Source organism: Arvicanthis niloticus, chromosome 14, assembly GCF_011762505.2.
Source record: "Arvicanthis niloticus isolate mArvNil1 chromosome 14, mArvNil1.pat.X, whole genome shotgun sequence".
NCBI lineage: Eukaryota > Metazoa > Chordata > Mammalia > Rodentia > Muridae > Arvicanthis > Arvicanthis niloticus.
Genome location: NC_047671.1, coordinates 49,174,648 through 49,318,826, shown reverse-complemented (window position 1 = coordinate 49,318,826; position 144,179 = coordinate 49,174,648). Strand labels below are relative to the sequence as shown.

Sequence of the window (144,179 nt, the reverse complement as noted above, 5' to 3'; positions counted from 1 at the left end):
AGTGGGAAGGGATAGAAGGGTTGTGAGGGTAGTAAGGGGAGGAAATGGGAGGGATGATGTCTTGGTTAGGGTTACTATTGCTGTGATGAAACACCACGCTGACAGCAGTGTAGAGAAGAAAGGGTTTATTCAGCTCACACTTCATCACCAAAGAAAGTCAGGACAGGAACTCAAGCAGGTCTGGAACCTGAGGCAGGAACTGATGCAGAGGCTATAGAGGAGTTCAGCTTACTGGCTTACATCCCATGGCTTGCTCAGCCTGCTTTCTTACAGAATTCAGGACCACTAGCCCAGGTGTGGCCCCACCTACAATAGACTGGGTCCTCCTTTATCAGTCACTAGTTAAGAAAATGCCCTACAGCAGGATATTATAGGACATTTTCTCAGTTAAGGTTCTTTCCTTTTAGAAAACTTTAGATAATGTAAAATTGGTATAAAATTATCTAGCACAGCCAGGTGGTGGTGGGGCATGCCTTTATCGCCAACACTTGGGAGGCAGCAGAGGTAGGCAGATCTCTGTGAGTTTGAGGCCAGCCTGGTCTACAGAGGGTTTCTAGGACAGACATGGCTAAAAAAGAAAACTCTGCCAAAAAAAAAAAAAAAAAAAAAAAAGCCGGGCAGCAGAGGCAGGCGTATTTCTGAGTTTGAGGCCAGCCTGGTCTACAGAGTTCCAGGACAGCCAGGGCTACATAGAGAATCCTGTCTCGAAAAACCTAAAAACAAAACAAAACAAACAAACAAACAAAACAAAGAAAGAAAACAAAAAACCTATCTAGTACAGATGCATATGATCAAATATATTATATGAAAATTTGCAAATATATTCTTAATAATTAAATATACTCTTAAAATATTTTAAAAAATACTTCATTAAAGCTGGATGAGGTGAGGCATGTCTTTGATTCCAACACTCAGGAGATAGCAACAGGCAGATCTCTGAGAGTTTGAGAACAGCCCAGTCTCCATAGTGAGTTCAAGGCTGACCAAAACTACATAGTGAGACCTTGTCTTTATCCTATGTATTTTTTTTTCTTACTATTAATATTATTTGGAAACAAGATAGCTCTGGCTATTCTGGAACTCCCTATGTAGACGAGGATGGACCTGAACTCACAGAATTCTATATAGAGCACTTTCAATATAGTCAGGTTCAGAAGCAAGACATTATGATGAGACATTTCAGGATGGACTTCCCAAGATTCAGGACAAATAGAGATGCTCAAAGGCCCAGGTGACCCAGTATGGCTCTTTAGGAGAAATCCAGTCTCTCTATGAGGTTGAGAAGAGCCATTGGCCTCTCATGGAGGCAGAGGCAACCTCTTGAAAAGAGACTTAGCAGTACTGACAAGAAGATGAGGGCTGGAGACCAGGGGACTGCCTGGTGGCCACAGGGATAGAACTTCTCTGCTGTCACAGGGAGAAAGGGTGCTCTGTGAGGAAGAGGGCTGAGTTTCTACTATGGCACAGCATGGGCTATGGAGTCCACAGTCAAGTGGGTCACAGGGAGAAACTGGGAGCGGGTGCTATTTGAGAGGATACATTGGCCCACGGAAGAACGGAAGAACGTGATGTAGGCAGACCCTACAGACAATTCTCCACTGTCCCACCTCATCATCTTTTTAGTAATAGGCTGTTGCCCGTGGAAGCTTTCTGTAAAAATATATTTTCCTGCTTTTCTTCCAGCTTCACAGGCCTGTAATTGCAGCCCTTGAGAGACAGAAGCAGAAAGAGCTAAAGTTCAGGAGCTGCCTGCACAGTAACATCTTGTCTCAGAAAGCAAAAGAAATTAAATTGCAGTAGGAAAGGACGTTGCATTTTGGATGGAATGTGCCAATAGGTGTAATTATGTAAGCTCTCCAGAGCTCGAGCAACACCGAAGAAAAGGTTGACGGATATATGAAACTCAAATTCTGTGCCAGCAATTCCAGCTTCTCAGGAAACTGGGCAGGAGGATCACCTGTTTGAAGGAAGTTTTTCACCCTAGTGTTTGCTTGCCTAGGGTGTCCAGGGACACAAGTTCAATTTCTAGTACTGCAATGAATGAATCTCTGGAAGAGAAAAAAAAAAATCAAATACCAAATAAAAGCTGGAGAGAAATGTTTGAGACCTGTAAAAATAGGTAAGAGTCTGGGGTGGAGCGCTCATCCACTGTGCAGGGAGTCTTGGGTTGGAGACTCTCAGTATAAACAGGGCGTGGCGGTGCACAGAAATTCAAGGTCATATTCTGCCATCAAGGACAGTCTGAAAAAGAAGGAAGGGAACTAAATCCTAAACCCTTAAAGAGATCTTATAATTTAATGGGGGGGGGGGTGAGGGGAGGGGATGGGGGAGGGAAAGGACTCCCCAACAACCTGGGTAGCTGGGTTGTAAAAGTGCAGGCAGGATTTCATCTGCTGCATCTACACTGGTCACAGAAGAGTCTGTGCTCAGATTGAGGCTGTAGATTTTAGCTCTGACTCCATAGAAATACGCAAGCCTCTGGCTGGCTCACACGCCTCCTCCTCTCCACCCCCAGGCACTCGTGGCTCTCATTAAGGCACTTCCGGTGCTGTAGTGACTCACTGCGCTGGAGGGAATAGGAGGGGGAGGCCGGGTGCGGCGGCTCTTGCTAGGCTCAGAGCTCAAACAGGATCCCTCCCCTAGGCGCCGACATCTTCTTGCAGAGGAACAGAAAATTCAAAAATTCAAAAAAAAGAAAATTCAATTGGAAAGTAGGCATCCTTCCGTCCTTAACACCTATCTATCTGAGGTTGTTAGAGCAGGCCAGCCTTCACAACCCAGGAAGTTGAGGGGTTGGTTTCAGCTCTCTTTGGGCCTGAAATAATCTCCTATCTGCCTGCCATGCATTATGAAGTTCCTGATACTGTGCTTCTCTCCTCTGAATCAAGGCCTTGGCAGCAATTACTTTTGACTGCTCAGCGTGTGCCTCCCACTACACAGCCTGGCACATCCATTTCTGCCTTTTCTGATCTGACTGCAGATGTTGGCATTAGAGCCAGTAAGTGCCAAGCACTGGATTCATTTTCCTGAACACCTGCTTGGTCCAAGCATAGATATGGTCTAGGTAATGCTGGGAGATAAAGGTCCCTAAGGTTGCTAAACTGGGTGGTAGCAAATTGCGCCATTCAATGCACGGAAGAAACTGACCCTGTGTGATGGTTTGAATGAAAATGGCCCTCATAAGCTCGTATGTTTAAATACTGGTCCCTAGTTAGTAGACCTGTTTGGAACAGATTAGGAGGTGTGGACTTGATGGAGAAGTTGTTAACTCTTTCTGCCTCGTGCTTGTGGATGAAGATCTAAGTACTCAGCTACTCCTTCAGCACCTGCCATCCCCCCTGCCAAGATAGACTCTACAGTGGCTTGAAAGAAAATGGCTTCCCTAGGCTCATAGGGAGTAGTGTTATTGGAGGTGTGGCCTTGCTGGAATGGGTGTGGCCTTGTTGGAGGAAGACAAGGGGAGGGGAGAGGGATGGCACTTTGAAGTTTCAGAAGCTCAAGCCATGCCCAGTGTCACTCTCTCTTCCTGCTGCTTGCTGAACCAGATGTAGAACTCTCAGCTACCTCTCCAGCACCATGGCTTCCTGCCATGATAATAATGAACTGAACCTCTGAAACTGTAAGCTAGACCCAGTTAAATGTTTTGCCTTATAAGAGTTGCCATGGTCACGGTGTCTCCTCACAGCATTAGAAAACTTAACTAAGACTCCAACCTTCTGAAACTGTAAGCCCATAATAAACTTTCTTCTTTAAGTTGCTTTAGTCATGATGTCTTATTACAATGATGAAAAAGTAACTGAGGCATCATTGAATGAGGCCAAGCAGGTGCAGAGGATTTACTTCAGGTGTTTGAATCTGGGAGCATCTTGATTGTATCCCACCCCCCCCCCCACCCCCCCCCCCCCCCCCCCACACACACACACAGGGTTTTACTACATAGCCCTGGCTGTCCTGGCTCACTCTGTAGACCAGGCTGGCCTTGAACTCAGAAATCTGCCTGCCTCTGCCTCCCAAGTGCTGAGATTAAAGGCGTGCGCCACCACTGCCCGGCTTGATTGTATTGTTATAGCTCTTAAATTTCAATGTTACCCGGAAAAAATGACTCAGGGAGCTGATAACATTGACTAGGTTTCCTACAGGAGTTGTGGTGGGCACCTAGAACAGACAGGCTCTGATAAAGATAATAAAGTGAGGGTATTCTTAGGAAGAAGACATTGCTAGAGAAAGGCAGAGTGCTTGTATGTTGCTGCTGAGAATATAAAACAGAACAACCACTGTGAAAGGCATTCACCTCAAAAATGGTACAGATGGTACTGCCTGACCTGGCAACTCCACATCTTAGGAACAGACCCAAGAAAATAGAAACATATGTTCACATAAAGATTCAAGCATCAGTGTTTACAACTATAACTCATAATAGCCAAACAGTTGGAATAGCCCAACTGTCCAACAACTGATGAATGAATAAACATATGTATATCCATACAATGGAAAATCACTAATCAGCAATACAAAGTATATATTTATGCTGTGATATGGATGAGCTTTGTCAACGTTACCTTTTTATTTTATGTCACACGGGTATTTTGCCTGCATGTGTATCTATGTACCACATGCACGCAATACCCACTAAGATCAAAAGAGAGAATTGGATCCCTTGGAACTGAAGTTAGAGACAGTTGTGAGCTACCACATGATTGCTAGGAATTGAACCTGGGCCCTCTGGAAGAGCATCAAGTGCTCTTAACCACTGAGCCATCTCTCCAGGCCCACATCAATGTTATTTAAACAAAAGAAGACAATGAGATAAGAGAACACACTGAATGATTCCATTTGTGTGAAATGTACTAAATGTATAGACAGAAAGATTATTGGTTGCCGTCAGCTAGCAGAGGGAGGAGATGGAGATGCAAATGCCCTGACACTTTAATTATAATTAATTAATTTTGGGGAGACAGAGTGTCACTACATATCTTTGGGTGGCCTAGGACTTGCTGTATAGGTCAGACAGTCTCTAACTTGGACAGATTCTGAGTGCTGGAATTAAAGACGTGGATCACCATGGCCACTTGTAATTTACTTTTGAGAAGTGGTGTTTTGGGAATGGAGAGATGGCTCAGTGGTTAGGAGCATTTGTTGTTTTTAAAGAAGATTAGTCTTCTATTCCCAGCACATACATTAGGGGCTCAAAACCATCTGCAATTCTACTTCCAGAGGATGCGACCTCATCTTTTGATCTCCTCAGGTACAAACCTGGTACACATGCACACGTGCAGGAAAGACACTCCTACACATTTTAAAAAGTTATATATATATATATATATATATATATATATAAAGAAATGCTGTCTTCAGGCATGCACCACTACACCTTATCACTATTTATTTTTAACAAATGGTATCTCACAATGTTGCCAAGGCTGGTGTTGAACTCTTAGGCTAAAGGGATTGTCTTGTCCAACCTTCTGAGCAGCTAGAATTACAACCATGTGCCTCTACTCCAGATCTTGTGAAAAAATATATATATAAACACTAGTTTTTACATTTTTAAGGGTGAATTTCTGGAGTGTGAACTACATACCATTTTTTTTCCAAAAGGCATAATTATCTTATCCTGGTAGTGCAGAGAATATTTTGTGATTTGACTCTGATTCCCTCTTAGGCATACTGTTTTTAGTTCCATCTATGCCCCATTACATCCTGAGTCTTCCAGTCTATTTGGAAGCCTTGGGATTACAGGCAACTCGTTTCCCTTTTGAAGGGTCTGTGTGTGTGTGTGTGTGTGTGTGTGCAAGAATGCTCCGTTATTTTACTAAAAAACTAGTCTTATCAACTCAAAGAGGACAGGCAGCAGTAGACTGAAACTAATTTACAATTTTGTTTAAATTTACTTGTCAAAGGCAGAAATATTCAATTTCATGGATACTCCCAATTCTCTGCTCTGGGAATAGACTTCCAGGAAGCAATTATGCAGAACAAAATGTAATGGGTAGCAGGGGTGCCTGGTGAATTATTCATAATCTGATAATGATTTTAACCCATTTTTTTTTAACGTGGCATGCTATTGATGTTAGCTTCTGGAAAGTTCCCAAAGTAAACAAGACAGAGGTTTCCTTTATCTGTGCTTATATAACCTAACCCTCCTGCCTGTCTTTCTAACCACTCGGATAATTAAAATAAAAAGAGCCCTGGCCCTGCATTCTTCCCAAAGGCCAGGCCACGGTAGAAACTATCTGTCAGTTCTCACTACAGTCTGCTGGGGAGGGGGATGGGAACAGATAGTACTTCACACAGTACTTACTTTAATTGTTAATGGAGGAATGGCTAGTAGAGAGGATGAGGTATCTGTGGTAGGGAGGGCTTTGCTACTACACTGACAGATTCCAAATGCCATGCTGTTTCTTTATGAATCAAAGACCATTTCGTAAGGTTGCTGTGTGGTTGAGGGAACTTGGGGACATGGCCCAGGAAGCAATGGCTGCTCTAAGATTGTCCTTCCTAGTAGCAGTTTACTTTCCTATACACCTCAGGACCACCTGCCCAAGGACGGTGCCACCATCAGTGGAATAAGCCTTCTACACCAATCATCAGTCAAGAAAATGCCCCACAGACTTGTCCACAAGCCAATCCAGTGAGGGTCCCTCTTCTCAGATAACTCTAGCTTTCGTCAAGTTCACAAAAACAAACAAACAAACAAACAAACAAACAAGAAACCTCCAAAACTCAAATCAAGACAGAAAACAGTTTTTTCCATGGTCCTAAAACATTTCCTCTTCTCAATACCCCCGGGGAAATCATCTTCCTGATTTCAGTTACTGTCATTGTCTGAATGTGGAATGTCCCCAGAGGCTCGTGTGTTTGAACACTTGGTGGCACTGTTTCGAGAGATTATGGAACTCTTAAAAGGTGCAGCCTTGTAGGAATTAGTTCCTTAATGGGAGCAGGCTTTAGGGGTATATAGCGTCACCCCACTTCCTTCTTGCTTCCTCTGCTTCCTGTGTTCAGTTGAGAGGCGATGTGTCAGCTTTCGGTCCCTACAGCCATGCCATTCCCTGCCACTGTGAATTTGTAGCCCTCTGGAACCATAGTCAAAGATAAACCCTTCCTTAAAATACCTTTGCTTAGGATGTTTTATCACAGCAACAGAAAGTAACAAATTCACGTGTCCTCGGCTAAGCAGCAGAGTTTGGACAGCTTGTGGACCCTTAGGAGGTGGAGCCTTGCTAGAGGAAGTGGATCACTGGGGGGGGGGGGGGGACTTAAGGTGTTATAACCTGACTCCTACTTCCTGTTCTCTTTCTGCTTGCTGATTATGAACCAACTAGTTTCCATTATGAATGAAGCCTTTCCCCAGGACAATGGAATGTAACCCCTATGACTATAGGCCAGGATAAACTTTTCCTCCCTTAGGTTGCTTTTGGCAGGTATTTTGTAATAGCAGTGAGACGAGTAACTAACCCAGTTACACCGACTAGTATTGCTTATTCATGGTTATTATTCTACACGCATGCATGCACTTCCTGTGTGCCTGGTTTCTTTTGGCTCTTATGCTGTCTTGGGTTTCATCTTCATTGCTGAATGTATCATATCAGCAACCAATCCCTTCTTATTGCTAAGTAATATTCTACCACGTGACTATTCCTAAATTTGTTCACCTATACAAGCTGTTAAAGGTTGTTGTTTGTTATTATTAATAAAGCTTCTATAGGCATGTGTGCTGGTTGAATTTATGTTACTTGACACAAGCTAAAGTCATCTGAGAGAAGGGAACCTCAATTGAGAAAATGCCTCCTTAGGATGGAACTTTAGGCAAGCCTGTAGAGACATTTTCTTAGTTAGTGATTGATGTGGAGGGGGCCAGCTCATTGTGGGTGGGGCCACCTCAGGACTAGTGGTACTGGGTGTATAAGAAAGCAGGCTGAGCAAGCCATTAGGAGCAAGCCAGTAAGCATCGCCCCTCCTTGGCCTCTGCATCAGCTCCTGCCTCTAGATTCTTGCCCTATTTGAGTTCCTGTCCTAATTTCCTTTGATGATGAACAGTGATGTGAAAGCATAAGCCAAATAAACCCTTCCTTCTCCAAGTTGCTTTTGGTTGTATTTTGTTACAACATTAGTAGCCCCAACTAAGACAATATGTTTTCATTATAATACATACATACATACATACATACATACATACATAGGAATAGAATGCTGGGTGATAGCATAGGGGTATGTCAATGTTACTTTACTGTTTTATTTTATTTGGAGATGGGATCTCATTATGCTGCCTGAGTTTGTCCCACCTTTGTAAGTCAAACAATCTTCCTGATTCAGCTTCTTGAGTAGCTAGGTTTTTTTTTTTTTTTTTTTTTTTTTTTGGTTTTTTCGAGACAGGGTTTCTTTGTGTAGTCCTGGCTATCCTGGAACTCACTCTGTAGACCAGGCTGGCCTCGAACTCAGAAATCCGCCTGCCTCTGCCTCCCAAGTGCTGGGATTAAAGGCGTGCGCCACCACCGCCCGGCGAGTAGCTAGGGTTATAGGTACATATCACTGTACCTAGGGATCAACCAGATCTGGGGATCCCGAATGTCATAGCTAAATTGTCAGTTTGATGAGACACCCAGAAGGCAGCCCTCTGGTCATGCTTGTGTGACACTGCCTTGATTACGTTAATTGAGGTGGGAAAACTTGTCCACTGTGGGTGGCACCATTCCCTAAAGCCCTGGACTGAATAAAAAGGAGGAAGGGGACTGAGCACAGGTATCCATTGCTCTATGCTTCTTGGCTATAGATGCAATGTGACCAGCTGCTTTGTGCTCCCAACTGTGACTTCCCTACTTTGATGAACTGTAGCCTTGAACTGTGAGCTAAAACAAGCCCTTTCTCCCTTTGATTTTTTGTCAGGCTGTTTTGACATAGCAACAGGGATTGTAACTAAAATACCAGGAAGTGAAAGCACAGCTTCATTGATCTGGTGGATTACTTGCTTGATGGCTGTCTTCCCATACAGGTGTTAGAGGCAAGAGCCTTCACTAGAAAGTTCTGTTTGCTGTCTTCAGCAGAGGAGTCCACCTGTCCCCTTCTGCTTGCCAGTTTTTCTTACTGGCATAGAAGATTCGGTCAAGGATCCTGTCTTAGTTAGGATTTCTGTTGCTGTGAAGAGACACCATGATCAAGGCAACTCTTATAAAGGCAAACATTTCATTGGTGCTGGCTTACAGGTTCAGAGGTTTAGTCCATTATCATCATAGCAGGAAGCATGGCAGCAGCAGGCAGACACGGTGCTAGAGAAGAAGCTGAGAGTTCTGCATCTTGATTCAAAGACAACCAGGAGAGGCTGGCATCCTCAGGCAGCTAGGAGGAAGCTCTCAAAGCCCACCCCCATGGTGACACTTCCTTCAACAAGGCCACACCTCCTAATAGTGCCATTCCCTGGGCCAGGCATACTCCAACCACCACAGATCCTTGAGTGTGTTGGGTTGCATTGTCCAGATAGGTTGAGAATCAGTGGTGGTGAAGGGGACCTGTGGAGGCAGCTAACCTGAGACACACTTGCAGTAGTCCTGGAATTGCGCCTGTAGGATGAAAGAGGACAACCCTCCAGTCACTGGGTGGGGCCGGGGAAGCCAGTGCTCACAGGACTGCAACAAGTCCATTATCACTGCCATTTAGGCCTTTGGGAATTTGGGGTTGAGGTCTTGAGTTGGCTAATCATAAGGACCAAGTGGTTCTCCCCAGGAAGCTCAGTGCACAGAGCCCTCTTCAGGCTCAGGACATGGGAAGTGAGTTTAGGTTCTATATTTGTGATAGAAGAGGAAAGAGACAAAGCTGTCAAAACACAGCCATTTTGTGCCAAGGGTCATTTTGGCTGTTGGTTCAGGAAACTGTATATGTTCATATGTTTCTGAAGCCATTGCCTTTTCTTGCTGACAGTATTAGAATCTACAAGAGTGAAGCATTGAGAAGCTGAAGGAATCCTCCAATTCAGAGTTTCCCAAAGAGCAACTCACATGCGTGGCACTCAGCTTGATTTCCAGTGCCAAGCAAGAGGACTAACAGGATTAAAAATGTGTGTGTGTGTGTGTGTGTGTGTGTGTGTGTGTTTTAGTGGATAGTAGAAAAAATAAGGCTACACATTAAATATGTGATTTCCTACATACAGTGTTTAGCATGAAACTGAGATAAAATAAGCATTCTGTTTTCAGAAAATAATGTGTATATAACAATGTAGGTGATGTTCAGAACTGACAGGTGTCACTCAGTGGTGGCAAGCTTGCCCAGCATGCGTGCCTGAGGCCCTGGATTCAATCCCAGCACTGTAAAGGAATGAAGGTGTAAGTCAGGTGTGGTGAAATTGCCTGTAATTGCCTGAACTTGGGGGTGGGGTGGAGACAGATGATCAGGAGTTCAAGGTCATTCATTAGAGGATGTGGCCGCTAAGAAATGTGTCTGTAAGAAGGCGGGGCTGATAAAATTGTTCAGTGGTGGAGTGCTTGCTGGGCCTGAGACCCTGGGATTGACCATCAGCAATAATAATAAAGGAGATGAAAAAGGCAAATCAGATTTTCAGGGAAGCAATATTTTCAATGATCTCTTTATATAACATTTTAGAGGAAGAAGAGAAGCAGAATGGCAGTGGGCAACCCACCCCTCTGGAGGTAACAACCACCCCACCTCTCTGGAGCTAACAGATTCCCACCCCTCTGGAGGTAACAGATTCCCACCCCTCTGGAGGTAACAGACTCCCACCCCTCTGGAGGTAACAGATTCCCACCCCTCTGGAGGTAACAGATTCCCACCCCTCTGGAGGTAACAGACTCCCACCCCTCTGGAGGTAACAGATTTCCACCCCTCTGGAGGTAACAGACTCCCACCCCTCTGGAGTTAACAGACTCCCACCCCTCTGGAGTTAACAGATTCCCACCCCTCTGGAGGTAACAGATTCCCCCCCTCTGGAGGTAACAGACTCTCAGTTAAAGCTCTGGGGCTGTGCCTGAGTGCCCACCTGAGTTAGCCAACCCTACATAGGTCTTCTGAGGCAACAAAGAGGGCTGTGATTATTCATTAGAAACCGCTTTTGGCAGCTGGAACCCTGCCTTAAGCCATAGCTTCTTAGGTGGCTGTCATCTTTGAATCCTTAAACATCTAGCATGGAAATTTTGAATTTTAGCTTTCACTGATCCCCATGGTACCCTAGTAAAAAGGCATGAGAAATATAAACAAAGCCAAGAATGACAAAAGAGTCGTTCTTTTCTCTTCTCTGACTGGAAGCCTTCTCCCAAGGTATTAGGAAGGCTAGGCTGACTCCATGACAGGCTTCAAATTGGCAGTTCAGGAAAAGAAGCCTAAATCTCTCTTTCCAAGAACTGGGCAAGTCCAGGCAAATCCAGGCCTCAGAAGCTGCCCTGCCACCTGGCCTGAGGCAAGGACAATGGGTCAGCAGCAGTTTCCAGACTACCCGCCCCCCCAACAGACTCCAGCGCCACAGGCTCCAGCAATGGTTCTGGAATGTTCCTAGAGATGGAGAAAGATAAAAGTCACCTACCTGGAATTCTCCTAATGTGCTTTAAATTGGGCCTTCGAGCTCACTTCAGGGTCTCTCTATCTTTGTAGATGGTGGACCCCCACCACGCTGGACTTCTACAGAATAAATCACTCCTTTGTATTTACATAGTATTTGAGTCCCAGGTATCAGTCTTCAGCAAATCATGGACCCTTACAGTGTCACTGACCTCCATAGTTAGGAGGCCATTTTGTCTTCCTATGTTCTGTCAGGCTGTTGGGCTAATTTTCTGTTGTTTCGTTTTTGTAATACTGAAATTGAACTCAGAGCATCATACATACTATGCATCCATCCTACCACGGAGCTGTATCCCCAGCCTTAGGTTAACATGTGCTTATTGGACATTCAATGGAAATATAAGAAATCTGAATGTGAACCCATTCTGACCTCAAAGGACACACAGCAGGGAATAACATATGATTTTCTTATTCAACCTTGTAAGAACTGTTTCAGGACAGAGAGGGAGTGCTCTTTTTCCTGGGCTCAAATTAGAATTCGAGGTTGGCCCTACCCACCCTCTCTCTCACCTGCCCCCATCCACACCCACCCCACGCCTGGCCCAGGTTGTTGGAAATGAGACCACTGGGAATCTGACAGGAGGTAAGTTAAATAAACATCTTCTCAAAGCTTCTTGCATTCTCTGTAGACTCAAAATGAAGGGTGTTTTGTTTAGCAGAGTGCCCTACTGTGTTTTGGGGTATGCAAACATCACCCCAGGAATTTGATTTGGGTAGCAGCTGACATTGGAATTCTTCTGCCATAGAAAGCATAACAACTTGGGGGGTGCCTGCTGTGAGTTCTGGGGGAAGAGGTCCAGGAACAGCTGCAACACCCAGTCTAAGCTAGGGAGAAATTGTGCTATGGTCAGAGCCAAAGTTGTGGCTGTAAGCTATGGAGTCCATGCTCTGTTACCCTAGGCTGGTACGGGGAAATCAGGATCCTCGCTTGGAGTTTTTAGTCTCACTAATAAAGAACTTATGAATGGACTCAAATGGAAGCTCAAGAACAATTTCACTACAATTTAAGAGACCACCCCCCTCCACTCCCACCACCTGTGTGGGCAGATAAGTCATGGCTCTCTTCTCTCGACATTCATAGGAGATATCCTTTTCATAGAAGATCTCCTCCTCCACCTCTTCCTCCTCTTCCTCCTCTTCCTCCTCTTCCTCCTCTTCCTCCTCTTCCTCCTCTTCTTCTTCTTCTTCTTCTTCTTCTTCTTCTTCTTCTTCTTCTTCTTCTTCTTCTTCTTCTTCTTCTTCTTCCTCTTCTTTTAGACAGGGTTTCTCTGTGTAGCCCTGGCTGTCCTGGAACTCACTCTCTAGACCAGGCTGGCCTCCAACTCAGAAATCCACCTGCCTCTGCCTCCTAAGTGCTGGGATTAAAGGCGTGCGCCACCACCGCCCGGCTCATAGGAGATATCCTGATGACTGCAATCAGGCAATTAGATAAGAGGCAAGACTCCGTCCTGCTAGTTAAAGGTGGCCTAGGAAGTCAGCTTCACTTTAAACCATGCCAAAAAGAAAGGGAGTAGAGTTAAAGGTTTGAATTCCTCAACTGCTATCCCCTCCCTGTCAGGTCCAAAAGAAACTGGGGACAAATGGCTAACTGTGGAGCCTATTAGCATATTGAAGTGCTGACATCCCGCATCTCTGAGCCAGTTGACAGAGCCCATGCTGGCATCCGGGCTCTTCTCAGGAGCCTCCAGCTTGTGGGGTCTCTTCAGCTTCTCACTTCTCTATAACCCTGCCTTTCTGCCAAACGCTCTCTTGGGTCTTGGCTCTCTCTTGGTTCCCTCTCTCTTCCCTTTCTGTCAGATCCCAAAGAAACCTTGGACAAGCCTCACTCAGTACCTGTGGCTCTACCCAGTATTTCTCCTCCTCCCCCCAGCCCCCAACTCTCCAGCTTCTCTTTCCTATACAAACCTGTCATTTTGGTCTTTCCTTCTCTTGATCCTCAGTTCCTCTCTTGGTCCTCTGCTCTTGCCTCCTGGTTCCCTCTCTTCTCTTCTCCTCTTCCCCACCCCATGGCCCTGTTCAGTCTGAATCCTTCCAGACTCCTCTGGCTGTGCTCTCTCTCATCTCTACAATAAAACCCTTCTCCTCAACCACACCTAGGATCGGTCATGTCCTCCTTCTCTTTCGCTCTTTTCTGTTCCTCTCTCCCTCTTTGCCTCTCTCTTTCCTCTTGTGGCCCAGTCCATTTTGCTGGTCATGTTTAGTCTACCACTTTCTGTCTCTGCTCTGGACTCTTCCAGCCGTCTCTGGCTACACTCTTGTATCTACAATAAAATCCCTGCTCTTAACCACTCCTCCTAGCAGTCCTGTCGGTTTATACAGCTGCAGCAGAAACCCCCACTTTATTCGTTCGTCATATTCAGTGTAGTCCATGTTTGTTCGTTTATTTGTTTGTGTGCTTGTTTACTTTCACTGTTAGGGAGAGATCAAGGTTCAGTCTAGCCTGTGATTGCCTCAGGAACATCTCAACAGCAGACACTGAGAATGAGCTGTGTGAGGTGTGTGTGCTCAAGCTGTTTGCCAAGGGGTTCGTGTGGGTGTGTGGAATACAAGGCTGGGTGCATAATCAATGCTTCTTAAGACACAGATAAAGAACCAGGGGCCTGGCAGGATAAATGTGCTGTTGGGAGGAGAAGTTCAATGCAGAGCACAGGTTTCAGAGTGGGGTGGGGGTGGGGGCTGTAATTAGAAAGCATAGGCATTCAGGACTGCCTGTGGGTCAGAGGGGCTGAGCTAGTGGGCTTTGGCAGGGAACAGGAAGTGGGTATAGAGGTCTCACGCAGTTCAGGGCTGACATAATTGAACAGAGATCAGCAGCCAGTCTCCATGGTAACAGCCAATCCGAGATGCTGTGCCTGTGGCGAGGAGTCAAGGTTTCTAAAGAAGGGACTAAAAATGCTTCCTTTGTTCTCACTTGCAGTGAGTTGCTATCAAATGCGTGCAGGGCTGATGCCTCAGGGACACGGCCAGCAACTGCTGGGCACTGTGACCTGGAGGGAGCCACGTGAAGGCCCAGGGAAGCAGCTGGCGTTGGAGATGGAGACGTTAAATATGTTTCATGGAACAATTTGTGCCTTCCTGTAGGGTGGTGGCCAGTGCATGGGTTCAGAGTATGAACATGGAGGGCTCCCATCACAGCTGAGCCTATTAGCAGGCTGTGGCCTGGGAGTGATACTACCTAGTGTCCTTCCGTAGAATAATATGTTCCTTTTTTTTTTTTTTTTTTTTTTTTTTTTTTTAGACAGGATTTCTCTGTGTAGCCCCAGCTATCAAGGAGCTTGCTATGTAAATCAGTCTGGCCTTCAACTCACAGAGATCCTCCTGCTTCTTCTCCAGTGGGATTGAAAGCTAGCATCACCAAGCCTAGCTAGAAGAATGCAATTCTAATGCTTGTTTTGCAGGGAGGTTGTAAGACCTGAAAGAGGCCTGTCTCACAGTCTGCTTAGGGAGTGCAAATACTATTCATTGTCACGATTTTGACAAAGAACAGCAGTTTCACCAAAGGGCTTTGGGTAAGTGAAAGCCATATTTGATCCTTTAGAGGGGTAACCAAAAGGCTTCCCATGAGACCCAAAAGTTGAGGGGAGATGTACTGTCTGGTTTTGTTTGTCAACTTGACACAAACTGGAGTTACCATCGAGAAAGAAGCTTTAGTTGAGGAAGTGCCTCCATGAGATCCAGCTGTAAGGCATTTTCTCAGTTAGTGATCAAGGGGGGAGGGCCCCTTGTGGGTGGTGCCATCCCTGGGCTGGTAGTCTTGGGTTCTATAAGAAAGCAAGCTGAGCAAGCCAGGGGAAGCAAGCCATTAAATAACATCCCTCCATGGCCTCTGCATCAGCTCCTGCTTTCTGACCCGCTTGAGTTCCAGTCCTGACTTCCTTTGGTGATGAACAGCAATTTGGAAGTGTAAGCTGAATAAATTCTTTCCTTCCCAATTTGCTTCTTGGTCATAATGTTTTGTGCAGGAATAGAAACCCTAACTAAGACAGGAGAGTAGTTAGATTAACAAAGTGCTATTACAAAGAAAATATTCTCAAGGCAGTCTAGAGAGCTGTGAGCCATGAGAGACTCGAAAGCCTTTGTTCTGCCCAATCCATAGTCCTAGACAGGGATGTCCATTAGTTTGTTCATCTTCTTTCTTGCCACAGTAGGAGAAGGGAAACAGGGGTGAAGAATCTGAAGTAGATTCTTCTAGGGAGTTTCACAGGAAGACGTGAGATGAAGAAGGAGGGATGGGAGAGGGCACTTTGCTTAGTGACCAGGACAGGACAGAAGCAAGTTGAGCAAGGACACAGCTGTGGGCTGCCCACATCCTTTCTTCCCAGCCAGAAGTATCAAGAGATGCAAACATCCCTATTTGGACTCTGGAGCAGTCGTCTGTTGCTATGGCAACTAGGTGGGCTCTCTGGTGGGTGGAAGAAGGCAGCAGCTGATGGAGATCAGCACTCTGTAGCTTTGCCCTTTCATGGATGTAGCGTTTTTTGACAAGGTGACAGCAAAGCAGGACTTCCTTTGCCGTCATAGGGCCTTCACTCCTGTCTCAAATCTGGCCTGGCTCACAGCAAGGAGCCAGGTGCAGAGGGGTAGCTCCTTGGCAACCCCCTACCTTGGGCATATTTCCTTAGATCACATGTTCATCTAAGGGATTCAATTTCATTTTCTTTATCGGCTCAATCCCTTTTTCACCTGCTTATTCAAAGTGTATGAGGTGCAAAATGCTGGGCCAGAGCTGTGACAAGACAGATAAGGCTCTTGCCTTTATAGAGGATATGGTTTATATACAAGAGAAGAAAAGGGAAGGGGAGAGGGAGAGGGAGGGGGAGGGGGAGGGGGAGGGGGAGGGGGAGGGGGAGGGGGAGGGGGAGGGGGAGGGGGAGGGGGAGGGAGAGGGAGAGGGAGAGGGAGAGGGAGAGGGAGAGGGAGAGGGAGAGGGAGAGGGAGAGGGAGAGGGAGAGGGAGAGGGAGAGGGAGAGGGAGAGGGAGAGGGAGAGGGAGAGGGAGAGGGAGAGGGAGAGGGAGAGAGGGAGAGGGAGAAGAGAGAAGAGGCTAAAGAGAATGCATTAAATGGTAAGACCCAGAGAAGTTGAAAGGCAAGTTGATTTGGAAATGGTGGCCAGGGAAGGTATCTTCCAAGGATAGAAAGAGCTACAGGGGGTTGGAGAGTGTATCAGAGGTAAAGAGCACTGACTGCTCTTCCAGAGGTCCTGAGTTCAATTCCTAGCAACCACATGGTGGCTCACAACCATCTGGAATGGGATCCAATGCCTTCTTCTGGCGTGTCTGATGACAGCTACAGTGTACTCATATACATAAAATAAATAAATCTTAAAAAGAAAGAATGAGCCACAGATGGCAGAACACCTTTATAAAGTGAAGGCAGGCACACGGAGGAGTGCTGGCATGTGGCAGATATTGGAGCCTGGACACATGAGGTGGGGCTGGACTGTATGGCCCTGCTTTAAGTTCTGAGGTGATAGAAGCAACATGTGCTTTTAGAAAAAGAAAAAATAGTGTGTGTGTGTGTGTGTGTGTGTGTGTGTACATACAGTGTTTATGTGTATGTGCATATTATGTGTGTATGTCTGTCTGTCTCTGTGTGTATACATGTACTCTGGGGATTGACTCTAGAGTCTCACAAGGCAAAATGCTTGTCTACTATGTAATACTCCAACAGTTTTTCAAAAATGTATTTATTATTTTAATAAGCTTTATTATAAAGCACTTGCAAAAAAAATTATACACTGAGATTAACCAGGCCTAAAGTTTATTCATCTCAACGAACTCTATTCAGTTAAAATAGCCATTTTGAATGGAAGCTGTGGAGCCTCTCATTGGACTTTATAGTTTTACTAACAGGTATGTTTATGCACTCATCTACCACCAACCTCCAGGGAATCCATGACAGAGTATGACAGAACTAGAAAGACAATTAGCTTTACATCCCTCATTGCTCACGTGTCTTACTTACCTTTTCTATTGCTGTGACAAAACCGTATGATCAATGAAACTTATAAAAGAAAGCTAAATTGGGTTTACGGTTTCAGGCAGTTAGAATCCATGATGGCAGAGGAAAGTTATGGTGGCAGAAGAGCTGATGGTTCACTTCTTGATCTACAAGCAGGAGGCACGGAGAGCACTCTAGTCAAGGCGCAAGTCTTTTGAAACCTCAAGCCCACCCCCAGTGACACACCTCTTCCAACAAGAACACACCTCTTAATCCTTCCCAAACAGTTTCACCACTGGGAAACGAATATTTAAATGTATTAGCCTATGGGGACCATTTTGATCCAAAATACCATGTAAATCATGTCCATTTTTTTTTTTAAATGTAAGTGCTTATGCTCACTACTAGCCTAGTGGACAGTGGTCTGCAGGAAGGCAGGAGTTTGGACTGGGGAAGGTGGCTTAGTCAAAAGCTAGTCATACAAGCCTGACAACCCGAGTTTAAGTCCCCATCCCCAGAACCCATATACAAACCAGAGGTGATGACAGGAGAATCTCAGAAGCTCATGGGCCTGGTATACAGTGGGAGAATGAAAGATTCTTTTTAAACAAAGTGGAAGTTGAAGACCAACACCCATGATTGTCCTCTGACCTCCACACACATCCAATGGCATGTGTGCACATGTGTGCACATAGAAGAAGGCAAGAGTTGAACCAGAGGGCCCATTGTTGAAACTGCTTCAATGGCTCACTATGGCCAGGGCTGGGGAGTAGAAGTGCAGATAGAGAATTTTCAGGGTGCTAAGCACTGAGAATAGAATATAAGAGAAAGGATGACTTGCAAGTGTCCGACCTAAGAGAGACATCTGTGAAAGGTTTATATATGTGTGCAAAGTGCTGCAGGAGCAGTTACACTGAATCTTGGCTATGACTTGCAGGAAACACTTCCGAGTTCAAGTTGTCCACGTGTTTGCTAGGAAGCCTTGGTGAGAGGAGCAGTTCATAGGCTCCTTAACCCATGTGAACCAAAAAGAATTCTTTCTTCCTAACAGTGAACCACTGGCTGTCCTAAGGTGGCGGCAAGTGTCATCATTCTGGCTGGCCTCCAACTCAAAACAATCCTTCTGCCTCAGCCTCTGGAGTGCTGCAGTGACAAGCATGATGAACCGTGGCTAAGGAAGACACCCTGATGTATAGCTTCCCAGGTTGAAAGGAGAACACAGAAAGTAGACCGCTTATAAAGCTCCTGCCTGCCAGATATGATGCTACTGTTTTAAATTTAAAACTACTGTTTTAAATTTAAACGTATTTAAATTCAAATTTAAATACATTTGATTGATAAGACACTGTTGCCCAAAGAGGTTAAGTAACTCACTGAAGGGTTAGTTACATAGACAGTAAGAAGAATATGGTTAGTCTGCCTCTATTTAAACATGGGTTTTGTTAAACGTTCTGTAATTCTAGGGCAGTTAAACTACTGCACCAACTAAAGCAACAGGACTTCAGTAGCTGTACACTGGAGACTTGGGAAGAGATTTGGGAAGGTGGCAGAAGACTTTGGGCAGAGGTAAAGCCAGTAAGCTGCCAGAAGGCTAGGACCTGGGGGAAGTTTAGCCAGCAGATCCTTCATGGTTTCGACAAAGAAGAATCTTCCAGAAGGGGGATGCTATTCTTTCCTTGTAATGCTGCCTGATTGGGTAGTGTTATAACCCATTCCTTACCACGAACGAACGCCAGTAAAGCCACTCAGACAATAATGAAGGGGTGAGAGAACTAAGAGGCTGCTCATGAATTCAGAAGCAGGAAGTGGGGGCAGGAGGTGACCAGAATACAACAGCAACCACCCTGGAGTTCTCAGAAACTCTGGAAAGGAGTCCATCTTAATCTTTTATTTGGAGAAGGAAAGAAAGGGCAGTTCGTGCTTGCAGGATACAGGATGTGAAAAAAACAGGTCACTCCTGGTTCTGTTACATCACATCCCTCAGAAAGAGGCTCAGTAGGATGAGTATGTCTGAGTCATGCTATTAGCTGTTTCCCAAAGGGCTCTTGCATGGCAGTCTCCTGAGGTCTTTAGGGAAATAAACAGCCTTTGTGCACAGTGCTGTCCCCCACTCCAAGTCATCCTGTCTCTGTGCTACGTCTTCATGGTTGTTAAAGCATCCTGGGAGGGCAGAGTAGCTAGCCTGCAGTTGGCCAGGGATGAGGACAAGCCCTCTCTGTGCTCTCTTCTCCGACCCATCCTTCACAGCATCCTAGAGTGCCCATTCTGCTGTGAGGCATCCCTGTCCTGTGGATCTGAGGCTTCATTTTGCTGGTGAACACTGACAGCAGTTTTTGGTCACATGTCCAAAGGCAAAAGCACAGTCCTGGATCATTTCTATGTCCCTGTTTAGAAAAAGACTCCAGAACTTTTCTTTTTAGAGGATAATTTAGAAGTATCTCAGAAGAAGTGTTTGTGTGTGTGTGTGTGTGTGTGTGTGTGTGTGTGGCTGGGTGCATAAAATTGGGAGGGTAGGGAAGTGAGGAGGATGTGGGGGGAGTTAGGGAAGAGAACACACTATGAAAACAGATTATATAAAAACTATTTATGCAAAAAGGGAAGAAAAAATTAAATATAAGGCTGGAGGGAGGGCTCAATGATTAAAGGATCAGGTATTGCTCTTCTAGAGGATCTGAATTCAGTTCCTAGAGTCTATGTCAGGAGGCTCACTGCTACCAGTGACTTCAGCTTTAGGGAATTAGACAGATGGACAGATAGACACACACACATTATATATATTTTTTACCTCAGATATTCCTCCTCTAGTTTATAGAAATTATATTTGCACAGTTTTCACACATAATATTGTCCATAACAAAAACAACAACAACCTACTATTCATTAAGAGGAATATCTGTGGCTGAGAGGCAGCTTAGCTGGTAACATGCCTGCTATACAAGCGTTGGGATCCAAGTTTTGATCCTGTAAAAACCCAGCACAGCAAAGAGCATCAGTAACCCAGTATGCATGGTGGGGTGAGGCTGGGATCTCATTGGCCAGTCAGCCTAGGTGATGAGTGAGACACCCTGGCTCAGAAAAATAAGATAGAAAGAAAGATAACTTGCCTAACTGCCTTAGTCAATGTTCTATCACTGGGAAGAGATAGAAGACTCTCCTTTTAGTTTTTGTTTGCTAAGGCAGAGTTTCTGTGTTTCTGTGGCTGTCCTGGAACTCACTCTGTAGACCAGATTAGTCTTGAACTCAAGGATCTGCCTGCCTCTGTCTCCTAAGTGCTGGGATTAAAGGTGTGTACCACCACCACCCTACCACAGCAATTTTTTTTTTTTTTTTTTTTTTTTGAGACAGGGTTTCCTCTGTGTGCCCTGGCTGTCCTGAAACTCACTCTGTAGACCAGGCTAGCCTAGAAATCAGAAATCCACCTGCCTCTGCCTCCCAAGTGCTGGGATTAAAGGTGTGCGCCACCACTGCCCGGCCCACAGCAACTCTTATAAAGGACAACATTTAACTGGGGCTGGCTTACACTTCAGAGGTTCAGTCTATTATCATCATGGTGGGAAGCATGGTAGCACTCAGGCAGATATGGTGTTAGAGAGTTGCTGAGAGTTCTGCATCAAAAGCTACAGGCGGCAGGAAAAGAGAGACACTGGGCTTGGCTTGAGCATTTGAAACCCCAATAAGCACACTTCCTCCAACAAGGCCACCCCTAATAGTGCCACTCCTGGTGACCAAGCATTCAAACCTCGGAGCTTCTGGGGATCATTCTTATTCAAACCACCAGCACACCTGACACTGATCCCTGGCCTCCACATGCACACACAGGTACACATACCATGAACATGTACATGCACCACACACGGGGAAAAGCTTTATACGATAGTATATCTATACAGTAGAATAGTAAACAGTGGTTACAGTGAACTAAGTAGATCTATGTGTATTGACCAAAATAAAGCCGAGACAAAGTGTTAAATGAAAAAGGCAAATTGTAGGGCCAGAGATGATGGCATACACCTGCAATCCTCGCACCTGTAAAGCTGAATCAAGAGCATCACCATCTGAGGCTACACACCAAAACCCTGCTGCAAAAAGAAAAAAACTCCAACAAGTTGCAGAGAGGTAGAGAATAGAATATGATTCCATGTAGAAAACAACAACCTCCACCCTCAGCCCCACCCCAAAAATAAAAAGCTTAAACACACAAAGTACCAAATTAGTTAGCTGCTGTACTGGGGTACAAGAGTTGGTGTGTGTTTAGGGACTCAAAAAAGTTGTTTCTTTAACTGAATTATTTCATCTTTTTTCCCCTTCAGCAAGCATACAGGTGAGGGGCCACAGAGATGGCTCAGTGGTTAAGATTGTTTGCTGCTCTTTGCAGAAGGCCTGAATTTGGATCCCAGCACCCAGGTCAGGTGGTTCACAATTTCCTGTAAATTCCAGCTTCAGGGGACCCAGTGCCTGTTTTTGGCTTACACTGAGCCATTTCCCTGGCCCTTGTTTTAGTTTTGAGAGACAAGGTCTCAAGCAGCCTAGGCTAGCTTTGAACTCCTGATTCTTCTGCCTTCAACCCTGAATGCTGGAATTACAGGAATTTGTCACCAAGCCCAGGATTTCTTTTTTTGTTGTTTTCAAAATAAGTTGACTTTAAAATAAATTTTTTAGATTTATTGATGCTTTTCTTTTTTGAGCACGAATGTTTTGTCTACATCACACACACACGCACACACACACACACACACACATATATATATATATATATATATATATATATATATATATGACATATATATGTCACATGCATGCCTTCTAACAAAGGTTAAAAGATGGGGTTGGATCCCCTGGAGTTGAAATTCTGCATAGTCGTGAGCCACCATGTGGGTGCTGGGAACCAAGCAGAGGTATGAATGATCTTAACTGCTGAGCTATCTCTTCAGCTCTATAATATGTATATGTATGTGTATATGTATGTGTATATGTATATGCTGTGTATGTATATGTATATATATGTTAAATATATAAAATTAGTCCATCAAGAAGAATTGTCAGAAAGGGCCCTGTAAATTGTGATGTGGTTGACAGAAGGGCCCATGGCAGGGGTCTGAGAACAACTGCTAGGGTGACCACAGCCGAAATTGTCATCCTAAGTAGTGACTCAGTTTCTCCTACAACATGGGGGAATGTCCTTTCCATGACCCAGAAATCTCTCTTACGTTGCACCCAGCTCCTTGGCAGGCGCCTCATCTTGCTTCCTTTCCAAGACTTTAAGGATGAATGAAATAGCAGTTTTTATCACTTGGCTTCGTAGCTGGTTCCTATCCTAGGGTTGATGTCTCTGAAATGTAGCTGAGAAAGCTTCCTGTTGTTGCCTGCTCAGGAAACAAGCTGTTACATATACAGCCTCACCAGTTCCTCTGCGGACAAGCCAGACCCCAAATAAAGGTACATGAATAAGTAAATGCTCCTAGCTGTAAGATGGAACCCATCTTGGAGCCACATTCCGGTTTAAATACTGCGAAGCACTCTCCTTTGAGAGTGCGCAGGTATCCTGTGTGTGTGTGTGCACACACTACCCGTAAGTGGTCCTCCCTCCTATAGCACCGCTGACCGTGGGGAGCTCTTGAAGGGTTTTAAGTGAGGATGGCTTGGTGAGATTGGCGTTATTAAAAAGCTCTCTTAGGGTCAGTGAGATGGCTCAGTAAGTAAACCTGCTGCTGTTCTGAATTTGATCTCTGGAACCCATGGAAGGAGAGAACAGACTCCATAAAGTTGTCCTCTGGCCTGGCTTACACATACATGTCATGTTACACACACACACACACATACACACACCACTCACTCACACTAAAATAGTTTTTTGAATAGGTTCTCAGAGGAGCTGCAGTGGAGTGCTTGCCTAGCATGCAGAATCCTGAGTTCAATCCACAGCACCACATAAAACAAATACGGTGGTAAATGCCTGTAATTTCCGAGCTTGGAAGCTGGAGGCAGGATGATCAGGAATATAAGAGTCATCCTTGTCTCTATTGTGAGATCAAAATCAGACTAGGTTCCATGACTCTGTCTCAAAATTTAAATAAACCAACACACACACACACACACACACACACACAAACCAAACAAAAAACCCCCCAAAAAACAAAAACAGAGGCTGGGCATGATGACTCACTTCTGTAATCCCAGCACTCAAGAAGCTGAGGCAGGAGAGTTGGAACTTGGCAAACCCAAGCTTCATAGCAACCCACCACACCTTTCTCAAAATAAACAAGCAAAAACTCTCTGCCTGGGGTGTAGCATTTTTGTGAAGCCAGAGGCATGAGAATGAGGCCGGGCAGATGTGCAGCTGGTAATGATGACGAGGGTAAGGGTGCGCTGAGTTCTGGAGGTTTATACAGTGCCTTACCTGAGACACTCACTGCCAACTAAGTGAGAGCACCCTCTGCCCCATGTAGCCCTTTGCTGTATTCCTGTCCCAGCTTTGAAGACAGGCCTTCTGATACTGGGGAAAGGCTAGGATCATTTGAGGGTTGTCACAGCTTCTCATCATGATGTTAAACATCATCCCTTATACGCCATTTAATATGAACGGCTGGTCCCATGTTGCCTATGATGGTGATTCTTGGCTGTTGACTTGACTACATTGGGAATTAACTAAACCCCAAGTGGCTGGGCACACCTGTGAGGGATTTTACTTTTTTGAATTATTTGAATCGTTAAGACCCATCCTAAATTCATGTTTTTTGAGGTGGAAAAAGCCACTTTAAATCTGCTGCCTATATAAAGGTCACGAAGGCTCTCTGCCTGATTGTCCTCACTCTCCCTGGCAAGTCCATTCCTTCACTGTCATTAGAGCCTACTTCTTCAGGATTCCAAAATATACTGAAGACCAATGAGACATCCAGTCTCTGGGTCTGAACAACTATTGAATTCTCGGATTTTCCATTATTGGAATAGTTGAACCAGAACCTGTAAACCACTCTAATAAATCGTGTGTGTGTGTGTGTGTGTGTGTGTGTGTGTGTACCATGCTTGCACGTGCACAGTTTTGCTTTCCTCTGTGTAGCACTGGCTGCCCTGGAACTAATTCTGTGGACCAGACTGGCCTCTAGTTTGGAGATCTATCTGCCTCTGTACAGAGATTAAAGGCATGCACCACCACTCTGGGCTCATTCTATCAGTTCTGTTTCTCTGGAGAACACTGCTAATACACTGCCTTTGTTATGTGGAAAGCAACAATCTCAGAAAGCAGTGATCTCTTAGGCTTCAACACAGACAAGCTCTGCTTCATGGTAGATTGGATTTCTGAGTACCACCTCTTGTGAAAAAATGATTCTGCTCCTAAAAGAATTAAAAGCCTGCTGGGCAGTGGTGACACACGCCTTTAATCCCAGCACTTGGGAGGCAGAGGCAGGTGGATTTCTGAGTTCGAGGCCAGCCTGGTCTACAGAGTGAGTTCCAGGACCTCCAGGGCTATACAGAGAAACCCAGTCTTGAAAAACCAAAAAAAAAAAAAAAAAAAAAAAAAAAAGAATTTGAAAACCACTTTCACAGAACACTTCTCATGAGGCAGTTCAGAGCTCAGACCTTCACAGAGATGGCACATAGATCAACTTTCATGAACAAATGCATGATTCATGGTTTGAGAACTATAGTATCTTGAATAAATGATGACTGTATTGATACAAAATACATGTAAACTTAGGCATTGAGTAATTAACAAGGTCCATCCAATTTTGAAGCAGGCTGAACAATGAGCTGGTGATTTCTGTGGAAATCTTCGTGTGTCACATTGAGTCTGTGTGCTATGTGTACATGGGGGTGTGCTGAGTGTATAGGTGCTCAGAGGCCAGAGAACAACATTAGGTGTCTGCCACTTTCTGCTTTATTCCCTTGAGACAAGGTCTTTCACCGGACCTGGAGATGAGCTGGTGGCCACCAAGTTCCAGTGACTCTTCTGTTTCCACCCTACCCCCAGCTTTTTACTGGCTTTCTAGGGATTTGAACCCAGGTCCTTGTGTTTGCAAAGCAAGTTCTTTTAGCTTCTTATAGGATGAAGTTTAAAGGTAGCAATTTTTTTCTAACCTAGCTAGCACCCAAATAATCAAGAGGAGACCAATTAATTTATTTAACAAGCTTAATAAAGCACAATAACCGAGCAGATACTGCTAAGTCTCTATGCTGTCTAGTTACTTCCCCAACCACACACTCAGGGTTAATCGCATTCTGTCTCTCCTTGGCTTGCTCCAAGTATGTCCTCATGGTGACCACTTTCTTTCTCCACCGGCTTTGTGGCCAACTCTTTCTCCTGGACCTTCCCTCTTGACCCCTGGCAGTGATTGGAAGTTCAGGCTTTCTATCTCCTCTGCCCAGTCATTGGCTGCTCAGCTTTTTATTAACCAGAGAAAATTGCAGAGCATCCTTAATACATATCAATACAGGAGGTTCTTGACTACTCATGACAAGGCATGGGTCTAGACAGCAACTAAATGTAGACTGTAACTAGATCTTGTGGCACAGAAATCAGTATCTGAATACACAGAGCACAAGACCCTCCTCCAATACCCTCTGAGCCATCTTCCCAGCCTGACACTTCATACACCCCACCCCACCGCACCCCACCGCACCCTGCTCCATTAGTTAAAGCTTGAGGGGACTGTAACTGAGCTATGACTCTGATCTCTAACTGCAACTTTATTTTAGAAGACAAGGTCCTTTAAAGATGAAAATGTTCTTCACACTTTTTCTATTTGTATTTATTACTAAAACTTATTTATAAGTTCTGAATTCCACTGTTTGTGTTTGCCCTGGATTGGACAAATGAAGATTTCTTTGTTCCAGGTTCATCCTATTACAACAGCAGAGAGAAGGCGTGAAAGAGACTCTTTCATCCCTCTTTGCTGTGAGGTGTAGCTTGATGGTTACTATAGAATGGTCAGTAACTTGGGAATCGGCCTTCCTACTCCTTGAGTTCTTGCCAATGAAGAGATTCACACCCACCCTGTGGAGAACATTCCCAACCCTTAAACCAACCACTCACACCGTACGGGAGGCCTTTAAAGCCCGAAACCGGGGCTGGAGCTGGTTCAGCAGTTAAGAGCCTTGCCTATTCTTCCAGAGGACACAGCTCGATTTCCAGAGCCCACATGGTGGCTCACAACTTTCTGTAACTCCTTTTCTGGCCTCCTTGGGTGCATGACCTACAAGTAGTACACAGACATACATGTAGGCAAACTACTTGTACACATAAAATAAAATAAAATATAAAATAGCATTTTTTTTCTTGAAAAGCCTGAAGTTTGTCATTTGTAATAGCAGGTTTGTGAGCAAGCGTCATATTTTCTTCAACTTAATAAGTCAACAAGCATTTGCTTAATGCCCATGCCCACCCTCTCTGTATGAGCTACTGAGATCGTACTCAGATTGTACTAAAAGTATCGATGACTTCGTCTCTCAGAGGCAAGTTGGCTAAGGAATGTGGCATGCTATGATTTTTTTTTTTTTTTTTTTTTTTTTTTTGGTGGTCTGGCCAAGCACTGCCAAATGATTTAATTAAAACAATAAAACAGAAGAGGGCTTGCTCTTCCTTTGTCATGTATAATCAACAAGATCTTAGTTCTGCGATAACAAGGCCTATGTAAGGTTCTTTGCTTATTCAAACTAGTCTATAACCCTATAACCATTAACTAGTTAAATCAAATAGGTTCTCAGGGAGGCTGGGCAGAGCCATTATCTTTACAATGATGGAAGCCAAGTGGCTTGGTCAAGGCCGACTAGGGAGGTCAGAGGTGGCTTACAGAGAACTGGAGTCCTGCCCTTCTGTGCCAGGGCTGAGGAATGCTTCCCCTCCTAGGCACTTAAACATCTGTCTTTATTTTCTGAGGTATCCCCACTTTGCAAATTGCCAGCCCTACTCATCTCTCCTCTCTTCCCTTCTCAGATACCCTTCCTTCCCTCCCCCAAGTGCACTGAAGTGTTGGCAAGGTTTGGTGGCTTTCTACTTCAGATATTATTTCATATTGCATGCGCTCTTCAGCAAGTAAGGCTTTGGAATGAGGCAAAAGGCTTAGGTTTAAATCTTGATCTATTACTTAGTGGCCACATGGCTTTAAGCCTAATGCTTAATCTTTCTCATACCTTAGTTGTTATCTTTGTGAAATGGGTATGGTAATATGGTTCTGTTGTAAGAGTTAATGACATAGTTTTTATTATCACCTGGCACTGATGTGGCATGCTGTATGTGCCCAATACATGCTGGGGATATAGCTCAATGGGGAAAGTTTTTGCCTTGCATGCACAAAGCTCAGTGTTTAACCCCAGCACTAAAATAAAACTCAATAAAATGTCTTCACTGCACAATAAGTCAAATTATTAAGCAACTGTCCAGTCACCAGTAGTGCCCACCCTGAAAAAAAATTACTAGGCAACTGTTACAAATTGCCTCCAGAAGGAAACATAAGAGACTTATAAAGCAGTTACTGGCCTTCACCTGAAAAAAAAAAACCCTATAGAAAAAAAAAATAGAGGTTTCTAAAATGCTATGGGTAAGTCTGACTTGTAACCATTCATGCTATCAGACTTGGAGGGGGGACATGTATACAAATACTTTGGTGTGTGTATGTGTGTATTTACATTTATTTATTTATTTATTTATTTATTTATCTTGTGCATAGGTGGAGATCAGAGGACAACTGGTGGGAGTCAGTTCTCACCTTCCACACTGTGGGTCCTGTGGGAGGGAGTGTCATTCTCAGGTCATCCGGCTTGGCAGTAAGTTCCTTTACCCTCTGAGCCATGTCACCAACTCCTGGTTCTGTGGTTTTGAGACAGGTCCTAGTGCAGTGTTAGACCTGAGAAAAAAAAGCCATTCCATAACTGTCTGATTAAAGCAAGCTATATCTAGAATTGGCCACCCGCCTGCCTCTTCCAAAGTTGGGAGTTCAGAGAGCAGCCCTTCACTGGCTTTTGAGGTCCCTTTTATGAGGAAGGGTTAGGACTCATAAAAAACAGCTGTGGAGATAATTGGCTGTTAGCACCTGGACAGAAGAGTGGGGTGGCTCAGGGCTCCAGGCCACCTGTTGGGTGTGTGAGAATACATGGTGTGGAAGGGGAATCATCACTGGTGTTCCGGAGTTTAGCAAGGCAAAGGGGTGGGCATTTGTAATGGAGTTGCAGGTTCATCATAGGTTGAAAACTGTTAGCAGGATACATTATGTTTATGAAACAGAAACATAGTCTTGTAAAGTATGGAGACTCAATAACAATGTATAATAATGTGGCTACTTAAAAACAACATGGCTCCTGTTCCGGCTTCATAGCTGCTCATGTTAAAAGAATGACCTTAAACCCCTGATCTTTCTTCTTCTGCCTCAGAAGTGCTGACATTATAGGCATGTGTATATGTGTGTGTGTGTGTGTGTATGGAGAGAGATATGTATATATAGTGTGTATTTATATATATACTTATATAATACATATATATTCTTGTACAAAGTCCAATGTTTGATCCATATGTATGTAGCCATGTATGTGTTTGTATATGTATGTATGCATGTATTTTCCCACCCTCTTCATGAAAGAAAGGTATATGCTTCATCAACCATTTACCTGGATACAGCAAATAAAGAGAATGTGGACACATTTTAGAGAAATGTAATTATTACCTTTGGGAAGCAGAGCTGAAGTGCAACTGATCACCTAGCATTCTGACATTTGTCTGTTTTCCTAATGCTTTCTGGGCTTCATATAAAACCAGTCTAATGATCTTCCCTCCAAGCCTGAATAATCTCCTGATGGAGCTGTCGGTTTCTGTGAGCCATGTGTGTGTGGCTTTAATTTCATTTCTGCGATAAAGGAAACACAAAAACATTAACTCTGACTCCATTTAAGGAAGAATGCTGTAATTGCAATTTGGCAACCAATGTGTTTCTGCTGTGTGCACTGTGAAAGCCAATGATGATTAGTCCTGCACAATTATCTGAGCCCAAGAGCAGACATGCAATAATGACAACTGAATTAGGCAAGAGAATTGCTGTGTTGGAGCACTGCAGACCGGGGCTGCCCAGATGCATGCTGGGAGCAGCAGCAAGCTGATCTCAGCCAAGAATCTAGATCTGTTTGGTTCACTGTGGTAGTCCTGTGTCACACGTGGCTGCTAAGCACTTGAAATGTGACTAGTTCAAATTGAAATGTAGAGCAAAAATGAGACAAAGTGCACAGTAAAGAATGTAAAATATCATTTTATATCCATAGTGTTGCATGCCTACAATCCTAGTTTCTAGGGAGGCTGAGGCAGGAGGATTGTGAGTTTGAGGGCAGTCTAGGCAATGTAAGAAGACCCTGTCCCTCTCACATCCAAAACATAAAATATCTCCTTTTTAACTGACTGCACCTTAAGTCATTAATACTTTATATGTGCTGGATTTAATATGATAGACTGTTAAAATTAATCTTACCTCTTTTCTTTCAACTTCTTTGTAGTGAGAGTTTAGATTTCTTAAAAAACCCAGTTATGTTATGTGAATATGTTTTTGTTTTATTTCCAGGTACAGCAGGTGATTATGATTTGCCTCCTGCACTAGCAGGTTTTGGGTTTTTTTTTTTCCAGCTGCAGCAGATAGTTTAATTCTAGAGACTCTGTCTGGAGAGGGTATAAATGGGAGAGCCCCGAGTGGGCCCATGGCAGTGTCTGCCCACGATACTGCTGGTTCCTGCTGTTGCATTTGCTATTGCTAGATTCCTGCTTAGCTGGACTGTTGGATATTCTGCCAACAAAGATTGGACTTCCCCGAAGAACCCAGTGGCCCTAATCAGCAGGAAGTAAACTGTTTTGTTGGCTGAAAGAGATCTATGCTCCTTTTTCTCCTCTAACCTTCTTTTTCTCCTACCTAGCATCCCCAAATGTCCCCAACCCCCTAGTTGGAAGGGATTAGGGTGGAATAAAGGTTAGAAGGGAGGTAGAGATATAAGAACCCAATAAAATAGCTCAAAAAATATGCCAACCCTTCTTTGCCAGAAATTTTAAAGTTTTTCTTTTTATTTTTTAGTGTGTTAGTGTGTGAGTGTAAATAAGGAGTGTCCAAAGAGACTAGCGATCTCCTGAAACTGGAGTTATAAATGAGTGTGTGCTACCTGACATGGACATTGTTACCTAAACCTCAATCCTCTGGGAGAGCTCTTTACAGCTGAGCCATCTCTCCAGCCCCCGAATATTTGAAACTAACACACGCGGCTTGTATTTCTTTTAGAGTTGACTCCTCCATGGCTAGAAGCTGAGACAAGACATATCTTGAGTATAATCTAACGTGTTTGTACTCTTTTGTAGGTGACTTTTTCCTGATCTCAGGTAAACTGAGTTGCCACGTGGTGGGCATGTGACTGAAGGCTGCCAATCAGCATGCTAACTCTGGGAGCATTTGCTACAAAGTGATGATTGGGGTTCTGGGTGGCTGAGAAAGCTGGATCTGCAAAGGGAAAGACAAGAAGGCGCCATCATGACGGATGGCAGGTACCTGGGGAATAACAGCTGAGATTGGTCTCTGGCCTCCGCAGACACAGGCGTGCATACAACTGAACACACACACACACACACACACACACACACACACACACACACACACACACACGTATTTGGATTAAGATGCCCTTACTGTCCAGGCATTTGGAGACAGGAAGACACACTGGCCCAGTGGACGAAGCAGGTGTACGACTATATCTACCATGAATATAATAAAGGATGGTTTTGAGCGACGCCGTTAACGCGAAGCCTCTGCATGAAGCAATGCTACATTGATGGGCAGCTCGATCCGCCTTAGCCCCATCACATGACACAGCTGGCTAGGACTCACTGCAAGTGATCTTCACTCTGGTACACGGTGACACTTATCCCTCATCCTGGCCTCCTGCCTTCCCACCTCACCTCTGCACATGTTCTGTTTTGTAGTGGTGTTTGGCAGATGACCTGAAGCTGCTGGACATTTGCGTGAATGGCTGGAACACAGATCAGAAGCGACTGGGCGCTTTCAGGTGTGGCCGTTAGACTTCGTGACAAGCAGTATTTCAAGTGGATCAAGGGACCCACAAGATTCTTTAAAAGATCGCCACTGACAAGGACACATCTGTATGTTAGAAAGTCATATGAATGAGTGACTTGGGGACAGCAGAAAAGAATGCTAAAGTGTGTTATTCAGCTGAAAAGAAAATAAACCATGGGGGGGGGTAATGGTAGCTCATGCCAACATTTGGGAAGCTAAGGTAGAAAGATTATTGCAATGTGGAACCAAGCCTGAGCTACACAGTGAGTACCAGGCCAGCCAGAGCTACATAGGGAGACCCTGTCTCAACCACCCAACCAAATATCATAGTGTAGAGTGTCCCTTTTCTTCTCTGTCTTCTCCTTCCTCCCTGCCCTCCTCTCTCCTTCATTTCCTCCTCCTCTTTATTTTCCTCCAGTCTTAAACTATGTTCTTTACCATGAACTGCATTCTGGTTGTGTGTGTGTTTTAATTTTTCCTTCAAGCTTGGCTTTTTATCTTCTTTTGGGAAAAATCTAAAAAGAATATATAATGATCCATTAAAGGACAAAATTAAAGCACTTTAATCTCTTGTCTTATTTTTTATCTAGATGGGCAGCACTTCACTACAAACAATAAAACAAGCATTCCGATGAGCCAAGTTGCTGAGGCCTATTTCGGAGACAGAGAGAAGCTGCAGAAAGCAGTAACAGTTACTGAAGGAGACCAGAGACAGAAGACTGAAGAAGTATCCGATTGGCTACCCTCAGGTTACTTGGGGTTATCTTTTGGTGTGTGAGGATTAACACAAATGAACTTCTCTCCAGTTGAAAGTGGACTGTCTGGGCAGTTTAGCTCTTACCTCTCATTCCCTCTGGTTTCCTAAAAGGCTGAATAGCTCAGTTTTTAGTTCATAAAGTTTAAGATAGGCGACTCCATTTTGATTTTTCCATGTAATCTTCTGGGCACAGAAGCCTATCCCAAACAATGGCCTCCTGTACTTTTCACTTGACAATACACATGCATTTTCTAGAAGAAAACTTTATTCATTTAAAAAATAACTACTATTACTATAAGAAAGTATAAAAGCAGGCTGTGGATTCTCCTTATGCTCTCAAGATTAACATTTCCTTCCTTCTTTCTTTTTTTTTTTTCTTAGTATTTTTTGACACAGGGTTTCTCTGTGTAGCCCTGGAACTTACTCTGTAGACCAGGCTGGCTTTGAACTCAGAGATCTGCCTGCCTCTGCCTCCCAAATGCTGGGACTAAAGGTGTGCACCACTGCACCTGGCAAGCTTAACCTTCCTAGGGGCTCGTCATCACTAACATAGTATCACAGCTGTTCTCTAGTACTGGTAAGAATGGCCGTGCAGTGGCAGTGTGAGCTGTCAAATGTTTTGTTCTAAGCACTAAATGTTATTTTTATTTTAACTTTTTTGGTGTTGGGTATTGAATGCAGGCCCTAGTGCAAACTGAGTATGTATTCTACCACTGAGATAAACCCTGGGTTTAAATTCTATTTTCTAACTTATTTAGTTTGGTCATTTTTTTTTTAAGATATATATATTTATTTTATGTATGAGTACATGGTAGCTGTCTTCAGACACCCCAGAAGAGGGTGTTGGATCCCATTACAGATGGCTGTGATTCACCATGTGATTGACTGGGATTTGAACTCAGGACCTCTGGAAGAGCAGACAGTGCTCTTAACCACTGAGCCATCTCTCCAGCCCTAGTTTGGTCATTTTTAAGACAGGATATCACTGTGTAGCCCAGGTTGTCCTAGCCCAGGGTAGGGCAGTCTTGAGCTTCCTGAAGGCTAGCAGTGTAAGAAGCATGGGCCACTCACTATACCTGACAGAGTTTTATTTGTGTGTGTTTACATGTATGCATGTATGAGTGTGTGCACGTTCACTGTATGTGGGTGCATATATATGTGTACGTGTATATGTACTTATGTGAGTGTGTTTAAACCTAATGTCTACCTTACGTACTAAAGCAGGGTCACTCATCGGGCTTGATTCTGGGGTCCCCTGTGTCCCCTCCCACATGTTGGGGTTGCAGGCAGGCTGCCACACCCACCTAGCATGTGTGTGGTACTGAGAATCCTCTTATTTGCTCAGAAAGTACCCACTGAGCCATCTCCTCAACTCAAATTTTATTTTTAAAAGGTATCTTTGTAGAGATTTTCTTTCTCTTTGGGCAAAGAAGGGGCCCTCTGACCTTGCAGACTTTTAATACTAGGAGAAAATGGTACTATATTTTTGAGGTTCCATATGACAGAAAGGATCTGAGGCACAGTGTGACTGAGTCGAGTTTGGGGACAGACAATCTTTCCTTTTCTAGTGTTTGTAATAAATCATGTAAGATGGCCAAGCAGTGACATGAAACTCCCCTAGGCCGCTGCCTAGAGTGCTGCATCAAGACCACAGTGGCCATCTTGTGCTTTGTGGTGGCTGGCAAATGCATTCATAATGCCCCAGGAGGGAGTGGGTACTAGAATGAGTGGATTTCCCTCACCTGGAGAGCAATCTTACTGAGAGTGGCAGTTGCTAAGAGACGAGTTCTCTCTGGAGTCAGTTATGGCTTCCTCCACCTAAGCGTGTCACCAGATCACATTGTGTTCCCTGGCGGTGTTCTGGCATCCCAGGGGGGGGTGGGGTGGGGTGAGGGGAAGCAGAGTCGAATGGAAATGGGAGAGAACAGGAAACCTAGCAGCGCATGAAATTAACAGTGAGTGCAGGGAAATGTCATACAGTCCTGTCTGTTCTGGGACAAGGCGATAATCACAGATGTTTCATCAGAATAGAAGCTCAAACCAGAGAAAGCGTGAGTGTCAGTGGATCAAAAGTATAGCATGTAGCTTTGGTGGCACTGCTTTGAGCTCCCCAAAGGAGCTCCCACCCAGGAGCTATCTCGGATCCTCAGATGAAGGTCGGCTACTACCCTTTCAGGTGATCACTCTACAGCTACATCATCTGTTGTGTGTTTCCTGAGTGGGAAAGGGGGCTAAGGGCAGGCAAAGGCTAGAAAAATCTCACGCTACATGCATCTTCTCTCACTCTTGTTTAACAAGCATAGTACATCTATGATGCACCAATTACAAACAAGATATCATCCTTATTCTCAAGAACTTACGACTTCAAGGGGGAGTCTGGTCTATTAAACACCTCTCTGCCCTCTTCTTCTTTTCTTTAGCCTTACCAACTCTTTTCTGTGGTGATGCTGCAACTGATGATCCGCAAACATGGTACATGTTTATGGTAGTTAAAAAATCGAACCTCCGGTAGGGAGATGGCTCTGGAGGGTAAAGGTACCTGCTACCAAGCCTGACACTGAGCTCAATCCCCAGAATTCATATGGAGGAAGTAGAGAATTGATTCTCTCAAGTTGCCCTCTGCCTTTCACGTGTCATTGTGCATACATGCACACACAACAAATAAATAAAATTTCTGAATACTAGTGATGCATGACTTTAATTCCACCTCTCATGAGGCAGAGGCAGATGGATCTCTGAGTTTGAGGCCAGCCAGAGCAGGTGACAGGACAGCAAGAGATACACAGAGAAATCCTGCTTTGAAAAACCAATAAGTAAACAAACAAACAAAACAAAACAAATTGAGAGAACCCTGTAGGTGTGGCAGGCAGGGAAGCAAACTTCAAAGAGGTGAGAACAAAAACTTGGTTCAGATTGACTTCAACAACCTTGATCAAGACTTTGGGTAGTCTGATGCCTGGAGGTTTGTTCTAAACAAATTTAATTACAGTATAATTTGGGGGAAAGTTTCCTGGTGTAATACAATCACTGGTCCACAAGGGAATGTAATTACATAGAAACTGGACTCAGGGTACATGTAGTTTTTCCCAAGAAGACGAATTGGAGAGATAGGCTACGTGTATCATCTTAAGGGCCTAAGCAAGGGTCTAGCATGGTCTTGGTCATATAGTGTAGAGGTCATTTGGGCTATTAGCCACCTCTGGTTCTGGTTATGGGAACTTGAGGGAGCCCCTGGCTGTAAGGGTTGTTTAGATTACCAGCCACTTCGGGTCCTGGTTGTAGGAGCTTGATATGACCTGGCTCAACCAATGATGTAGATCACTGGGCTATAAATTGCTTCCGATTCCCAGATTTCTGCATGGAAGAACAGATTTTACATCTTTCCTATTGGAAAGACAATTCTGTGTGCTTAACATTCCTGGTCTTCCTGGAGATCTGTGGGCACAAGGACTTTTGTGCTGTGCTCCCAATAATAGATAAAAAAAAAAAAAAAATTACAAGGGAGAGCACACCAATTGGTTTACAGTTAGCCCTGAAAACTTACATACAGGTAGCAGTTTACAGACTGAACAGGTTATATTTAGAAATATATATGTATATACATATATGCATGTGTCTTAGTTAGGGTTTCACTGCTGTGAACAGACACCATGACCAAGGCCACTTTTATAAAGGACAACATTTAATTGGGGGCTGGCTTACAGGTTCAGAAGTTCAGTCCATTATCATCAAGGCAGGAATATGGCAGCACCCAGGCAGGCATGGTGCAGGAGGAGCTGGGAGTTCTACATCTTCATGTGAAGGCTGCTAGGATAAGGGTTTTATAGCCCACACCCACAGTGACACACCTACTCCAACAAGGCCACACCTTCTAATAGTGCCATTCCCTGGGCTGAGCATATACAAACCATCACAGCATGCAAATGATTTGTTTTTTAAAAAGGTCATGAATTTGAAGGAGGGTGAGAAGGAGATAAATGGGAGGGTTTTGAGGGAGAAAAAGGAAGGGAGAAATGTAATTAAATTACTTCTAAGCTGAAATAAGATTAAATTAAAGAGAAAAAAAATTGAATCTTGAGTACATGAATAAAAGAATGGATTATTTCCACGCCACTTTCATTGTTGGAGTTCAGTACATGATACCCCAAAATGTACTTTGATGTGCTGAGCTGGAGAAACATTCTATGAGCTAAGATGTCATTAGCTACAGATGACTAGTCTTAATTCACAGAGAAAGAGACTGCAAATCTAACATGTCAGGTAGAGTCCATAGGAACACCCTCTCAGGTGCCGTCTGATCTCCAGGCTCAGTGATTTCTCTGAAGAGTATTCTATGCCACCTTCTTGTGTTAGTGAGCCATGGTGGCAAACTGCCTGGCAGAAACCAATGAGAAGAAACAAAAGTGTATCTGGCTCATGGTTTCAGTCCAAGATCACTTCTTGTTGCTATCAGGCCTGTGATAAAGCAGCAGAGGAAAGCTGCTCTCTTTTGAAGGTCAGGGAGCAGAGAGAGCTTGTTTTAAAATCAAAGCCCTCCACAGGAAACCTATTAAGCAATGGATCTATAAATAGATTAAATTATTTATGAGGTCAGAGTCCTCATGAGCCACTTACCTCCCTAAGGCCAACCTCAGAAGATGAGCTTTGGGGAGATATTGAGAATATAAACCCTAACATCTGATAAGATTGTCTAGAACGTGTCCATTGCCTTCTCCCCCTCTCTGTGTGGAAGGTTATTCAAAATTCAACCATGTGACCTTTTTGTATTTTTTGTGATGGTGGGGATTAAACCCAGGACCACATCTATGTATATACTCCATCACTGACCCATGCCCCTCTTCTCTAAATTTCCTGTTTTCTAGGTCTCCTGCACTAATTAGTTCTGTGTCGATTTGACATAAGCTGGAGTCATCTGGAAAAATGAAATGTCAATGAGTAAAGCATCCATCAGACTGCCTTGTTGACATGTCTTTGTGGCATGTTAAAGGTTGATATAGAAGGGCATGGCCCATTGCAGGCTGTGTCACCCCTGGGCAGACAGTCCTGGAAGGTATAGCATTCTACTGACAAAGCCACATCCCTAGCCCCTTAAGCAACTATTTAAAACTTTTAAAAAATTATTATATTGTGTAAATGTCACTTTTATTTCCTCATATGAAGTGATGAAATGAGAGCTGTATCCAAGCTATGTGAATACACGGCTTGGACTGAGCCTGGAACATTTCCTTCTCTATTCTAACCATCCCCAGGCTTAGCCCTGGAAGCTTCTATCCTGTATACAATCTAATCTTCCTAGATGGCTGACTCACTCCGGCTTCTCTTGGCTTCTGACTGAAATGCTCTGCTTGGCCTCATACTAACTCTGGCATCTGTTTTAATCTTGTGCTCCTTCTCATTCTCTAGTTTGTTCTGTCTTCACCCGTGTCTAGCTTGTTCTCTCTGTAATCTGTCTCTGTAAAACTGTCCTGGCAAAACTGCCACACACACACACACAAACACACACACCCAACACACATCACACCACACCTTTTTTCCTCTCTCACTGCTCTTAAGTAGCCTCTCTTCCTCTGCTGTTCTCATGTGAGTTGAGCATATCCTGTCTCTGACTCACTCTGTCAAATCTTTCTCTGATTTGTCATTTTTGTCTGCCCCTTTAGATTAGATGTCACTTTCAAACATGGTTGTGTCCTTCTACAAACTAACCATACCTTCATTGTTAGGGATGGAAGGTATGTACTAAGGGTGTGTACTAAGGGCATGTCTGTATCCCAGCCAGATCATACTATAATCCAGGATATGTCTGCATTCCAGCTGCATCATATCTTTGGATATGATCCCTTGCCAGAGCAGCCATCTTGCTGGATTAAAATTCCTCTACAATTTTGTGTGTACGGATGTTTTAGTCACGTGAATTGCTGTATACTATGTGTGAGCAGTTCCCCTGGAGGCCAGAAGAGGGAGTTAGCTCCCAGGAGAGGAGAGCTATGGCTGGCAGTTGCCACATGGGTGCTGGGAATTGAATCTGGGTCCTCTGTAATCACTGAGCCATCAATTCAACTCTCTAATTCCTGTAATTTTTTTTTCTTGAGAGACAGATCTCACTTTGTATCACTAGCTAGCCTAGAACTTGGTATGTACACCAGGCTGACCCAAACTCACAGAGATCCATCTCTCTCTACTCCCCAAGTGCTAATAAGAAAAGCGAATATCACCATGCCTCACCTTAAGCAATTTCTTAATTTAATCTTCTTATTGGTAACTTAAATAGCAAACTGATAGGCTTTACAATAAAGTTGCTTTGGGCTTTCATGAGAGGAGGCTGTGAACAAATAGATTTTCTAATTATCCTGACAAGATGGCTCACAGGTCCAATAGTTGTATAAAGTATATGGATTCAGAAAAAAAGCTAATGCTTCTTTGAAAAGAAATGTACAGGTCACACAGAAGCTGGCTCGTGAATAGTCACAGCAGCAGCATTCTAAGCAAGAAGTGACAATGGCAGTGGTGGCACACGCCTTTAATCCCAGCACTTGGGAGGCAGAGACAGGTGGATTTCTGAGTTCGAGGCCAGCCTGGTCTACAGAGTGAGTTCCAGGACAGCCAGGACTACACAGAGAAACCCTGTCTTAAAAAAACAAAAACAAAAACAAAAAAACAAAAAAAACAAACAAACAAACAAAAAAAAAAGTGACAATGGCCAAGATGTTCATCATCTGACAAACCAATACATCAACTTCAGCATCTGCGTTACAGAATATTTGACAACAAAGGATAGTGCAGTGCAGACTCATGCTGTATCTTGGACGAACTTTAAAAACAGTGTGCTAAGAAAAAGGAGCAGTTACAAAGTGACCTATTGGTGTAGGCGAGACTGGAAGAATGGTGTGGTGCATGACAGACTAAGTAGTCCACAGTTACCTTTTGGGATAATAAAAATGTTTTGGAACTAGTAATGGTTGGTAATTGTTTTGCAACATAAAGGAGATAGAAAATAACCACTAGGGGTTGGAGATGAGGCTCAGAGTTTAGAACACTAACTGCTCTTCCAGAGGTCTTGTATTCAATTTGCAGCATCCACATGGAGGCTACAAACCTGTTGTAATTCCAGTTCCAGAGATGTCCTCTTTTGGCTTCAGCAGGCACTGCATGTTATTAGTGCATAGACATACATGCAGGAAAAACACCAGTGCACATAAAATAAAAATAAATAAATTCTTGTTTTAAAAACAGCCATTAAATTGTATGTTTTAAAATGGTTAAGTTTGGGCTGGGTATGCAGCTCAGTGGTACAGGCCTTGCACAACATGCATTGTTTCCAATGTGCGAGTAGGCACACACACACAAACATACACACACACACACACACACACACACACACACACACACACACACGAGGAAAGTAGTAAAAGGACTCAGGCAATGCTATCTTAAGTACAACCCTTTTAAAGCTTATTGTTTTAAATTTAGGAGATGGTTCCAGGCTCTCTCTGAGCTCTCTTTATATATCTAAAGAGGGGCCCTCCAAAAGGCATTCAGTTGCCACAAGTCCCCTGCCCAGAAATCTCATAAACCAAAAACAATTAACTGGGTCACAAGAGAGGAGACAAGAAGTTGACTTCATGCATAGTTACCAGATCTGAAGATTCCCCTCAGACAACTATTGCCTAAAAGACATTTATCTTTATAAGACAGTCTTTATCTTACCTTTACCACACATTTCTTCTCCTCATTCTCTCATAACTTGTGCCCTACTACCCCACGGAAGCCCCAGGCTTAGGCAAGCAATGACTTTGTAATTCTTCTGCCCCTGTCTCTCTCATGCTGGGATTACAAGCCAGCCACCCAGTCCTCTCTGTAGCTCAGGATGCTATCTCAGCTTCAATCGTCTGACCTCCTGCAGTTTATGGGGACTTTTATGTGTATGCAGGTCATTAAGATGTTTTAAAGTCTCTGCTAATATGCCTTGTGCCTATTTAATTTGTAGTGCAGCCAGAAAATCTAGTAAGGGAGGGGCTGTAGAGCACCTACTTGCCTAGCATGTGCAAGCTCTTGGGTATGGTGACCAACACTCGTAATCACAGCACTTGGAAGGCAAAGCCAGGAGAATCAGCAGTTCAAGGCCAGCCTTGGCAGTTGAAGAATGAGTTGGAGGCCAACTTGTACTCTATGAGATCCTGTTTAGGGGGAAACAACAGCAAGGTATTAAGATATTTTCCCATTAAGCAGACTTTCTCTCTCATTCCTGACTGATGTGCAATTATGTTTCCATGTGAGAACCAATCATGCTCAAGGAGGCCAGGGCCAATGTCCATTCAGAAAGCCTGGGTTCAATCCCCAATGGCAAAAGCAGTGATCCTAGAGCTGAGATAAGTTAAGGCAAGAAGGATCAGAGAGTCAAGGTCATCTTGGGCCAATCACTGAGTTTGAGGCCAACCTGGATTATATGAGACTCTTTTAAGAGAGAAAGAGAGAAGAGTACTTTTTTTCTCAAACTGTATGGGATGGATTTGAAAGAGAACCAGGAGGTACATATGGGAGGGTTTGGAGGAAGGGAAGGGGAAATGATGTAATTATACTATAATCTCAAAAAAAAAATAAGAGATTTTTTTTTGATAAAAGAATGATTATTCCTCTCATCTCTTTAGCATAGTGTTAGGTGAATCTACCCTTCTGAAGAGTGGTCCCTTAAGGCAGGCCATGAACCCAAAAGTGGATTTATTATGAAGGGAAAAGACTGTGATGTGTCTTCACTGAGAGGTAGATTCTGTCACTCTGGTTAGAAGGTAACAGCTTTCCCTTAATGGGCCTTCAGTGCTACCAGGACAGCACCACAGCCCAAGGTTTGGACTGGGATCCAAGCTGGAATCGGCTTACTTGTTAGATGGGCACTTTTTCCCTGAACATTGAGCACAATTGTCTGTAATGGCTCTAAAGTCTGCATAATAATTATATTAAATGAGAGTGGAAGAGAGAGAAATAATTTTTTTTTAATGGAAGAGAAAAAAGCAACAAGGCTTTTGAAAAGCCTCTGTTCTCAGCGAATGGGCTGCCTTCTCCACAGCAAGCCTCTGATCTCAGTTTACCCACTCCACCCAATCGAGATCCTTTCTTGAAGTTCTGTAGAACTCTCTCAGTAACTCAGAGCTGGAAAGAGGAGGTGTTTCGGCTGGTTACATTTTACCCCCCCCCCCCACCAGTGACTACTCACAGAATAGAACTGAACACAGGGCTGGGGAGGCCTCTGGCTACATCTGGCCTTGATGGGAACTCAGTGATAGGTTGCTGTTATCTGTTCAGATTGAGAAGGAGGATTGCAAGCACTCGCTGTGTGGTTTAGACAGCAGTATTTCCTGTGTCTACTGGCACTGCATCGGCCTTGAAAGCGCAGACGGCGTGGGTCTCTTCAGCGCCTCCTGCTTTTATTTTGCTTGTTTTTCCCCAAGGAAGCAAGTATCACAGCTCTTGTTCTATTTAGAGGTTTGTATTTATGCTGGGATGGCTTTGATGTCCCCCCAGGAATGCATCGTGTAGCCAGGCACAAGGGTGCTCAGTAAGCACTGCGTCCACGCTACCACACCACGTGTAAAGGCCGAGGGCAAACTGTACGTAACATACAGACATCTTTATTCTGTCATGCATGCGGTTCCCTCTCTGCGCCCGATCAAAATCACAGGTCTCTGTGTGTGAGGATATTTTCTGTTTATGGAAACCACTGTGCCTTTGAAAATCGATATTTTCAAAGGACCACCGTACTCTTTACACACACACACACACACACACACACACACACACAGTATCATGCTAGAGGGGTCCTGGAGAATGGACCAGGTCCTGTGCCTGCTAAGCATGTCTCCCACCACTGACTCACATGCCTAGGCCTTAAAATGACGTTTTTAATCAGAGAAAGCTGCCCGTGGGGTAAGAATTAATTATCTACTGAATTCATGTCTGAATGCATGAATAAGATTTAAAAAAAAAAAAAAACAAAAACCTGAAAACACCTCTAAGATATTAAGTGTCTGTGGATCTTAAGCACTTCATGGCTTTGGGGAGAAGCCAGCAGCCAAGTGTTTCTGGCAAGACCTGGCTTGCAGGATGCAGAATCCTCCCACCGTAAATCAAGTTTTTTCCCTGTCTCCCCAATTCTTGGAAGTCCTATGGCTTGCTTCAAAGTCCAGCTTAGCTGGCAGTGGCTCTAAGCTCAGCACACAAAGAGTTACTGGCAGGAGGGCTAGGCCAGGGAAACTCCCTGGGTTTTGTGTCTGGAAAAATCTATGTCACTAGTGGTATTACTAGTGCTATCTCCCACTCACTGGGAGTGTGCGTGTATTTGTGTGAGTGTGTGTGCTGGGGATTGAACCCAGAGCCTTACGCACAGCAGGCAAGCACTCCACTGCTGAACCACATCCCCAGCCCACCTGATGTCATTTTGAAGAGGCAGGAAATGGCAGAGGGAGATGCATGCCACTTCTGGGGATTTTGTATCTTGTTCCATTTTGTTCACGCTCAGAACATAAAAGCAGCAAGAGACCAGGTCCCTCCTCCCTGATGTCATCCTGCTTTAGAGAAAGCAGGTTTTGTTCAAATTCCTAGGAAAGGGCTTTTCTGCCTGGTGAGAGGCACTCTTCTTTCCTATACAAGAAGGAAGTCCTCTCTCCTCAGGGCAAGAAAGGGAGGGTCATGCACAGTCCCCAGGTAGGCAGGCAGAGCTGTGTTTCTGAAAGGTGAGAGGAGTGACATTTTGGAGTTACCAACCTCTTCTGGGAGAGCTGTGGACAAATCTATATTTAGATGTGTTTTCTGAAATGCTTAGAGAACCACAGGCATAACTAAGCTCCCGAGCCAGTTAAGGCCTCTGTGGTTCCTGAGTTATTGTGTGACCTTACCAGTCTGATGCAGACAGAACACACCTTATTTTTATTTTTAAAAATTAAATCATATTTGGTTGTACAGGATACCTGAGAATGGCACATAGCTTCAGATCATGAAAAGCTCAGGCTCAGAGAACAGAGGCTTCAAGGGCATATGGTAACTCACAGCCGCTTCTGGGCTGTCTGGTCATGAGCATGTGACCTGGTCTCTCAGGTGTTTCATCTGTAGGAAATAAAAGCTCAAGCTAAATGATTAAATAATTTCTAAAGTCCTCTGGGGCCTAGTTCTCCTCCTACCTCCTCCTCTGCCTCCTAAGTGATAGAATTGTAGGTCTGTACTACCACCTGAATACAATGATTCTAATCTTGTAACATGCTTTCTTTCTCTCTCCCTCTTCCTCTCCCTCCCCCTCCTTCTATCTTCCTCTCCTTCCCCCCCCCCCATACTCTACTCCACATGATAATTAACTTCTATAGTCCCTGTTTTCTCATTCACAGAATGAGATAGAAATAGACCCTGTTTTGTGTGGTTCCTGAGAACAGTAGAAAGAATAAGTGTTCGTTGCCCAGTACTGTCCCTGACACGAAGTAAATGTTCTATGTTGGTGTTGCTAAAGCAGTGTTCTTGGGGCAGTGGCATCAAAGACACCTTTGTTAAAGCATTGAACTGAAAGCTTTGTGAGGTGGGCTGTTTGGTGGGGGGAATTTAGTGTGATAAAGGAGGCATAGGCCGGCCTTCTGACCATGTTGCTTATGGGTTTAACACACTGGCTCCCCAGGCAAAGGAAAGCCAACACTAGAGATAGGGTGGTGTCTCAAGAGCCAATAATATAGCCTCCACTCAGCCTTAGCATGTGTCTGTCATCCCATCTGGAGTTGAACTTGGAGGATTTATGATTTGTTCCAGTATAATCTATTCTAGAAATGCCTCACTTCCAGGAGGCCATGCCACACTCTGTGCTGTCGCTAGTGTTAGCTGGCTTTCCCTACCTGAGGCAGTTAACTTAGGATAAGAAAGTGTTGATTTTGGCTTTGGCAGTCTCAGCCTGTGGTTGCTCAGCTCCATCGCTTCAGTGTGGCAGGGCAATACAGTGGTGGTTCCATGTGACATGCCTCATCTCACAGCCAGGACAGAGATGAGAAAAGGATGAAGTAAATATTCCACAACTCCCTTTGAGGACACATCCCAGTGACTTAATAACTTCTTATATATGTGTTTTGTTTTGTTTTAAGATAGATTGTCCCGGGCGGTGGTGGTGCACGCCTTTAATCCTAGCACTTGGGAGGCAGAGGCAGGTGGATTTCTGAGTTCAAGGCTAGCCTGGTCTACAGAGTGAGTTCCAGGACAGCCAGGGTTACACAGAGAAACCCTGTCTCGAAAAAAACAAACAAACAAACAAACAAACAAACAAAAAAGATAGATTCTCACTATGTTGCCCATGCTGGCCTTGAACTCTTGAACTTGAACAATCTTCCTGATAGGTCCGTGGTGTCTGGCTTTTTAAAAATTTAATTTAATTAAATTTATTTTTTTCTCTGCCCTGAAAGTTTCTACTTCTTTGTAACACATTCAATGACAAGCACTGACAACACGGGTAAAGGCCTTTTAAGGTCTGAATACGAGCACAGCCCTATCTGTTATTTACTGTTAATTCCAAAGGAAAAATGGAAGGGGCCTATTATTTGTTCCTGTTCCTGGGCTTTGGTTATTGAAGATGTTGCCTTCTCAGGGTTAATGTTAAAGAGAAAGTCTGAGTTATTAGGCCAGAACTTCAACCCCATTTTAAAAATCAAAGCATCCTTTGTGGCCCTTGAGTCATCTTACGGAAGCCTGTAGCAACCAGCCTGCACAGCCCCAGCCTGCAGCCCAATTGCAACAAAATGTGTCTCCAGTGGGAACCCTGAACGTAGCTCCTCTTCTGTGTCATAAAGAGGACATACCACTTTTCCCCTGACACATCTCAGGGAACACAATCGCTCCAAGCTTAATAATTTCCCTCGGGCAATTGTGTTTCTTATGCTAACTCCCTAAACACAGCAAGCAAACCACTACCCTGGGAACCCTGGGAAATGTGAGAAGCCATTGTTTTACTTTCTCACTCAGCCCCAGGGCTTGGAGGAGACAAGCTTTTTCCCTGCTCTTCTCTCTTTTTTCAAGGTATTTGAAATTCAGCTGCTGGGAACATTGTATCCAAAGATGGAGATCAGGCTTGACATTGTTGCGCCTGGACATTTTGTTCTCTCTCACTTCTTGGTCAGCCACAGCAACTTGTAGGGAACAGGAAATAATTTTGCCAATACTCTTCTCAACTCATGGCTGAAACTCCTGTAACAAAAGACACGTTAAAGGGCAGAAGAACAAATGACAGGTAATTGTGATGGTCTATATATGCTCGGCCCAGGGAGTGGCACTATTAGAAGGTGTAGCCCTGTTGGAGTAGGTGTGTCACTGTGGGTATGGTCTTTAAGACCCTCATCCTAGCTTCCTGGAAGCCAGTATTATGCTAGCAGCCTTCAGATGAATATGTAGAACTCTCAGCTCCTCCTGCACCATGCCTGGATCTAAACTTAGCTGGGTAAGATCTTGTCCCATGTTGGGGGCCGACTTTTAGCAGAAAGCGGCTATCAGCCTTGCAGCCATCTTGAGCCATATACCCTGACATGAGACTTGGATTACAATAGCCTACAACAGCTGAGCACACTCTGATAACATCTTGCTTTAGATACCCAGGACTTTCCTTGGGTGTGTGAGATTAAAGGTGTGTGAGATTAAAGGTGTGTGACTTAAGAGTGTGACTTAGAGACCAGATTTAGAGACAAGACCTAAGGGCATGATTAAAGGCATGACCTGAAGTCGTGGCTTAGAAGTGAGACATATAAAAGGCTAGAGGCAGACAGAGAAAGCAACAGATTACTTGACATTAGGTAGAAGACACTTGGCTCTAGAGAGAATCAGACACTTTAGAGAGAACAATTTGGAGTAACAGAGATTCAGATGCTAGGAGTAGGAGTAGACATTAGACACTCGGAAGAGAACAGAAGGAGTACAACTAGGAACTAAGAACTCAAGACTTGGGACTTGGACTAGGAAGAGAGACTGAAGAATAAACAGGATTGAATCACACTGTGTCTGGTCTCCATTCTTCGAGTCCGTCCCCACTCTCTCTCTTGCTGAACCCCGACCCGCAGACCGAGTGGCAGCCTGGGCCGGGAAACAGTGGCCGCCAAGCGCGGAGTAGAGAGGGCCGCAACATTTTAGGCCACCCAAAGTGGGGCAGCTCGGGCCTCAACATTTTTGGTGCCCGAACAGGGACTCCAGCCTAGGCCCCAACATTTTTGGCACCCGAACGTGGGACTAGTGCAGTTCTCAACAGTCCCAAAGCCCCACTTTCTTAATTTGTTATCCCCAAGAACACAGGATTCAGCTCCATTTCACTTCCTGGTGCCCCTTTAATACTTGAACCATATATTTTATATTTTTTTTCTCTCTAAGCTTGCTATGCTTGTTCAAAATGCTCTTCATAAGACTTAACCAGAGAACAAGGTCTCTGATGAGCTTTTTTGATACTTCCTTTGTCAATGCAATTAATCTGAGTCTCTTCACCTTAGTCTCAGACTCTTCAGACAAGGGCAAAAAGTAGCCACATTCTTCACGAAAATACCACAAATGGTCTCTAGGCCACATACTGAAATTCTCCACTGAAACCTCTTGGACCAGGCCCACACAATTCAAATCACTCTCAGTAACAAAGTCTTTCATATTCCTACTAGGATAGCCCATTAAGCCCCATTTAAAGCATGCCACTGCTTTCCAAATCCAAAGTCCCAAAATTCATATTCTTTCAAACAAAAGCATGGTCAGGCTTATCACAGCAATACCCTAGTCCCTGGTACCAACTTCTGTCTTAGTCAGTGTTTTACTGCTGTGAACAGACACCATGACCAAGGCAACTCTTTTTTTTTTTTTTTCCCCCGGTTTTTCGAGACAGGGTTTCTCTGTGTAGTCCTGGCTGTCCTGGAACTCACTCTGTAGACCAGGCTGGCCTCGAACTCAGAAATCCATCTGCCTCTGCCTCCCAAGTGCTGGGATTAAAGGCGTGCGCCACCACGCCTTTAATTGCTCCGCAACCAAGGCAACTCTTATAAGACCAACATTTAATTGGGGCTGGCTTACAGGTTCAGAGGTTCAATCCATTATCATCAAGGCAGGAGCATGGCAGCATCCAGGCAGGCATGGTGCAGGGGGAGCTGAGAGTTCAACATCTTCATCTGAAGGCTGCTAGCAGAATACTGGCTTCCAGGAAGCTAGGATGAGGGTCTTAAAGCCCAGATCCACAGTGATACACCTACTCCAACAGGGCCACACCCTGGGCCAAGGATATACAAACCATCACAGTAACTAACATGCACATGTCATGTATATATGGTAGACTTCCCCCAGGGAATGAGGAGTTGTCATAGAGGTGGCTTGGGGTTCAGTTTGCAATAACTTTCTCTGCTAAATCAGAGTTTTAAAAAGCAGATTAGGTAGGGGTGATTATCTGGATGAGAATGTCCCCCATATGCTCAGTTAATAGAACTGTTTAGGAAGGATTGGGAGGTGTGGCCTTGTTGGAGTAGGTGTGTCATTGGAGGTGGGCTTTCGGGTTTCAAAAGGCCATGCCAGGCCTGCAACTTGTGGATCAGGATGTAGAGCTCTTAAATATTTCTCCAGCATCATGTCTGCCTTCATGGTGCTATGCTCTCCGTCATAATAATAGTATAACAAACCTCTGAAACAGTAAGCAAGCCCTCAAGTAAATGCTTTCTTTTAATAGTTGCTTTGGAGCCTGGCAGTGGTGGCACACGCCTTTAATCTCAGCATTTGGGAGGCAGAGGGTCATGATAGGCTCAGCTGAAGGCCCAGAGATTAAGTTGGCAGTTTGTGATCTGTGACTCCTATGACGCATGCTCCAGAAAGCACACCTGTTGTGTGGGGAGGCAATGTACCCTATGGTGTCAGGCACTTTTCCTTTTATATGATTCACATAAGGGCATTACATTATTTGTTTGGTGATGAGCTCACAGGCCTGGTGCTTCATGACATGGTTTTTGTTGTGTCCATGTATGCTTGATGTAAATGGGTGAGTTCACAGGTGGTGATGTTTCATTGGCATCAATAAATTGTCAGCCTGTGTCTCATGGTCTGTGCGGGCAGATGGTGATTGTTCACATGCAAAACTAGGTGCCAAGTCATTCTGCCTTCCTACTTGCACAGTTTTTAAAAATGGAGTCACTTAGCATGAGGCATAGCCTAGGAGCTTCTGACTTCTACAATGAGGAGTAACTTAGAGCAAAAACACAGCCAGATCTCCACACCTATCGCTGTGACTTCCCCTCATAAAAGAGTCACGTTGGCTACTTTCACAGCAGCTTGTATCTGATATTTCACGAAATAATCAGTTTGAAATAACTGTGAGCACTGTATGCCAGAAGCACAGAACATATACAACGTTGGAATTTATTGATTAACAATAAAATTAAGACTGTATGATGGTTCCAATGGCAGTAATTTGTCAGATAGTCCTTCTTTCAATAGCCATGAATACAGAATCTTTTATTCCAATATTTTAAAATTCTCTCTCTCTCTCTCTCTCTCTCTCTCTATATATATATATATATATATATATATATATATATATATGATGTGATGTGTGTGCACGTGCATACTTGTCCATATACACATCCAGGTCAGCAGGAAACTTGCAAGAGTTGGTTCTCTCCATCTATCATGTGGGTTCCAAGGATTGAACTCAGGTCATCGGGCTTGGCAGCAAGTGCCTTTACCTGCTAAACCCTCTCAATGACCCTTTTATTTTAATCTTAATTACTAATTGTAACTCTCAGATGGTAATTTTCTATCTATGCATCTACCTATGTATCTGTGTGTGTGTATGTATGTATGTATGTATGTATGTATGTATGTATCTATCTATCTATCTACCTACCTACCTACCTACCTACCTATCTATCAGTTATAGAAAGGTCACAAAGAGTTAAGAAGATAAAGAGTTACAAAAGGCCTGAGACCAAAGTTCGGAAACTGACAGGGATGATGGAGTCTGGATAAGACAATGAACCCAGCTGGGCAGCAGAAGGAGCTAGAGAAGCTGCTAGCTGCTGGCCATAAGGTTAGGTGTTAGGTAAGAGTTGAGCTGCAGGGGCCAAGTGAAGCACAGAGCAGAAGCAGGTTTGGATGAGTACTTCTCAGATAGATGGAAGGTCAAGATGGGTGGGCAGCAATTTGAGTAGGCCACATCAAAGTGGGTCCAAGTCAAGTTGAAGCTCCTGGGGTAGTTGAGAGGTCTCTGCCTGTCTGCCCCTTGCTGCATGCACAGGGTGGTCAGATGACAGGTGAGTGGGTGCCATCGCCACCACGATACTATCAGTTCACTCCTTTACTGGGTCCAGATGAGAGAGTCACACACTTTCCTTGGTTTGGTGTGCCCAATTAGTTCTTGGGCTTTTTTTTTTTCAACTTTATTTGACATTTAGCAGGTTAGTTATCATCCACATAGATAACATCTGTAGTTTTTTTTTTTCTAATGTGATAACAGGCATGTAAGTTACCAATGTGTAGAGCTTGTTTGGTGAATCCTCATCCTCATTACGTTTTCTGGACAAATGTACTCAGATGCAATAGAGAACATTCCTTATTCCCTTGGCCCAGATGGCTTTATTGAGCCTGGTGTCAATGTGCACATCTGGAGTTCCCTTCTCTTTCATGGCAAATTTCCAGACTTCTTTGAGTGCCCAAGGAGTACACTTCTTGAAGTCCACTCCATGGATGCACTTGTGAATGTTGATGCTGTCTTCTGTGGTCACCACCTTGTTGATGGCAGAAGGGTCAATGGTTCCATTGCAGGAACCATTCTGCCAGGCTCAAGTTGGAAAGGACAAGTACGGGGGATTGTGGGAAGAAAAGTCACGTTGAGTTCTTAGGCTTTTAATACATACATTTGTCCCTAAAATCTCATTTCACACAGATAAGTTTATAGGGAACATTCTACTCCCAGGACTAAGTCATATATCAGTGTGTGCTATGTGGGTAGTGCCAGACAGATGGTATGGTTCACATGTCCACTCAGGTGCAGTCATCCCACATCTTCAAAATAGAGTCAACTGCTGCGTGTAGGATGGACTCTCTCAGGGCAAGGCACAGTCTGGATTAAAAAAAAAAAAAAATCACTGTTTTACACAACATAGAATATCTTTGGGCATGGCACAGCCAGAACCCTACATAATCCTCATTTAAACACTTATATTTTTGGCTGGGAATATGGTTATGGGAATATGGTTATGGGAATCTGATAAGATACCTGCAGTGCAAGCCCAAGAACGGGAATTCAGATCTCCAGCACTTAGGTAGAAGCTGGGTGTGGGCCTGTGCATCTGTAACTCTAGTACTGGCAAGGGAAGGTAGGTGGAGACAGGGGGATTCTGTGGCTTGCTGGCTAGCCAATCTAGCCCAGATAACAAGCTTTAGGTTCAGTGAAAGAGTCAGTCTCAAAAAACATGGTGAAGAGCAGTGGAAGAGGATACTGGAAGGCAGACGCTGGCCTTGCGTGTGTTCCTGGGCAAGTTCAAGTCTGGGTATGTAAGTGTGAGGGATCACTCAGAGCCAGGTATGCTGGTGAATATCTGTAATCTTAGCGCCCAGGGTGGAGGCAGGAGGATTTATGTGAATTCAAAACCAGCCTGGGTTACACAGTGAGTTTCAGGTCAGCCAAATTGACACTGGAGCTGGACAATGCACATTTGCAGTATCAAGTGTGGCAACCCATATGGTCCAATTAGATCATTATCCCTGGGATGCAGGAACACTCAGACTTAAAGTATATATATGGTGGGATGGAGAGATGGTTCAGTGGTTAAGAGCACTTGTTCTTGCAAAGGACCTGAGTTTGTAGTGCTGGCTCACAGCGGCCATCTCTATCTCCATTCCCAGGGGGATTCAGTGCACTCTTCTTACCTGCATGGACACAAGGCACATGTGTAGTACACAGACATACATGTGACCAAAACACTCACAAGCACAAGACAGATGAATATAAAGCATATACTTTGTTTAAGACAAAGAAGTTAGCCTAGCATATTTATAATGTTTCTCTCTTTTTTTTTGTATTTGTAATTGAATACTAGTGATCATTCATGGAAGAAACTTTTCCCTTGGTCTTGGTGTTATCTCTTGTTTCATTCATCTCGGGGTCACTATCAATAATGTAATCAACTAGGCCTCTAATTGGATTCCAAATCTATGGTGTATTTGTAACATTTATAACCTTTTGTTTGGTTTTTGAGACAGGCTCTGGTTATCAGTTTGCACTGGCTTTGGAGTGGTGACCCTTTGCTTCGGCCCTTTGTTCAAGTTCTGGTTACAGGCATGTGCCACCATGCCTGACTCAATACAACTACACTGGGAATGGTGTTTGGACAACATTTAAACCTTAGCAACAGCTATGCCAGTTTGCTTGTTAACATCCACGGCTGTGTTTGTGATCCAACGGTAGGTAGCACAGAATGTACATAGAGTATCTGTGACAGCCAGCTTATGGTCCTCAGAGCCTGGAATAGTTATTATCTGTCCCTTTACATAAAGGGCCGGTGGCTAAGCTCTGTGCTGAGCTAAGTAAGCTTTTGTGCAGGCATACTCATGACTTAGTGTGCTCTCCCCTCTCCCATTGCAGAGAAGCCTGCTCCTCATTTAAAACTCTTCCTTTTCAGTCATTACCTAACTATCCCACCTGGTCACATAACTCTCTTCACTGTTCCTCAGCTCAGCAGGGCTGCAATTAAGTCGTTCTCTCTCTCTGTCTGTCTCTCTGTCTGTCTCTCTCTCTCTCTCTCTCTCTCTCTCTCTCTCTCTCTCTCTCTCTCTCTGTGTGTGTGTGTCTGTCTGTCTGTCTGTCTAGGGATTAAACTCATGCTACAAAGGTACTCCATTACTGAGCTGTAACCTTAGCTCCAACTTGGAATTTACATTAAACATAATCTTCGATGTGTGCTTATTATCTACTCTATTTCACTGCAAAGACCCAAAGGTTGGCCCTCAGTGCCCTGTATTTGTTTGCATGCACTGAGCAGCGCTCACATTTTTTTGTTGTTGTTGTTGTTTTTCGAGACAGGGTTTCTCTGTGTAGCCCTGGCTGTCCTGGAACTCACTCTGTAGACCAGGCTGGCCTCGAACTCAGAAATCCGCCTGCCTCTGCCTCCCAAGTGCTGGGATTAAGGGCGTGTGCCACCAACACCCGGCAGCGCTCACATTTTAAGTCAGGCAGACTTGAACCTTCACTTTGTTCCCTATCCCTCCCTAGCTGAACAAGTGCTATGGTTATCTGCTGAGTGCATCTGGTTATCTGCTGAGTGCATTTGTTATGAAGGTTAGGAAGATGGTGTATGATAGTGTCCATGACCCAGGACATGCTTTACAACAGCAGTGGTCACCAGTGGCTAACTTCTTTATCTGGAATATGAAGAAATTACCTTTGCCCTTAAGAAAACTCATGGCGAGGCAGTGTGACTAAAAGGAAGCACTCAGCCAGGAGAAGTGAAATGGCTGGTTCAGCTGGAGCTCTGTATGAGTAGCCTCAGCAGCTCAAAGGAGACGCTGGACTCCTGAAGCTTTGAACAAACTGAACAGACACTTGACTACGTAGGGAGCTGAGCGCTGCCTAGGTCAAGCCTCCTATGCATATAGAAGGCCACATCTATTTCAGATATTTTACATAAGAGAAGGAAAGCAATGCAGACATGATCTACACTCTCACTTCTCCATAATGTTTCCTTTCTCTCCTAGGACAGATGATTCTGCACCAGCAAGTCACATAAAGAATGTTGTGCCTGGAAAATATTACTGTGGCTCTCTGGAGAAATAAGTTTCTAAGTGCAGCAATCTGAAATTAATAACTTTCCTAGTGGAAGTTCTTTTGACAACATCTGGAGATGAAGCCGGGTGCAGTTTTCTCAGCCTTAGATTACCCTCCCTGTTTGCTTAGTGTGCACCAGGGTGGGTCCGCAGGACCAGCAATGCAGCCTCCCGCCCCACTGACTGCAGGCCTCTGCAGCTTCAACTCCCAGTGCTGGGGGAGGGCCTCCTACCTGGAGACACCCATACTTTTCTTTGTGTTGGTTTGATGTCATTGGAAAGTCAGGGGGAGAGAAAAAAAGTCTTCTAATTTCCAGTTTAGATATGCATTGAATCAAGACAAATAATCTTGATTTGTGTGTTAAAAGCTTAGGAATCTCAGAGGGAAAAAAAAATACAGAGACCAAAATATTGTTGTTAGTCAAAAAACTATGGTTCAGGGTTTTAAAAAAAATAGAATTTGGAAGGAGAATTAGAAATAAAGGATTTTCTTTGGCTTTTTGAGAGCAAGTCCTGTGAGAAAGGCTCTTGTTTATATGATTTTTATATATTGGACTCATAAGCAAGCAGCATAAAGATATTAAGGGAAACATAAGAGATGGACGACAGCAACTCCTCCTTCAGAAACAGCCGGCAAGGTGGTGGCAGTTGTTGTAACAGCCGTATGTGACAGGACAGACAGAAGCTTTTTTATTCTTTCTTACTTATAAATTTAGACAGAGTAGCCTGATTTCTATTTTCCACTGATGAGACATGCTTTTAAATTTCAAATCAGACTCCTCCCCCTTTCCTTATATAAGACCACATGGAAGGACATTGTGTTTGTCTGGTCCGCTGTAGCAACTAACATCTAAAGTTTGTCCTTCTGGGTTTGACACGCTGCTCAGAGTCAGAGTGCTTGCCTGGCAAGCACAAGGCACTGGCTTCAGTTCCCAGCACTGAAGAGGAAAAGGAAAGAGAAGAAAGGAAAGGAGCGAGCAGCCTAGCCGACATCCTAGCGTATCGTATCCCCAAGTTTATCTCCTCTCTCACTTATCTCTAAACGTATCTCTACGCTCTGCAGGTAAACAGTCAATGCTGATACTTAGAAACAGAGCTAAGTAGGGGCTTGGGTATGGAAACATAGACTGAAAAATAGTCACATCTAGATGTTATTCCAATTTAACTAAAACATGTATTTTGTGTGTCTGGGTGTTTCTCTGCATGACTGTGCACCATGTGCCTGCAGGGCTCTGAGAGGCTAAAAGAGGACTCAGATCTCCTCAGACTAGAGTTACAAAACAGATGGTTGTGAGCCACCATGTGGGTGCTAGGGATTGACCCTGGGTCCCCTGGATAAGCAGCTTGTGCTCTTAACAGCTGAGCCGTCTCTCCAGCTCTATAGAATTTTCCCCCTCTGAGACAGGGTTTCTCTATGTAGCCCTGGCTGCCCTTAACTCAAAGTTCTGACTCCCGAGTGCTATGGGTGCCACTATTGCCTGTTTTTTTTTTTTTTTTTTTTTATTATAATGTGTTCCTATATATGAACATCTTAGGGTAGTTCAAAGCAGCTATGTTTTTTTTTTTAAATAGAACTAATACACAAAGATATATCTAAAGTTAAAAAATTAGAGGCTAAGATAGCCCTACTGTTATAATCAACTGCAGAATGCTAACTTGGAAAAACGATGAAAAAGAAACAGAGATTGTAACATGCTTTAAGGAGTGAGTGAAGGATTCTTCCTAGTCCCTCATTCACGATGGATATGTGCTCAGCAGTGATTCTAGATCGCTAGATAGGATAAAAAGAAACAGCCCCGGCCTGCAATATAACCATACTCTATGGAAGACAAACAGTCTGGCTCAACAGAGCTTATAATTTAAACCGTGTGATAATTGTTAAGAAAACTGGCTTAATAGGTTTGCATTCCAACTTTTCCCCTCATCGGCTCAGCATCAGTGAGTAAAATAGTGAATCCTCTTGCACAGCTGCTCATAGGAACTCCTACACCCAAGTGAGGAGAGCTCTGAGTTAGGCGAGGCTAGCTCTCTCTTACCATGGCCTCAGCACATGTTCCTGCTATCTAGATAAATCCTTCAAGCTTTGACTTTGATATCACTTCCTTGGAGAGTTTTGTTTCAGGTAATCTGGTTTCTGTATCAACAGAAAAAAACTACTAATCAGCCGCATACATTAGGCTCTAATAAAAATAACCTAGTCTCAAGATTTAGGGTCGGCAATTACTTTCTGTAAAGGGTAAGACACATTCTTTAGAGTTTGCAGGGCACACTAGAAGGAAGAGGCCATGTTACAATAAAACTTCATTTGAGGATATTTAAATGTCAAATGCACATACATCCTCAGGGCCTTGACTGGCGGGATGAGGGATGTGGCTGGCTGACCCCCTTACCTCTGAGGATAGCAGCTATGAAGGGAACCTTAACCCTTCAGGGAGGCGACTTCCGTGACTCCAGGAAAGCGGTGATGGGGGCGAGGAGCGCGGTAGGGCCCGGCGGGGCGGGGCAGAGTGCGGAGGGGGCGGGGCGGCGCAGCGTCATCGTCGTCGTCCCCGCCTCCTCCCCAGGGGCCGCGGCGGAGCCTCGGTGACGGCGCTCAGTGCCTGAGGAGAGCGTCTCAGCGTCGGCAGCGTCCAGCCACACGCCGCGGCGCTTACCTCTCGGCCTCCCGGCGACCCACCACCGCGGCGCCCGCGCCCGATCAGCTCTCTCGCTCGCCCTCCTTCCCTGAGGCCCGCTGCGCCATGGCCTTGGCGTTGGCGGCGCTGGCGGCCGTGGAGCCGGCCTGCGGCAGCGGGTACCAGCAGGTGAGAGGCCCCGCCCCGCCCTCCGCCGGCCACTCGACGCCGGGGCTTTGCAGGCCGCTTCGGGCCTGGGCCGGACCCCGGAGCCTGGGCCTGTCGCGGTTCGGGCCAGCCGGGCGGGACCTCGTTAACCCCGGTTCCCAGGTCGGGCGGGGCCCGGAGGCTGAACTCGTGGCGCTCTAAGGGGCTCGGTCCAAGAGGCATCAGTTTTTCCTTCTCTCAGCTTTGGTTTGATGTCATTGGAAAGTCAGGGGGTGAAAAAAAAATTTTTTAAGCTAAAAAGGTAAGGGAAATGGGTTCCGAAGAAAAGATCCTAATCACCGGTACCTCTGCCGACAGCTGTCCGCAGCGAGGTGCGATTACTCAGGGTTTCGGAGCCTCGTTTCTGTCCAAACCCATCCCCCTCGCACCCTTTAAAGATTGGAGTCAAAAAATGAAGCTAGAGAGGAGCCCGCAGCTTTCAATCGATTTGGAAGACGCGATGTTTGGCTAGAGAGGCCCCAAAATGTAGGGCTACGTGAGGCTGCAGGGCGTGTGCCTGGGTGTATTTTGCACGCTTAGAAATGACGTTTAAGCGATTTAATAGCATATCTAGGGAGGAAATATATCCAGATGATTGGGTTATTATCTACTGTGTGATTCTGTAAATTGAGGCCCTAGGGAAAAGAGATTTTTTCCCCCTCCCGGTGTGTGACTGGGTTTCCTCGGGAATTTAGAGATTTTTGCGGGGAGGGAGGTATTAATTAGGTATTAATCAAAAATATAACGTAATCGTGCTTCTGTTTTGTTAATTTCAAATGTTTTCAGTATTGCATACAAAAATGGCAATCCTGCTTTTTCGACATAAAATGGCGTGAATTAAGTGATCTACGTTTACTACGTTGTAGGAATAAAACCAGAACGATTAAATCGTGTTGCAGATTAACCCTGTCGTGGTCAGTTGCTGGTTTGTTTTGCTGTCTTCAGCGTTGTGTTGTAATCCGCCCTTCTTCCCGCCCCCGCCCCTGCCTCCGCCTCTGCTCGGACTCCTGAAATGACTAGTTAAGAATTTAGCCTCTTGGTTTCATAAACGCCCCAAATTGTGGCCATGCAGAATGATTTTTACGTCTTCACAGCCTTTATTCTATGACCTTGGATGGGACTCCGTGTGCTTCCCTGCTTTAATATTCGAGTCATAGATGTTTCTAGACTTTCATGACGTATTTACGACAACCCCCCCCCCCCTCCACCTTAGTGTCAGTCTTTTCATTCCTGTCTTGGATGGGCAGAAGAGCTGTGGCTTTTCTTTGTGCCGCCATCTTACTGAGCTACGGGGTAATGCTGGTTGACTGCTATAACACAGAAAATTTGTTAGAGTATTAAAATTATGCCTTCATTGTCTTAGTGTTTAGTAGCTTTTTAATTATGCAGAATTTAGGTGGTGTTAGAGACGGGCCATCTTTATATTGTTACTCTCAAAGTAATTTGCTGGGCATGATGGCTCATGTCTATAATCCTAGCAGTTGGGAGACTGAAGCAGGAAAATTGAAAGTTTAAGGCCAGCCTGCATTGCCAAATTAGTTGCAACCCAGCCTGAGATGCAGGAAGACCCTGCCACGACAACAGCAAAATAAATTTGAAAAAAGTAATCTTCAATAAAACATGAAAAAAATCTAAGAAGAAATTATAAAACATCAAAGGCAAAAAAGTCTAGCCAAACACAAATCTATTTCTAAAAGTTAATACATGGGCACATATTCTTATAGATTAGAGCTATGTAAATATACAAAAGTGTGGTCAGTGTGCATAGATAAGGAGTAATGGTGTTGATTGTGTACCAGTCACAGCAGACGTGGTTTACATCCATCTTCATTGAACCCTTACAACACTTTTATGAGTCAAGGTTTGTTCTCATTTTATAGATGGTAAAGTCAAGTCTCTAAGGGTCTCAGTGACTTACTCAAGTTCACAAAACACTCACCTATGTAAGAGGCTCATGGCCTAAATACAGGCTGTATCATTAGCAGATACATATGTATACATGCATATTATGTACTTATGAATGTAAGCAGGCACATCTTTATATATTCATGCAATTTCATGAGCTCCTAATTACACTTGGATGTATCCATAGTGTCAGCCATGTGCATTCACTTTCATGTGTTTTTTGTGCACATGTACAAAGGCACACAATCATTAGTAATACTGGATTTTCAAATCTCCTGGGGTTTTTTTTTTGTTTTTTGTTTTTTTTTTTTTGTTCAGTGTTGAAGGTAGGGCCTACAACATAGGCCCTTTCACTTTCTACGCAAACCCTGTACCACTGAACTATATCTGTAGCCCCTCTATCAGCTATTTTTAATGCCTGTGTGGCATGTAATTGTATGGCTGAGCCATGACTTAGTTACCTATTGGTAGTTCCTAAGAATATTTATAATTTAAAAATTGTAAATTTCAATAAGTTAAAACACTTATTGAAGTTTGTTATCCACATACCTGTAACTGTTCTTTTGTAGTGTGTAATCAGAGACTATACATATTTAAAAGGCTTTTGAATTATAGAATGCTGGTGAATTGTCCAGGCCACTTGATAGGAACATGCTACTCTTTAGACTGTCACATAAGGCTGTTGTGTCTTCTTTTGATCTGTTAATCTGAGGTGGTCCTCCAGCCAAGCGACTCTAATGGAAAGCCTTATGATCCATTCAGAATTACTAACACTGCTGGCTCCTTTGCTTTTATGGGTTTTTATTGGTGTATGCACAACTTGAATTTAGTATACTGACAGTTTACGGACAATACGGGCTTAGTTTCCCTGTAGCATGGTTTTCCCTCTTTTTTGCAGTTTTAACACTGAGACTATATCCAATATATATTGAATAGAGTTTCAAAAAGGTTTATGTATGCTTATTCACAGCTGTGGCTAGCTCAAGGAGGACATCAGTTACCGGTTATCCATTATCCTTATTGCAGTTGCAGTAGATTTTTGCCTCTATATCATGAATTTTGCTACCTTATGCCTGATATTTTGAGATACTTGAATTTTATATAAATGGATAGTGTTTCAATATACATTAAAAAACAAACCACAGAATGTGCAGTTTCAGACAGCTCATAGCCTGCTGAGGAAGTTGCTTATTTGCAGTTATCACCACTAAGTTTGTATAGTATTCCAGATGACATCATAAACTAGGCATGGGGACGATAGCTTTTGGGGTTAAATTCTCTGAATGTTCTGTAAGGGCATTTTGATAGATTAGGGAAATAATGTCATCTCTTTAACAGGCGAAACTATATTTGGTGAAGTCTTGATCTTAGAATGGCTAAGGAATGCCCATGTGCATGTTTGTTATAAAGTTTCAGAAGTTATAGTTGTATCTCAGGTTATCTCTTTTGTGTCTTGTCAGTTTTAAAGATTATTTGCTATTATTTGTGGCCAAATGGTTAGTTGTCAAAGAAAATATATGAAAGATCTTGAAGCAGGACACAGTGGTTGGTGCATTCATGTGATTTTGTGCTCTGGAGGCTGAGGTGGTAGGATGGTGGCCTCCAGGCCTGTCTGGATTACATAATGAAAGCCTGTCTTAAACAAACATAGGTACATTGTTTATAGAAGATAGATATCTTTGAAAAATTTGTTTAGATTGTATAAAACAAACAAAATATACCATATTAACTTTTTATCCCCTTTCCTCTTTTCTTGCTAGGGAGTAGCTGTGTGTTCTGCCATTGATTGAGCACCTCCCAGCCTAAGCATTTCTAAGTACAAAGTCTGCCCACATTAAGTGGATTCACATATGTATGAAATCAGCTCTGTGTCTAGTACTCATTAAACAATACTCCTCCTTGCTTGTTCTAGCCTCTCAACTAGACACCAGTGTAAGTGCAATTAGTTATTTCTCCTTTTTTCATAACTTTGTTTTTTCGTTGGCCTATCACCAATGCTCATCCAAATAGTAGGTGTCAGAATTTTTCTTTCTTTTTTTTAAATATTTATTTATTTTATGTATATGAGTACACTGTAGCTGTCTTTAGACACACCAAAAGAGGACATCAGTTCCCATTATATAGATGGTTGTGAGCCACCATGTGGTTGCTGGGAATTGAACTCAGGACCTCTGGAAGAGAAGTCAGTGCTCTTAACCACTAGGCCATCTTACCAGCCCCAGAATTTTTCTCTTAAGGCTGAACAATATTTTGTTGTATGTTTGTTTTGAGATGGAGTCTCTTATACCATGGCCTGACCTTATTTTACTTACACACACACACACACACACACACTCACACACACACTGAGACTGACCTTGAACTCCTGATCCTCCTCCTCCATACAAGCTGATGCCACCAGGCCTGCCTATGCTACATGTAAAAAATAAATTCATTTACTGATGGATATTTAGTCTTTGTGCATAATGCACTGAGAACATGGGTTTACTAATCTCTCTCTGTTCTTGATTTTGAGATTTATGAGAATTTACCCAGAAGTGGAATTCCTGGATAGTTTGGTAATCCTATTTTTAAATTTTCTTAGAACTGTTCTGTTCTAACATACTCATAGCAGCTACACCATCTTGCATTGTTGCATACACTGTATAAAGATTCCAGTTTCTTCATATTCTCAACAACAGTTTGATTTTTTTTTTTTTTTTCAGTACTAGGGATAGAAGCCAGGCCTTGTTCATGGTTGGCAAGCTCTACACCAGCCCTCTTCTGGTTTCTTGGTACTGACTATCTATTTGTTGGTTGTGAAGCTATCTCTTTTGCAGTATTGATTTCTGTTTCCTAAATGATTAGTTAAGTACAGTATATTGACTGTTTGTATATTGCCTTTGGAGAAATGGCTATTGCTATAATTGTTTTTCATATAGACTGGGCTGGAACTCTCTCTATATAGATCAGGCTAGCTTACAGAACTCTGTCTTTGTCACCCATAAATTGGTATTAAAGATGTGTACCACCATATGTGACCAGAAATTATTTCTTAATGGAATTATATTTTCAAATTTTTTGGGGGGGGTGGGAAGCTGGAGATAAGGTCAAACTGTGTAGTCCTAGCTGTTCTGGAACTTGCTATGTAGACCAGGCTGGCCTTGGACTCACTACCTGTCTCTGCTTCTAAGTTCTGGGATTATTAGTATTTCAGATACATTTAGGGTAGTGTGATAAACCTTATGGAAACCATCACCTGCATTCAGTAAATACCAATAAATAGCCATTATTATTTCATTTATATTCATATTATATTTTTGATCAACTATATAATTTTTTGGTTATTCTATTTTTTGTTTTGTTTTTGGTTTTTCGAGACGGGGTTTCTCTGTGTAGCCCTGGCTGTCCTGGAACTCACTCTGTAGACCAGGCTGGCCTCGAACTCAGAAATCCGCCTGCCTCTGCCTCCCAAGTGCTGGGATTAAAGGCGTGCACTACCACTGCCCGGCTATTATTTCTATTTTATGTTTGGAGACAATAGGATCTTATTACTTCCTGGAACTCTGTGTAGCTCAGGTTAGCCTGGAAATTGGAACAGTCCTCCTGCCTCAGTCTTTCAAGTGCTGGGGTTATAGGGATATATACCACTGTGCTGTTATTTCATGTACAAACATTTTATGTGAAATACAGAAAAGAATGATGACATATCAAGTAGATATGTTACATGGGGTTAGTATCATAAGAAATTTTATAAAAATCCTTTATTATGTTATTTTTTTGTGGATGTGGGCGAAGGTCAGAGGACAACCTTCAGGATCTGGTTTTCTCCTATTGTTCAGGTCCTGGAGGTGGAATTTAGGCTATTGGGCTTGGTGGCTAGTGCCATCTTGCCAGCCCTGAGAGTTCTTTTTAATCTGTTAGAAATATGGAAATAGTATTTGTAAATGTCAGGAACCACAGAACTGTGATTGTCCCATGTGTCTGAATTGGCCTACTCTTGGCAAGCCTTGTTTTCTGCATCATTTTTTCTGGCACTGATGGATTCTTGATCCATTCTTGCTTCTGGCTGCGTCCGCCAGACATCACTTGTTAAGGGAGAGTTAATTGGCTTCATCACTCTGTCTGTGCTCTGTAAACAGAACAGAACTTCCTGGTTTGGACAGAAGCCAAGACTCAGTTGCAGTGCCCTAGGGAATTCTGTTCTAAGGACTTTTCACTGCTGGTCCTGGACATAGATGTTTATTTCAAACATCAGTTACAATATACTATACCATATTAAGTTATAAAAATAAATCTTAACATGAGAATGACTTTGATGTTTTGCTTTAGACTGGGTTTCACTGTAGCACAGACAGACACCTTGAACTTGGGACCCTTGGGCTTTAGCTTTCACAATGGTGGGATTACAAAGGCTTTAAAATGAATCTTTGATTTATTTATTTTGATATTATTTTTGGATAAATACAACTGCTTTGTGAGAACCATATTCTTGTACAGGACTAAACCAATTAAGATTAAAAAATTACTTTAGTTGTAGATTAATGCTGAAAATAAGGTTGAAGATAGTCTTCTCCACCCTCAAGTCATTGTTGCCAATAAACTAGGCAACTGGTAAACATGTATCAGATCTATTGGGCTCTGCAAACCTTTTAGTGACAGTTGTTTCTGGTGGCTGGAGGTAGAAAAACAGTTTGTATTAATTCAAGAGTAGTGTTAGAACAAGTGTGATAGATATCACCTAGTACACCCTGCCAGTAAATTAGGCTCTCACCCAATATTCTGAATACATAATTTCTTTTTGGTTTGGCTTTTGTTTTTTGAGACAGGGTCTATAATAGTCCTTGCTGCCCTGGAACTTAGTATATAGACCAGGCTGGCTTCTAACTCAGAGATCCACCTGCCTCTGAAGTGCTGGGATTAAAGGTGTGCACCACCACACCAGGCTATGTATTCCTTATTTTGCCAACAATTTGAAGAGATGACTCAGTAAAAGTATCTGCAGTCATGAGAATCTGAGTTCTAATTGCTAGTACACATGCAAAGTGCAGGCTATCTTACGTGGCTTTACCGCCAGAGTTGGGAATGGAGACAGGAGGATCCCTAGGAGCTTGTTGGCCAGTCAGCCATGCTGATTCCATGAGCTCCAGGTTCAGTGAGAGATACTGCCTCAAAAGTAAAATGACAAATAGAAAATGAGAAAGACAGCTTCTATCCACTTTTGGCCTCCATTCATGGCTGAACATATCTGCTCAAAGACATGTACACAGCAAGACTTACTGCTTATGTGTTTGCTTGATTCTCTTCTGTGAAGGTCCTCTGCCCCTCTTCCATGCTGTGTGGAGAACTTACTGTGTGAGAGTGGTGGCACTCACAGTTCATATGGAAGGGGTGGGGCTAATACTGCAAGCAAAGTATTGGCATACATTATTTGCCATTTTTATAGGTGGGATATTTATTTCTTCTCCATTAACTTTATCATTATATCTCTATGGACTTATAAATATTTACAATTACTAGGGAACATAATTCCAGTACACTGTATAGTGCTGCCTTTGACCATTGGGAATTCTCAGTTGGTCCTGTGTCCTATACCTGGTTCCTTTGACATACCTACGTCTTTGTTTTAGTTTCATCTTTTCTTACACCATCTTAGAATGACTCGTGCTTCCCAAGAAATCCTGCTTCCTTTTTAGACAATGATACCAGAATCCAGATCTGCCCTAGATATTGTTAGTTCTAGGTCTTCTAAGGTAGCAAAGCCAGAAAATGCCTGTGCACTTGTTCTTTTAAGTGCTGGGTGTTGAACCCTTGCTCTTCTATGTGCTGTATGTGTGCCTTATCACTCAGTTATATCTTCAGCCCTATAAACAATATTGGCATAAATAAATTATCCAAAGCCAAGTTGACACTGTATCTCCAACTCTAGCTCAAGCATATGGATCATATCAGCGTATTCAGCTAATTTGTAAATTCCCACTTCAACAACTAGAAATTTGGCTCCTACCATTTAATATTTGTTTACTTAATTCTCTAGTTTAATTCTTTCAGTTTATTATTAACTCATATGCATGTGGAAAGCTCTTATTCTCCAGAAGACAGGGCACACACAAAGATGTCAACTACTAGGTTCTAGAGTTACTTTTCCCTACCCTCTTGAGAGAGGTGGCTTCCTGCATATATAAGGCATCATTTTGTCATGGTCTTCCCATCATCTTGCCAGTGAAATTGATTTTTTTTCATTTGGTTTTTGTTTTTTGTTTTTTGTTTTTCTTGAGACAGAGTCTCATGTAGCCTTGCCTGTCCTGGAACTCTCCATGTAGACCAGGCTGGCCTTGAACTCAGAGATCTGCCTGCTACCTGGGATTAAAATCATGCACTATGTTTGGCTTCATCTAAATGGATTTTTAATATTCATATATATTAAGATTCATTCTATGTTGTAAAGGTCTATAGATTTTACACTTCAGTGTCTGTTTTAAAATATTTTTTTCAAGAAAAATAGAGAATTTTCTCATGTTCCTATTAATGGTCATGTTTGCCTTTTCTATTTTTAAAAGGTACACACTTGTAGAGAATTTACTTATGTTGTCTTTGTAAATGTCTTGGGAAATTTTGTAGACTAGGGAACCAACAGTAATCCTCTTAGATTTTTCAAGTTGCCTTTGTGAGAGCTTTGTGTTATGGCATTCAAACGTCATATAAAATTTCTCCGTAATAATTACCCACCCTTTCTCTATGGTCCTATTGGGGATCTAAGCCAGGGCCTGCTCACGCTAGGCCAAGTGCTCTGCCGCTGAGCTCCATTCAGGTTTGAAGCTTGTGCTATATATAGATTTTAGTGTCTAGTTTCACCTTGGATCTTATCTAAAGGGGATAACTGAGGAGAATGTAAAGATTACTGAAATATTGAATTGGCAATAGTCCCTTCTGTCACAAGTAGCTATGAGATGCTAAGAACATTAACTTCTTCCTAGACTTTTATAAAGGAAGCTGGACGCATTTCATTTTGAGAGTTCCATCTTCATAGTTGATGTGTGTGTGTGTGTGTGTGTGTGTGTGTGTGTGTGTGTGTGTGTGTGTAGAAAGTAGAAACTAGTAGCTTTGATCAGAGAGATAGTGATAGTGTTATATTTCTTTAGTAAATTTTGTTACACACACACACACACACACACACACACACACACACACTTCCTCCATGCCAGATCAAACCCAGGGCCTTGTTGCCTACAAGGCAGACACTCAACCACTGAGTTAATTCCCAGCCCTGACTAATGCTGCTAAAGCAGACATAGGTAAGTTTATGGTGAAACATTACAAATTGGTGCATAGTTTCAGACATAGAAAATATTTTCTTTTTTAAAAAAAACTGCCCTTAAAAATAGGTATTCCCCTTAGTTGTCTAGTCTGTCAGTTTATGAATTAAAAATAATTATATGTATATATGCTATCTGTGTGTGGGTACCCACTGAGAACAGAAGAGTATTGGATCCCCTGGAGCTGGATACAGGTGCTGGAAACAGAACAGGAAATGCACTTAACCACAGAACAATCTCTGCAGCTCCCTAAACGCATCTTGTTGTTGTTTTTTAAATCAGCTATTGGTGTGTATGTGTTTGGAAGAAAGAGGACAGGGGATTCTCACATACTCCATGACGCATGTGTGACAGCTTTATGGAGTTGGTTCTCTTCTTCCACCTTTCTTGTGGCCCAGTCTGGCTTTGAGCTCATAGCTTTCAAATAGATTTAATCTAAATGATTTTAGATCTACGACTTTACATCTTAGTGACAATATTGAGATGAGAATCTCTGATTACATTGGAAAGTACCTCAGCAGTGGGTAGGCATATCTTCACTGATTTTTAGTGAGCTGGTAAAATTGTTTATCTAGCTATCTCTAATTAAGGCTGTTGGGGTTGGTCATGTGCTCTATGTATACAGAGCTGGTATAATTATTGTATCTAGCTGTCCCTAATTAAAGCTATCTTTTAGAGCTTAAAAAATCTTTTTCTAAGAAATGAACTTTTTCCTCTTTAAATATTTTAAATTTCAGACACTACAGTGACATCATAAAACAGTATTTAGTGATAAAGGAAAATACCCTGCACATTAAGTAGAGAACGTTATAGCTTGTATATCTCTGAAATATTCAAAGAATTCTGGGAATTTTTATTTCCTATGTGTTTTTCTTTATTAGACAAAATTTCTTCTCAGCATGTTATAATGTAGGAAAGGTATTTCTAAAAATCTTCCTGTACTGGTTTTATAAAAGCTTTATTCTTGTTTTAGAATATATAAAGTATGACTTTTTTTCTTTTGAGATGAGAGTTTCACTATGCATTTCCAGCTGACCTCAAATTCTCAAATCCTGTTATTTCAGCCTCCCAGGTGCTAAGATTATGAGGTTGTGTCACCATACCCACCTCAGTTTTACTTTTTATTTAGTGTTTTGTTTTTGTTGTGTTGGGAAATTCAGGGCCTTGTGAATTCCAAGAATTATGTTCTATTACACAACAGATAGCTTTCATTCAGTGTTTGTTAAGGTGAAACTTATAGATGCTGAATGAATTCAGTTCTGCATCAGATACATCTTTATTATTTATATGTGTGCACATATGCATGTGTAGGTCAGAGGACAACTTGTGGCCTCCGGAGAATCCAGCTCAGATCATCAGACATAGTAGCAGAAAATGCTGTCACTTGCTGAGCCAATTTGCCAGTCTTGAGGGCTGGTTTGGTATTTTTGCTTGTTTTAAGTGTCATTATCTTTTGAGTCTTTTGGGCTGGCCAGTTTCCTATAAGTCTGTCTGTTAGTATCCTCCGAGATGATGGGGGAAGAGATTGGGAAATCTCAGCATTTAGTATGCAAATCTTCCAACCATTTTTTTCTTGATGTCACCCATTTCCTTCCAATGTTTTAGCTGGGCATGCCTTTAATCTTAGCACACAGGAGAGACACAGGCAGGCAGATACTATGAGTTCAAGGCCATCCTAGTTTACATAATGAGTTCCAGGACAGCAAGGGCTACACAGAGAAACCCTGTCTTTAAAACAAAACAAGAACAAAAAACAAAAAAAGTCTAATATCTTCCCAAAGTGCCTTTTTATACTTTCCAAAGAATAGCACTTTTTTTGTATTGGGGATAGATGCTGTGCTCATACCTGATAGAGGAAGCTCATGCCTTCTAAAGGAGACCTGGGAGCTGCGGTGTTTAACTGTCCCTGCAACCCTCCCTTCTGTTTGCAAATCTTTTCAGCCCAGCTTATCAGTACCTTGTGTCACCAATTTCTGAGTTTTTGTCCATGTAAAACAGGTTGCTTGTTTTGTGTTCTGGTTTAAAATTCAGCTTTCCCCTCCCTGTCTGCTGAATCCATCTTACAGCTTTCAGGATTTTGATGTTACTTCTTCTGTTGTTTGGTTTTATAGGCTTTCTCTTTTTTGATTTGTTTGGTTTTTGTTAGAATCCCACTTTATACCCCTGGCCAGCCTAGAATTCATTGTATAGACCAGACCATTGTGGAATGTGCAGAAATCCACCTGCCTCTGTCTCCTGAGTGCTGAGATTAAAGGTATTCCTGGCCTTTGTTTTGTTTTGGTTTTGGTTTAAATGAATAGATTTATTAAGTATACATCAAGCAAAAGTAAAAGAATAAATAGCACGTGATACAGACAGAAGCAGGCATAGAACAAAAAACTATTAAATTGAGGGCTTATAAACGTTGACCAGAAATAACTGGGAAAACCAGTTGAGGCAGCCAGCTGGAGTTCTGTCTGGATTGAAAAGGACACTCAGGCAGAGCAGAATGTCCTCTCTAGTGAGGCTCCCAAGTGAAAGAACAAATAACAGCAGATAGATAACACCATCTAATCTGGTGCTTACAGCACCCAGCAGAAACCTGCTAGGGAAGTTGAGGCATTCTGCTGGAGTTCCTTGTTGAGCTTTCTTTTTATGGATGGGTTTTCATGGCATTTTTATTTGGGTGGCGGGGGGGGATAAACAGTAATACCCACTGTTGGAAATAGTTCACGTCTAGTCCTCAAGGGCGCAGTATCCCTACCTGTGGGCTGTTTTGCTGTTTTCTTTCCTCCCTATTATAGGGAGGAGGGTCAGTCCATCCCTGGACAAGAGGCTTTGAAGGACATGTTGAGATAAACATGCTTTATTCTGAAGGGGAAGAGAGTAACTCATTTCCAGAGCCACCTTTTCAGTGACTTCAAACAGCACACAATTTAGCAATGTAATTACGTCACAGCAAGGCTATTGACTTTCAGCCTGTGCATCTAAATTGCTTTTAGTGACTACAATTTGATAAAAATACCAATTTTTTCCTTATATGTACCACAAACGTCTATTAAATAGTTATTTGATTCCAGCAGGCTATGGTATGTATTACAAGTTGAGTAACGAATATTCAAGATATCTTTCTCAAAAAAAAAAATAAAAATAAAAACGTGTGGGGGGAGGGAGAGGGAGAGAGATGTATATATCACTATCCCCAGGAAAAGTGTTGATAAGTCAAGCACCTGTGGCTTTATATCACAGGTAATTAGCAGATTTTTTTTTTTTAAAGTTTATTTCTCTCACAAATTTGCTTTTACACTACTGGTAACAGTGAGCCTTCCATGCTTCAGAATGCCTTTTCCCATAGTGCATGTCTATGTTTAACACATTTCCCATGCACAGTAGTGATGGGGATACTACCTGCCTGCAGATGACTCCTGGGGCCATTATCATAGCCCCTTCATTGCTTGTAGCATTTGTCTGTAAGTACATACATTTTTTCAATTACCTTTTTTTTTTTTTAAAGAAAGAAAAGTTATTGAATATACTTCAGAGGACAGAAAGCTAGGCAATAACTATTGTATTACCTGCCTTCATTAAATTTTAATAAAAGCCAGGCAGTGGTGGCACACGCCGTTAATCCCAGCACTTGGGAGGCAGAGGCAGGTGGATTTCTGAGTTTGAGGCCAGCCTGGTCTACAGAGTGAGTTCCAGGACAGCCAGGGCTACACAGAGAAACCCTGTCTCAAAAAACAAACAAACAAAAAAATTAATAATTTTTTTTTTTTGGAGATACAGTTTCACTGTGAACCCTGGCTGGCCTCAAATTCAGAGATTTGACTGACCACCTTGTCTTCCTGAATGCTGGGATTAAATATGTGTGTCGCATATCCAGCTAATTAGGAAATTTTCTTTGCAGTGCTGAGAATTGAACCAAGAACCTTGTATGGTAGGTAGTTATTCTACTAGTGAGCTGCATGGGAGAACCCCTAGCTTGTACATGTGTGTTGGGGGTATCTCTGCACCCATCATAGTCAGCAGACTCAGCTGGTGTTGGTGCAGACTACAAGGGTCTGGCATTGGATAGTTTATTTTAGGTGCCTTCTCCCCAAGCCCTCCCCCCAATCCCCCAGATAGGGTTTCTTTGTGTAGCTTTGGCTGTCCTGGAACTTGCTCTATAGACCAGGTTGTCCTTGAACTCAGAGATCCACCTGCCTCTGCCTCCTGAGTGCTGCAAAGGTGTGGGCCACCACCACCTGGCTATTTTTAGGTATATTTAAACACAACACAATTTGGAAAAAAGTTTCCTAGGTAAATCCTGTGTTTATATCAAAGCTTAAGAAAGACATGATTACACTGAAACTCTTTGTAAACTACATATGACCTCTTCCATAAAGATGGGTTCTATAGATTGACTGAGAATCAGTGTTCAAGATAAGGGTATGAGGAGATGGGAAGAATGGCTGAAATAAACATAAGAGGCTAGGGGAGCCAGCTGTGTTCTGGCCATAGGGTTAGCACAGAGGTCACCAGGCTATTATCACATCCATTCCCAGCCTTGTGTGTGGAAAACAGGTTAGACATCTTTCTAACTTTGAAGGACAACCTGTATGTTTAACATGTGTGAGCATACGTACCTTTGTGTCCCCTATATGTGTATATATACTTCGTAATTTGCAAAATAATAAAAAATACAATCATGTATTTTACAATGGGCTTGTCCTGACCTGTGTGGTATTTGGCTATTTTACCACTGTATGGTCATTGGAGAGTGCAGTTAGTTCTCAGGCCTGGTAGTATCTGAATTTAGGTCACCACATTTGCACAGCAATAACTATTTACTGAGCTATCTCCCTAGCCCCTGTAATTTATAATTTATGAATAGTTGCTTTAAACATCCATATGGATTTGTTGCTCTTTTATGAGACAGGGTCTCCTTATGTAGCGTGAGATCTGGTGTTAACTGAGACTGGGGAGTTGTCCCTCCTTTATGTATATAAAGTGAGGACATGACTGTTCCATGGATGGTTAAAGGGAAAGTTTTGTAGATATGAGAGAACAGACAGAGGCATCTGGAGGATTTCCAGAGCAGAGAGAGAAAATAGACTGAACATGGCCGTTGTCTTAGAGTTTCCATTGATGTGAATAGACACCATGACCAAGGCAACTCTTATAAAGGACATTTAATTGGGGCTGGCTTACAAATTCAGATGTTCAGTCCATTATCATCAAGGTGAGAGTATGGCAGCTTCCAGGAAGACATAGCACTGGAGGAGCTGAGAGTTCTACATCTTGTTCCAAAGGCTGAGAGAAGATTGATTTTCAGGCAACTAGGAGGAGAGTCTCTCAAATCCTACCTCCAACAATGATGCACTTCCTCCAACAAAGCCACACCCACTCCAACAAGGCCACACTTCTTAATAATGCCACTCCCTGGGCCAGGATATTCAAACCACTACAGCTGGCCCAGAAGATCTGGCCATGAGAGAAGCAGGAGCAGAGCAGTAAGATAGAGGGGGCAGAGAAGGGTTGTGGGGGATGAAGGGAAGGAAAGATGCAGAGAGGGAGACAGGCAGAGATAGAGAGAATGAGAATATAGCTGAAGCAGGGTTATATGAAGAATGAGTAGTTGGGAAGGAGGTGGGCAGAGAAGCCCATGAGCTGGGGAAGTTGAGGTAGGTGAGAAGTGAGAAGAGCTAGGATGCCAGCATGGACTCTGAAATGTTTAATTGGTACTTGTGATCCTGAGAGAACCTGGAGGCCAAGTGCTTAGTATGCTAATAAGCATGACAGAAAACCTCAGATTTCTCTTCTGTCTTTAGAATTTGGGGAAATGGAGTTTCTTTTAGACTTGACACATTTTCAGTCTTTATGAAATCCTAGCCCACTGAGGGCAAGCCATTAGCCTGGAAGACTCTTGGCTTCAGGTTTTACTGAAGCTTGGTGCCATTTACTTAAGTGTCTTGATAGATCCATCAGTTCTGGAAATAATTTGAACAAAAGACACTGATCCCATAGGTTCATAGGCTAAAGACAAAGTTCTGGCACCATAATTGCAGATGTTCAGTCCTTTTGCAGATGAGTAGTGACTTTGCTCAAGATTTGGCTTTTTAGGTAAGTTGAATTGGAGTTGAGTACCTACTATGTGTCCACCTTGTTTCTTTTGTCACTATGACCTAATATGGGGAATGGGGAACTAAAGGAAATGATGTTGGTGATCACAGTTGACTGTATTTGCTCTCATTTCTAAGGCCTCATTTCCCCTGCCAAACCAAGTGTTCATCTGCTGTATTTATATTGCCAGGGACAGACACACAGCTTTTAACCAGAAGCTCTAGGAACATGAGGATTGCCTCTTAGAGTGAAGCATTCTGCCTGTTATGCACTTTTAAGTCATTGTTATAATAAATTTTTTTTTTTTTTTTTTTTTTTTTTTTTTTTTTTTGCTTTGGTGCATTTTTTGGTTTCATTTTGGTATTGGAAAATTTACATATTTATATCATCTTTTATTTCTGATGCTGCAATTGTGCAACATTTACATGCACATTTATTTGTTTATTTTAGACTATATATATATATATATATATATATATATATATATATATGCTGTATGCTGTAGCTGATCTGGAACTCACTGTACACCATGCTGGCCTTAAATTTAACATTCTGCTTTCTCCCTCCTGAGAGCTGGGATTAAGGGAATGCATCACCATGCTCAGACTGGGTTTATACTTTCTATTTTTTTAAACAATAGCTCTTAAAATAGAAAAGACAGTAATTCTAATTATTTTCATCTTCAGTGGGATCTCAGCCTAGTTGTCTTTTGATGTCTTGATTGTAGCTCTTTTGGTAAAAGTATTTTTTAATTCTCCAGAAGTAACTGTCATCTCTGAGGCTTACTACCTTAACTCTGCTAACCTAGGCCTAGAATGTTTTCTCAGCCTCTGAAACTTACTGCTGAATAAGCTCACCCTTTCTAATTCTTTCTGAACTCTGGCTGGCTGGTTCAACTCAGCTGTTCTGGCTCAAACTCTTATCCAAGCTGACTGGCTTAATCTGGCTTCTCTCTTGGCTTCTGACTGAATTGCTCTGCTTGGCCTAAAACTAACTCTGGCAGTCTGTTCTAATCTTCTGGCTCCTCATTCTCTGGATCATTTTGTCTTCACCTGTGTCTAACTTGTTCTGTCTTCAACCTGTCTGTATGAAACTGCCCTAGCAAAACTGTCTTCTCCTTCCCTTCCTCTGCACTGCTCTCTTACGTTGCATTGATTTCCTTTCCTCTCAAGAGTTGGGCATATCATACTCTGTCAAATCTTTCTCTGATTCATCACTTTGTCTGCCACTCAGTTAGACATCACTTTCAAACATGGGTGCTTTCTTCTACAAACTAACTTTACTGTAACTTTAATTTTTTTCAGGGACTACTTTTAATGATGGTTCTTAAATGTTTTAACCTCCCTTTTAGCCTACCACTCACCAGAGGTAGTGGAAAAGAAAGGATATAAGGGAAGTAGACCTGTTTAGAAAGGTCTAAACTCAATGTCTTTGTTATCTGGAAATCCACAGTTCAATTCACAGGTCAGCAACAGCAGCTTGATCCACTTGCAAACACTTCATGGATACACCGGCAGTCCAGTTTGGCACAGTCAGGTTAGCAAACAGCGGTGGCACTACCTAACAGACAGCCAGGCCTCAGCCTTGGCTCAAGTCAGAAGGAGGAATGCCATGAAAAGTTCTCAGCTGTGGCTCTCTCAGAGAAGGAAGATCAGTGATGAGAGACCAACAAGTGTTGCACTGGTCTTGCCTCACTCAGGACGTTCGTCTGTCTCAGCTGACATCACTCTGCCAATCAGCCCAAATCAGCAGCAAAAAACTGCAGCACACCACCAGAAGTTTTTTGGTGCAGTTCTCTCTATGGAATCCTAACAAATGCAGCTCAACTATGCAATGTAAGATGGACCAATACATGCATGTCATTAGCAAAGAATCCTTCATCATGTGTCCTCTCACATGATTGCTTTGGCAGAACATCCTTTCACCTGTGTCTGCTTCAGGAAAACACTCCTTCATGTGTTTGCCCCAGCAAAACACCATCCAGCACAACTGACTTTCCAAAGAACCCTTAAGTTTCCACCTCCCTTTACCTTCGTTGTTTGGGATTAAAGGTGTTCACTAAGGTCATGACTATATTCCAGCCAGAGGAGTTAAAGGTGTGTGCTAAGGTTGAGCCACACCACAACTAGAAACAAGTTTTCCCCAGTAAATAAAACATCTTGGGGTTTACATTGTGATCAAATATCCTGCAACAGCTCTTCTCCCAGGGAACACTGGATATTAAAGAAACAATTTTTTAAATTTCTATTTTATATGTATGGATGCTTTGTCTACATGTTTGTGCACCCCATGTGCACAGTGGCTGTAGAGGCTAGAAGTGAGTGTTGTGTCTCCTGGACCTGGAGTTACAGACAGCTGTAAACTGCCGTGTAGGTGCTGGGGATTGAACCCCATGTCCTGGAAAATTATTCAGTGCTCTTAATCACTGAACCACCATCTCTCTAGACCAAGTCCACTCCAGGGGAACTTTTTTTTTTTCAATAATTCATTTTTTACCCATTCACAGACATGTCCTATGGTAATTTGTGGGGCTATTGATGGGATTCTTTTCATGGAGAGTGACAGATACTGACTTAGCAAGTGAACAGTAATGTAGAATAATTAATTTTAAGCTTTAAGTAAAATTATATAGTATAGAATTGGCATTTCAAAAATAGAAAACATTACTTCCTTTTTAAATTAAAATTTATTTCCTTAAAATTTTTTCAAATCTAAAATAATCTAAAATTAAAAGATTTATCTTATGTTTACATAGTAAATGTTTTGTCTGCATGTATGTACATTCACTATATGTGTGCCTGGTACTCTTGGAGGTCAGAAGAGAGCAAATATCCAGTGGAACTGAAGTTATGGATAATTATGAGCCAAGGGTTGAACCCAGCTTCTCTGCAAGACTAACAAGTGCCCTCAACCTCCACCTCCAAGCCATCTCTCCAACCCAAGCTTATTCTTTTTAAACTATAGAGTAATTAAAAACTATTTTCATTAGGCTGGATAACCATTACCCCACCTAATTTCTAAACATGTTTATTATTTTCCCTGACCTTGTAAGAAATTCAGACATGTCAGCAGTCAGCTGCTACTCTCCCTGAATTATCCTAGCTACCAACAATCATTAATCTTTCTTTCTCCATGAAATTGCAGTTTGGAAACATTTTTATATAAATAAAAGCATACAACATAGTAGTTTGTTAGTGGCTTTATTCTTAGTATAATGCTTTTAAAGCTTATTTATATCATAACAATTTATTCTTTTTTTCTGATTGGATAGTGTTTCATTGTATAGGTAAACCACAGATCTTGTATCCATTTGTATGTTGATGAATTTTTTGGTCATTACAAGTAATTTGTACCATCAAATTTTATATGGACATATGTCTTAACTCTGGTCTTGCCATTTGAGAAACACTCTTTCCCTGCCAACAGTTCTAGTTTTTCCATATGCGTCAGAACCCATTTCTGTCTTTTTAGTAGGTGTGAAGTGTTATGTCATAGTATCTCTAACGATCTTAGAGATCTTAGAGATCGTTAGAGATCGTTGGGCATTTGTGTCTACTGTCAATTATATACTGTCTTTGGAGAAAATGTGTAACTCCTGTGTGTGTGTTGGGGATGTTTGAGTGTGCACACATGTGTGCAGGTACACTTGCCTATGCAGGCAGTGTGCAGAGGCATTAGGTTGACATCAGGATGCCTTTCTCATTTGGTCTTCACTTTATTTTTTGAGATAGGTCTCTTACTGAGTTTGGAGCTTGCCCTTGCCATTAGGGGTAGACTGACTGGCCAGGAGCCCAAGCCGTCCTTCTATCTATGCCTGCCATTGCTAGGGTTGCAGGCATATACCACCATGCCCAGTACTGGGGATCTGAGTTCATTTCTTCATGCTTGCATGGCATGCACTTTACCTATTGAGCTAACTCTCCAGCCCTCTTTTGCTCATTTTTAGATCAGATTGCCTTTTAAATAGTTGAGTCTCTTGTACTTTGTCAGAATTACCTAAAATATACCTAAAATAATAATATCAAGTCAGTAGAGAACTCTTCTTGCCCAAGTGAGTGGGCGTGTGCACGCGCACACACACATACACACAGTATACTTTATTTTCCTAAACACACACACACACACACACAAAAATACCTTAAAAAAGAAAGTAAAAGAATTTGATGAGGTTAAAGTACATTAGTAGCATTAGACATAATATAAAATGTACAGTTCTCACTCTGGCTATGTCTGAGTGACAGTAAAATACCATACTCATACTATTTATCTACAGAAATGTGTGTTTGCCTCCTGGTAATTACATTGTCTCATCTGGTATGATTTAGAGTATGCTGAAGTAATGAGTTAGTAAGGAGATGATTAAAAGATTAGATTTGCCGGCTGGTAAGATGGCTCAGCAGTTAGGAGTACTGACTGCTCTTCTGGAGGTCATGAGTTCAAATCCCAGCAACCACATGGTGGCTCACAACCATCTGTAATGAGATCTGATGCCCTCTTATGGAGTGTCTGAAGACAGCTACAGTGTACTTACATATAATAAATAAATAAAAACCTTTGTGCCAGAGTGAGCGGGGCCAAAACAAAAACCAAACAAACAAAAAGATTAGACTCTTAAGGTAAAGCTGGGCATGGTGGCACATGCCTTTAATCCCAGCATTCAAGAGACAGAAGCATTCTGAGTTTGAGGCCAGCCTGGTCTACAGAGTTCCAGGACAGCTATGACTACTTGAAGAAACCCTGTCTTGAAAAACAAACACAAAATAAAGCAAGATAAAATAACAACAGGGCCTAGAGAGATAGCTCAGTGGTTAAGAACACTTACTATTTTTTGTTGAGGACCTGGGTTTGGTTACCAGCACATAGTGGTTCATAACTATAACTACTGTCCCAGAGGCTCTAACACCTTTTTCTGACTTCTGCAGACACTACACACACACATATATATGTACAGATAAAACATTAATACACATAAAATTAAGTCTTTTAAAAAACTAAAATTAGCCAGGACTACACAGAGAAATCCTGCCTTGAAAAAAAAAAAGCTAAAGTTTTTAGAACGAAGCCGGGTGGTGGTGGCGCACGCCTTTAATCCCAGCACTTGGGAGGCAGAGGCAGGCGGATTTCTGAGTTCGAGGCCACCCTGGTCTGCAAAGTGAGTTCCAGGACAGCCAGGACTACACAGAGAAACCCTGTCTCGAAAAACCAAAAAAAAAAAAAAAAAAGTTTTTAGAACCATAAGATTAGGACTCAACAACAACAAATTATATGCAAATATAATGTCATGGATCTGTTAACTAGTTTGCATTATTTGCCATGTTTCTTTTGTTTATGTGAGGTATATATTGACATCTTATATGTGGGTGTAAAGATTTGTGAGGTTTGTTTTGAATTGGTTTTATTGAGACCAGCCCAGAACTCAAGCGTAGACTAGGAATCTGAGCTTGTAGAGATCATGTCTTTGCCTCCAATGGACTGGGGTCATAGGTGTGCCTAACCACACCTACTTGATGTAGTAGGAATTGTTTTGTTGTTGTTTTTCTAGTCTTTAGATAATGTAAATGCCTTGGGCTGGTACCGCTCTTGTAAGATTACATGTTGCCCCTTAGTAAGATCCAGTCCTAGATGTACTTTGCTGTTCTTCAAAGCAGCTTGTTTTAAAACTGAAGGTGTATGTGTGGTGTGTGTATTGCTGTGGGATGCCTGTGGCGGTTCCCTCCTTACACCTTGTGTTTTGAGTCAGACTCTTTTAATTTCTGCCTTTCGACATACTCCAGGATATATGGCACAAGAGTTTCTGAGAATTTTTCCTGTCTACCTCCCATATCACTATAGGATTGCTGGACATTACTGAGTCTGGCTTATCCTGGTTGTCAGATTTGTAGCAGGCACCTTTATCCACCAAGCTATCTCTCCAGCCCCTACAAGGATCTTTCTACTAACTAAATTCAAAGTTGCTTCTATTAGAACTGTGTATGATTTCTGTAGTGAGAATTTCTGGCTTCTACTATGTAGCCAAGGCTGACCTTGGCTTCCTGATGCTCCTATCTCCCATCTCTTAACTTTTTAGGATTTATAGGCCTGTCTTCCCACCCATAACTAGCAGTTTTGTTTTGGTTTTGGAGATAGGAATATACTCAGTTTCCAGGATTCCCAGCTTGGCCTTAGTCTACTAGGCTTAAATAAATCTCTTGCCTCAGTTTCCCCACAAGTTGAGACTACCAGCAAGTATCATTGTACCTGGCTCAGATTTTAATTTAAAATGCTGTGTTTACTTCTAATAGGCACAGTACTTAGATTCAAAGGAGGATCATCCCTTTATTTTAGATGCACTATTATTTTGTAGACTTGATTTTAAAAACAAAATAATAGCACCTCTTTGTAGATTTTTTTTAGATTTATTTTTGTAAGCTTTTGTTCATTTGTATTTATTTGTCTGTGTCTTTGTGTGGGTCTCTGTATATATGCCAGGTGTGTACAGTTACCTGGAGAGGTCAGAAAAGAGCATTGGAGCTCTTGGAGCATGAGTTACAGCTTGTTGCAAGCCATATGACCATGGGTACTGGAGACCAAACTTAGGTCCTCTGAAGAAGAACAAGCATTAACTACTGCGATGTCTTTCTAGACATAAGATGATTTTTTTTTTTTAAAAATTAAGTTTTATATATATGTGTGTTTAGCCTACATATATGTTGGTATACCACAGACATAGTTAACAGATGGTTGTAAGCCATCATGTGGGTGCTGAAAATTGAACTTGGGTCCTTTGGAAGAAAAGTCAGTACTCTTAACTGCCAAGCTATCTCTCCAGCTCCCACGATACATATTTTTTAAATCAAAGGTTATCAAGACCAAAAGGTATCATGGCTCATTAAGACCATGTACCAAGTGGGATTATGGGAAAGTCAGCACACAGTATAAGAATGTGACAAAGCAAAAAGCCAGATTGAAATGTCAGATTATTGGCTTATTGGCTTATTGTCATCTTGCCGGAGAGAGAGAGCACATTAAACTTTTTTCATGTTAAACTTAGCACTTTGTATATGGCTCCTTAGTCAGGCTGGCAGGATCTCAGTGTGTAGCAGCCCAGGCTGGCCTGGAATTTGTCCTTCATGTTCCAGCTTCAACCTCCTGAGATTATGGGTGTGAGCCACTACATCTGGCTTTCACTGTGTATTTGTAAGTAATGTTTTGGTTTTGTTTGTAAAAAAAAAAAAAATCATTATTATTTGTCACAATAAAGATAAAATTGGTTTGAATTTTAACAAAAACAATGTAATGGAGGGGGGAAGGGGAATCTAGCTTTAGTAGTATTTGTGAGTCTCCAGAGTCACCATCAGAGACCTCCTTCCTAAGTAGCATTTGGTGTGCTCTGAGTTAAGTTCCCGGTTTTAGACTTGCCTCAAAGACCCACTCACTGCAGCCAGTCCCATACTGTGATAGTCAAGCTGGACCTGGGCTCACTTGACCCAGCTGATGGAAGAAGAGTGGGATCCTTTCCAGCCTTGACCCAGAAAAAAGATGCTCATTCTCTGTGAGCATCCAGAGGGAGGATCTCCTAAAGAGACATGGCTGGGTAGGCTGCACCAGAAAGGTCCCCAGGGACCCAACAGGAAAGTGGGCAAAATCCATTATGGAACCAAGTAAACTGTTTCTCAGCATGTTCTGCACTTCAGTTGTGGTGCATGTATTTCACTCTTTCGTTGGTGAGTGATAGACTGGAGGTTCTAAAGTATAAGAATGCAGATGTTTACATTTCTGTTGTTCAGCAAATCATTATTAAACATGGATGTTGGTCAGCGTATGTGGCTTTTGGAATGACATGGCTTTTGCTCCCTCCTGTAATCGAATAGTGTTTTAGAGCAGCTTTCCTGAGCCTAATCTTATCACCAGCAGTGTGGAAGTAATTAGATTTCCGCATGAGGAGGAGGAGGCTGTGAGTTGGGGGTCAGCCCAACCTGTGGAGCCTCCATAGTCATCATGTTTTTGGGGGAGTTACTTTTGTTTTTCCACGTTTTAAAAAAAGTTGAAAATGTATGGTTCTAAAAACCGTATTTTAAGAGGGAAAAAAAAATCTTGACTTGATAATGTTTCTCTTTTCCTCACCAAAGAGATGGTGTTTCTAAGAAGGCTGGAATTTCTCTGATCTATTATCTGTTACTGTGCTGGAGAGTTATCATATTTCCAGGTTGCTAGGAGACAGGCAACCTATCTTACAGCTATTGGAATGGGCAGACTTCTTTACCTCTTGAATTTTTCAAATGTCTGTGTTTCTTAGAACTGCCAAGCTTCCTCTCTGAAACCAAGTTATGTAAAGGAGACATGCTTGCTTTGACCAGAATCCAGAATTTTAAAGCAGGTTAGAAATGTCAAGCTAGGTGAAATACAGAAGGGTACCAACTGCTACAATTAAGTCTGCATTCTTGCATCTTGCTCTTTCTTGTTCTGTCTCTTGCTTGGTGCTGTCTTTTCTCATACAGTGCTCATTAGTTATGAAGAGGCTAAGAGCATCTTTCTAGGGCTTCAGATAATATTAAGACCATTGGTTGAGGAGACCCCTGCTGCCAGGAGCTCTTTGAATAATTGACTGTTTGATGTCCCTGGAACATCTGTTTTTCTATAGCTATTTTACCTCTATGCTTTCATTTCCGAGGGAAAACTTACCTTAGGTTACAGTACAATTATTTGGGAGTGCCCTAAGTTTAAGGTTAGATTGTTAGAGCTAAAAAATGGGCTCAAGCCAGAAATGGTAACACATGCCTGTAGTCCCAGTATTTGAGATAAGGGGATTAGTGGTTCCAGGCCAGCCCAAAGTAAAAAAAAAAAAAAGCAAGACCTGGAAATGAAAATCAGTGGTAAAAGTTTGTACTAGGTTTCATACCCAGCACGGGGATGGGAGGATAGGAGCAAAAAGTGTCTAGATGATAGATGCTATTGAGAATATGGCCCAAGATCCCATGTCAAACTAAATTTTTGTAGTAATCTAGTTCTGTATAGCACATGTTTGGAGACTGATACAGGCTCTGCTTCATGTCAGACCCCCAAGCTTGTTCTGTTCAGTTCACCATGGACTTCTTTGTAAAGTGTCCTTAAGAGCTGTTGTGTTTCACAAGCACCTCAGTTGGCTTCCTGTGTGGTAATACTGAAAACAGGATCAGACCTTGTTGCTTACATCAGTAAATTCCCTTTATAGTTTAACTCCAGTCTAGGACAGCTCATTTAAAAACTATAATCTATTGAGATATCTCTGTTTTATGACAGTGACTTGGGTGGGCCATCCATAGCAGCAGCAATAGGCGCGCACACACACACACACACACACACACACACACACACTCCCATTGTGAGCTGTTTAAAACAACTGGAGGGCCTGGAGAGTCAGCTCTGCTATAGACCACTTGCCTAGAATTCCTAAAACCCAGAGTTTGATTCTGAGCTCTAAAACACTCAATTAAATAACTAAAAATTTAGCCACCCAGAACAAGGCTGAGATAGGGGAAAGACAGTGTGCTAACAGAGGCTAGGAGTTTATGTTTTCAGAGCTGTCTCAGTTACCTAATGTTAAATGTCTACACAGAAACTGAATTCAATGGTAAGGCTTGGTTTGCCTATTTTCGTTCTTTGTCCTATCAGATTTCTTTTCTGAGTTTAAAGAAACTATGCAAGTGATGAATGTTCAGTACTGAAAATTAGAGCCTAAATGTAAACAAGAAGAAACCCTTTATGCTTCCATTACCTAGAGATAGTGCTGAACTGTAGATTTGTGTCATTCTTGATCTTTCCGTTTATATATTTACCTTTTAGTAAACAAAATTATACAATGTATAGTTTGATAAAAATCAGCTTTTCGTGTAATAGTTCTATAAGTATCCAAGTTGTCAAGTTTTCTTCACTTATGTTTTTTTTCCTTGAATCTTATGTTTGATAGCTGGGCGTGGTGGCACACACCTGTAATCTCACACTTGAGAAGCAGAGGTGGCAAGGTCTGGAGTTCAAGGCCTTCATCAGCTTCTTAACAAATTTGGGGCAAGCTTGGGCTACATTTAGCTTTTTCAGTTTTTTGATAACCCTCATATTTTATGTAGTCCAGTCTTGTCTACAACTCTTGATACTTCTGCCTCAGCTTCTCAAGTGCTGGGTCTATACCATGCCTACTTGGAGTATCATTCTTGTGTAACTTCTTTTTGTCTGATTATTTCCATAAACTATTTCTTTCTGGGAATAGGATACTTTAGAACAGAGTTTGCACATTTTAAGGTGTAGGAAATAAACACAATGCCAGGCAGCCTTCCGCATAGGCTACTCTAGTTTTAGGTTTGCATCTTTACAATTTGTCTTATGTGTATATTAATACTGATGTTTTTATTCAGTTGCAGAACGAAGAGGAGCCTGGGGAGCCTGCGCAGACTGCAGGTGATGCTCCTCCACCATACAGCAGCGTCACTGCAGAGAGTGCAGGTGGGTGCTGAAGCCAGGGCTGCCTGACGCTTAGCTTACTCAGACTTGTCTAGTAGATGTTGGTTGGTGTTTGTCTTCTTATCAGCTTTCTATAAGTTTTCTATGGCTTGAGTTTTAATTTGTAGCCCACGGTGAAAACAGGTATTACTGTTATCTTACTCTAAAAAACAGATGAACACACCTTTCCTTTTCTCCAGCTGGTAAAGAAGGGCTGTATTAGTGGTGAGGAGACAGACACACAGTGTAAGACAGATGAAGGGTGAAGATGACCCTCTGCAAAGCAAAGCAGAAAGAAGACTCTAGAAGCCAAAGCCCCAAACCCCATGTACCATGCTGTCTTTTTGGAGAGCTCAGGTTCATTCCAGCTGACTCATAAAGGGAGGAGAAACTGTTGTCAAACACCTGCAGCCTCAGCCCTGGAGAAGTGCTGTGCAAGTTGGTGGTCAGCCTGGACTACATGAGAACTTATTTCAAAAACAAACAAAACCAAAATAAAAACACACAGAAGAAAGGAAGGAAGGGAGGGAGGAAGGGAAGGAGGGAGGGAGGGTTGAGGAACTGAGTTATCACCTAGTTTTCATAATTTCTTCATTAGAGAAGCTTCTCATGCATGTGAGAAAAACACAATGCTAGTAGAACTTTTGGTAACTAGAGTTTCTGATAATCCTTTCTGCTATAGTCCTTCAAAGTTCACCAGTTTTGTTTTAAAATTAGATTTATATATTTTATTTTATGTGAAAGTGTTTCGCTTGCATGGAATCTATGAGATTGCTGGAACTGGAGCTACAAATGGTTGTGAATTTCCATGTGGGTGCTGGGAATCGAACCCAGGTCCTTTGCAAGAGCAACAAGTGCTCATGGTCCCTGAGCTTTGGCTCCAGTTCACCAGTTCGAATAGAGTCGTTCCATGTTTTATAAAGTGGGATTGTTGCAGAGTGGCAAATAAAGCTGTGTGCCATTGCTGGACCCCAGCCTCTACTTCCTCACAGGAAAGGTGAAGACACTCACTTTTGTAAAGCCTTAACAGCCTCAGCATCCTTTCACTTTGGATCTTGGAAGGCTGTTGATAGTTGATATAAGATTGATTCCATTGGTAGGCTGGGGTCACAAAGCCACCATTTTGGTTTTGTGGAACGTAGTCTAACCTCTAGTCTGGCTTTAGTTTCTAAGCTCTGATGTTGGTCTACACATTTCAGTTCCCTTATAGTAGTTATGGTTCTTTTATTTGTGATCTCCACAAACTTACTCTGCTGTTTCAGACTTTGGAAGAACTGTAGATTATGTCATGAGATCAGCCTAAGACTGGGACACCACGAGATTGGGGATATAGCTCAGTGGTAGAGTGCTTGCTTGCCATGTATGAGGCCCTGGGTTTGTTCCCCAGCCCTGGATTATAAGACTGTGATCATGAATGTTGGTCTTCCCTTAAATGTGTGTACCCACCTCAATAATAAGAGTTTAGATTCACTGTTTCATTCATAATCAATTTATGTTTTGCTACCCCAACCAAATCATTTCTTTACTGATGAATATTTGAATATCTACCCTCTGAAATTGTAAATTTTTTTTTGTTTTTTTGTTTTGGGGGGTGGGGGTGGTTATTCTTTCTAAAGATTCTTGTTTTGATATAGGGATTATAACTAGATATAATTTCTGGTAGATAAATCCAATTAGATAGTGGAGTCATGTCTTTTCTTTTCTTTTCTTTTTTTTTTTTTTTTTTGGTTTTGGTTTTGGTTTTGGTTTTTCGAAACGGGGTTTCTCTGTATAGCCCTGGCTGTCCCAGAACTCACTCTGTAGACCGGGCTGGCCTCGAACTCAGAAATCCGCCTGCCTCTGCTTCCCAAGTGCCAGGATTAAAGGCGTGTGCCACCACTGCCCGGCATGGGCATGGGCCTTTATTAGTTGTAGAGGATATGTGTGTGTGAGAGAGAGAGATAGAGACAGAGTGAGTTTGAGTTTGAGACAGGATTTCATATATATCTGTAATTGCAGTGCTAGTGGGTAGAGACAGATGGATTGCAGGAGCTCTGGCCAGCCGGTCTAACCAATTGCTGAGCTCTGAATTCACTGAGAGACCTTGTTTCAAAAACTATAGATAGAGGAAGGTATCCATTGTTAACTTCAGGGCTTCATATATGTGCACACACATGAACTTGTACATAAGCACACATGGTACACCAAATACTCTCTCCCACACAAGCCCACACATAAACTGGGGGTTAGGGGGAGAGAAAGTGATAGAGAAATATACAGTGTTTACTTCTAGCCTCCCCATATGCATGGATGCTTAGACACAAAAGTGTTCACCACAAACATACATACATAGACCATAGACACACATACACACAAAAAGTTGGCATCTGTGCAATGCCTTCCAACTTGGGAACATGGTCAAACATCTACCATTTACTGAGATTTTGTTTATTGTTGGTATATTCGGGTATAGCTAATGGCTTACAATAACTGTATATCCTTACTTTTTTTTCAAATTTATATGAACAAGTTTGTGTATATATGCCATGTTTGTGTGGGTGCCAGCAGAGGCTAGAAAAGGGTATGGGATCCCCTGGAGCTGCAGTTACAAGAGGTTGTGAGCTCACGGTGTGGGTTCTGAGAACTAAACTGGAGGCCTCTGGAGTGGCAGAAAGCACTTGTAACTTCTGAGCTTTCCAACCCTTTGTTTTCTAATCATGAGGGAGAAAGCTTTTAATAAATAACTTACCAGTGACTATGGTTTCTTTGGGTATTTGCTCGAAGTACTGGAGACTGAAATTAGGGATATATATATATATATATATATATACATGTGCTCTGTCACTGGGCTATTATAGCCTGGATCATACTAATGGGTATTTTCTAGACATTTGTGACCAGATTAAGGAAGTTTTTTATTTTCATTATTTTTTTTAAAATGGATATTGAACTTTTGTTTTGAGAAAGGGTCTCTCATGGACCAGGTTATCTTCATTAACTAGGTATAGGGAGAATGACCTTGAACTCCTGGTTTTCCTGCCTCCACCCAGATAGAAAGTTAGGATTACAGGGTTGTGCCAGCACAGCCAGTACCTGAATATTGGGTATGATAGTTCATGCCTGCAATAGCCCTTGTAAGGCTGAGACTGGAGACATTTTGAATACAGGCTTTGCTATATATGGCTAGATCCTGTTAAAGATGAGGAGAAATATGAGGAAAAGGAAGAGGGAGATTATTATTTCCTTTCTGTTTTCTGTTAACGAGGGGCATTGATGAGCTATAATTTCAATAATGCATTACAAGAAAAATGTTAAACTTACTAGCTATAGTGGCTTACACCTCTAATATCAGTACTCTGGAAGTCAAGGCAGAGCAATGGTAGTGTAAGGCCTGGGTTACACAGCAAGACCTTGTTCGGAGAAAACATTTTAATAGAGAAATTAATTTATAACTAGAGAATAAAAGAAAGAAAATGGGAGATGAACTATAGGATTTTCTTTTTACAAAACTTTAAAAAAAAATATTTAGAAGTTAATCTTATAAATACATCTTTTCTGTTATGCTGAATCTTTGTAAGCGTAGTTGGTGAGCTAGAAATACACTGTTCAAAAGAAGAAATGAAGATTTCATTGAGATGATTATTTTATAACCAAATTAGTTACCTCAGCACATCAAAGAACAATGTGAAGTAAAAACAAGAGTGTAAGAACAAGAACACATGGATGTTAAGTGTTTCCTTCTTTTAAATTTGTTAATAAGAGGAAACCACAGTATAGATCTCAGTGCACATGTGAAGGCTTTTTAACCCTTTGATAGGAGATCTTGCAATGCCGCCTAAGCTGGGCTGAGGCATGGGACCCTGTATCATTCATGTCCCAAGTATCTGGGATCACAGGCATGTCCTACCATGCTGGCTCATGTAAAGTGTTTGCCTAAGTGTTCTTTCATTATCACCAGGTTTAGTCGTCACTTAGGAGTCTAGGACAGGAAAATTATAAGTTCAAGGGTAGCCTGGGCAAAATAAAAAGTGAAAAGAGGGTTGGAGATACAGTTCAGTGGTATAGTTCTTGCCTACAGTGCACAAGGCCCTGGGTTTCATTTCTAGTTCCACAGAAGGAAATGCCTTTTGAATTCATAGTGATCCAAAACAATTGGGAATAAGGGGATGTAAAGTGAGTCTTTGTTTTTACTTGTTTGTTTGTTGACTTATAGACAAAGTCTTACTATGTAGTCTTGGCTGGATTGGAACTAGCTCTGTAGACCAGGCTGCCCTTGAACTCACAGAGATCCACCTGCCGTTCTTCCTGAGTGCTAGAAATAAAGGTGTGGTAAATTTGGTTTTTAAATATACACTTAAAAGTCATCCCGAGTGTTACATTCATTTATAAATATCCTTTGCTTCAGATAGATTTTATTACTTCCTTTTTTCTGCAGCATATTTTGACTACAAAGATGAATCTGGGTTTCCAAAGCCCCCATCGTATAATGTGGCTACAACACTGCCCAGTTATGACGAGGCGGAGAGAACCAAGACTGAAGCTACGATTCCTTTGGTTCCTGGAAGAGTAAGCACTTTCTTTATCTGTGTTGTTTTGAGCTGCTTAATTGGAATTCAGTTATTTTCATTATCCCACTATTGTGTTACTAGAATTGTCTTGATTACTGATAATTTTAAGAATATATATTTTCTTTTGGGATAATAAGCATTTTTTCCTGAATATGATGCACTAGACAGAAAATCATTGACTTGTTCATTTTCCTGTATTTCTAAGAATATTTCTACTACCACCTTCCTTTCAAGCCTCCAGGGGTAGGAGGAGAGGACTTAGGAAATACACTGGTTATGCCTTGATTCGTATACACTTTGGTATTAGCTAATAGCTGTTAGGGATGCCCATGAAGAGAAGAAATATAAATGACATCATTGAATTAAACTCATGAACCTAGCATCATCCAGGTAAACATTGTGCCTCTAGCATTCCAGATTATGCCATTTGTAAATCCAGATTCTTCCCAGCTTACTGGAGATGGGAGTTAGCAGGTATTTAAGATTGCTGTAGATAAGATTGCTGTAATAGGAGGTGTGTAGTTCAGTTGGTAGAGTGCTTGCCTAGCATGTAAAGAACCACAGGTTTAATTCCCAGCATAACATACCTCAAATATGGTGCCACATACCTGTAATCCCACCACACAGGAGGATTAGAAGTTTTAGGTCATACTCAGCTGCATACTGAGTTCATAGTCGGCCTAAAATACATGGGATGCTGGAAGGAAGGAATCAAAGATAAGTAGATACTCAGCAAGTGGCAGCAACAGGTAGTACCTTCTGGCGTGCCTCCTCTTGTGCAGCCTTGGACCCTTAGCTGTACTTAAAAGTAGACAAGTAAAGACCAAATGAGGATCCTTTTATTGGGTCTGACATTGCAGACTGAGGAAGCAGCCAGGAGAGTTTGTCTTCTAGCCAACTTACCAAGTAGGCCCAAACAGCCTACTTATATAGCCAGTGAAAGAGTTTGCACTAATTACAGCAGGTCTTTCATGCAAGGGAAGGTTTCTGTTTATGCCTGTCACTGTATCTACTTTTTGTGCCAGCCACAGCAATGCCTCTGCTAGGTCACCAAAAGAAGTGTTCCCTCTCTGGTCTAGTACTTTTAATAGCAGTTAACTCCTGTCCAGTGTTCCAGCAAGAGGTAGGTTTCCTTCATCTTTTTCATGTAAGTTTGTCACTGTACTCTGAAGACGTGTTGGAATCTGTGGTGAATAGGTCAGTATAGAAATTAGCTCAGATTAATTACAGAACTCTTAAAATTCTCTAGACAAATGTGTATGCTTAGGAACTTGTTAAAGGTAGATATATAAAGGTACTTTTATATAGAGTGGAATATATTTTGCAGTGGGTAAGTACAGAGATTTGTTTACATGGATCTTAACATCCAGCTTAGGTAAAAGGCTCCCAAATACTCATGCCTATACTGCACATGAGCTGTGGACATCAAGAACGTTGTCTTTTTACTAGATGATCATACGGAGAAGATTGGGTTTGTAGATAACTTAGAGTTCTGATAGAGGGAAAAACCTAAAACATACATTTGTTCAACTAGTGGTTTTGTGGATAGAATGATTAGTTTTATGTGAGCAAGGAGTTTGTGAATGGAGTCTGGAGATGTGACCAGAACTCTCATTTCTTGTATCCTTGGAACAATAAGCTGAGACATTTGCAACTGGTGTGTAGCTTAGGGAGAGAATCTTCAAATTTTGAATAAGAATATGAAAAGATTAGTGATATTTTGAAAGCATGAGCCTAGCAACAGTGATAGGAGTCACGGGTATACAGAGAATATGAAGAAAAACTAAAGATACAGACAGTGCTCTCAGAAGTTAGCTAAGTTATCCTTGGCAGTGTATCTTTGAGTAATTATACAAAATAAATACTAAAACAGAACTAGTTTCAATCTGGAATCATTCTGTTAATATTAATAAGTTAGAATATTAGATATTTGCTAATTTTTTAAGATTTATTTATTTATTTGATGTATATGAGTACACTGTCTTCAGACATACTAGAAGAGAGCATCAGATCCCATTACAGATGGTTGTGAGCCACCATGTGGTTGCTGGGAATTGAACTCAGGACCTTTGGAAGAGTAGTCAGTGCTCTTAACCTCTGAGCCATTTCTCCAGCCTGATATTTGCTAATTTTTAAAAGTATAAAACAAATTATGTATCATAAAAATTTTCAACAGTGGAGGAAGTTTGTTAAATTACAAAAAAAAAGTGACCACTGCCAATGTCCCTGTATAGGTCTCAGTCTCCAAAGAAAACTCCTGTAGCATTTGTTAATAGATCTTCAAGTTTTATTTGTCCCAAAGACATTCTGCTTTCATTTGAGAAGCCCTTACTGAGCTTTGTAAAATTGTGGTCAGTTTTACTTTGAGGTTGTATCCAAGTTACTTTCAAATCATTGAATACATAGTCTTCACTTTGTGTTAGTCAGGGCCATGTTCCTTCTAGACTAAAAATAATAATTGCCTTTTCAGATTAGAATGGACAGATCCTATCTGTCAGTAAGACAGACAGAGTTGTCAATTCTATATTCCAGTACAAACATACCGTTGCTGAGCATTGAATAGCCAGGTGCTCTTTATGGGTGAGCATTCTGTCCTTGCCCCTTGGTTCAGCTTCAGGAAGCACTTGAACTACCAGTGTTACCTCTTCAATGGGCTCTAGATTCCTGACATTATAGGCCTCTGTCTTAGTTAGGTTTTTATTGCTGTGAAGAGATACCATGACCAAGGCAACTTTTTTTTTTTTAATTTATTTTACATTCCTCTTATAAAGGCAAAAACATTTAATTGGGGCTGGCTTAGAGATTCAGAGGTTCAGACAATTATCATTATGGCAGGAAGCATGGCAGCATGCAGGGTGACATGGTGCTGGAGAAGTCGCTGAGAGTTCCATGTCTTGATCCACAGGCAGCCAGAAGGAGTCTTATCTTCCACACTGGGCAGACCCTGAGCATAGGAGGAGACCTCAAGGCCGCACCCCCATAGTGACAGACTTCCTTCAACAAGTCCACATTTTCTAATAGTGCCATTCCCCATGGGTCAAGACTAAAAAACATGAGTCTTTGGGGCCAAATCTATTCAAACCATCACAGCCTCCAACAGAGCCTGTTTAGGTCACTTTTTTCTTGTTTGAGACAGGGTCTGATTATGTATCCCTTGGCAAACTGGAACTTGCTATATAGGTCAAGATGGCTTAGAAATCACAGAGTTCTACCTGTCTCTGCCTCTTGAGTTCTGGGGTTCAAGATGTGCCCAGCTCAGGATTTTCTTGAAAGAATTTGGTATAGGACTAGAAATGTAGCTTAATGGTAGAGTTCCTTCTTGGCGTCTTCGAGGACCTAGATTCAGTCTGCAGTACAAATAATAACTAATAATAAGAATAGTGGAGCTGGAGAGATGGCTCAGTGGTTAAGAGCACTCGCTGCTTTTCCAGAGGACCTGAGTTCAATTCCCAGCACCCAGATGGCAGCTTACAACTGTCTGTAACTCCTGTTCCAGGGCATCCAACACCCTCACACAGACATACATGCAGTCATAAACACCAATAAAATAAAAATAAATTTAATTTAAAAATTAAGAATAGTAGCTTAGACTATAAAATAAATAATTAGTTTAGAAGGCTCTGGAGATAATAAAATGATTCATATCTGCTCTAAGTTACTGAGTGTTAACGTTTATAGTTCTGAATTGAACCAGTAATAAATGCACTCCTAGATCCTTGTATTCATTCCTTGTATTTTTCCTGATGTCATTCCTTTGTCTAGAAGTAATTGATTATGACCTTGCCTTATTCTTTTTCCTTCATTTAGGATGAAGATTTTGTGGGTCGGGATGATTTTGATGATGCTGACCAGCTGAGGATAGGGAACGATGGGATTTTTATGTTAACGTTTTTCAGTAAGTATATACACACCAGTCACGCCTACCAACCCAAGTGCTCTGAATTCATCAACGGAAAGTATGATTAAAGCAGTTATGGGTGCTGCATTTGTACACAGGCCAAGCCTAATCCTCCAGGCCCACAGGGTCCACTGTTGTCACAACTGCTCATACTCAGGTGGTCAGGTAGGAGTACAGCAACTTTGATGGGTTTTGTCCTGTAAGCTTATATTTTTCTGATAGATCAAAGTCATTCTGGTTTTCCTCTTTTTATGTTGTCTTATATTTATGTTTTTATGTACATCACTTAGCAGTGAGCACTTTTTTATTTACTCTATTAAAGCATAGAAAATGCAGTGCAAAAGAAGTGATGCTAAGAGCTGTCAGAAAACAGAGCAGGAGGATGAGAAACTTGCATCACATTCCTCTGGGGCTCCAGTTTAATTTCCAAAGCATTTCGTTTACTTTCTAGCCTGTATGGCAGCAAAGACAGCAGTGCCCATGGAGGAACAAGCGTGAGACTGAGAGTCTTTCCCTTTGCTTTTGAGGGAGATGGAAGAAAGGGTGCTTGTGGGGAGGCTGCTGCAGAGCACACTTCTGTTCTTGGCTAATGTATCTTTTCCCTCCACTCTTACAGTGGCATTCCTCTTCAACTGGATTGGGTTTTTCTTGTCTTTTTGCCTGACCACCTCAGCTGCGGGAAGGTATGGGGCCATCTCAGGATTTGGTCTTTCTCTAATTAAGTGGATCCTTATTGTCAGGGTAAGTTGGATAGCAGAGAACATAGATTGTGAAGAGAGGCAGTAATTGGAATGACTTTGAATGTTTTTATTTTCACCTTTTGTTATCTTAACATGTAAAGTGATGAATTGGTTTGTCTTTGTTCTGGTCCCACGATAAAGGGGACTAAATTCATTTGCACACAGTTCCTGTCTCTATCTTTCATGTTCAGATTCAAGCAGGTGATCTGTCTTACAGGTTGTTTTGATGCTTAAAATATGTTAATGAGTGTGTATAGTCTGGAGTGTCTATGACACAAAGGGTATTTCTTTGTTGTCTCACAAAATGTAGGCGTTCTTCCAGTTAATTCTCTTAAAATTTTAATCTCACAACTTTATCTTTCCCTAATTTTTCCTTCTAGGACTGAAGCTATACAGCAATATCTACTGCTACATAGGGAATTTCTTTTAATAAAATTATAGAACTGTGTATCTTTGATGTAGAAATACCCAGGTGAAATTGCATAAAATACTTTAAATTCTAGAACATTTAGGATCTTTAAAAAACAAAACAAAGCTAGCTTTAATTTGTTAAAGCCACACAGCTATATAAAATGGTTTCAAAGAGGGAGCCAAGGTCTACACAATGCTTGGCCTGCATTCCTAAAATTTCTTTAATGAGCCCAGGATACACTTATGTTCAGTCTCCTAGAACTCAGGGCTCTCGACATCCCTGGTGTTCTCAGGATACTCCTTGATAAAGTGCCTGATCTTGATGGAGCTGCTGTGCATGCTCCAATACAAAGTATGCCTTAACAGTTTAGATGTTTCCTGGTGGTAATGATGCCTGCCTTTAATCCCAGCACTCAGGAGGCAGAAACAAGTAGATCTCTGTGAATCAAGGCCAGCCTGGTCTACAGAATTAGTTCCAGGATAGCCAGGGATAGACAGAGAAACCCTGTCTCAAAAAACAAAAATAGAAAGCCTAAGATATTGAATCAAGATTCATCAGTGGTCTCAATAAAGTATACTTTGCTGCCACACATAGGCGACTCACACCTATAATTCCAGCAGAGATAGGTGGATCTGTGAGTTCAAGGCCAGCCAGGGCTATACAGAAAAATCCTGTCTATAAACAAAACAAGTATCCTTTGTCTTCAGATGAGTTTGTTGACAAAGCCAGATTATTATATATTGTCATACTGTGGCTGGGAAGATGGTTCAGTGGGTATGACCACTTGCTTTCAAGTGTGAGGACCTCAGTTCAAGTCTCCTCCACCCACATAAAAAGGTGGTGATAACTGTACAAATCTGTAACCTCCACAGCACTGGAAGCAGAAATCCTAGAGCCAGTCTAGTCCAAAAGGCAAGCATCTGGTTTAGTGAGACCCTGTCTTGAGGAGATTAGGTGAAAAGTGGTAGAAGACACCTGATATTCTGCTCTGCCTTTTGTGTGGCAGACAGAGCACAGGGTCATGTTTCATCATGCATGCACATTACACATAAATAGCACACACATAATTAATTAATGGATATTAATTGGCCATTGCAGTTTTTCAAAGCAGTTTTAAAGAACTCATTGGCTATTTTAGGAATCCAAAATCTTTTGAAAATTAGATAATTGTGAGCTTTTCCCTGGATAGCTAATTTATATTTATCTAAAAACATGGACTTTTAGGGAAAATAAACAGTCAGAACCCATGGATTTTAAGGCCCAAGTTTAAGAGAAGTTGTCATTTCTTTTTAAATTTTAACTGTTACTTTATTAAGAAATAAAATATTAGGAGCTGGGGAAAGTCCTTGCCACAAAATTGTAATGTCCTGATTTTTGGATTCCTAAAACCTCTGTAAAAGCCAGTTACAGTAGTACAGGCTTTGCAATACTGGTGCTCCTGTGGGGAGTAAGAGACAAAAAAGGATCTCTGGAAGGGAAGCAGGTCAGCTAGTGTCTGCATGTAACCACAGAGACCAACACCTGAGGTTCTCTAACATCCATACACATGCAAGTCAGTCTCTCTGTCTCTCTCTCTGTCTCTCTCTCTGTCTCTCTCTCTCTCTCTCTCTCTCTCTCTCTCTCTCTCTCTCTCTCTCACACACACACACACACACACACACACATGGAACAGGAAGAGAGAAAAGAAAGTAGGTATGCATTGGAGCCTTCTGTATCTCTGCTTCTCAGTTTTAGTTACCTCTGGTTAAAGTCTGAGTTTTTCTAGAAAGAAACAGTTAATAAGGTTTTTTTTGTTTGTTTCATTGGTTTGAGATGTCTCACTATTTAGTCCTGGCTGACCTGGGTCTTGCTGTGTAGACCAGGCTGGCTTTGAACTTGCAGCGATCCACCTACCTCTGTCTCCGTAGTGTTAGGATCAAAGGCCTGTACCACCATTCCTGGCCCCAATTGATAAGTTTTAAATGGCCATATAGAACAGTAATAATTTCTCAAACCATGCTGTTCAAAATTTGCCTTGCTCAGGAGCCATCCTGGTTATCAGGTCATCTTGGTATCACAGTGCTTGTGCTTAGTAAATCCTTATTTTAAATGGTAAGGGTTCCAAATTGCAAGAGTAGTGATACCACCAGTTTGAATTCACCAAAGAGAAGCCACACACTTCTTTTCAGTGAAAGATTTCACACAATAATGAAAGAAAAAAAAAATCCCGTATTATTTCTCAGATCTTTATGGCAGCAAGATTTCTTTTTCTTTTTTTTCTTTTTATTTATTTTTTATTGGATATTTTATTTACATTTCAGATGCCATCCCTTTTCCCCATTTCCCCTCCCTAGAAAACCCCTATCCCATCCCTCCTCCTCCTTTTTGCTTTTATACAATTTTTTTTAATGTTGATCAAATGATTTTTTTAAGAACCATGTTCGTATAACTTATTATAGAACATTGTTAGTAATTTCTATGGCACTTATCATTAATCTCAGTATACTTAATTCATAAATCAAACTTTATCAAGGGTTCATATGTACAGAAAGATTGTATATACATAGGCTTTGAAACTGTTTGCCATTTCAGCCATTCATGAGTGTCTCAGAGGCTATCTCCTATGGACAAAGAAGAAATACTGCTTTAATTCTCAGACTTTGGACACCAGAGCCTCCAAAGAGAAGTAAATCTATTAAAAACAATTTTTTTTTACTAAATGGCCAAAAAAATGTAGACTATTAGATAGAAAGACAGATCTTACGTTATTAGGTGTCCTTAATATCTAACAGAATCAAGCTCAGAATGGCCTACCAAGTCAGAAAAATTTGAGGAAGTTTCTATTCCCCACCAAAACAATCCTGCTATAGAGGTTCATTAGATCAGTACTTGAGCATCTGAGGGAGAGCAGAGATTTCGGCTCGTCACTATAGCTCTTGTTTCTTTTAGATGTAAAAGCTGGTGGCATACATAACACACTAACACACAACAGTATTTCACAGAAGAACATGAATGTACATGCATATATTCACCCTGATGAGTGGTACAGCCCAGTGTCCTAACATGTCCACTGCTATTCTTGGTAATCATCTCATGGAACTGGCATCTCCAATACAATGGGGTCTTCGGCAGCAACTAGGCTTCACTGGTAACCTCTCATAGGCTCTCTTCATGGTGCCAAGCCTCAACTCCTTTGCATGACCCCTTCAGTCCTGGGCCATCAGCTGCAACTGTGCTTGCATCTTCACTAGTGGCCTTCCATGGCTTTTCACAGTGTCAAGCTTCAGCTGTTCTTCATGACACCTGTTTGGCATTGTGATCTAGATGCTGACTGAGAGCTGTGGCTGACTGCCACCACCCAGCATCCTGAGAGATTGTTTCGTCCTACCTATCTCAAGGCTGGGAAAAGACTCAAATGCAAAAGATGGTTTTTACTGCACGTGTACTGTTCTGTCATAAAGTTAACAGCTCTTTCAGTTTTTTCTTTTTTCTTTTCCTGTTTGTTTCATTTTGTAGTTTGTTTTTTGAGACAGAGTTTCTCTGTATAATAGCCTTGGCTTTCCTGGAACTCACTTTGTAGACCTCAAGAGATCCACCTGCCTCTGCTTCCTGAGTGCTGGGTTTAAAGGCATGTACCACCACACCTGGTTAAGTTCATTGCTTTTGTTGGGGGCCATCTGTATTCCTTTTCTCTTTTAAGAGGCCTTCAATTCTTACTTTCCAAAAGAATGCCCTGTACCAGTTGTTGGCAAAGGTATACAATTACTGAGAACTACATAATAAAAAGTTCAGAAGTCAGGGTTTGGAACAAATTGAGCCTCACTGGCATGGAGACAGTGATGTCAGCCAAATAATTGCTTCTAGTACCAAGTGCACACAATAGAAATAGAAACAAACGTATTCAGATAGGAAACACTTTGTGGAGGAGTGCCAGATTACAGGCATGCACTGCCATGCCAGGGACTGTAAAAACTTTTCTAACAAACTAAGAACTGAGTATGGTGACACAGACAAGTTATCTTGGCACTTTAGGGGCCTGACACAGAAAGAGCAAGACTGGGCTATACACCAACAACCCAACCCCCACTCCCTGGTCTGAACACAAACAAAAAAACATTCTTTTGTGTACTTGCGAAATAAGGAAGAGTCTATAATATAGCAGAGAACTTTAAAGTTTTTTTTTTTCATTTAGAGAAGCCAATTTGCATTTGTCAAAACAATTTCAAATTAGAGTAGATCTTATTTTACAAATTATTATGTTTGAGATGGTTCAGTAGTTAAGAGAACTTGTTGCTCTTGCAGGAGACCTGGATTTAATTCCCAACACCTATATGGTGGCTCACAACTATTCATAACTTTTTTTTTTTAAGATTTATTTATCTTATGTATAGGAGTACACTGTAGCTGTCTTCAGACACACCAGAAGAGGGTATCAGATCCTATTGCAAATGGTCATGAGCCATCATTTGTTGCTAGGAATTGAATTCAAGGCCTCTGGAAGAGCAGTCAGTGCTTTTAACCACTGAGCCATCTCTCTGCCCCCATTTATAACTCTTAATTCTAGGGTTGTCTGATGCTCTCTTCCAAACTCTTCAGGCATATATGTGTGTGTGTGTGTATACATACTTATGTAAAACATACTCATTATATAAATACATTTTAAAAATACCTGTATATGCTCTTGATGGCAGTTGTGTTTTGTATGCCCCTAAATTAGTATATGAAATTGTTCTGTTAGGCCGAAATAAAGTCTTTGCCTTTCTTCTTCTTCTTCTTTCAGTTTTCCACCTATTTCCCTGGATACTTTGATGGCCAGTACTGGCTCTGGTGGGTGTTCTTGGTTTTAGGTAAGTACTTTTAACATAAGAAAATGAAGTTTAAAGTAATCTTTAAATTTTTTTAAATGTCTTAAGTTAGACAGCTAAAATTTCTTTGGCAAGGCCTCATCTCGCTGTATAGTATTAATCATCAATTTAAAATGCAAGTTTCAGATGTTTCTTTCTTAAAAGGTAACTGGTTTCCACCAGTAGAGTAGCACACATGTTAATAGAGGCTGTGAATGCTTCTCCTTGTCCACATGATTATCATCAGTGGGGCGTGCTGATGACTCTACAGTGTAGCTTTTTTTCTACTTGCAAGTTACTTCGACAGAACTCAACCCCAAGTTTATTATAAGTGTACTGTAACTAATTGTATTAAAATATATGTATGTGAGCCATCTTTTGTTAGATCTGTCAGTAGACCACAAAAAATGTATATATAGCTCTAATACACATAACTTCTGAAATTATGGGGTTCCCAGAATCCTTTAGTTCACCATTGATAAGAAGACCACTTTACAGTGAAAGGAAGACTTGAAACTAGTGCTGGGTGATAGTGGCGCACACCTTAATCCCAGCACGCGATAAGCAGGGGCAGGCAGAACTCTGAGTTAGAGACCAGTCTGGTCTTCAGAGCAAGTTTCAGGACAGCTACGGCTACACAAAGAAACCTTGTCTCAAAAAAAGAAAAAGAAAAACAAAAAACCATCAAATCCCTACACATAAATAAATACACATACATACACACATCTGTGTGCATGCACACATGAAGGTAAATACACATACATGTACACATGAGGGCAGTCTAGCTGTTAATCTCCATATTACTTATAATTTTATTTTTCTTGTTTACTTTAAATTATTTTTGTCCTAATCAATTTTTATTGGGGTGACTTACTATAATGTAGCTTTGTTATTTATAAATATATAACATAAAGATAAGATAAAATTATCAGTGCAAATCTATCTATCTGCTATCTATTTGCTATCTGCAAAGCAATAGTAGGGCCACCCAGTAGCTTTTAAAGATGGTTTAGTGGTTAAAGGTTCAGAGTGTTTTGCAGGGGACCTGAATTTGATTCCCAACACCTATGTCTGACTGTGAGACACCTGCATGTACCCCAACACAGACATACATGTAATTACAAGCAAAGTTTCCAAAAGAAAGATGATCGGATTGACACTAGATATCTGTGACATCATCACTTTGTCCTGCTGAAAGCTTGCTACTCATGATGTGACTCTTGATTATTGCCAAGAATCCTTTCTGGTTTAGACCTTTTTTCCTTCTTTGTTTTTAATGTTTGTTTGTCTGTTTTAAGACAGGGTTTCTTTGTGTAGCCCTGGCTATTCTGTAACTCACTCTGTAGACCAGCTAGTCTCAAACTCAAGATCTGTCTGCGTCTGTCTTCCAAATGTTAGCATTAAAGGCTTGTGCAATTATACCTGGCCTTCTTTGTTTTGTTTGTTTTTCTTTTTTTATTATTTTTTCTCCTTCCTTCCTTCCTTCCTTCCTTCCTTCCTTTCTTTCTCTCTTCTTCCTTCCTTCTTGCTTTGCTTGCGCTCTCTCTCTCTCTCTCTCTCTCTCTCTCTCTCTCTCTCTCTCTCTCTCTCTCTTTCTTTCTTTCTTTCTTTCCAAAATCCTAACATAGGCCAGACTGGCCTTAACCTTGCTATGTAGCTGAGGATGGCCTAGAATTTATCTTCCTGCCCGTACCTTTCAAGTACTGGATTATAGGAATGCACTGCCATGCCTGGTTTCAGATTCATAATTGAACTGTTGTCTTGTTTTGTTTTTGAGACAACATCTTGCTATGTACCCTATTGCTGGCCTAGAAGCCACTGTGTAGATCAGAAAGCCATTAAGCTTGCTTGATCTTCTTGCCTCTGCCTCCCAAGTGTGTATCATCATGTCTAGTTCCTGCTCTACATACCTTCTTGTATCCTCTGGCAAAGCTATTGGTGGGACTGTTGCTAATGAATCTGGCTAGCTCAGTCTAACACCTAAGCCCAGCAAGGAGTTGAGAGTTGAGGCCTGCCTTTCTTAGTCACCAGATCCCTGTACTACTAACTCTGCATCTTAGAAAATGCAAGTCATGCCTGCTATCATTCTCTGCCCTCCTGTCCTGGAGCACTGTCTACTCTTGCTTACTGGAATCTAATGATTCCAGGAAGAGAAAGGGTTAAGTTCTCCTTGTCTTGATTTCCACAAGTTTAATAAAAATGAGTGGCTCAGGAGGAATAATATGTTGGCTTGTTTATTCTCTTAGATGGACTCTGAGAGAAAGGCTGGGTTGAGTGGTGTGCTCAGTGGGCTAGGACCCTGGCCTCACATGCTCAGTCCTGCTGTAATTCCTAGCACCATTTGAAAGAGATGAGGAGGAGTAAGGCTGGTCACCTACTGGCTTTAAAGGTAGACTGAATTCCAGATGGATCACAGAAGAGACAGGAAGCATTTTCAGATGGCTTGTTTCCAATACATATTAAAGAAATTTAATGGATTGATTTCTGTATCAGTGTTTCATGGAAGATAGATTGATACTTCATTATTTTTTTAAAGATTTATTTATTTTATGTATATGAGTACACTGTGGCTGTCTTCAGACACACCAGAAGAGGGCATCAGATCCTATTACAGATGGTTGTGAGCCACCATGTGATTGCTGGGAATTGAACTCAGGACCTCTGGAAGAGCAATCAGTGCTCTTAACCACTGAGCCATCTCTCCAGCCCTCTTTGGGTCTTTCTGGCAGTGTCTGTAGGTTTCTGTGCAGAGCGTATACCCAAACTGGAAGCTCAGGAGTTACAGCTAGCCTACACTAGAAGTTTGTTTACCCCAGTTGTTGTTGTTGTTATTTTGGTTTTTCCGAAACAGGGTTTCTCTGTGTAGCCCTGGCTGTCCTAGAATTCACTCTATGACCAGGCTGGCCTCGAACTCAGAGATCAGCCTCCCTCTGCCTCCTGTGTGCTGGGATTAAAGATGTATGCACCACTGCCCCACTTACCCCTGGTATTTTTAGAGATGTTTTAAATTAGTTGGCAACATTTAAAAATCAAGATATTTTACATAAATATCTTAACATTTTAAACTTTTTTCAGCACCTGAAATGTCTAGCAAATGTATTCCCACATGGTGCTGCTGGTCCCTCCATTCCAGTGATGGCGCTTCCATTTCAAGAGACCCAGCATGTGAGGGTTAGCCTATACTATATTTCTGTGCTTTTGGTTTACCAAAAAGAAAGAAAAAGAAAAAATAATTTTTTTACCTCCAAGTCTATGTAAAAATTCTTCAAAACAAAATAGACTAATGATTACCTGGGGCTCAGAGAGAGGAGGGGGAGCAAATGAGTAACAGCTGCTAAGTGCAAGGGTTGGGGGCGGTGACAAGCATGCCCCTGTATTAGATTGTGGTTGTTGTACAAGTCAGTAAATACATTTAAACCAGGGCAGTGTATGCAGTGAACTTTATATCTGCAGATTGTATCTCAATAATGGTATTAAAATGGTGTTAAGAGTGTCTGAGAGAGTGTGAAGAGTGCATTTTCATCTGAGGGGCTCATCATCATCTGAGGGTAAATGTGTGAGGCTGCTGCTGTCAGACCACCTTTACCAGTAGAAAACTGGGGCCTGCCAGTCAGGGCTCACGCCTTTAATCCTAGCACTAAGGAGGGAGACACAGAGTTCAAGACCAGCCTGGTCTACAGAGCAAGTTCCAGGACAGTTAGGACAACTTCCTGGACTACTAATAAAAACCCTGTTTTGGGGGCTGGGGGTGGGGGTGGGGGTGGGGAATGTGTAGAAAAGTGGAATTTTCTGCATAAGTATATACTGACATCTAGTGGACAATGTTAAGTACTATTGGCAGACAATGAAATAACAGAAAAAAATTAGAATTAAGCTTGAGAAAAGCAGAATTCTGGTGGTGTGTACCTGTAATCCCAGAAAACTGCAGGGATGGAGGCAAGAAAATTAGGAGTTCAAGGCTAGTCTTTCCTACATAGCAAGTTGGAGACTGGTCTGTATACTGGGACCATATTTCAGAAAACAAAACAAAACTCATTTGGATTTTGTTTTGTTTCAGGGGAGGGGGGATGGTTTTTGGTTTGTTTGGTTTTTTGTTGTTGTTTTTTGTGTTTTTTGTTTGTTTTACAAAACTCATTATTTGCAGCCCCTCCTTTTGGAGTCAGTTGTGTGGCTATTGTTTGGGAACTCGGTAGGGAGATTCTTTAGGCTTCCCATCAAGGCCTCCAGATGTAAATGTGTTGTCCCATTTTATATTCCATTTCCTTTCGAGACTAATTAGATCCTGTGCAAAAGAGTCCTTTACACTTGAGATTTTTCCTTCCTGTCGAGAATATCCCATTGGATAATTTGATAGAAAAGTCCTTTGGAGGTGTTGGAGAAAACTGCCCATGTCAATAGGCTTCAGCAGGAAAATAACACGTTTCTGTTACAATGGGGGAAGTTCTGGGGAAGGAACTTAATGTAGAAATTAGAAGATCATTCTTGACTTTTCTTTTTTTACTTAGGCTTTCTCCTGTTTCTCAGAGGATTTATCAATTACGCAAAAGTTCGGAAGATGCCAGAAACTTTCTCAAATCTCCCCAGGACCAGAGTTCTCTTTATTTATTAAAGGTATTGGAGGAGGGGTGGGGGCTGTGTTTGTTTGCTGTTATGATCATGGGATGCGTTGCAGAGTTTAGAGTGAGACTCTGATGGGGCACATACATTGTAAGGAGGCCATAAAAGGTCCTGACTTTCCACCGTTTTATTATTATTATTATTATTATTATTATTATTATTATTATTATTATTGGAGGGATGGTGTCTGCAGAAAGCTGTTGATGAGGGCAAAGGGGAAGAAAAGTATATTGGCAACATAAAGGCAAGGACCTCAGTAGTAATGGGGGGGTTGGGTAGGGTATTGATGGTGTGATTGAACCTATTAGGCCTCTTTCTTCTTCCCTAATATCATAGAGCCCCAGAATGCCCTGAGGGAAGTCAGCAGGTACATCAGAAACAGGCCCTCTTGTTTGCACTACTGATAAGCCTGCTAAGATATCCATCTCTTCAAATTAGTCCTTGGACCTTTCTTGTTGCCTGTTTTCAGGTGCATACCCAGATTGGTAGAGAGGATGCTTAGATCCAAGGAAAGGAGAGAGACCTTTCTTTTACCTGAATAGAACTAAGCTCTGAACTGATTCCCACAGTTTTCCCCAGTGGCTAACTCCTGTCTTTTACCAGCAGCTACCCGAAAAGTAAGATAAGTTGAATATAGCAGGGAGTCCAAATAAGGCAGGCTAGGCCTTTGCAGGCTCCACTCTTTGTCTTTTGGGCTTTTGAGATTGTGTGTTTGATAAAAATAAAACCTTGAGCACCATTTAAAAGCAAGTCCAGTTGAAGGCCCAGAAAAGGCCTTGTGATAGCCTATGTGCAGCAGTTGTCACAAACCTTAAATGACAGTAGAATTTAACTTGTGGAAATTGGCTATGTGTGGGAGAACTTCAGTCTCCTGAAGTGTAGTGCAGAACAAAAACAGACAGCAGCTCAGCTCAGACTTGATCTTTACAAACAGAACTATTCTGTAGGAATTTGATAGTACTGTAAATTCCCTGTGGCATGAGATCACCCCTCTCTCTGTTGTCCTCATTTTTTATTTCAAGGGATATTTGACAGTCTTGGGACTATAGCTCAGTGTACAAGGTTTGACTCCCTCTTGAAAACGGGGGAGGGAAAGGGAGAAGCAGGGAGGGTCTGAGTATGCTGGGATTGCACACTTTGTTCATCTTCTAGTACACAGCAAATAGTAGCCAAGACAGGGACTGCTTAACAATGCTGTTTTCCAGCGTTAGGGATTTTGACAGGATTATGTTCTATAGCTTTGATTTTTCTAAAAATTTTGGAATATTTCTGAGTCTACATTGACAGTCATGAATCTGCTAGGCCACAATTTGCATCACCAGTCTTTAGGACAGTGCTGTGGGAACTGGTCAGGGAATGATTTGAGCAGGGTTTCTGTGGTGTGCTGTAAAGGTTGTCAGAAACCTACACACAAGTAAATGAGTGGCCCTGTCTGAGGGCACCAGAACATTATTTGCTTTCTGCCCAGCCTCGTGTGGTAGTTGGTATGAAAATCACTCAGGTGTGCCCAGAGAGTCTTGAGCCCAGGGGAAGGGACTAGAATTTGAAAGCAGTGTTTACAAATCTAATTGTTTCCTTACCAATCAACTCTCAAAATCCCTGGGAGGGAAATGGTAAGATTCTGTAGGCCTGAGTGACCTTTGTTCATTGAAAAGACTATAAAACCTCTCTACCCAGATCCACATGTAGAATATTTGATTTCTTTAGTCAACAGATATTTTGGCTAGAAGATACAGTTAAACTTCATTGTGTGAAGTATTATGGCATTACTTCATTGAATCTGGCCTTCTTTGGTGGTTGATATTCCTAGTTATAAGGAAGCTGAATAGGCTTACCTGTGCCAGAAAGACCATAGGTAGGGAATTTCAGAAGTAACTCCATAGGAAAATATACCTTTCATTCCAGACTGAACTTATTGTTTACAGAGGGCATTGGAATAGAGACATCTCTCACCTGGCATAGTGGTAATCAGGCAGATCTCTGTGAATTTGAAGCCAGCCCAGTGTACATAGTTCCAGGACAGCAAGGGCTATATAGAGAGACTCTGTCGAAGAATTCAAAACCCAAAGAGTAGAGACTTCTTTAGGCTATCCAAAATGCAGGACAAACAAGGTGAATTGTGTACAGAAGTGCAATCATTAGTGTGTTAGCTAGCTTCGTGTCAGTTTGACACAAGCTAGAGTTGAGGAAAAGGAGCCTCAGTTGAGAAGATACTCCTCTCCAGATTGGCCTATGGGCAACAAAAACAACTGTGGAGTGACCGCAGGAGACTCGTCTATGGGTCTGAAGAGTTAGCTCTGCAGCTAAGACTACTTGTTGCTCTTGCAGACCTGGTTTTAGTTTCCAGCATTTAATATGGTGGTTACAACCATCCATAACTCCAGTTCTAGATGTTCCATTGTCTCTTTCACTTCCAAGCTTCTTTTAGCATTACAATAACGAGTTACTTAAGGTTTTCCCCCACATTATTTCCATGAGAATTATACTAGTGTGTTTATATGGGGCTGGGGATTTGACTCAGTGATATGCATCTGTTTAGCATTCAAGGCCCTGAGTTCAGTTCTCAGCACAGGGCAGAGACACACATAGACACAGACATCATTTTAAAAGTATACTTTTCTGTCATAATACTTTTTAAAAATTGCATATATTCTGAAAAACATGCTTCCCAGATACTTTGGTTTTTTTTGTTGTTGTTTTGTTTTTTTTTTTAAGATTTATTTATTTGATGTATGAGTACACTATAGCTGTCTTGAGACACACCAGAAGAGGGCAGTGGATCCCATATACAAATGGTTGTGAGCCACCATATGGTTGCTGGGAATTGAACTCAGGACCTCTGGAAGAGTAATCAGTGCTCTTAACCACAGAGCCATCTCTCCAGCTCCAATACCTTGGTTCTTTAAGTTTCTAAAGCACATTTGTGGGATAGTTCAGGTGAGTTTACATTCACTTTCTAACTTTGCTACATAAAGAGTGACATCATTGGTATCCTCAGGGAATTTTTCCTGTGTGAGATCTGACAGAATTGTCTAGTGAATGGTAACAAGTGCATATTAGGAAATGGTCCTTTTCTTTTCCTCTTTTGTTAGAACAGAAGAAAGAAGAGTGAGAAACTCCTGACTTGTGTAAATGAGTATACATTGTAGCTGTCTTGAGACACACCAGAAGAGGGCATTGGACCCCACCCATTACAGATGTTTGTGAGCCACCATGTGGTTGCTGGGGGCTGGGGATTGAACTCAGGAGCTCTGGAAGAGCAGTCAGTGCTCTTAACTGCTGAGCTATCCCTCCAGACCCCTGACTTGTTTTTTGTTTTGTTTTGTTTTTTGAGACAGGGTTTCTCTGTGTAGCCCTGGCTGTCCTGGAAATCACTCTGTAGACCAGGCTGGCCTCGAACTCAGAAATCCGCCTGCCTCTGCCTCCCAAGTGCTGGGATTAAAGGCGTGCGCCACCACTGCCCGGCATCTGACTTGTTTTTTAAGAGAGAGTATACTGGGACTGGAAAGCTAGTCAGAGGTTAAGAGCACTAGCTGCTCCTCCAGAGGATCTGGGTTCCATTTCCCAGCACCCACATGGTGGTCAAAACCATCTTTGACTCCAGTTCCAGAGGATTTAATACCCTCTTATTATCTCTGAAAGTGCTGTACACATGCAGTGCACAGACATACACACAGACAAAACACCTATACACATAAATAAATCTTCACAGAGAACATGCCAGTTATTTATAGTGGGAGGATATTAAGAACTGAAAATTGACTTTATTGGCTACTGTGATGCCCATGTATAGAAATATTCAAATTATGTTGAAATGCAGCATGGATGTCTTCAAACCTCTTGTCTTCTGTGACTATGCCCTGCTCTTAGCCAACATGACAGGCTAACTGGAGTCTGACTGTTCAGTGTCCTTCTCTGGCAGATGTTTTCTGGCAAAGACTTCCTGCACTGATGAAGTCCCTCGAGAAGCGAGAGCACCTGCAGGAAGTGAATCATCACCAGAACGGAGGAACAGTCACCTGCTTTAAAAAATAAAGTACTGTTGAAAAGATCATTTCTCTCTATTTGTTCCTAGGTGTAAAATGTTAATAGTTAATGCAGAATTCTGTAATCATCAAATCATTAGTGGTTAATGTTTGAAAAAGCTCTTGCAATCAAGTCTGTGATGTATTATTAATAATGCCTTATATATTGTTTGTAGTCATTTTAAATAGCATGAGCCATGCCCCTATAGTCAGTAGGGGGCAATCTTGCTTTATTCATCCTCCATCTCAAAGCAGATTTGAAATTACAGATTAGTGTAAGCTATGTTTAAGGCTGGCTGTTTGAAAAGGGGTTTTCTCAAAAGTCGAAACTTTGGTTATGACTGCATTTCTGCACATAATCCATATTTCCTGTTCAAATTAATCTAGAAATATGTTTAATTGTATCGTGTGTGAACATCTGGAAGCAAAACCATAGTGCAAAGTTCATTGTAGTGTTAACAAAAAATGTTCTCAATTGGTAGATAAGCATTAATTTATCATAGTCTATATTCAGAAATTACCTTTTCATTCTGTAGTTCTGTGTAGTTCATATAAAATGGAAAGGACAAAGACAGATTCTGATTAAATATTATTCTGGAAACTGGCTAGAATCTCAGAGGGTCAGGAGCAAAGAATTAGTTTGAAACTTTTGAGAGGATCCCTAACGTTCTGTATTCTTTGCTTTTACAACTGTTATAACTGTAGAATGATGTGCTTGCTGCCCAAGTGCTAGTTCACTTTGGTTGCTATATGAAACTGTAAATACAATAGAACATTAATAAATGTCTCTTGTGTAGCACCTTTTGCTGTAGATTAGTGTTTAATTTTGGAGTTTACATTTACTGATTATGAAAACATTTTCTAATCTTATACAACAATCCAGAGTATATCTAAAAATTAAAACTTTATGTGTCTTAGGGGTTTATTGCTGTAATAAAATGCCATGACCAAGCCAGGTCTGGTGGTACACACCTTTAATCCCAGCACTCAGAAGACAGAGGCAGGTGAATCTTTGAGTTAAAGCCAGCCAAAGAAACCTTGTCTCAGTTCCACAACACAGTCTATCACTGAGGGAGGGAAGTGCATGTAGGAACGCTTAAGGCCAGAACTGGAGCAGAGGCCATGGAAGTGTGCTGCTTGCTGGTTTGTTTCTCATGGCTTGCTCTCTTAGAGTTCCCAGAACCACCTGCCTAGGGATGCACCACATACAGTGAACTGGGCTTTCTCACATCAGTTTTGAATCAAGAAAATGCACTACAGCCTTGCCCACAAGCCCATCTTGAGCTGGGTTATCTTCTCAATTGAGGTTTCTTGTTCTCAATTCTGGCTTGTGTCAAACTGACATAAAACTATCCAACACACTGTGGTTGTACTTCTGCATACAATTAATTTCATAATTTAGAAATAGGCACAGAAGTTTCATATCCCACTCAGTACCTTCCTACAAATTGCCTCTGCAAATGACCATGGACCAAAATAGGAGGAGCATAGAAATCCTGCACAAGCTCCTGTGAAGCACCCAGTAGGCATCACTGTGAAGCCACAACAGTAAGACAGTCTGCTTAGACTGTTGGCTCCTTCCCTCCATTCAGCACAGCCTGAGACAGAAGGAAGGGTCCTCATTCCTCCATGTTCTTATTCCTGTTTGCTTGTTTAGAGACCAGTGGTGGTTGTATCAGCCATTTGATTTTTTTCCCATATTCTACTTAGATGAAATACAAAGAAAAAAAATGCCACAAGGTTGTCAAACTATCTAGTAAGCCAGTATTAGCATGTGTGATAGTTACATATTTATAAGTGCTCGTTTGTCTGCTGTCTGTAAATACCTGTGAACAACATAGGAGGTCTGTCAGGGTGTCAGTATACCCCACACAGAAATGCCCAAGCCTCCTGGAATCACTTTGTTTTGTATGTGTGTAAGTTGTTGATTTTACTTCCTTGGTTAAAAATGTTCTTATCTATCTATCTATGTTTATCTGTTTGTCTGCTTTGAGACTGATGTTCACCATGTAGCTTTGGCTGGCCTGAAGCTTACTGTGTAGACCCAGCTGGCCTTGAACTTGAATCAGTCCTCAAGCTCCTGCCTCCTGAGTGCTCGAATGACAGGTCTGTATTACTGCAACTTGCCTAGATTGACATGCCAATAGTTGCAACCAGGTTATTGATTATTATAGTATAGTTTTGTTTGCAGGGAGGATGGGGGGAGCTCCTCTAGAGCCCAGGCTGGCATTGAATTCACAGCCCTCCTGCCCTAGCTTCATAAAGGTGCCCACCACCATGCCCAGCTATGTATTCTTACAGGTTATAATCTCTGAGGTCCTCCTCCACTAGATCATACGGCAATAGACTTTAGAAATTTTATGACCTTTTATGGCTCTAAATGAAAGCAACCATTTAAATCATCTTGCAGAACAGAGTAGAGTAAAGGGTAGAGATTTGTGAAATGATGGAAAGGAAGCACTGTTTGCTGAAGGGTTGGGGACAGACTTGGATCAACACCAGGCCTCATGTAAGACCACAGAGCTCTGTCTCTTGTTGCCATTTGAAGTAGGCATGCTACGTTTAAAGGATTCTGTATTGTGAACCTCTTTTTCTAGAAAGCTCTAGATTGCTTTGTGTGGCAATAAAAGGCATTTATAAAACTTACTTATTAAGAAATAGTAAACACCAGAGTTACATAGGGAGACCCTGTCTCCGGGGAAAAAACAAAACCAAAAAGGAACAGTAAACACAGAGCTGGCAAGAGTAGCTTGACCTGTCCCTTCTGCTGGTGTCTAATTGCTCCATTTTCAGCTAGTGAAGATGTTTATCTTTCAGTGACGATGATTTGGGAAATAATGGTGTAACAAGATGGAAAATGTAAAGCATATTTCCATAGATGGTTAGTATGTTGTTTTTTTATTTTGTTTTGTCTATTTGGAAGCCTATAGAGTATTTGCATCCAGTGCAGTTAGTAAGGTGGCGGGGATCATTTACCAAACCAGTACTGAGGAACTCAGTGTTAGTGTGGTGTTAGTTCTCACTTAACACCTATAAGAAGTACTTTGCAACAGGAGAACTCTGAGTATATTCATAAGCTGAAGGGGAGAAAACACCTCAGGGGAAAGAAAACTTCCCCAAGGGAAAGGGAAGTTTAGGTTAAGAGGGAAGGAGGAAGAAAAGATGGTTGTGAACCTGGTATGTTAGCATCCTCAGTCTTTGTTGAAGATTATTTATGTGTGTATGCATGTGTGTGTCCCTCTGAATGTGCTAGTGCAGGGTGCCCATGGAAACCAGAAGAAGGTGTTGGGTGCCTCGGAGCTGGAGGTATTGGTAATTGTGAACTGCTCGATGTGTATGCTGGGGTTTGAATTCAGGGTCTCTTGATTGAGCAGCAAGCACTTTTAACTGATGAGCCAAATCTCCAGCTCTATTTTTGTTTTGTTTGAGACAAGATTGCTGTTGCCCTGCTTGGCTAGAATTTACTGTATAGCCTAGGGTGGCCTCAAACTCAACAGCAATCTTCTTGCCTTAGCCTCTCAAGTTTGCCAGCACACCCAGCCTCCTCCCTATTCCAGCAAGAGTCTGTATAGCCAGCAACTTTATGTCTATGAAAGTTCTGCATTTGTGTAAGAAATGAAGACCTGCTTTTCCAGGCTGGTTTCCTTGTTGGTAAGATTTTAAGCATTCCATCTACTGAACAGTGTTTTTGTTTGGTTTCATATTTCAAAGCAGAGTCTCTCACCTTGTAGCCCAACTACATAGACTAGGCTGGCCTCGAACTCATGGATTTGCCTACTGTGCACCACCACACTCAGCCCTACTGCATAGTGTTTTAAACCCGTCATGTATCCTTGTCACAATTTGCCACTTGAAGGCTAAGTGATTATTTAAGGTTCTAGTTTAGTTTGATCCCAAATCCTAAAGACTGTTTTGTTTTCGTTTCTTCTTTTTCCAAAAGCATTTTTCTTTGAGTTTAAATTCATCATTTGCAAAGTAGTGGGGATAGGAGTATGAAGTACCTGGGCAGAGAGATGGATATATCTCCAGTACAGCCCTACTACCAGCACCCCTCCCCCACCAGCAGCAAAAAAGACACATTAGCTGAAGAGATGGCTCAAGGGGTTTAACACTTGCTTTTCAAGAGCAAGCTTGAGGCCCTGAGTTCAAATTCCTTGGACCCATGTTAAGGCAGATGGAGCAATGGGTGCCTGTGACCCACAGATGGGCAAAGACAGGAGCATCCCTCCATGCTCTATGGGCCGACTAGCCTGTCATACCCAATGGGAAAAAACAAGAGACCCTGACTCAAGGTAGCCAGCAAGAACCAGTACCTGGTGTTCCCTTTCATCTCGACACATGTATTCTATAGCATACATGCCCCAGCACACACACACAAGCAAGAATAAACATCATCTAAAAACAAGGGAAATCAGAGTGATGGCCTGGCAGTGGCTGCACACACCTTTAATCCCAGCAGGCAGGAGACAGGGACAGGCGGATCTCTATGAGCCTGGTCTGCAGAGTGAATTCCAGGCCAACCAGGGCTACACAGAGAAACCCTGTCTCAAAGAACAATAAATGAAAGAAGAGTATGTGTTGCATTTTCAGAGGACCTGGGTTTGATTACCAGTACCCACATGACAGCTCACAACTGACTGTAACTCCAGTTCTGGGGAGCCTGATGGCCTCTTCTAACCTCCATGGAGTTCTGAACACACATGATGCACATAAACTCATGCAGGCACACATGCATACACATTAAATAAGTAAAAAAAATTTTATAAAAAAAAAAAAAAAAAAAACATGAGCTGGAGAGACAACTCAGGTTAAGACCACTTACTGTGCAACCATGAAGACCAGGGTTCAGCATCTACAGAATGAGTCCAGAGTCCAGCACATACCTATAGCCGATCATCAAGGAAGGATTGTTGGGCTTGCTGGCTTTCAGACTAGCTGAGGAAAAAAAAAATGGGCCTCAGGTTCAGGGAGAGACTCTGCCTCACAGGAATAAGAGTGTTCCATATTTACACATACAAATTTTTTTTTAAGACAAACTACTAAAATTACAATATAAGTCTAAGATGTGTTCTTGTTTATTGGATTTTGAGATCCAATAAACTTAACTCTGTTCTAAAACTGGTCTCGAACACAGAGATCCACCTGTCTCTGCCTCTCAAGTGCTGGGAATAAAGGTGTGAGCTGCCACACCTGGCTTTTTATGATCTTTTAACTGTGTGCATCTGTGTGTTGCTCTGTGTGGGTATGTGCATCTGAGTTCAGGTGCCCACGGAGCTGCAGTCACTGTGGGCAGTTGGAAGCTGCCTGACTCGGGTACTACGAACCAAACTCGGTCTTCTGCAAGAACAGTCTGCACTGTGAACCACTGATTCATCTCTCCAGCCCTCAGTGTAAATCTCTCAATCCTAACTGCAGAGTATTGTGGAAGAAATGGGGTGCCCACAAGTTTGTGCAGGCAGTTGCTCCAGTTGCAAGTTGGGATGGAAGTTGGGTGAAATCCACACCATCCAACTTGCTTTGCATATTGTGCCTGCTTCTCCAAAAGCAGTTAATTAAAATCACCTATGGGCTGGGGTACAGTATGGTGGCAGAGCATGTGCTTGATATTTGCGAAGCCTGGTGACCACTATTCAGCACCACAAGCAGCAGCCCTGTCATTTATGTGGGAAATGAAAAGAGATTTCCCATCTGTTAGTGATCATGTGTTGATAGATATCCAAACTGAGAAAAGCGGTTTCCTTGAAATCTTAGAAGATGTGTCCTGGAGGTCTAGGAAGAAGCAGTGTTCATTATTTTTCTTTAGTTGTCTGATGTATTTGTTAATTTTATCATTGCTGTGACCAAAAGGAAGAAGGATTTCCTTTGGCTCGGGGCTTAAGAAGGGAGACTTGGAAGTGTGGAGGGTGGAGAAGGTGGGGCAGTGGGAGCAGCTTGGTCTTTGGCCCTGACCAGCAAGCAGAGAAGAGGGAACCAGCATCCCATACTTTCTGCCTTTTCCTTTAGTATCAAGTCCAGTACCCAGCCAATGTCAGGGTGCCTGCCACCCTCATTCAAAATGAACCTGTTCTGGAAACAGCCTCATGGGCATATCCAAAGGTGTGTCTCCTAGGTAATTTCTAAATCCAGCCAAGGTGACAATGAAGATTAACTGTCACATCTGAAGAGTAATACAACCTGGTGGGACAAAGTGGAGCAAAACCTAATGGAAGTAAATAAATAAATAAATCCTTGACACAGCATTGTTAGAAAAAGCGGAATCCAGATGTTACCTTCTGGTTAAGAAGCACTGCTTTGGTAAATCTCAAGTTCAAGACCAGCCTAGTCTATATAGTAAGTTCCAGGCCAGCCAGGGTTACACAGTGAGACTGTCTCAGAGAGAGAGAGAGAGAGAGAGAGAGAGAGAGAGAGAGAGAGAGAGAGAGAGAGAGAGAGAGAGAGAGAGAGAGAGAGAAAAGAAAAAAAAGAAAAGAAAAAAAAAGAAATGCAGCCTGGCCTGAATGCAGCTTGCAGTTGAGTTTTTATTTGTGTCCCTTCTAAGAACTGCTTCTCCCAGAGCCATGAAGAGAAGACTGATTAACACAGCCAGTGACCCTTGATTACTAATACTGACCCTTGGCATTGCAGTCCCCTCTTGTTGATTGTCAACACAGGTCACCCTTGAGGAAGCATCTCAATTTATTTGCACATACACAGAGGGTGCACACACAAGTAAAATACAATAAATGAAAACAAATATGGTAGATCTTCCTCTGTTCAAAATGATCCAAGGGTAAAAGAGCCAAAGCCTCTGCAAGACCTCGGAGTTCTAGAGGTTTATGTGGGCCCATGTCAGTGAAGATGAAGCAAGTCTAACAGATGTGCTGCCTGCTGCTCTCAGCCTGTGCTTTCCTTAACGGGACCTTCTGTGAGTATAGTCCTAGGTCTGAATCAAGCTTTGGTAAATTGCATGGGGTCAGCATATTCTGGTTGGCTGCTTCATTTTTAAAGATCCAGTAATTCAGAAAGGTTCACTCTGCCCAGGATATTTTTTATTTGTTTTTGTGTGAGAAGAGTATGTGTGTGAGCATGGGTACATGTGTGTGGAGGTCACAGGACAACTGTAGGGAGTTTCTGTCTTGGGATCCAGGGACTAACATCAGGTCATTAGGTTTCCAGGACAAGCACATTAACCCAGTGAACCATCTCACCTCTTGCCAGCCCTTTATTCCAGAACTCAAGATAAGGAAACAAAGAAGACCACTGTCTAGATCTTAGCCTCCTCGCAAGCATTTGTTGACTCTGAAGGAGTTTTATTGGTGTCCCATTCCTTTATGTCTCTCTAGAATCCTTCCCTAAGGGACCATAGGTCGAGAAGGTGAAGATACTGGCAAGGATGATAGCCTAGGAGACAAAGCCTGATGGGTGTGAAAGGACTGGAGGGGTGTGGGGTGGAGCAGATGGACACCTTCTGTTCTTTGTCCCAAGATGATCATCCAGACCAACTGTGTGCACTGCCAGCTGATAGCAGAAGCCCCCCGACCCCACAAAACGGAGTCAGCAGAAGTTAAAGACTAAGGATTTTGAAAAGTCCCGAGTAAGGTCATTTTTCCTTACATATGCTTCTGTCTCCAAGAAGAGGTTGGATACCTACCAGGGGGGTTTCCTTTGCTGCTGCTGCAGTACTTTCGTGAGAATGTGATGAATTAAATTCACCAGACTGCAGTTTAAAGTTAAACAAAACAAAACAGAAAACCCCCAAAAGTCTAATGTGTTTTATGGTGGTATTTTCACACAAAGTGACTCACTGCTAGAAGTATATTGGCCATTTTAACAGGCAATTTGATCTTTCAGATGGAGACATTGAAATTCTCAGGACAGACATTGTATTGGACGAATGACTGGGTTTGTGCCTTGGTGCTAAGCTCAGTTAGGCCCTCACTGGGTGCTTGTTTTCAAGTAATGCCCGATCCACCCAAAAACAGCACATGAAAGCCTGTAAGTAAGAACAGATCAGGTTTAATAGCAGGCTGTGGATAGTTTTACTGTCCTTTATGTATCAGCGAGTATTTTACTACAGGGAAAGGTAAATAAGTGTTTTGCAGTAAATATGTGGTGTAAGCACCAGTAGCTGTTAGGTTTTAACTGGATGGCAGAGCATTTACACACTTAGTGACTTTCCCATAAAGGTTTTAGGAAGCAGGGCCAGACAGAGGTCAAAAGTTTATCCAAGTCAGCTCCCTGGAGCACTTCCTGGGTGACATCAGACAGCTGAAAAGGAAGCTAAGAAATGTTGCCTATGTCTTCAGACTCCAAGTCACTGGGGCATCCTCTCTGTGTGTGGTCTTTATCCCCCTCAGAAACAGCAAGAGTGGGTTTTGGGTCTTGTGATGGCAAATGAACAAATTATAGTTTGGTTGGTTGGGTTTTTTTTTGGTTTTTTTTGTTTTTTTTTTTTTTTTTTTAGATTTATTTTTATTTGTGTGTATATCCCTGAGTGTGTGTATGCTGTGGGAGTTACAAGTGCCCATGAGGCCAGAAGACCCTTGGAGCTGGAGTTACAGGTGCTTGTGAGCCGCTGGGCGTGGGCGCTGAGAACCAACCACTCTTGTAGAACAACTCTTTCTTTTAAAAGAGATCTTTATGTGTATGAGTGTTTTAGGTAAATGAATGTGAATGGTCATGAAGCGCCTGTGTAGGCCAGGAAAGGGCATCAGACTCCCCTGGAACTTGAATTCCAAGTTGTGAGCCACTATGTGGGTACTAGGAAGAGAGCTGAGTCCTGTGCAAGAGTAGTAAGTGCACTTAACCCCTGGACCATCTCTCCAGCTCCAAGTTCCACTTTTGAAAAAATAGTTACAGTCTAGCCTTGTTGTTGCTTTGAGACAAGGTCTATTTAGCCCTGGCTGGCCTAGAACTTACTATGTAGACTAGGCTGGTCTTGAACTTTTATGGGGAATGTGTCCCTAAAACCTTTATGGGGAAGTCACTAATAAACTAAGTGTGTAAATGCTCCACCATCCAGTTAAAAAATAACGGCAACGGGTGCTTACGCCACATATTTTCTGCAAAACATCTTTACCTTTCCTTCTAGTAAATCAGAACTCCTACATCTGTCTCCTTCGTGCTGGGATTAAAGACCAGCTTCTTCTCAACTGGCAGAAATTCTTTCTTTAAAGTTCATTTCTGTATCACTTAAGTTTGTTTTGTTTATAAAATGATTAGAAACTATTCTCTGTAAAATGAACCAAAGCCATTTGTTGGCTGGCTTGTTTTAAGACAGGATCTCACCTGTATATATCTGAGGCCTTTTGAAGTCACTTCACTGCCCAAGTCATGGCCTTAAACCCAGCAGTCTTCCTGCCTCAGCCTCCCTAGTGCTGGGATTAGAATCATAAGCCAATAGGCTTGGCTGTACACGTGTTTTCTTCCTTCCTTCCTTCCTTCCTTCCTTCCTTCCTTCCTTCCTTCCTTCCTCTCTCTCTCTCCCTCTCCCTCTCCTCCCTCTCCTCCCTCTCCCTCTCCCTCTCCCTCTCCCTCTCCCTCTCCCTCTCCCTCTCCCTCTCCCTCTCCCTCTCCCTCTCCCTCTCCCTCTCCCTCTCCCTCTCCCTCTCCCTCTCCCTCTCCCTCTCCCTCTCCCTCTCCCTCTCTCTCTTTCTTTCTTTCTTTTGTTCTTTCTTTCTTAAAGATTTGCTTATTATATATACAGTGTTCTGCTTACATGTATGCCTGCAGGCCAGAAGATGGCACCAGATCTCATTACAGATGGTTGTGAGCCACCATGTGGTTGCTGGGAACTCAGGACCTCTAGAAGAGCAGCCAGTGCTCTTAACCTCTGAGCCACCTCTCCAGCCCCTGTACATGGTTTCTTGTAGCATTGTTTTGGTCTCTATCTGATAAATACTAACTGCAAAAGAGCGCAGGTGTGCGTGTGCGTGCATGCTGCATGTGTGTATGTGGGGGGGGGAGGGGGGGACAGCCTCCTGTCCTTGTATACCACCAGGAGGGCATTAGAAGCTATACCTCCAGCTCAGTACACATTTAGTTTTTACTAGCTGATTAGGATATAGATGCCAGTTTATCATAATGTTCCTCTGTCTTACTTGATGTAATGGTTAATCTCAACTGTTGACTTGCTCCGATCAGCTGGGAAATGGTCTCTAGGTATGCCTCTGAGGGAATCTATTGATTAGGCTAATTGAATTGGAAGATTCGTCCACTGTAGGTAGTGCCATTCCCTGGGCTGGAATTCTGGCCTATATAAAAAGGAGAAATGAGCTGAGCAGAAGCATTCATTGTGCTCTTCTTCAGCATGCCTGCTGTTTCAACTTTCTCCACTATGATGGACTGTGTGCACCTTGGACTGTGAACCCAAATAAGCCACTGGGTTGCTTCTGTCAGGTTACTCTGCCAGCAACAGACAAGTAACCCAGACTGTGTGGTGCTGGGAGACTTTGTACCTTTCAAGCTCTAATCACCATCACTAATTTTAGAAGTCTGCCAAAGTTCTTCATAAAGCCAAGTGCTCTGAAAGAGAGAAAGGTGACTGCCTACTGGAAAGGCTACCCCAGAGAGCTGAGAAGGATGCAGAGGGAAACACCCCGGGACTGGCATCTTAAGCCTTCCAATCAGCTATAGAGGGAAGCCGTTAGCCTAGGGCTCGACCCCCTCCCTTAGGCCAGCTCATTTGCTTGCCCTGCCTGCACTTGGTGTTCCTATCTGTGTGCTAACATGTTTTCTCTGGGCTTTAGTTATTTGTTTTTCTGTTGAGACAGGGTCTCTCATGTAGCCTCGTCTGGCTTCCAACTCACCAAGTGGCAGAGGATGACCACGAGCTTCTGATTCTCGTGCTTCCACCTTCTGAGTTCTCAGAATACAGGCACAGGGCAGCACACAGAGTTTATGAGGTCCTGGGGATTGAACCCAGGCCTTTGTGTGCTGAGACACCTGAGCTCCGTCTTCAGCACCAAGGGGGCTTTTAGTTCTAATAAATATAATGTAAGTAGAGGCTACAGAGATGGAGCGATTAAGAGCACCTGCTGCCCTTGCAGGAGACAGTTCAGTCCCCAGCACCATGTCATATGGCTCACAGTCCATAACTCCAGCTCCACAGGCTCCTGCATGTTCTCTGTCCTCCATGAGCGTCTGCACACACATGTATATGTCCATGCAGAGACATAGATTTGGAAAAAAAATAAACTTAAAAAGAAGATAAGGTAGGTTAAGGTGCCCTGCACACAACACTACCCTTTGTGACACTCCAGCAAACACCTGCATTAAATCCAGGTGCGGGACACTAAAGCCTCAACCTGTCATTCAACCTAGGGCGTTCATTTTCTTCTCAGGACTGTATAGTTGCATACCCTACTCTCTTTTCCTCATTCCTGCAATCCTGAAGGTTGTTATTAGACCAGCCCTGATTAATCAAGCCATTCTTTCTGTCCCAGATCCCCACAGCCCTGATGAGAATATGTGGTGCACTGCTCTTCTCTAATGCCTTCAAGTATTTGTGAGGAAGCTCATGTGCGTGTTCACTTGATCCTCAGAGATTAGTAGGAAAGGGATTATTTTGCATTCTTTCCCACCAAGCAAGCAAAGTCCTTGCTCCCCCAGCAAAGAATTTTCAACACTCAATCCCATCAAAACACTATAAATTCAATAAGCACTCATTTGCTGAGTTATAGAGGCAGAAACGGTAGTGCCCCTCCTACGCCATTTTTATTATGTGACCAGATCAGTCATAGGTGATCTTGGTTGGGTGTAGGTCTTCAACCATACAGTGTCTAAGAGACACAGTTTTTCTGTTGGTTGGAAATTTGCATCAAATTACACCATGTGAAACATTAAACCTTTGGTAAATATATAATGACTGTCATGGTAACAGGCGACTTTTCGTATTTACCATGCTCTCAGCTCCCTGTTTCATTCTTCATGGGCTGTATTTACTTTAATCACCACAATGCTCAAACCCAGGGCCTCCTGCATGGTAGGTAAGTGAATATATTCCCAGCCCCGTCTGTGTCATTCCTCAGGAGCTCTCCAGGTTTTTTTGTGTGTTTTACTTTTAGATATAATAATTATTATTATTATTATTATTATTATTATTATTATTATTATTATATGTGTGTGAAGTGTGTATATGAAATGCATATGTATGATGTGTGTAGGGAGATTACATGCTACAGCCCATGTATGGAGGTCAAAGGACAAGTTGGTCACATTGGCTCTCTCCTTCCATCTGTGTGTGGGTTTTGGGTATTGAACAGGCTTGCATCTTCAGGTTGACAGTGCCCTTTGCTGAGCCATCATCCCACCAGATGTTTGTTTTTCAACAGTGTATAACCCAGAGCTGACCAAGTGGGCTAGGCTGGGCAGCCAGCAAGCCCCAGGAATCTGTCTGTCCCCACCCACACCCACCCCCTTTTTGTGGTTACAAACGCACAGCACCATTTACTTGGGCTTTGGGGCCTGCAAGTGCTTCATTCACTACCTAACAGTTTAATGTCTTAAATGCCACTCTTGCTAATGGGTTCAGGGAGATGTTGTGTGAAGAACACACAGTCTTCAAGCCACCGAGAACTCTCCAGTCTCCACATCAGAGAAGATGGAAACTGTTGAAATGATTCAGATAGAGAGAAACGTTTGGAGGAACAAATTCACGTTAGAGAGCTCGTGGTAGTTATTAGTCTTCTGCAAGTTTGTTTGGTTTTTTGTTTTTGTTTCTATTTTTTCCCCTCAAGTCAGGCTCTCTGTATTTAGTCCTGGCTGTCCTGGAACTCACTATGTAGACCAGGACTCAACTTCACAGAAATCCTCCTGCTGCCGTCTCCCAAGTGTTGGGATCAAAGGCATGTACTACTACACCTGGCTAAATTGGATGTTTTTATTTTTAAATAGCCAATGTTTAAGTGAAGAGCTACAGCAAAAATAAAAGGTGCCAATCCACGGCCTCTTTATTCATCTCAAGTATCGTCATCTGTCAGTTTCAGTTCCCAGGCTTGAACTTGGTGTGGATGGCCTGGGTCTGGTGAGACTACAGCTATAACTCTATCTTAACCTTCAGGTCCCCAGGAAAGCAGAGACTGCTCAGGGTGGCAGAGTCAAACTCTGGTCCAAGTGATAGTCAAGAAAGATTCACACAGGATACATTGCTGTACAGGACTGTAAGTACTCAGTGGTCGTGGAAAAACAAAACAAAAAACACACAAAACCTCTCAGGTATTCTGTCTTTGAAGGAGTGTTTCTAAGCTTGCTCCTGACTTCCTTTTGGGAATACAGGATCTAAGAGCAGGTAAACTCACCAGGTCCCGACTCATTCCCACCATGCACCCATGGAAGTGCGCATGCGCACGAACACACACATATAAACACACACACCAGGATGCATGCAAGCATACACCTCCTGTGAGCTGCGTCAAGCCTCTTTTTCAAGGGTTATATGGTTTGAGCCGGCCACCTATCCTGCTTGAATGATCAATAGAGAATTTTCTAGAAGATTTTTCCTAACTCTTGATTGCTGAGAATCTGTGAAGTGGTAGGTAAAGATAGCTTGGTGTTCCCTGTAAGCATTTATCTGATAAGGTACAAGAGACTGCCTTTCTCTCACTACACTTCCACCAAGTGAGCCATGGCATGTCCAAATTGGACTCCAGGGATCAGTTGTGGATGCTCAGAACACAAAAGTTTTTCTGTTTGCCCAAGGGTTCCATGATGTTTAAGTAGAAACAACAGAAGGGCAGACCCACCCCATCAGCATCTAGTTCATCTAGCCAGGCTGTCCCCTGTAGATTGAAGAGTCTCTCGAAATCTCCAACCCTTCAGAGCATGAGCAAGCTGTACTGTAATGACATGGAGCAAACAAACACAACAGGCCTTCTACCCTCACAGAGATGAAAGAAGCCACCAGGGCAACTGGAATCTGGTCGGGGATGCACCTACAGGGCAAGGTGACTCTAAGCCATAGGAATGTGGATGTAGACAGAGGTAGCCCTTGTTCACCAGATCTGGAGTATCCTAGAATAGGTTAAAGGTTATATGAGGGGCTGGAGGATTGTGAGCTCTTTGAGACAGGAAACACTTGCAGATGTCTCTGCATATTTCTCAGGAACGATTCTTTGGCAAAGATGGTTCTGGACCGTATGGGTTAAATCTTCCTGGACAATTAATTACCTTCAGAGCAGAGAGGGGTTAAGTAGCCTATTTTAGAAATGAGTTCTGTGAGGTCAGGCCTGGTCTAGCCCCAGCTTTCAAGAGGCTGAGGCAGGAGGATCTCTGTAAGTTTGAGGCCAGCTTGGACTACACAGTCCTGTCTTGAAAAGGCAAAACAAGCCCAGGCAGTGGTGGCGCATGCCTTTAATCCCAGCACTCAAGAGGCAGAGGCAGGCACATCTCTTGAGTTCAAGGCCAGCCTGGTCTACAAATCAAGTTCTAGGACAGCCAGGGCTACACAGAGAAATCTTCTGTCTCAAAAAACTAAAACCAAATCAAACCAAACCAAACCCAAACAAAACACATGCAGGTGTGCGTACACACACACACACACACACACACACACACACACTGGGGAGATGGGTCAGCAGGTGCCTGCTGCCAAGCCTGACAACTTGAGTTCAAGACCTGGGACCCAGTGGTGGAAGGAAAGCAGCAATTCCCATTATGTCCTCTGACCCCCACATGTCTGCCCTGCTCACTGGAGCACACATACCACACATGTATGCACACAAAGTTCTTAAAACAGAAAAGAGTTCTTTGCATTTACCTTAAAGGGTTTTTTGTAGATTTATTTATTTTTATGTGTTAGATGTTTGCCTGTCTGCATGTAAGTGTACCTTGTGCATGCCTGGTGTCTGGAGAGGTCAGAACAGGGTATGGGATCTCAGTGAACTGGAGTTCCAGATGGTTGTAAACTACTATGTAGGTGCTGGCAACTGAACCCTGGTCGTCTGCAAGAGCAACAGGTGATCTTAACTGCTGAGCCACCTCCTACACACATGTCCTCAGCCTTTCGACTAAAACCAAGGACATGTATTAGTTTTTGATTCTTACAACTACCCCTACTTTCCAAGGCCTTGCTATGTACCAGTTGCTGTTCACTGCCTTATAAATGTTATCTCACTAAATTATCAGAACAATCTTCCATGGTAGAGATTTTAAGTTCTATCTTATAGACGAAGACACTGAAGCTTACAGAGTTGTGACTTAGCTGAAATCCCAGCACTTGGGGTCAACTTCAGCTATATAGAGAATCTGAGGCCAGCCTGGGGTACATGAGACCAGAAAAAGAGAGGGGGGGAGGGAGGAAGAGAGAGAGAGAGAGAGAGAGAGAGAGAGAGAGAGAGAGAGAGAGAGAGAGAGAGAGAGATCAGATTTGCCCTGGGTCACAGAGCAAGGTAGATAGATAACTGTCTAGGATCTGAACCTTTTTTGGCACGTTTGGTTTGGTTGGTTTGGTTTGGCTCGGTTGAGACAAGGGTCTTGCCAGTCTACCCTCAAACTCTCAATCCTTTTGCCAAAGCTTCCTTGGTGCTGGGATTTCAGGTATGTGCTCCAATATCCAACTCTGAACCTGGGTGCTCTAAATCCACAGCTCTTGGGGATGACGCCTATTGTTGATTAGGAAGACTTGTTGACGTTCTCAAGAGTTAATATTTAGACAAAATCATGCTCTAACTAGAATGAGGCCGATGTCTCTAGTGAAGTTACATAGAAGTGTGTGGAGAACTGCAGTATTTGCATCTGCACAGCCCTACAGCCATCCAATGAGGAGAAATGATATACTTCCTACTCCTCATCCAATAAATAGTTGAAATAAGGTATTAGCTAAGGTTAAAGTAAGTATAGTAATTTCATGCACGCTGTTAAATTACCTAGTTGGCACACAGTGGGGAAACTGTCTGTTTCCTGAACTTTGTGCTACTTGTAGGTCATTATACCATTAGCCTATTATTTAAATTATCCAATTAGGTTGGTCATTACTCAGCCTCATCCTAAATAATATCCATGAAGTAGCCACTGATGTGAACCATTAAGATGAGAACATGCTTTAGCACACCAACACTGTGCTACTGTAATAGAATGACAACATCCTTTAGCATGCCATCATGGTGTTTGTATTACCTGTGAGAGCATCCCTGGCAGTCCATCACCGTGTTGGTATTAGCCTTGGAGAAATGGTGCAAGTTATAAAGGTTGCATGCCTATATTGCAGCACAGTTGAAGGCAAATTAAGATCACACTCATACTACCCACCCCAGGAAGTACCTCCTCCTCCTCAGAAGTAGGCTGGGGTGTGCTGGAGATGCCCAGAACCTCACTAGTGACTGGGTTGATTCCACAAAGGTGCCTTTTCTGAGGGAGACTATGCCTGTGTCTCTCAGGACCTGCTTAAATTTCTCTAATGACACATCAGGACAAAAAAAAATATCATCATCATTATTACTAGCAATAATAATAATAATTCCAGAAACAGGCAAGAAAGGCTCTGTGCTTTAGCTGTGTGCTCTCTCCTAGGGAAATTAGGGGGTAGAGGGGAGGGGATAATGGAGATTAGTCTTGCCAGGGGTGGAAAACAGACAAAAAAGGGATCCCCACCTAGGATGAAGGAAACCTCTGGCTAGATTTCACCTGTTCACTTTTCCAGTCCTTCCTAAGTCCCATCCCAACTTTTTAGCAAAAGTTAAAGGGAAACTTGAGTCCTATTATGTGAAACGGTGTCCACATTTAACCTGCCCAGCTGTCTTCCATACAAACAGGGAGAGAATAATTTCCAATTCCTTGCCTTCACTGTTATTCCAAAATGTGCAAAGACCCTCCATGACTTTCTCTTCATTGTGACAAAAATAACCGAAGGAAGCAACGTCAAGGAGGAAAGATGGATTTCCGTTCACAGTGTCAGTCCTAGGGACAGGGGTAGCATCTTCAGAGGCAGCTCTCAGGCCAGAACCTGAAGTTAATGTCACCTTCAAGGCCCACTCCTAGCATCCCTTTCAGCAAGTTAAGCTAAAGCCCTAAAAGTTGTATAACCTCCCTCAATGAGACCACCAGCTGGGGATCAAATGTCAAACACAGGAGTCTGCGGCCACGTTCCTCATCAAAATGGTAACAATGATTACAAGCCACCACCCGCAACCCTCAAATAAAGCTGCATTTCACATGTTAAGCGTTTGGGTCTTGGGTCTTAAATGACTTTATGCGTCAAGCTGAATAAAGGACAACATACATGCAGTATGGGGAATGGGCCCTCAGAACCTGGAGAAATCAGACTGGGAAGGACGGATTTCCTGAGGACCAGCTAGCTGGTAGTCAAGATTTCTCTGGCCAGGCATATTGATAGCTAAAGATGCCATTCGTCTGCTCCATAGCTACATGTCTCTCCTGGTCGATCCCAGGGTTGGCCATTGTCCATCCTTAGGACTTAGGTTACTCTTTCAGTGCTAAAGTAGGAAATAAATCTTAAGAGAGAGAGAGAGAGAGAGAGAGAGAGAGAGAGAGAGAGAGAGAGAGAGAGAGATTGATTAAGAAGAGAGATGGGTTAGGGCGGAGGCAAGTTCGCTTTTGGACCTGGCTGGCACTTAGCTTTCTGACTGTACTATCCCTTGGGATTCAGCAGTAGCTGACCAGTGTCCATCTCCCAACCCCAACTCCATCCCCACGCCCTGTCTACCCTTCCCCCCCAAAAATTCTCAGCTCTCTTTGGGTGCAGTTCCTAGTCCCCCTCTACTCTTTCCACTCCAAAATGCCCTGGTCTGGCCAAGGACTCCCCAGCCCTGCTTTTCAAAAGGCTCCTCACCAGCTCTGAACGCCGCCGGCTCCCCCTCCTCCCTACCAGCCCGTCTGGAGTCCCCAGGCACGCCAGGCACACGTGGAATGCTGCCAGTCGCAGGAGATCCCAAGGGAGATAAAAAAGCACATCTTTGACCACTTCTTTACCAAACAGACCCAAGATGTGTAATTAAAGGCCCCGGGACTCTGCTGGAAATAGGTTTAAACTTGAGGTAATCCCTTCTGGCACTTCCTCTTCCTAATGACATCAACAGAAATCAAACAAATCCACCTGGCTCCAGTCAGTAAGTCTGTAACCAGCAAAGGTCACGGGAGGAGCGATAAGAACAAGAAAGCGGCCACAAACCGCGTTACTGGAAACACATGTTGGGACGTGTTGGAAAGCAACTCCCGCCAGGCCCCTGCTCGCTCTGGGACAGCGACAAGGCGAGCAGCCTTCCCCGCCTCTGCCTCTGCCTCTGCCTCCGCCTCCGCCTCCGCCTCCCCAGCCAGCACTTATTTTTCTTTACCTCCTAGACTAGACTTGGGCATAAGGGCAAGGCCGAGACCAGGGCTTGTTCGAGGGGTGGGGGGTAGGGTGGGGGTGAGAAAGGCTCGCCACTGTAGAACTGGGAGGACAGGTTGACCCCTCATTCAGCAGCGAGGACCCCAGCAGACTGCCTGGGGGAGGGGGACCAGCCTCCAGTCTCCTAGTACCTGCATGCGCAGATTGCCAGAAGCACAAGCACGCTCGCTTGGGAAAGTGTTTCTTCAAACTTTTAGACCGCCCTGCGCTGATTTATTACCAGGTTGGGCAGTTGCAACATACCTCGCCAGCGTGGCTTAAGCAACACAAGCAATTTTCTCACAGCTCAGGAGTCTGGGATGTTCAAGGTGCTCAGCTGGTTCCTGGCGACGACTTCCCTTCTTGCTTGCTTGTCAACTGGCAAGCAAGTCCTTGCCTGGCAAAGAGGGATCTGACTCTTGATAAAGGTGTTACTTGGGGTGTGCATCACTAATCCCACGACCTCCTCAAGGGCGCTGTCTCCAAATGCAGTCACACCAAATGGCTCCAGCTTTTCACTTCAGAATTTTGGGAGAACACAGTTCAGCCCACAGCACTCAGGTGTGACTGGGGTATTTGAAGGACAGCGAGGGAAACAAGACCACACATGATGGATCGTCAATTCCCACTCAGAGAATGTGTGGTGGGCAGGCCTGGGGTGCTGGGGCAGAGGGTCTGGGGATCTCTCTGTATACCACAAACTCAGTATGTCCTGACACAAACCAGGAATTCCTAAACTGAGCTGCGATTGTGGTCCCCAGTGAGAGAGGGAACCCTGTTCTTGCATTGAGTGTAGCAGCAGTTGAGAAGCCAGGCTGACTGCAGCTTGCAGCTAGGATGTCACTTCTAAGTGAGTGTCTCTCTGTCTTCCTGTTTTCACAAGGGAAGGCGAGCACTTTTAAGCCAGATATGTGGTTTTCTTCTCTGGCTGCTAACAAGTCTTACAGGATTCAAAGTTTATAGTCAATGGTGAGCAGTGCTTCGAAACCAACCAGGTAGCCTTGAATCTCGTGGCCAGGCTGGGGGTGATAGATCTTTCAAAGATTTTTAGCCCCATGGACCTTTCAAGACAAGAAGCAGAAAAACTTTATTTTCAAGGACTGAAGTTCTGTCTTCACTGAGCCTTGTCCAAAAGCCACCACCCATCAGCTGAGCCACCTTTGGACAGTAGCTTGCCCTCTCTGGGCTGTTCCCCTAATCTTAAGAATGGGTACCAGTGTGATTTCCAAGGATCTGAAGGGCTTCACTTTAGAAAGAGCTCAGACTATAGAATGCCTGCCTCCTACGGCCAGAGGGGTCAGAGTTCTTATATCCATTCAGACTTTTTAGAACCCACCTTCTCCTTTCTACAAGATAATATAGAGATCTAAGAAAGAGAGGCTAGAGAAGTGGCTCAGTGTTAAGATTACTTAATGTTCTTCCAGAGGATCTGAGTTCGGTTCTCAGAGCTCACTCCAGGGTTCACAACTGCCTGGACCTCCAGCTCCAGGGCACCCAAATCCATTGCCCTCTTCTGGCCTTCACAGGCACCCACACAATGTGACATACACTCACAGACACATGTATGTACACATAAACACAAATCTAGGAACAGGATTAGTCCTTGACATTTAATACACAAAGGGTGTATACATATGTGTGTGTATATATGTGGTGTGTGTGTGTGTGTGTGTGTGTGTGTGTGTGTGCAGGCATGAGTGTGGAATTCAGAGGGCAGTTTTTGGAAGCCAGTTCTTTTTTTTTACCAGCTTTATGTGGGTTCTGGGGATCCTGATTCTCCCACCTCTGCCTGCTGCTGGGAGGACTTGACCAGTGACACCATGCCCAGCCGCTATTCTGTTTCCTGTCTCTAGCATTTTTGCCTGTGGTATCTTGGGCACTGCATCTGTACATTTTATACGTTCCATTTGTACAGACACCACTGGAATCGGTAACATTTGGTCAGGTTTGCTGGCTTTTTTTTTTTTTTTTTTTTTTTTTTTTTTTTTTTTAGCCAAACTCTTTAAGTATGTTACAAGCTATGTGCAGTTTCCCTGAACATTTCCATGTGCGTGTCTAAGAAATAAGAGTGTGCTCCTCAGGGGCCTCAGTGCTGTGTCAGTCACAACATTTAAATGCCCTAAATACCATTAGATACCAGAGCCTCATCTGCATTTCTTCAGTTGTCCCCAAAATATCTCCTACAGCTGACTTGTTCACATCAGGACCAGATATCAAGCCTGGAGGTTATGGCTTTTAAGAGACTTTTATTCTAGAACATTCTTGGCTCCTTTCCCTCCTTTTCCTTCTAGAGCCCCTGTGGGGTGGGTCTGACTGTCTCCTGGTAGTGATGTTTGACTCTTCCCTATCCATCACTTGCCTTCAGGGAGGCTGGAAGTTAGGCTAGCCCACTTGATTCTGTTTAGGCATGGTCACACACCCCACTTCCTGGAGCCTCCCATCGAGAGGCATGTCTTGTTTGTCCCTGCGGTTCAGACCGTGTCTAGAGGAAGAAGGTCTAGTCAGTGTCAAATTACTTTCACCATGGTTCTTCTTGCAGTCAACACACAACACAGTGCAGGGGACAGTGCTTTGGTACCACATGAATATCCAGTTCACTAAAGATTTAACCAATATTAATTATCCCTAAAGAAATCCTCTATTTCATTGGGGCTTCACAAAGGTGACCTCCTAATTATTGGCCCTGTAATCTTGAATCTGTAAAGACCAGCCCTCTTATTACCCTGAAATTTAGTTCCTCCTGGCAAGTTGGGATAAAGGCTGAATTCCTAATTTTCAGAGGAAGGAGCCAGGGAAACCCCGGTCTTTAGGAGGTTGTAGGATAAATGTGACCGGGAGCACGAGGTTCTCTGGAGGGCCACACGTGTGTTCTCCCAAGTCCACCAGTGCAGCCTTTGTGGCAGGCAGTGCAGAGCCTCCAGAACTTTTCACCTAAGCAGAAAGGGTGTTAGACTCCGTTCCTTCCTCCCCAGATACTTAGGGTCTTCACTCTTTTGGAATGGGTGGGGAGGATCTTTGGAGTGGAACTCTCATGGCAGGCCCAGGGCTCTTCACTCTGGCTCTGCTTTGAAGGGACAAGCTCGAGTCATCTTCTTTCCAAATGGCCATGTGTTTTCCAGTCTTTACTTACTTTTGCCCTGACTAACAACAGGCCAAAGGGTTATCTGTCCAACATTCACCTAAAGGTAATAAGACATCATTTGTGGTTCACAGTTTATTACCCAGCTTGCCCTGGGGATGGGGGCGGCAGTGAGGGTGGTGCAGGGAGGAGCAACCTTAAGGAGCCCACTGTTCAGTCTGAATGACTGATACTTGCATGTAGAACATGGAGTGTGAAATGTCAGCCCAAATGGATGTGTGGAAGCAAACCCTAAACCCTCTACCCTGATCTCCTATTGGTCTCCTCTCATATATTGATCCTTTATCCTAAAAAGCCTCTGAGAGACAGAGATCATCGTCCTATCTTTATATTTCTGATAAGAAAACTACACAGCCTATCCAGGGCCACTCGGCGCTTACATTCAGGCCCTATCGGAGCCAGGCCTGCAGTCCATCTAGAGCACCATACTGTTCTCATAACAAGTGTTCTGTGAAGCAGGAGTGGAGAGAAATGAGGCTGTCATGGTTACTATGTAACATTGTTGCTTTGGGATTAACCCCGTTTTACATGTAACTATTGAAACAATATTGTGTTAACTATGTATTAAATATATTGCATAGTAAAGAAAATCTTCATAGGGAAAAATATGCTTTATAACCACAGCACCTTAATTTAATAAGTGCTTTTATTTTTAAATATCTCCCTCAGATCTTTGCCCCTAGGCATTGGTATTCCTGCACTGCACTGATCAGCACAGATGCTAGTTCATGCTTTCTTGTTTGATTTTATATGCATTATAAATATTTTTATGAATCCCTTACATTTTCTGTGTTACAGACTGGATCCTACTGCACTGTGTGACATTATTACAACATTATTTATTTAGCCAGTCTAACTCTCGTCGGGACAGGTTTACATTTCTGCTAAGAAAGAAAGAAAGAAAGAGAGAGAGAGAGAGAGAAAGAGAGAGAGAGAGAAAGAAAGAGAGAAAGAGGGCCTGGGGAGATGGCTCAGCAGTTAAAAGCACTGACTGCTCTTCTAGAAGTCCTGAGTTCAAATCCTAGCACCCACATGGTGGTTCACAGGATCTATAACTGTATTTCACAGGAAACTATGTCTTCTTCTGGTGTGCAGATGTATATGCAGACAAAACTCCCATATACATCAAATACACAAATAAATAAATATTTTTTAAGTGAGATTCTCTGTGAATTTTTCCTGTGATCATCTTGTAAATTCTGAAGGAAAACTCCTAAGGGTTGGCTACCTGACTCAAAAAGCTGGACAATCTTTTTTTTTTTTTTTTTTTTTTTTTTGAGACAGGGTTTCTCTGTGTATTCCTGACTGTTCTGGAACTCACTATGTAGACCAGGCTAACCTCGAACTCAAGAGATCTGCTTGCCTCTGCCTCTGCTGAAATTAAGTTGTATGCTACCACCACTTGGTAAAGCTGAACATTTCATGGTACTTGACGTGTGTTGCTAAGCTGCTCTCTGGAAGGACTATACCATCAGGAGGCCAAGGCCCTGTCAAAGCTGAGTGGTGCCCAGGCTTCTGTGTTATCTTGTGTCCCTGACGGGGCTTCATAGATGTATTTATTGTTGATTATCAAGAGGACTGAATGTTGCTTCATCTGTTTAGTATTTAAATTTCTTCTATATGGATTGCCTTTCCTGAGCCTTGTCCCCTTTGGTTTGGGGCCTTGGCTAATGCTGTGTGTTCTAAGATGAATGTACATATTACACTTGTGAACATGCATGAGTTTAATGAACAGGTGGTTTGTAAAGGAGACAGAGAAACTAGGAACAAGGCAGCTTGTGGGAGAAGCCAGAGTCCATGCAAAGAGGGAGTGGGAACAGGTCCCATAAAGGTGCTGCGTGGCCTTAGTGTCCAGAGGCACACTGGTTCTGATTGGACAGGGCCAGCCTAAGATTCCCTGGGTTGTTACATAGTGTGCTACATTAAGGTGGCGAAGAAAGCCATTCTCTCCAGAGATTCATACAGTCCTCTACTCTCTCTCTCTCTCTCTCTCTCTCTCTCTCTCTCTCTCTCTCTCTCATCCTCTCTCTCTTTCTCTTCTTTTCTCTTTCTCCTCTGCAATAACCTGCAAGATAAAGGGGTTTTGGTCACCAGTGCCTACTTATCCCTGGTGTGGCAGGTTACAGGGAGATGCAGAAATCATACAATAGAAGCCTCCTGGGCCATCACCACAGACAATCCCTCAGTCTACTCGGGGGATTGATCTACTCAGCTCACTCAGATCCAGGTGGAGGAGGGCTGTTCCTGAGTCCATACAGCCTGGAACTTGCCCTCTGGTCTAAAGACTATTCTAACTACAGCCAGATGGGAGGGGGGAAGGGAAGTAGGGAGTCCCCGCCCACATTCTGACCTGGGAGAAGTATTCTTCCTCCTTTCAGCTTACCCTTACAGTCACCTCCCATCCCCCATCCACCGCAGAGGATGCTATACAGAGGGACTCTACCCAGAAGTCAGAGGCCAGAGACAAGGCACCTGACCTGTCCACCTGGGAAGAGGCAGTTAAAACCTTGCTGCCTCTCAGGAGTTGCCCTGTTAGAGCATCTCTGTAGACTCAGTGTTTGGTACCATCTCCTCCTTCTCCACTCAGCAGCTGCTTTACCCAGAAATGGCATGTGTCATATGCAGACCTTCCACAGCAAAGAGCAGGGGACACAGGCAAAACCCACCTAATGCTGTGACATCATGTATCTGTTGATGTTACCCTGGGGCAAGTGGGCTGCCAAACTCTTCGAGAAGTGACTGCTTCTTCTGGGAAAGTTTGAGCAGCAGCCCCAGGTCTGAATCTCAACTCTATGTAATCCTGGCTTTTAGGAAAGGTTCTCTGTCCTCAAACTGCACAGGTGCAAGGACCTGGCTTCCCAGTTGGCCTCAGGCAGGCCCAGGTATGCCTGGAACTACTTTCATTTGACAGGGATCTCCGTCTGAACAATAAATGACAGCCACCCCTGCCTGTAGGTACATGTGATCTGTCTCCAGAAATATCTTGGAACCTCGGGGCTTGAGGGGCCTTCTAGAAGCCTTTTGTCTGTTCTATTGCTGAATAAGCAGAGCCCCTGCTCTGCCAGCCAGAGGGACTCTGGTGCCTGTCTCAGTCCAAGTCAGGGCGGTTGTAGCCATTTCAGTGATAAGATTCACTCTTCCTCTCCCTCCTTTGCTCAAATCCTCTGATGAGAGATGGCAAAAACAGGAGCGGCTGGGCCTACTGAGGAATGACCTCAGGTTCCCACGGCCAGAAAGCCTGGGGCCTAGAAGTTAAGAACCTTCTCTGGCTCTCTTGAGAGAGAAATTTTATTATCTGAGGTGGCATCTTAGACACACAGGGAAAGAAGCCAGTGCAAGTGAGGAGCCAAAAAAAAAAAAAAAAAAAAAAAAAGGAATGTTAGGTGGGCAGAGATAGTGTTGCTAGGCCTGTCTGTGTCTATGGCGTGAGAGCCATGCTCACCCAGGGCTAATAGCTTTGATAGCTTTGCTTGGGTGACCTCCCACCCAGGGCTGTCTGAAGGCTCCTCTGATTCTCTGCCTTCTGTTTCCACCCCTTTCCTGTCCATTTGTCAGCTGCTTCCCTGAGAGCAGACAGGGCAACATGGAGATACCTTGAGACAGAGGGCTTACTTGTCTCTGTTCTGCTGGGAGCCGTAGACATCTAATTACAGGGAAGTTACTAAAGGCCTGTCAAGTATCAGGTTGGTCACTCTGCAAGGCGCAGACTGAACTATGCTGAAGGGGGGGAGTCCTGATTCCTGCCCTGAGTGTGGTGGGCTTGTGGCATGTTGCCTTTAACCTCAGGGGCTAGAGGGTAAGCAGTGATTCTGCCCTTGGCTGTGAGAAGGACTATGGAAGAAGCAGCCATTGGACAAAGCTCTGAAGGACAAGGAAGCCTTTTTATAAGTAGGTAAAGATAGGAAAGTCTTTCTATCTTTCTATCCAAGGAAATTGCCCAGCAGATGCCTGTGAGTCGGACAGGTCGGACAGGGGCCGGGCAGGCATCACAGAGGTAACAGGCCCTCTGGAGTAGAGGAGCCATGTAATCTCAAGCATGTTGTTTCGTGTCTCTCAGTCGTTGTCTTTGTACAATGTGAGTACAAATGTATTATAATCCACATCACAGAATTGTGAGAATTAAAGACTGTATCGGTGTTATCCTTCAAACTACTCCAGAAGCAAGAGCTTGGTCCCCTAAAAAGGCTACATCAGATGTAAGTCAGCCAGCATGATGTCTGCCGTACAAATGCTGGGCGTCCATTGTTGACACTATTGCTACACCGCTGTACTCCTTAAGGTCCCTGGAGTGACCAGCAGGCTGTGCTCCCAGGCCAGGCCTGCCCGCGTGATGCCATTTAGGAAGATGCTATCTGGGCCAAGTGGCCGGTGGAAGGAAACAGACACAGCCGCCTGGCAGACAATTGTGTCAGTAAACCTCGTGGTTCTTGGCATCAGTAAATGCAATTATTGATCACCTCTTATTCTACCCCCGTGTTTTAGGGCCTGCTGTGTGTCCGGTGGGTAAAACGAAGAGGTGAGGGGAACGAAACAAAAACTTCTTTTTCTAAACAAATTTTATAGGATCAGAAATGTTTTTGGAGGTCACAATTAAAATGCTTTTGGGGGACCCTCTAACTGGAAACTTTGTGGCGAGGGAGCGGGGGATTCACGTGTGCCTCTTCCATCTTAATGTGAATGCCGAGAGTAGCCACTGTGTGGACCTGCGCACATCTGTCTCTTCAGGCACTTAACAGGTGTTTATTATGTACGTACCTACTATGTTCCTCCCACAGTGTTATCGATACACTAGCTCCTTAAGTGAGACTATAGAGCACTTGCAGGGGTGTAACAACCACCTCTAAAATGACCCGTTTTTGTTTTAGAAAGATTCAGGCCTGTTTTGTCCTGCTTGTCTCTCTCACACAGACTGGGCCCCATGGCTCCCTGGACTGTGTCACTGAGCTATCTTAGCGAGTTACGGTAGAGTCAAATGCTGTTTAGAGGAGTGCTGAGCAGAGAGAAATCGGGGACAAGGGGCCTCATCTGAGGTCCTTATTGTGATAGAGGACAGAGGCTGAAGTCTCCCATGTAGGATGCCCCATTTCACTCTCAGTTGACCCGGTGGGGTGGGTCGGGTGGTTTCAATCTGTTCAAAGAAGGGCAGTGACTACTTCCGTCCACCACCCCCACACATACTGAAATCAATATGGACAGGAGAAAGCTTATTGCATTATATTTCTCTAGAGGAAATGACTGCCTCCGACATGTTAAGGAGGAGACTAGGTAATAGTGAAGCTAATTTGACAGTGGCCAGGGAGTGGCCATCACTTCTCCTAGGCTGCGGGTGGAAAATCACTGCCCCCCCCCCTTTGTGCAGCATCTTGTTTCTCTTTTAATTCTGAAACAGCCTTGTGCGAGCCACACCAGCTCCTTCCACAAACTAGGAAAACGAAATTAGAAGGTGAGTTCACAGTTTTGTGGCTGTTAATCTGGAGGGCTGAAAGTGGAACCATCAGGGTCAGACTTTGAAAGACATGCCCCACCCCAACCCGCCCCGCCCAGCCCCACCCCACCCCTCCCACCTGCCCACCCATCCCCACCCCCCTACCTCTACCTTCCCATCCCTACTCTTCCTTCTCCCCTCCCTTCCGCTTCTTCTTCCCTCTTCTCCAGTCTTCTTCCCACCCCTTAAGGATTCTTCCGTTAATAAGTTAGAAACTCTTTGGGTGTTGGGCTGAGGAGATGGGTCACTGGGTAAGAACACTTGTGTGAAAGCACGAGACCTGAGTTCAAATCTCCAGCCCACCACGTGTGCCACCTGTAACCCTAACACTGGAAGACAGAGCCAGACATACTGTGAGCTTGCTAGACAGCTAGCCTAGCCCAAAAGGCTGAGCCTCTTTCTCTTCCGGTCCCAGGCGCTGCGGAAGCCGCGGCTTAACCGTGCAGACATGGCCAAGTCCAAGAACCACACCACACACAACCAGTCCCACAAATGGAACAGAAATGGCATCAAGAAACCCCGGTCACAAAGATACGAATCTCTTAAGGGGGTTGACCCTACGTTCCTGAGGAACATGCGCTTTGCCAAGAAGCACAACAAGAAAGGACTGAAGAAGATGCAGGCCAACAATGCAAAGACAGTGAGTGCACTCGCAGAAGCCATCAAGGCCCTTGTGAAGCCTCAGGCCATCAAGCCCAAGATGCCAAAGGGCCCCAGCCGCAAACTCAGCCGCCTGGCTTTTATCGCTCACCCCAAGCTTGGGAAGCGGGTTCGAAGCTACATGGCCAAGGGTCGTAGGCTCTGCCAACCAAAGCCCAAGGTTCAAACCAAGGTTCAAAGCCCAAGGTTCAAAGGCAGAGGCCAAAGCTCCAGCTAAGGCCCAGGCCAAAGCTCCAGCCTAGGCTCCTAAAGGTGCCCAGGCCCCTGTGAAGGCCCCATAGAAAAGGCTCCTGCCAACATGAAGACAGATGGACTGCCGTGACACACCTACCCACACACTATTTGCAGATGACCAGTGTCCTAGTCTGTTTTTACAAATAAACTCGAGGCAAGATCTGTTTAAAAGAAAGGAAGGAAGGAAGGAAGGAAGGAAGGAAGAAAGAAAGAAAGAAAGAAAGAAAGAAAGAAAGAAAGAAAGAAGTTAAGACAGAGAACAGCACATGTAGACACGTAACGGACTCTTCTGACTCCTATATGTGCGCATGCTCGTTTATAAACTATATAAACACCACACACACAAAACTTCTAAAGATAAATGGAATTAAATAAATACCTTCTAAGTTTTCTCTGTCAGCAAGGCCATTCCTGTAAAGAGCCGGCCCTGGAGTGGCAAGGGTTAAAGCCACTCTGTGGCATGGCCTTGGGATTCTATCCCTTTCTAATTAAAAATTGCCACCCCTGACTTTCTTCCCCACGCTAACTAGAAGAGTGTGTGGGTGTGTGTGCAGTGTGTGTGCAGCACTTTATCTTTCCTGGTTCGTGTTTAATTTGACATTTTCCCCCAGTTTCTGCGTGTGGACCATGTAGGGTTGGGACTGTGTATCTGTATCTGTTAGTAATCAAACTTGCATTCAGAAGCTGGCTAGTCCCCACTGAGCCTGACTAACTGGTGTGGGTTCTCATCCTCCTGCCTCAACCTTTCTTCTGGGCTTGGGAGGAATCTTGTAGAGTGGGAAAGGCTGGGAGATAGCACAGAACTCCAATGTGGTACGGCACTAAAGGCTCTGGGAATGAACCCCTTTGTCCTCATTAGGCATGGCCCTGTGCTGCTTTTCCTCTGAGGCTTAAAGGACACAAACCTGTCTGAACTAGCCTCCTGGCCTCAATGCCCCTGCTAACAGACAAGGCCCTGCAGATCCCTGGGGGAGTCTAGAAGCTGACAGGCCTTGGACCAAGATCCCTAAAGAGGATGTCAGCATGTCTGCAGGTACATTTAAGATGATGGACTCTTGCTGGGCCACAGAGACCCCACTGTAGATCCCTGTCAGAGAGGAGAGTCAGAGCACACTACCCAGGCACTCACCCAAAGGTCTGCATCTCCCAGAAGCAGAGACGACCCATGACTTCAAGCCTGGCACACCTCTGAGAGTTCTTCTCTTGTTTTAAATAGGATCAAAGCAATCAGACTGAGAATTGTCAAAACCCCATGGGTCAGTGTGACCTGGGGTGGACACACCTGTATTGAGGGGTGTACATTTAAAAAAAAAAAAAAAAAAAAAAGATTCTATGGCCTTGTACACAGGTCACAGCCTCAGCCCTTCAAGAACTTTTAGGTTATTTTCAGTCATGAGAAGGACTTGGGGAGGAGGAGAAAAGATGCTCTAAAGGGGTATGAGGTAGAAATAATTTGTACTTCTGCAGATAAGAGTAATCTATTTTTATATGCTCTTAGCTTTGCCTATGTACAATAACAAGTTGGGAATAAACCACATTATAAGTAAGTATCCAGAGCCTCTGACTTGGAATAATTCATTTTAAAAGTACAGCCCCCCCCATTTAAAAAAAATCATAATATTCTTATCTTCTGTTTGTTTCTGAGCTGAAAAGAAATGCCCTAAGCTACACCCAGCTGTGGGGTTTGTAGACCAAAGACTACTGTTTTCTTCCTGTGGGAACCCTGGGGTGTTTCGGGTTAAAAGGCCTGGACCGGCCATGTGTGTTTAAAAACAAGGCTGACTCTGAAGCCTGCGGCTCCAGTCTGACTCCAGCCTGCTGTTAATGGAGGACAGAGGACCACTTACAGCTTCCTCCTCACCCTGTAACAAATAACACACTCTGTAGACTTCCTCCAAAGCCCGGGCCACCATCCACCCTCCTGCTGGGGGCAGCAGCAGGCTTCTTCCGGCTGCTTTCCCTGCGGTCAGCCCAGCCGGTCAGGCATGGAGGCCCAGCTCCGCTCCGAGATAAGGCCCAGTTAACCACATTAGCAGGAGCTTGGCAGCACCTCTGTCTGGTGTGGGGACACTACAGAGCCCTCAGGGCAGGGTGAGGACTTTGCCCTGCCAACAGAGCTTGTTCCAGCTTCCAGTGAGGCTCCTACAAAGTCCTCTTGACTGCTCTGGCCCAGATGGTGGTCTTTCAGTTACACTCAGCTAACATGTGTTTGTTCTGTATCTCCCCCGCCCCCCTCTTTTTTTTTTTTTTTTTTTTACAGCCTGTGCAGAAAGGCTTTAGCACATCACCCCATTTATTGGTACTCCATGGTACAGTCAGCTCTAAGCATTTCACAGCAGTTTATTCACTCAGTGCATGAAGTTGGCACCACTGTTTTCCTATGTCACAGACAAATCCAGGTATTCCTCTCGTTGCTGTTATTATTATTTTATGCATATGGGTGTTTTGCTTGCATATCTGCTCGCTGCTTTCATGCCCAGTGCCCACAGAAACTAGAGGGTTTAAGGTTCCCTGCAACTGGAATTACAGACAGGTGTTAAGTTACCCAAATAGGAATCAAACCCTAGTCCTCTCATGGAGCCCAGATTGCTCTCGAACTGGATATTTAGCAGAGGATGATTTTGAACTTCTGATCTTCGTGCCTCTGCCTCCCAAGTCCAGTGATTACAGGGATGTACCAGCACTTCTGTTTGATGTGGTGCTGGAGATCAAATCCAGGGCTTCATTCATGCTAAGTGAATACTCTACCAACACACACACACACACACACACACACACACACACACACACACACACTCCCCTCCTGTATTTCTTTTTCTTAGCCTTCACTTTTGCACTTACATCACGTGGTTGATATCTGGCCCCTGGCTTATATCTTGAGCCCCAAGCAGGCAGGGATTTTTCTTTTAAGGGGCCGGAGACCCAGCATGAACAACACCTGGCCCCTGGGCTTGTTCAATGGGGGAAGGAGACAGGATGCTGTCTTTTTCTGTGGCAGCACACCTGGACAGCAGATGCTGCACTCAGCTGCTTCCTAATCAGCCCCCTGGCAGAGGTAGGGTGTGTGTGTGTCGGTGGGGGTCCCTGGGGTTGACTGCCTACATTCAAATATTGCTTCCACCACTCAGATGTATGAGGCTTGAAACGTTATCAGTCCATTCTGAACCTAAACAGTCCCGTTTCTAAAATAGGAAAAAATAACGCCCACTTGGCTGGGTGGCTGAGAAGTGGAAATAGCCCATGGACCGTGTGCTTTATCAAAGGACCCAGGAGTGGACAGCCTGAATATACCCATATGTCTGGTGACCTCAGGGAGTCAGGGACCAGAGGCTTAGGATCTATCCTCCATCTTTCACTGGATTATAAAGTTCTGAAATGGGAGTGGGTCGAGTTAGAATGTGGGCTAGGCTTGTGTGTGTAATTCCAGTACTCCAGATGCAGAGACAAGAGGCCAGCTCAGTCTACATACAGAGTTCTGGGCCATTGAGGGATGTACAATGAGACCGTGTCTCATAGACAAGTTGTTGAGGCATGGATACAAAAGGACCTGGAAACAATCTAACATGTTTTTAAAAATAGATTACTCTAAGAACTTGGGAAGCAGAGGGCAGACCAATCTCTGTGAGTTCAAGGCCAGTCTGGTTTAAATAGTGAGACTGTCTAAAAAGTAAAAATCAGTATAAGCCAGGCATGGTGGCCAATGAAATCCCAGCAACGCAGGAGGCAGAGGCATGAGGAGAGACATCTCTAAAGCCAGCTACATGACAAGGCCCTGTCTCCATAAGTAAATAAATAAAAAGAAATTGAAGTGTAAAATTTGAGGGTAGACCAGTGGAAGAGAACCTGTCTAGCATACACAAGACTCTGGGCTCCATATCAACATCTTTTCTACACACACACACACACACGCACACACACACACACACACACACACACGCGCGCGCGCACAGAATGAGAGAGACAGATAGAGACAGAGACAGAGACAGATAGATGTGCAAGCGCACCCATGCATGTGCGCACACACACATGCAGAGAGAGAGAGAGAGAGAGAGAGAGAGAGAGAGAGAGAGAGAGAGAGAGATTAGGACCAGTCCTACAGCCTTACCCCCTTTCTAAGCAAGTGCTCTATCACTGAGCTAAATTCCCAACTCTAAGCAGTACCTTCTTATTTCTCATGTTTCTCTGATTGCCTGAGTGGTTTCTTTGTCCTGTGCCGCTGACAAAAGCTGACACTTTCAAAATGTCCTTGCTCACATAGCTGGTAGTTGGCGCCAGCTAGTAGCTAGGTAGGTATGTCACTAGGAGAGCCCACTCATATCTCACCAGTGTCTCCATGTGGCTTGGGTCTCTTAAAACAAAGGACTAGGATCCAGGATGTAATCCCTGTCATAACCTGTGATCTAAACCAGTTGCAAATTCAGACCAGACTCACAGGGACTGTGATTCAAGCTCTTTCTCTTGATATGAGGGACGGCATGTATGTGGGAGCTGGAAATGGTGACTGCCTGGGGACTGGGCTCTGAGACTTGATGCCACAAATATATAAATATGTGTATACAGTGGCTGGCTTGTTCTTCATATACCCCTATGACTAGATAAAAGTGGTTTTATAGGTCAAGTCCTCAAAGCAAATCATTGGCGCTAAGGTATGCATGTTGAGAACCAGCTAGCTACTGCCAAACTGCCTTCAACAAAGCTATAGTCATATGTGCTTGCTTACATAAGACAGGCCCAAGTATGCTCCTTCCTCCACACCCTCACCAGAGTTGGATGTTTCCAGGGGTTTCCATCTTTGTCAATCTGATAGATAAATAATTGTATCTTGTCTCTATGGTCGTATTTGAGTATCTTTTTATGATTTCTTATTCTTCACACTGAGAAGTCAGTCTGTGGATAAGTTCATATATTTCCTGTACCATCCAAGGAACATGATGACGATGAGAGAGAGTGGGGGAGGGGAGTTGGAGAGGATGAAAATATCCTTACTTGAGGTCTCCATTCAGAGTCTCTGCAGATAGCTCAGGAGATACTGAGTGACATATGTCAATAGAGGGCTTCAGGATGTGATGAGCAAATTATTAAGCTGCTGTCCCTGGCTCTGTATTCACTTACTCAGGCACGTCTGTCCAGTGTGCCCTGAAATTCCCAACCAGAGAAGATCCTGTCCTTTCCTGGAATTGAGAGGCAGCTTGGCACTGTGAGGGCAGGGTTGGGCAAGCAAAGGAAGGCATAGGCAGTTGGCTGTAATTCTGGGAAGAAAAGCTGCTATTTAAAACCCATTTTGGGTTTTCCCATCTCTTAATCCTTACTTTCTCAAGAGAAGGGCAGTGAGAAGATTCAGGCCCTGGTGAGCCAAGTGGAACTGCCCAGGGCTCAATTCAGACACTTAATGGCTGAGGTCAAGTACCTCTGGAAAACTTTGTGCCCAAGCTCCAGCCTCATAGATCTCCCAGAAGAACATATCCGCAAGACCTTCTCACAGTATGTGGTAGTCAGTGTCTCCTTATATACTCTAGGCCAGCCTGGCTCAAATTTGCCATCCTCCTGTCTCAGCCTCCCAAGTGTTTGTCAAGCTTACAAGTGTTTGTCACCACACCCACTTTAAACAAGGACTGATCTGGGTATAGGTTGTAGTAAAGCCATGACACACTCTATTGGCTGAGTGTTGGGTTATGTAGGAGCAGAGGAGGGAATGAGTGGACTCAAGAACTTCCGGGAGCCATCATCCGCACTGGGCTCACCTCTTCAGTCTCCTCACCCAGCACCCTGTGAAGGAAGAGGCAGTAGCATGTGAATCCCTCTTTCTCTGGATTGAGTCCAGCCAAGAAGAGTGCCTGGTTCTAGCTGCTTCCCAGACCATGTCTCTGTGACCTGGGTCTTTGTCACTCCCTTGCTCCAAGCTGTGTAGCCTGGTGAGTCTGACACGGCGACTAGACTGAATAAGACATGAACCCCGTTTTTACAATCTCCAACTCTATTTTGGAGCTTCACTTGAGAGAGGAGGCAGAGAGGCACCTGGGATCCCTTTCCTAAAGGCACAGGATGGATTCTAGAGGTGCCACACACAAAATGGCTGTCCTGGGTCCTCCATGGTCAACAGGCTCCCTCATGTCTGTTGGCACTAAGGAAAGGTGTCTGAGTGACTGTCAGGCAATCGACCAGAGGAGGAAACTGGCACCAGGTAATGTGGATGGATTTCTTTGGAAATTTAATTTCCAAGAGTATTATATTTGTAAGACAAAGTATTGCAAATTATTCATGAGGGCTTAGGTCAGAGTATATATATTTTTGACAACCTCAAACCTATATAATTTGGGGATACAAAATGTACCTCCTTGCCAGGCTGGGAAACAGCACTGAATGTGCTAATAGGCCCAGCGGGACCATTAACCTCCTGCTAATCCTTTTATGGCTTTACTCTTTTTTTTTTTTTTTTAAGTGAAAACTCAGGTTAAATATTTATTATACAGGAAAGGAGCACTGCTGCTTCCTCCTGCTTTTCCTGTGTTGTTGCTGTTAATAATTTAATAGATTATAGCATACAAATAGTTGAAACGTGAAAGACAAAATGCTGTATGGAAAAATACAGGGCCACGGGAACCTCCATTCCCCCCCCCACCGCACCCCAATTTTGCCGGAAGAGGTCTTTCCTGTCATCAGTAACAATGTGTCCTCCTGAGAGCCCATGACTGTTTGCATAAAACAACATACACAGTTATTAAGATTAATCATCTCTTTTTGTTGTTGTTCTTTAAAAGAAAATGATTACGGGGTTAGAGAGATGATGGCTCAGTGGTTAGATCATTGGCTGCTCTTCCAGAGGACCGGGGTTCAATTCCCAGCACACATGGAGTTTCACAACTGTCTGTAACTCCAGTTCCAGGGAAGCCAATTCCCCTGAGGGCACCAAGCTTGCAAGCAAAATACCTACACACATAAAAATAAATTCATTAAAAGAAGAACATTATTAATCTTTTTTTAAACCATAGTACCAGGCCCCTGGCGTTAGGGAAGCATGTTTGGCAGCTGGTATGATGACTACAGATGAGTGACCACCAGTTCCCGAGGGTTATACACACTTGATGTTCATTCCTGCCAGAGCCCTCTGTTCATAGGGCCTCAGCTGCTCCTTCTTGTGACCAAAAATGGTCTTACTCAGCATTATCTGACACGTTCCAAATGTCCGGCAGTTTCTAAAAATAAAGTTGAAGACTCGTCACCACCACGATTGTGCCAGAGCTCATGGCTCCGACTCTGAAGATACCTCTGAAAGAAGAGGCCAGGAAACCCTGTGAACAAAAGTGACATGCCACCAGGGAGGCTTGCAGAGCTCAGCGGAGGTACTCAAGGATCCCAGGGTGTTCCAGGCCTCAGCTGGTCTCTGGGGATACAGGGTTGTTGTTAGTTGGAACAGTGTGGGGCTCACTCTTTGAAGGTGACCTCCGGCATAGACGACCTCTACTTCGGTTTTTTGTTTTGTTGTTTTGTTTTTAATGCACTTGGCAGTCACAGGTCCTATAGTACAGCAAAAAGAAGAGAATGGGCACGGAAATAGTAGCGATCCTTACAAACTGGCAAGCAGGCTGATCACTGTTGTGTCCAGGAGCCAGGGTCTGTACCAGCTGCTACCTTAGCGTGACTCTGCTAAGAGTCTCCCAAGAGCCCTGTCAGTGGCACGAAGCTCTGTCCTACAGCAGAGCGCATGCTCAGAGACAGCAAGCTCAAGGTCACAAGGTGGGATGCAGTAGACAACACACATTCGTACCCGCGACCTCCTGATTTCAATGTCCAGACCATAGGTTCTGAGGAAAACCAAGGCCCATGTGCTTTGTTTTGTTTTGTTGCCTTTTTTTTTTTTTTTTTTTTAATGACAACTTGACACAAGCTGGAGTTATCTGAAAGGAGGGAGCCTCAGTTGAGAAAACGGCCCATAAGATCCCGCCTATAAGGCATTTCCTTACTTAGTGATTGATGGCAGAGGACCAGCCCGTTGTGGGTGGGGCCACCCATGGGCTGTGGTCCTGGGTTCTATAAGAAAGCAAGTTGAGCCATGATGAGCAAGCCAGTAAGCAGCATCCCTCTATGGCCTCTACATCAGCTCCTGCCCCCAGGCTCCTGTCCTGCTTGTGTTCTTGTTCTGACTTCCTTCAGTGATGGACCACTATGTGTCAGTGTAAGCCAAATAAACCCTTTCCTCCCCAGCTTGCTTTTGATCATGCTGTTTCTTCACAGCAGCCGTGACCCTAAGACACTCACCCACCTGGCCCTGGAAAGCCACTGAGCCATCCCTTAACAATTTGTTCCAGAATAAAAAAAAAAAAAAAAAAAAATTCTATTAAAATAAGCAACTCACTATTTATAGACGCGATGGTTTACTCCTGGGCTCCTCTGTCTCATTCTGGTAGATGGGTTAGCTCACTGCGCTCTGTCCTGAGGTAGCATGGTTTCATTGAAAGCAGTATCACATTAGTTGGTAACAGGACCATGGGATTTTCTTCAGACTTTCTCAGCTGAGCAGAGGGAGTGTGGGGTCCACATGTCATCCTATCAGGGTTGAGACCCCACCCTGCTTCTACTTGCTGAGAAGCAGGGAGAGCAAACACAGCCAGCAATTGCAACTGCAACTGCCCAAGAGGGCTGAGCTTTTCAAACCATCCTTCAAACTAAACTCAGCCTTTCTCCCTATCTGAACAGTGTGTAAGGGAGGCACCTGTGAGAATTCATGAGATAAAGAGATTCATTGCAAAGGAATTATTTATTCCAGCTAGCCCATATAACAGACACAGAAACCTGATGTTTTATTCACAAGCTCTAAGCCTAGACTGGGCAGGATCTATGCTGTTCTCATCTGTATGCAAACCATATGCCCCTTGTTAGTTGCCATTTCAGTGTCACATGAGCTGCCTCTGTTCCATCAGCCTGTCCTGGCCACATGCTTATGGTCCCTCTCCTCTGGTGGCCTTCTCCCCTCTCTATTTTCTTCCTCCTCCCCCTGGTCTCTCCTGAGCTCCCCCTCACTCGATCCCCAAGTCCTGCCTTCCTCTCTTTACTGCCCAATCACAGGCTCTAGCCTTTTATTAATCAGTCAGCTTTAAATTGGGGAGCAAGGTTTACACAACACAGGCCGGTGTATGTGAGAATGCACTCATCTCTGGATAGCAACCGGTTCTTGGGGTTGAGAATTTAGCATTTGTAGACACAGCAACAGACCAACTCCCAATAATTCATGGTCTTTCTACCTTGAGCGAGAGCTGACTGGTATCATGAGTCTGTCCATGGTCTATCCCTGCTGCATCTTCTGCAGCTATGGATGCAGTCCACTCCTATCAGCTCAGTTCACCCCTGCCCCCCAACCCCCTGCAGCTTCCCTCCCACAGTGGGTAGGAGTAGAGCTGCCATTAGCTTTTAACTCCACAAGGAGAAGGCATGGAGGCCCTCTCCTGAGACCTTTCTCCTTGGCTGTCTACTGGGCTGGCATCTTGCTAAGCTACAAACCCTCTTCACCGTGTTTTCCTCTTCTGGCCTACCTGCTGCCCTTCTGTCCTGAGAATCTGTCTTTACCTCTAGTCTAGATTCTCCTACACTTGCTCTCCTCCCATAATCCTTTGGGAGGAAAGGGTGGGCTCCTCCTTTCCTTCCTCTACAATCAACTTTGTAGCTAAGTCTGAGTAGTGATCAGCAGTGAGGAACACCAAACTTGATTGTTTTTCTCCAGAGGAGTGTTAGTCGTCTCTAACTCAGTCCCTTCCTTTTATGCCCTCCTGTCTATGTTTGCAAAGGGTTCCAAAATCATTCCTCACAGCTTCCTCTTCAGACCTCACACTGAGAGTAACACTAGTAGTGTTTTGCTTTGACATGTAGGACAGACAACAAACTCTTGGTTTTGGTCAATGGAAACTCTCTGAAAATTAAGGAAGAAAGATCCATCTTTAACATCTGGGATTTCTAGTGTTGTAGTGAGTGCATGCAGGTGTCCACATATGGGATTGAGTATACACATACATACCTTCTGAGACTTTCTGGGTGACATATTTGACCCATATGGAGGAAAACCCAACTTTAAAGAATAAACACCATTGCTGGGTAGTGGTGGCACACACCTTTAATCCTAGCACTTGGAAGGCAGAGACCGGTGGATCTCTGAGTTCAAGCCTTGCCTGGTCTACAAAGAGGAACCCTGTCTTGAAAACCTAAATAAATAAATAAATAAATATCATCGACTAGTTCCGAAAGAGCTGGGCCAATAAAAATAATTTGTAGTAGATACTGTTGAATTTAAGATAATTCATCTAATTATACACACACACACACCCTTCCGTAGGCTTATTGTACTTTTGTTTGATTTGTTTAGTTTGTCAAGGTCAAATTTCACTTTAGATAGGAATATTAAATTAATTATAAAAATTTTGAGGCCGGGCAGTGCTGGTGAGTGCCTTTAATCTCAGCACTTCAGACAGAGTCAGTAGGTCTGTGAGTTTAAGGCCAGCCTGGTCTACAGAGTTCCTAGGACAGCCAAGGCAACACAGAGAAACCTTGTCTCATAGAAAAACCTTGTCATTTGATTTCTTAAAATATTGTGTTCCCAGGTCTACTAGGCCTGGGAAAGGTTTCCTCTTTTCTTTCTCCTTCTTCCTTTTCTTTCTCTCCAACTTGTGCACCACCTCTCTGTCCACATGTTCTCGTTATACATCTCTAAATGGTTCTGAGATTGCTATATAGCCAGGCTTCAAACTCCACACTCCTGTTTCAGCCTCCGAGTGCAAGGATTATAGGCATGTACCACCGAGACCAGCCCCAAACTTTATGTTCTATCCCCTTAAAGGAAAAAATTGTCTTCTGAGTGCTTGAGATGCAAGCACTGAATGCAAGGCTTTGTGTATCCTGGGGAAACACTGAACCACTGAGCCACCTTTCCAAAGTCCAGTGAGCCATTCAATAGACTGTTATGACATGAAACATGCCAGGAAGTACAGCCTTAGAGTGAGAAAACACTTTATTTTAAATTATTTGCTATCTCCTTGTGAACATACACAGCCCCTGAATCAAAAGAGGAGCCAGCAAATCAGATGAATCCCACAGTCAGCAGAGAATCCCAGGGTCCCAGAACTTGTCCCACCTCCCAACCCCCTACATGAGCTTCTGAAGGAAGGAAGTTCATTGCTCCTGAAGTTTGCCATGGGTAGTGTGCTACTTGGCTAAGAGTTGGGAGCTGCTCAGTCTTACCTGTCCCCTTCCCTATATCTGAAACTAAAGCTCTCCCCCGACCTAAGCTACCACAGAAGAGACACTGTGGTGGTTTCAATAAGCATGGCCCCCCACAGGCCCATAGGGAGGGGCACTATTAGGAGGTGTGGCCTTACTGGAGTGGGCGTGACTTTGTTGGAGGAAGTGTGTCATTGGGGGTGGGCTTTGAGGTTTCAGGGGCTCAACCCAGGTACAGTGGCTCACTTGCTTTTTCTGCTGCCTGTGATGACCGAGATGTAGAACTCTCAGCTACCTGCCCTATTCCATGTCTTCCTGCAAGCCTCTATGGTGATGATGGACTGAACCTCTGAACTGTAAGCCAGACAGTTAAAGATTTCCCTTTATAAGACTTGACATGGTCATGGTGTCTCTTCATAGCAATACAAACCCAAACTGGGATGGGGAAAGGAATAGGATTCAAGAATGTGCATGTATTACCT

General features: G+C 43.1%; 1 protein-coding gene, 2 long non-coding RNA genes and 1 pseudogene across 4 annotated transcripts; 2 read left to right on the top strand and 2 right to left on the bottom strand.

Moving 5' to 3' along the window:
• Window positions 1–48,630: 48,630 nt before the first annotated feature.
• LOC117719762 (uncharacterized) lies at window positions 48,631–55,589 on the bottom strand. The gene is made up of 2 exons (XR_004608230.2): window positions 55,450–55,589; window positions 48,631–50,357 (listed from the first exon to the last, which is right to left on the bottom strand). It is a non-coding gene; the product is annotated as an uncharacterized LOC117719762 (long non-coding RNA).
• On the top strand, window positions 55,559–105,475 carry Ndfip1 (Nedd4 family interacting protein 1). 2 transcript variants are annotated; one of them, XM_034518039.2, is made up of 8 exons: window positions 55,559–55,863; window positions 81,530–81,617; window positions 86,029–86,159; window positions 89,969–90,056; window positions 90,676–90,800; window positions 95,971–96,037; window positions 100,540–100,645; window positions 104,574–105,475. In XM_034518039.2, exons 1-7 carry the CDS (start codon window positions 55,801–55,803, stop codon window positions 100,641–100,643), a joined length of 666 nt encoding a protein of 221 aa, XP_034373930.1. In that variant the 5' UTR covers window positions 55,559–55,800; the 3' UTR covers window positions 100,644–100,645; window positions 104,574–105,475. The 2 variants fall into 2 exon arrangements, with proteins under 2 accessions (XP_034373930.1, XP_034373931.1); XM_034518040.2 differs by having other exon boundaries at window positions 55,651–55,863; window positions 104,558–105,475.
• Window positions 105,476–121,813: 16,338 nt separating this feature from the next.
• Window positions 121,814–122,758, bottom strand: LOC143434337 (uncharacterized). The gene is made up of 2 exons (XR_013103774.1): window positions 122,441–122,758; window positions 121,814–122,102 (listed from the first exon to the last, which is right to left on the bottom strand). It is a non-coding gene; the product is annotated as an uncharacterized LOC143434337 (long non-coding RNA).
• Window positions 122,759–132,038: 9,280 nt separating this feature from the next.
• LOC117720184 (large ribosomal subunit protein eL29 pseudogene) lies at window positions 132,039–132,478 on the top strand (annotated as a pseudogene).
• The last annotated feature ends 11,701 nt before the right edge of the window (window positions 132,479–144,179 follow it).

Excerpts from the sequence above, each read along its gene's own strand:
- Ndfip1 (XM_034518039.2), top strand. The coding sequence starts at position 55,801 with ATGGCCTTGGCGTTGGCGGCGCTGGCGGCCGTGGAGCCGGCCTGCGGC. Across the intron at positions 90,057-90,675 it reads TTTTATGTTAACGTTTTTCA|TGGCATTCCTCTTCAACTGG; the intron begins GTAAGTATATAC and ends CCACTCTTACAG. Across the intron at positions 96,038-100,539 it reads GTGGGTGTTCTTGGTTTTAG|GCTTTCTCCTGTTTCTCAGA; the intron begins GTAAGTACTTTT and ends TTTTTTACTTAG.